This window comes from Neoarius graeffei, chromosome 28, assembly GCF_027579695.1.
Source record: "Neoarius graeffei isolate fNeoGra1 chromosome 28, fNeoGra1.pri, whole genome shotgun sequence".
In the NCBI taxonomy this organism is placed as follows: Eukaryota; Metazoa; Chordata; class Actinopteri; order Siluriformes; family Ariidae; genus Neoarius; species Neoarius graeffei.
This window is the reverse complement of record NC_083596.1, coordinates 9,947,095-10,084,210: the sequence shown is the minus strand read 5'-3', so window position 1 is coordinate 10,084,210 and position 137,116 is coordinate 9,947,095. Positions and strand designations below refer to the sequence as shown.

The 137,116-nt window shown below is 42.2% G+C and overlaps 3 protein-coding genes across 6 annotated transcripts; all 3 read right to left on the bottom strand.

The window, feature by feature from the left end:
- Positions 1 to 23,348: 23,348 nt before the first annotated feature.
- LOC132875792 (guanine nucleotide-binding protein subunit alpha-14-like) lies at positions 23,349 to 51,704 on the bottom strand. Its single transcript, XM_060912857.1, has 7 exons — positions 51,363 to 51,704; positions 39,108 to 39,292; positions 37,151 to 37,305; positions 36,893 to 37,021; positions 36,677 to 36,806; positions 36,431 to 36,584; positions 23,349 to 25,104 (listed from the first exon to the last, which is right to left on the bottom strand). The coding sequence occupies exons 1-7, from the start codon at positions 51,484 to 51,486 to the stop codon at positions 24,914 to 24,916; spliced, it is 1,068 nt and encodes a 355-aa protein (XP_060768840.1). The 5' UTR covers positions 51,487 to 51,704; the 3' UTR covers positions 23,349 to 24,913.
- A 2,158-nt stretch (positions 51,705 to 53,862) lies between these two features.
- LOC132875714 (guanine nucleotide-binding protein G(q) subunit alpha) lies at positions 53,863 to 87,223 on the bottom strand. The gene is made up of 7 exons (XM_060912694.1): positions 86,144 to 87,223; positions 73,461 to 73,645; positions 72,338 to 72,492; positions 68,964 to 69,092; positions 68,722 to 68,851; positions 60,143 to 60,296; positions 53,863 to 55,523 (listed from the first exon to the last, which is right to left on the bottom strand). The coding sequence occupies exons 1-7, from the start codon at positions 86,277 to 86,279 to the stop codon at positions 55,333 to 55,335; spliced, it is 1,080 nt and encodes a 359-aa protein (XP_060768677.1). The 5' UTR covers positions 86,280 to 87,223; the 3' UTR covers positions 53,863 to 55,332.
- A 4,963-nt stretch (positions 87,224 to 92,186) lies between these two features.
- hnrpkl (heterogeneous nuclear ribonucleoprotein K, like) lies at positions 92,187 to 128,374 on the bottom strand. Of its 4 annotated transcripts, none has more exons than XM_060912774.1 (16): positions 128,290 to 128,374; positions 125,248 to 125,361; positions 120,920 to 121,017; positions 119,981 to 120,037; positions 118,967 to 119,010; positions 117,775 to 117,847; positions 117,493 to 117,606; positions 112,352 to 112,480; positions 111,947 to 112,257; positions 111,678 to 111,725; positions 107,120 to 107,159; positions 106,617 to 106,632; positions 106,322 to 106,354; positions 106,171 to 106,238; positions 105,923 to 106,092; positions 92,187 to 93,665 (listed from the first exon to the last, which is right to left on the bottom strand). In XM_060912774.1, exons 2-16 carry the CDS (start codon positions 125,306 to 125,308, stop codon positions 93,635 to 93,637), a joined length of 1,293 nt encoding a protein of 430 aa, XP_060768757.1. In that variant the 5' UTR covers positions 125,309 to 125,361; positions 128,290 to 128,374; the 3' UTR covers positions 92,187 to 93,634. The 4 variants fall into 4 exon arrangements, with proteins under 4 accessions (XP_060768757.1, XP_060768756.1, XP_060768755.1 ...); XM_060912773.1 differs by having other exon boundaries at positions 128,282 to 128,372; XM_060912772.1 differs by lacking the exon at positions 128,290 to 128,374 and adding an exon at positions 127,897 to 128,128.
- Between the last annotated feature and the right edge of the window lie 8,742 nt (positions 128,375 to 137,116).

The following is a 137,116-nucleotide window of genomic DNA, read 5'->3' as shown; positions in this document are numbered from 1 at the left end:
TTTGTCGCATTTGTCAGCAATACTGGGATAGATTTGAGACAATCGAGCTTTGGAAAAATGGACTCTAAACAGTACTTTAAACTGTATAAGTGTGAGACGAGCACAGGATGAGCTTGTGTGAATTTTCTTAAGAGCAGTGTCCCACCAGTCATCCTCCAAGTTTAGATCCAGTTCATCTTCCCAGGCAGTCTTAACTTTAGTAACTGGTGAGCAATCAAAAGAAAGAAGTTCGTTATAAACTTTAGAAATAAATGATTTTTGAAGTGGATCGCGGTTTAAAAACACCTCCCAATGTAGAGTAGGCGGTAAGGAAGGAAAAACTGGAAACAAAGCTTTAGCGCAGTGTCTAATTTGAAAGTATCGAAAGAGATGAGAAGGTGGGAGATGAAATTCTTTTGAGAGATCTATAAAGCTGCGAAAAATACCATCCTTGTAAAGGTCTTTAAAACATTTCAGGCCTTTATTATGCCATGCAAGAAAGGTTGAATCTGTAAACGGAGGTTGAAATAAATTATTCTTCAGTAAAGGAGCTAATGTAGACGCTGACTTAAATTTGAAGTGCTTCCTAAATTGATACCAAATTTTAAGTGTGGAGAGAACCACTTGATTATTTGTAAAGCCAGAGGGGTTAGATGGAATAGAAGAGGTAAGTAAAGCAGGTAAGGAGGATGAAACACATGACTGTGCCTCCAAGTTGCACCATGGCAGATTGGTAGATTTGAACCAAAATGAAATTTTATGAATATGTGCCGCCCAATAATACAGTTGGAAATTCGGAAGTGTCAATCCACCATTGAATTTACATCTCTGAAGTATGGATTTACGGATCCTGGGAGCCTTTCCACACCATAAGAAATCAGAAATAGTTTGATCAATTGTTTTAAAAAACTGCTTTGGCAGGAAAAGTGGGAGACAATGGAACAAAAATAGAAATTTGGGCAAGATGTTCATTTTAACTGCGTGAATTCTTCCAATTAACGAGAGAGGCAAGCTTCTCCATCTTTGGAAGTCAGATTTAATTTTAGACATTAAAGGTAAAAAATTAGCAGAAAAAAGTGACTTTAACGTTCTAGTAACGCTGATCCCAAGATACCTAAAGCCAGACAGATTCATCTTAAAAGGGATATCTGACTGTGTAAGCTGTGATGCTGAAGCATTAATAGGATAGCATTCACTTTTAGAGATATTCACTTTATAGCCTGAGAATGATCCAAATCTCTGGAAAGCAGATAAAATTGTGGGAATGGAAAGGACAGGATCTGAGACATATAACAATAAATCATCAGCATAAAGTGACAACTTAAATTCTGTGCCCAATCGTGAGATCCCTCTAAAAGCTGAGGAGGACCTCAGAAAGATTGACAAGGGCTCTATAGCTAGTGCGAACAATAGAGGAGATAGGGGACACCCCTGTCTGGTACCACGGGTTAGAGTAAAAAAACTGGATTGGATGCCATTAGTGGAGATGCTTGCTTGTGGAGATGTATAAAGGAGACGTATCCATGAAATGAACCCATTTCCCAGTCCAAATTTCTTTAGTACAGTAAATAAATAGTCCCATTCAACCCTGTCGAAAGCTTTTTCTGCATCAACCGAGATTACTGCTTCGGGTGTTGTTGTGGTAGTTTTAGAATAAATAATATTTAGGAGTGTGCGGACATTAAAAAATAACTGCCGCCCCTTAACAAATCCAGTTTGCTCATGTGAGACAATAGTTGGTACAATGTTTTCCAGGCGACAGGCCAAAGCTTTAGCAAGGATCTTAGCATCTACATTTATTAATGAGAGAGGTCTGTATGAGCTGCAGAGATTTGGATCCTTATCTTTTTTTAAGAGGAGACTTATGGAGGCTTGCCTTAAAGTGGGAGGGAGAGTGCCATGTTCCAGTGATTCTTTATAAACAGCATGCAGTAAAGGGAGCAGTTTTTCCTGAAATCTCTTAAAAAATTCAACTGGGAATCCATCAGGGCCAGGAGCTTTGTTATTTTGCATGCTACTCACAGCGAGAGTGATTTCTTCTACCGTTAATGGGGAGTCAAGTTTTTTAGCAGCATCTAAGCTTAACACAGGAAAATTGAGGCTATCCAGGAATGAATTCACTTCAGTGGTGTCAGGTGAAGATTCAGATGTATATAAAGAGGAGTAAAATGAGTGAAAAACAGAATTAATGGTAATGGGATCCTTATGCAATGAGCCAGATGAATCTTTTATCTGAGGGATCATACGTGAGGCTGCCTGGCGACGTAGTTGATGAGCCAGGAGCCGACTTGCCTTGTCGCCATGTTCATAATATGTGGAGCGTGATCGTAAGAGAAGTCGCTCTGCATCACTAGTGGTAATGAGATCAAATTCAGTCTGTAAATCAACACGTTGTTTAAGTAAACTGGGAGAGGGGCAAGTAGCGAGTTGTTGGTCCAATTTGGCGATATTAATAGAGAGTTCTTGCAATTTGGTTTTACGGGACTTATTCAAGTGGGCAGAGTAGGAAATAATTTGTCCCCGCAAGTATGCTTTTAATGATTCCCACAGCAGTGAACAAGAAACAGGTTCCATATCATTCTGATTTATAGAGATATAATCATCAATTTTAGTTGCAATAAATTCTGTGAACTTATCATCTGAGAGAAGTAATGTATTGAACCTCCAAGGTGTTGAGTAACGGGGTTGTGAAGAAAACTGAATATCTAAAGAAAGAGGAGCATGGTCAGAAATAACAATCGGGTGGTAATTGACAGACAGTACTTTGGGAATTAGTTTGGCATCAATAAAATAATAATCAATCCGAGAGAAAGACTGATGCATCTGAGAGAAAAATGAATATTCCTTGGTACAAGGGTTATAAAATCTCCAAGGATCAATGCAACTGTTCTTAGACATAAAATCTGAAAGTGACCTTGACATTAAAGAAGGGATCAGAGTTTGTGGGTTAGAGCGGTCTAGGTTGGGATCAATTACACAGTTCATGTCCCCTCCAATTATAAGAAGGCTGTTGTTCAATGAGGGAAGACATTCAAAAAGTTTATTCATAAAGTGTGGATCATCAAAATTGGGGGCATATATGTTAACTAATAAAACGGGAGTATGGAATAGCGTGCCTGTAACAATTAAGTATCTGCCGTTTTTGTCTGATATCACCTTAGAAGCTGAAAACTGGATTGACTTACCAATTAAAATAGCAACCCCCCTGGCTTTAGAGTTGAAATTAGAGTGAAACACCTCAGAAACCCAGGAACATTTAAGTCTGACCTGATCTTTGACGCGCATGTGGGTTTCCTGCAGAAACACTAGGTCAGCTTTAAGACGTTTCAAATGAGCAAATATCCTTGATCTCTTAATTGGACTCCCCATGCCTTTAATATTCCAGCTCAAAAATCTCACAGAGGACCCAATATGTGGAATATCAGGAGTACGAGCGTTGGTGGACATATGTTAAGTTCCTAGAGATAGAAATAGACTGAAAACGGACCCCCAGGGAAGGAAGGAAAAGAGGGGAAAAACGCAAAAAATAAAAAAAACCCACAAAAAAGAATAAAAAAAAAAAAAAAAAAAAACACAAAAAAAACACCACACTTACAAATTGAACCCCCCACCCCGCCCCATTGCACTTACAACGACCCCATCCCCAAACGATGGAGAACCCAGTGCTAACTCCACAAGGAGTCAGATCCCCAAAACGAAAACTTGCGGCTTTGAGCATGACTATCGAGCTTCGGATTGAGCTCCTGCAGTCCTAGCAACATTTGACAGATCGGTACAACCAATCAAGTCCAAGTGAAAACTGAAAACCACACATTGTGCGTATATGAAAATAATAAAGAGGAAACAAATGAAATAAAGTAATAACTGTCAATATTAACTGACTCTGCTTCCTCAAGGTTGTGTATCATTTCTCGGTTCTCTCACTACTGAGCGATCTGATGAATGCACTGGCCTCTTCTGGTGATTTAAACTCCTTCTCTGCACCGTTATGAGTGACCCGGAGGCGCGCCGGGTACAGCAAACCAAAGCGAATCCCCGGTATTTCGCGGAGCTGGCGTCGGACCTCATTAAAGGAGGCTCGGGCACGGGCCGTCCTCGGAGTGTGGTCGGGGAAGACAGAAAAACTCATGTCTCCAATCTTGATCCGTTGCTGAGCCCTGGCTCGGCGCAGTATGTCCACACAGTCTGTATGGTAGTGCAGACGAGCGATTATGGGGCGCGGGCGCTCTCCGGGCTTCGGTTTCGGCTGGAGAGTACGATGAGCGCGGTCCACGAGAGGCTCCTTCGCGAGGTTAAAGGCCTCCTTGAGCAGAGAGGAAACAGCTGTAGCAGTAAAGGAGGTGGAAAAGTCTTCGGGAATGCCCACTAGCCGTATGTTGTTGCGCCGCGATCTCGCCTCCAAATCCTCGCATTTATTGTCCAATCTCGTCAGTTCAGTTGTCAGATGCTCCACTTTAGCCTGTAAGGTAGTAATGTCGTCGGCGCAGGAGGACAGCGATGTCTCCATTTCACCTACGGTAGTCTTCAGAGTGCACACATCGGACTGGATGTTTGTAATGCTACTGGATAATTCAGTCTTCACTGCCTGTAGCTCAGCCTTGATATTTGACAAGTTTTCGGTCAAGGCAGCCTGAAGCTCAGTTTTAAAAATAGCCGACATCTCAACACGGAGTGACGAGAGCAGCTCGGCCTTAAAGTCGTGGAAAGCAGCGCCGCCTGCGGCTTCAGCCAGACCAGAAGAAGAATCACTACGAGGCGGGGATGTAACGTGCGAAGCAGGCCGCGGTGGCTGCACAGGTACTTTAGGCTTTGGAGGCATTTAGATCGGCAAAAAAAAACCAGCGTTAAATTCAAATTATGGTGGTGGAGAACACACACACCGAAAAAAGATACAAAAGGTGTACCTAAAATAGGGTTTTTTAAAGGTTGCTGCAGGAGCTCGGAGAAACGCGTCCTACTCCATTAGTCGCTACACCGGAAGTCCCCTCAGGGGAACCTTTAACGGTTGTATGTAGAACCAGACAACAGAGAGGGTTCCCCATAGAACCCTTTTGTAAACTTAGAGCCTTATGTATTCGAAGAACACTTGAACAACCCTTAAAATCTTCTCTTTTCTATACAAATGCAATTTGCAAATACAGTATTAGTACAGGTAATCGTATGGGGCCGAATAAAATTAAGGATTAATTTCACGAGTGAGTTCGAATTTCAAAACTTTGAAATCACGAGTGAAATTGATCCTTAATTTTACGAGGAACTATCTCATCTCATCTCATTATCTCTAGCCACTTTATCCTTCTACAGGGTCGCAGGCAAGCTGGAGCCTATCCCAGCTGACTACGGGCGAAAGGCGGGGTACACCCTGGACAAGTCGCCAGGTCATCACAGGGCTGACACATAGACACAGACAACCATTCACACTCACATTCACACCTACGCTCAATTTAGAGTCACCAGTTAACCTAACCTGCATGTCTTTGGACTGTGGGGGAAACCGGAGCACCCGGAGGAAACCCACGCGGACACGGGGAGAACATGCAAACTCCACACAGAAAGGCCCTCGCCGGCCCCGGGGCTCGAACCCAGGACCTTCTTGCTGTGAGGCGACAGCGCTAACCACTACACCACCGTGCCGCCCACGAGGAACTATATGATTACTTATTTATAACATATAGGGCCAAATTCATACTTTGGAAGCCATTCAAGTTCACAACATTTGTCATTCACGTTTTCTGAACCAATCAGGGCGCGAGACTATCTTGCACGTTTGAATCAGTTTCTAAAGCAGTTCTTGTTTTCGCAAATCTCTCGCTGTTCCCTCGAGGACTTTTCGTGATTCTTGAAAAGTAACATCTTTCAGGATCAATCCCAGATATTTCTCTCGTTTCAGAGATGCTGATCCAATGCTGCCTGCATTACTTTAAGAGAGTCTGGTTCGTAGTTTTCCCCATTTTCTTTCCTCACTTCTGCATAAAACTGCGATAGCACCTTGTCTAACTTACAGCATTCATACGCCACTAAAGAGTCGTTTATTTGTCTTTCTGTGGCCTATTTCTTAAACACAGAAAGCCAAAAATTAGTACTTTTTTTGGTATTTTCATTTTTGCTTGCAGCTTTCAATTGGTTTATCATTTCTTCATCAAATATAGCGAAACGTGGCATTGCTGAGTCAGCAGAGTCAGCCATTTTGTTGACAAAATTTGCTAATTTTTGTAACCGTAACCAAGCAACGAACTAGCCAATAGCATTTCAGAAATACGGCCCGGTGTTAAGGAAAAAAGCCCTCCTTGATTGACCAATCAAAATTGAGTAATTTGGCCCTATGTATTATAATTCCATATAAAGCTATAGTTTGGCGGAGCTTCTCTGTCATTAGCAAATAATTATTTTTTAAAAAAAAACATTTTGTCCTGCCTTCATATTTCTTGGTTCATAGTTTCAGTCTAATGCATTCCATTAATAAATTGTTCCAAAAAGCAGCTTCACAAACTCACACACTCGATCCACTTTTTTGACAACAGAGCAACACCGAAACACTTTACATTGGCCTTACAATAAAACACAACCCCACACACAACCCTTTCACACTCTATCTGTTGTCTTATGAACCTTTAAAGAAGGTCATTGGCTCATTTGCACAGTGTCACTTACAAACTGTAAGATGATATCTTAACTGAACAGGAAACATCACAGCGTTATTCACTGCACAGCCGTACGGAACAAACGAGCCTGAAAGAAAGAAAGCAAGCTTTAAAAAAAAAAGTTCAGTGGTGTGTCAAGTTTAGTTCTCACCTTTTGAAATCCAGAATCTTGTTGGACAATCAGGAAGTAAATGTTCCTGGCTGACCTCTCCCTTATAATCCAAAGGTTGTCACCATGACAACGAGTTACATCGAAAAGAACAGCTAACCAGAAGCATAATAAACACACGGCAAGTGTGGCGAGAGCAAAGATGGCAAACTGGAACAAAAACATGCATCAAAACTGAACGAAGAAGAAGAAGAAATTTTAATATTTTAAATGGATGTAATAAACTACAAACAGGGTATACACTGTAAATGTCATCAACTCTCTTCTCCATACTATAGCAGCATAAATAAATGTAAATTATCCCATTTTTCAGAGCTCAAGGTCGAGTTTCTGTTCATTCTGTGGCATTTCTTGCAGGTCTGTTAACAGAGTTGATGTAACAACGTGGTGATAAAAATACTATTTAGGTTAAAGCCATGGTCTAATGGTTAAAGAAGCAGATTTGGGACCAAAAGGTCATCGGTTCAATTCTCTGGACCAGCAAGAATGGCTAAAGTGCCCTTGAGCAAGGCACCTAACCCCAGGCTGCTCTGGGAACGTTGTACATCACTCTGGATAAGCGTGTCTGCTAAATGCCTGTAATATAAACTTGCCTTCTGTAAAATACAGCTGAAATTCTACACCTACCTAGAATTTTTTTTTTTTGCATTAATACATTTACCATGTAGTCTGATCTTGCTACAAGACAATATGCAACACATTCAGTTGAAACTAACAGCATTTACTGCACATGAAGATTAATAATTAACAGTACTGAGTGAGAAATGGATGTGAACCATTACATTCCACAGAAACAAAACGTTTCCTACAGCAGCTGATCAGGCGCAAAATGAATTTTAGACAATTCCTTCCAGCAAAACTGTTTCAGTTTGTACTGTAATATTTCTGGACTTTCTTGCAGGACACAGCATCTCATTATTTATTACTAATGTATTGTTCAGTCATGAAACTTCTTGATGCTTTAGATCACAACCCTATCCTGAAAGGTTCCTGTCAAACGTCTTGAGACTTGATCAATTTAAATGCATTCTATCCTCAAAAATTGCACCCGTAAACCATGACGCTACCTCCACCATGCTTCGCAGATAAGAGATTTTGGTGATGCTGTGCAGTGCCTGTCTTCTGTTCAACTCCTGGCTCGTCATCCCTGAAGCATTGTTATTTGTTGTTGTAGGACTCAAGACCACTTTTTGAAGGTGTCGGTCTCATCTCAGAATTGACCACATTTTTACTCGGTCTTGTCTCGGTCTCAGACACATGGCCCTTTTCCACTACCCTTTTTCAGCTCGCTTCAGCCCGACATGGCTCGCGTTTCGACTACCAAAAAACAGCACGACTCCGCTCGCTTCAGCCCTGCTTAGCCCCTAAAATTCGCACCGTTTTGGAGTGGGGCTGAAGCGAGCCAAACCGAGCCGAGTGAGGCTGGGGGCGTGAGCAGACACTCCCCTGTGCACTGATTGGTGAGGAGGAGTGTCCTCACATGCCCACACACGCCCCGCGAGCACGCTGGGATCTGTAAACACCGTAAACCCGGAAGAAGGAGAATTACGAATTACGAGAATTATGAAGCCTTATGCGCCTCGCCTCATCTATACGCTCTTGCCAGTATCTGTTGGCGTTGTCGGTGACAACAAGCCACAGCACCAAGACCAGCAACACTAACGACTCCATGTCCTCCATGTTTATTGTTTACTATCCGGGTCGTGAGACTACCGCTTAAAAGCTCACTGATGTCACTGTTTGCGCTGCTTAACGACATCACGTGACGTCCACCCACTTTTGCTAACTCCACCCAATGTGTCCACCCACTTCCAGCCAGCACGGTTCAGCGCGGTTGTAGTCGAAATGCAACTCCAACAGCCCCACTCAGCTCGACTCAGCACGGCACGGCTCAGCCTGACTCAGCCGCGTTTGTAGTGGAAAAGCAGCATTAGAGGACTGGGGATTTTATTTCAAGACCAGTCAAGAGCATAGCTGTAGGGATTTCACTAAATTGCCTGTGTCTTGTCTGATTCATTTGTGAACATCGTTACTGTGATTGGCTGTAAAACTTCCTGCTTCAAATGCAACCAATAACATGACTCATTGCTAATTTGAATTTTTTTTTTCCTGTTAACGACCGTCACCCCTCCTCCACCCCTTTCACACACACACTGGTCTGGTCCTGGTCTTGACTTGGTCTCGCCCTGCCTTGGTCTTGATCTTGACTTGATCTCAAACCCACGAATTCAACGCCAATCAGGACCTGGACTGATCTCTACTTACCCATGAATTCACAAAGCTCCGGCTCACTCAGGCGTCATAGCCTAGACGCACACAAGCATGTCTTTTGGGGGCGTGGCTTTGCAGGGCACCCTGAAGGAAGGGACTGTATTTGTTTGTGTTTTGAGTTTCAAAACAACATTTCAGCTTCCGCCTACCAAAATCACTGACTGTCCCTTTAAAATGGACATTGGCTGTGTTTATCTTAGCACACCTTCCAGTCTCAGGCCCTGATCTTGGATGATCAGGTTGCACTTAATCTCTCTGACTGCAGCTTTCTGCTCCAACTGTCAGCACTATGGCAGTGCGGTAATGACGAGTGAACAGGGGATCAGAAAGAGGGCTTAGAAATGAAGGAATACAAGGAAAAGAGCAGAGAACGATTTTAAAGACATTGTTGCTTGTTTGTAATTGTAACAAGAAACAGACAAAAAAACCTAATCATGTCAGTGATTGTCATTTTTCAACATAATCACAAGATATACTAGAAATATTCGTCATATTTCATTTAAATAAATTTAATCACAATATAACATTTCAAACTGTAAACGGAAACAAGACCAAACATTCCATAACAGCACTAGATTCAATAAAATAACATGATACTGACTCTACTTATGGACTAAGGAAACAAACTCTTACATCCTGCTATTTCCTCAACAAATTATTTACTAAATGTACACCGAAACGTTTTGATCTTGACACTTACTTTAAGACCTCGCATGACATTTGAATTAGAAGGTTTTATCACTCTAATTTTAATCATCTTCTCCTTCTTTTGGCTGCTTGCGATTAAGGGTCGCCACAGCGGATCATTTGTCTCCATTGCTCCCTGTCTTCCGCATCCTTCTCTATCACTCCTGCCACTTTCATGTCCTCTCTCGCCACATCCATGTATCTCCTCTTTGGCCTTCCTCGTTTTCGTGTGCCTGGCAGCTCCATCCTCAACATTCTCCTTCCCACATGCTCTGCATCTCTTCTCAGGATGTGCCCATACCATCTCAGTCTCATCTCTCTTAGCTTAATTCCCAAGCTCTTCACATGTGCTGTCCCTCTGATGTGCTCGTTCCTTATCCTGTCCAACCTCGTCACTCCCATCACAAACCTTAACATCCTCAACTCCGCCACCTCCAACTTTGCCTCCTGTCTCTTCGTTAAGGGTACGGTCTCCAATCCATACATCACAGCTGGTCTCACTACTCTCTTATACATCTTACCTTTCACTTTTGCTGGGACTTTCCGATCACAAATGACTCCCGAAATCCTTCTCCACCCTGCCTGCACTCTCTTTCTCACCTCACTATCGCAGCCCCCATTTTCCTGCACAGTTGACCCCAGGTACTTGAATTCACCAACTTTCTTTACGTACAGTGGGGCAAAAAAGTATTTAGTCAGTCACCAATTGTGCAAGTTCTCCCACTTAAAAAGATGAGAGAGGCCTGTAATTTTCATCATAGGTATACCTCAACTATGAGAGACAAAATGAGAAAAAAAATCCAGAAAATCACATTGGCTGATTTTTAAAGAATTTATTTGCAAATTACGGTGGAAAATAAGTATTTGGTCAATAACAAAAGTTCATCTCAATACTTTGTTATATACCCTTTGTTGGCAATGACAGAGGTCAAACGTTTTCTGTAAGTCTTCACAAGGTTTTCACACACTGTTGCTGGTATTTTGGCCCATTCCTCCATGCAGATCTCCTCTAGAGCAGTGATGTTTTGGGGCTGTCACTGGGCAACACTGACTTTCAACTCCCTCCAAAGATTTTCTATGGGGTTGAGATCTGGAGACTGGCTAGGCTACTCCAGGACCTTGAAATGCTTCTTACGAAGCCACTCCTTCGTTGCCCGGGCGGTGTGTTTGGGATCACTGTCATGCTGAAAGACCCAGCCACGTTTCATCTTCAATGCCCTTGCTGATGGAAGGAGGTTTTCACTCAAAATCTCACGATACATGGCCCCATTCATTCTTTCCTTTACACGGATCAGTCGTCCTGGTCCCTTTGCAGAAAAACAGCCCCAAAGCATGATGTTTCCACCCCCATGCTTCACAGTAGGTATGGTGTTCTTTGGATGCAACTCAGCATTCTTTCTCCTCCAAACACGACAAGTTGAGTTTTTACCAAAAAGTTCTATTTTGGTTTCATCTGACCATATGACATTCTCCCAATCCTCTTCTGGATCATCCAAATGCTCTCTAACAAACTTCAGACGGGCCTGGACATGTACTGGCTTAAGCAGGGGGACACGTCTGGCACTGCAGGATTTGAGTCCCTGGCGGCGTAGTGTGTTACTGATGGTAGCCTTTGTTACTTTGGTCCTAGCTCTCTGCAGGTCATTCACTAGGTCCCCCAGTGTGGTTCTGGGATTTTTGCTCACCGTTCTTGTGATTATTTTGACCCCATGGGGTGAGATCTTGCGTGGAGCCCCAGATCGAGGGAGATTATCAGTGGTCTTGTATGTCTTCCATTTTCTAATAATTGCTCCCACAGTTGATTTCTTCACACCAAGCTGCTTACCTATTGCAGATTCAGTCTTCCCAGCCTGGTGCAGATCTACAATTTTGTTTCTGGTGTCCTTTGACAGCTCTTTGGTCTTGGCCATAGTGGAGTTTGGAGTGTGACTGTTTGAGGTTGTGGACAGGTGTCTTTTATGCTGATAACGAGTTCAAACAGGTGCCATTAATACAGGTAACGAGTGAAGGACAGAGGGGCATCTTAAAGAAGAATTTACAGGTCTGTGAGAGCCAGAAATCTTGCTTGTTTGTAGGTGACCAAATACTTATTTTACCGAGGAACTTACAAATTAATTCATTAAAAATCCTACAATGTGATTTCCTGGATTCTTTCCCCCCATTCTGTCTCTCATAGTTGAAGTGTACCTATGATGAAAATTACAGGCCTCTCTCATCTTTTTAAGTGGGAGAACTTGCACAATTGGTGGCTGACTAAATACTTTTTTGCCCCACTGTATACTCCTTGCATCTTCACTACACTCTCATCCCTATTCTCATTGATGCACATGTATTCTGTTTTCCTACTGCTCACCTTCATTCCTCTTCATTCCAATGCATACCTCCATCTCTCCAAACCCAGCTCAACCTCCTTTCTACTTTCACCACATATCACAATATCATCCGCAAACATCATGTTCCATGGTGACTCTTGCTTCACTTAATCCGTCAAGCTATCCATCACTATGGCAAACAAAAAAGGACTCAAAGCAGATCCTTGATGGAGTCCCACCTTCACCTTGAACCATTCAGTTGTTCGAACTACAAAAAGCCAAAAAATTCCTACTTACCCAGGAATAAATGAAGTGAATAGAAAAAATCCTTCTTTGTTAACATGTAAGGATCTAAGCCCATTGAGTGGTTTCTATATCCACTTCTTGGTTTTAATAACTTGTTTGTTTTCTGAACACAAACATGGAAATAAGTTCTTGTGTTAATGGACCAGACTCCACTTTTGGATCATTAATCCCTTTTGACTGAGAATGCCCTGCATGCATGGTTTGGCTTCTGGCACATCCGTACAGTTTTAAATACAAAACCGACAATTAAAAACACTTTGTTGTTATTGCATTGATTTAATTCCTGGGCTCCTATCTGTAACAGGGAACAATGTTGGATCCCATTAATCCACTTTACAGTAGATTATTAGATTCTAATAGAACAGATGAGCCAAAATAATTGGGGATCTTTTTTAATGGGCTCCGACTCGTTACAAGGTGGGCATTAAAGTAGAAAAGGTTGCGAACCCCTGGCATAGGTGGTAGAACTATAACATTTTTTTTAATGGTAAGTGCATTGTTGGGTTAGTTGCCCATAGCTAGCTACCTTACTAGCAAACAAGTCTAGAACAGTGAGAAAATGTAGCTAGTTGGCCAAATTTCTGTTGATACACAAAACTCGGGCGGCACAGTGGTGTAGTGGTTAGCGCTGTCGCCTCACAGCAAGAAGGTCCGGGTTCGAGCCCCGTGGCCGGCGAGGGCCTTTCTGTGTGGAGTTTGTATGTTCTCCCCGTGTCCACGTGGGTTTCCTCCGGGTGCTCCGGTTTCCCCCACAGTCCAAAGACATGCAGGTTAGGTTAACTGGTGACTCTAAATTGACCGTAGGTGTGAATGTGAGTGTGAATGGTTGCCTGTGTCTATGTGTCAGCCCTGTGATGACCTGGCGACTTGTCCAGGGTGTACCCCGCCTTTCGCCCGTAGTCAGCTGGGATAGGCTCCAGCTTGCCTGCGACCCTGTAGAACAGGATAAAGCGGCTACAGATAATGAGATGAGATATACAAAACTCAATATGTAAAGCCTACTAAATAATTTCCCTAAATCTGTTTAATGGTGTTTAAGTGTTACATTCTGACTCAAACAAATAACCCCAAACCCAAAATAAGGCACTCAAAAACAGAAAATCATGCTCTTTACTGGAATTCATACAATTTTAACAAATACAAATTACCAAACCCATGACCAACGTGAAGCCTAACGCTCACGGCCCCTCACACACAAACAAAGTCCTATTAATAGGCCCAGGTGAAGGCTTCGCAGCTGGCGACATTCAGCACAATCAACTTCCAGCTCCGCGCTGTCAACAGAGGCACCGCCCCCGAAACGCTCGCAGGCGTCACACGCCCCCCCCCTTTTTTTTTTTTTTTGGAAAACGCAGAGCCTAAAATCGCAGTCCTCCACAGATTCCTATAGAGAGAGCAAAAGAGAGACAGGGGAACAAGAAATACAAAAACGGCAAATGATCAGACACGGGATAACGCATTGGCCACAATATTTTCTGACCCTTTTATGTGCCTAATATCCAAACAGTATGACTGCAAATATAAAGATCAACGCACTAAGCGCTGGTTTGGACACTTCAGCGAATTTAAAAAAACTAAAGGGTTGTGGTCAGAAAAAACAGTCAAGGACACGGCAGAACTGATGTAGACCGAAAAGTACTGCAAAGCCCATATTAAGGCCAATGTCTCTTTCTCCACCACAATAGTGGCGTTGGTACGAACAAAATTTTTTTGAAAAGAAACACACAGGATGGTAAATATTGTGCGTATCAGCCTGCATCAGAACAGCACCCGCTCCGACGTTGCTGGCATCAACCTGTAATACAAAGGGCTTATCAAAGCATGGAGCAGACAGAACAGGCGCAGAACAAAGTAATAACTTAACATTTTCGAACGCCGTTTGGCAGTCAGCACCCCACACATATTTCTCCCCATCCCTCAAAAGATTTGTCAATGGGGCTACCACGGTGGCAAAATTCCTACAAAAACATCTGTAGAAACCCACTAAGCCCAAAAATCGCCGCAGATCTTTTTTTGTAGCGGGAGGTGGATATTGCTGGACAACCGAAATTTTCGCATCAATCGAACGCACTTCTCCATTAGGCAGCTGGGCCATAGAAGGTTCACGCTGCACGCTGCACGTTCACGTGAAGAACCGGACCCTGGGCCATTAAACTTCATGCTTGGATGTTCACGTGTTGCGTCTGTTCTACTTTGACCGAGTAACCAACAATATGGACTCTTCGGATGACGACGATTGCCTCATTCTGCTTTTACTGAGACAGAGGAAGAGAAAAAGGAACAGAATTTGGAGCCGAGAACACTTCCTTCTGAGAGAAACCCGTGGTGAATTTCACCGAACATTCTATAATCTGCTTGACAATCCCGATGAAGAACTATTTTTCAATTATACCATTCAATTATATTTTTTCTGAAGTTTTCCCCTGAAAGCATAGAGTTATCTCCCTAGACCCGTTCTGATTGGCTGGCGCGGCGGTGACCGCATGCATTGACTGGAATTTCCATCTTCACGCCTAGAAAAAAGTGTGCATGTTCATTTCACGCTTCACGCGTGAAGTGTGCAGCGTGCAACGTGAACGGCGTTCTATGGCCCAGAGCAAGTCATGCTACGTTTGTCCACTTTTCTTTACACGCGTGTAGCGTGTAGTGTGCAGCATGCAGCGTGAACCTTCTATGGCCCAGCTGCCTTACCGACAACTCTACCAAGATAAGTCACCGTACCCCTAGCAAATTCGCATTTTGCGAGGTTCACAGTCAGCTGCGCCTCAGTCAAACGTTCAAACACCGATTTGAGCCTCTGCAGATGCGATTCCCAAGTGTCGCTGACCAGAATCAAATCATCCAAATAAACGGCACAGCCCTCTAAACCCGCAATTACCCGATTCATAAGCCGCTGAAAAGTTGCCGGCGCATTTCTCAAGCCGAAACTCATGACGGTATAAGAGTACAGACCGAATGGGGTAATAAAGGAGGAGACTTCCATAGCCCTTGAAGTTAACGGCACCTGCCAATATTCCTTTAAGAGATCAAGTTTCGTTACATATTTGGCAGACCCCACAGAGTCGACACAATCCTCGATTCGAGGTAACGGGAAACTGTCCCCTTTAGTGACACTGTTCACCTTTCGAAAATCTGTGCAAAACCTAACCGTTTTGTCTGGCTTCTCTACCAAAATGCACGGGGACGCCCATTCTGAAAACGACGGGACTGCCAGATTATTATCCAGCAAATATCGCACCTCCGACTACAGCACTCGACGTTTTTCTGGTGACACGCGATAAAAGCGTTGCCGCACCGGGGCCGAATCACTAACATCAATATCGTGCTCGATCCAAGTGGTTCGAGATGGAGTATCCCCAAACAAAGCAGGAAATGCACGTACGAGGCGAATTAAATCCTCTCGTTTAGGCTCTGTCAAATACACCAGTATCCCATCCAATTTTGACAAACACTCTGAATTTTTCAAACGCCCCCGAAGAACGCCATCATTTGGGTCGAGAATTTCATGCCCACTTTCCCCAGTCAAATCCGGAGCAGAGGCTAAGACTGGGTGGGGGCACGAAGATTCATAATAGGGCTTCATTGAATTGGCGTGATACAGTGTAGATTTTTTTCGACGGGATGGAGTTGCCACTAAATAATTTTCATCGGAGATCCGGCGAATAACGGAATAGGGACCCTCAAATTTGGACTCTAATGGTGACCCACCTGACGGACAAAGCACAAGCACTTGGTCACCGACTTCAAAGGATCTACGCTCTATGGATCGATCATACAGGCGTTTCATTTTCTTTTGAGAACCCTCCAAATTTGTTCTTGCTACATCCCGCGCCCTCGCCAGCCTGTCTTTGAAACCGAGTACATAACCTTCAACATTGGAGGGCGGAACAACTGATCTACCCACGTCCCCCAAAACTGACAAAAAAGCCCCCGCACTTTGTGTCCAAAAACCAAGTCATTTGGGCTAAACCCAGTGCTCTCTTGCACCACTTCGCGTGCAGCCAGCATGAGCCACGGTAAAGACTCTTCCCAGTCCGCATCCAGCTGCACGCAATAGGCACGCAAGAGAGACTTCATAGATTGGTGAAATCTTTCGATTGAACCCTGCGATTGAGCATGGTACGGCGTGGACATAAGATGTTGTATGCGCAGTTGCTTTAAAACGCCCTCAAAAACGCGGGAAGTAAAATTAGACCCACGGTCACTTTGCACAAATCTTGGGATACCGAAAACGGACATAAACTGAACCAAAGCCCGCAGAACCGCCTTCGCAGAGATGGTGCGCAGCGGAAAAGCAAAGGGGTAGCGAGTGTTCAGGCACATTAACGTAAAAATATAATTACTGCCATTCTTTGACCTTGGCAGTGGGCCTACGCAATCGATAACAATATGCTCAAAAGGTTCGCCCACGGCTACAATCGGACGCAAGGGAACAGGTTTGAGAGTTTGATTAGGCTTACCCGTGACCTGACAGGTATGACATGACTTTATATATGCAGACATCCCTTTTAATGTGCGGCCAAAAGAAGGTTCGGAGGACACGGTCATAGGTCTTCCTCACACCCCCATGCCCACACCGGTCATGTGCAACCTGTAATACAGAATCTCGAAATTTAGCAGGGATCACCACCTGCACATAAGCGTCCCCCACAAAATCTTCCCCTTGTGGCATCCATTTACGGAAGAGCACCCCATTTTCCATGAAGTATCCCCTCGCTGCTCCCAGTGCGTCTGTGGGGGACAAAACGTTTTTAAACAAACCAGCCAACCCTGGGTCAGCAGCCTGCTCCCTGCTTAACTCCTCCCCTGACAAAGGAAAAGGTAGATCAGACAAGTCAGGAACCCCAAGCACAGAGCTAAAACTCTCCCCCCGCTCATCAAATGGCCCCACTGGTTCAGCGGCACTCATTGACCTAGTAACTGCACAGGAGAAGCTCAACTCCTCATTACTTGGGGCCCAATCTGCTGCAATTGGTAAATCACATACAACAGGTGCAGGCACATCACCCCAAACACGACACCCCGCAATTGCATTTCCCAGTATAACATGAACCCCATCTACTGGAAGAGCAGGACGGACCCCAATGATAATTTCCCCCTGCACAAAATCAGATTGGATATAAAGCCTGTGAAGGGGAACAGAGATAGTATTCAAACCAATGCCACGGATCAGAACACTTTCACCAGTATAAGACTGCTTATTAAATGGCAGCACAGACTGCAAGATGAACGAATCCATCGCGCCCGTGTCTCGTAGGATTTTTACAGGTACAGTGGGTTGACCTTGGAAAGAAACACAACCGTCAGTAATGAAAGGCAAATATGAAAGCAAACAATTCTTGGCATTAGCGACACCTCGGCCCTCCCCCAAACTATGCTTAGTTGACTCGATGGAATGGAAAGGCCCCGCTAATACATTCGGTTTAGCATATTTTGCCATGTACACACGTAGCCGGGTATTTTTAAAACCGAACATTTCCCCCCCTCCGTTTATAAAAATGTTTTATCCACACCACCTCGTCTTCGAAAAAAATCCCTTCCACACATAACCGAACATCTGCGTTTTCAATCACATTCATAAGCATTCCAAACCTGTAGATGGCATTATTTCCCCAAATCCTACCCCCTAATCACATCGCCTGCGCTCTTGGAGCAGTAGTTGGGCTTCTAAAATTAAACATGTAAATAGCACCTGCACAATAATTAACGCTTTCAAGGCACTACTCCGATCCATTACTCTTTAGCTAGCCGCACACTACGCCGATTTTCAGCGTACCGAGCCAACTGAAGTCGCGAGTCAGGCGTAAAGACTAGTTTTCGATGGTACCGACTCATCTCACAGCCGATTCGAAAAACTAATCGGGAGCCAGACTGATCGGCGAGAGTCGCTAGCAATAGCCAATCATATCTTTCGCATATAACACGTGACATCATTAAACACAATTTCTAGCGCGAGAAATACGTGTTGGTAGCACCTAATGCAGGTATATACTGTAATTCCATAGACTGAAGCTTTATCCATAGACACAGTGGGCTGGAAAGCCACTCTGCTCAAGTTGTGTGGCTGAATTCCAAATCGCTTTAACTCCCCTATATAAGTGCACTATTTAAGGTTGGGAATAATAGCTCATGCAGCCTAGATAGTGCGCTACATATTCCGTGTTGTGTCATTTGTAATTCAGCCTGTAGCATCTTCAAGTGTTGGATTTAACAGTAACTATATCCAATAGCCAATCACAAAGCTATTAAGTTGTCACGTGTCGCTTCAATCGTGACTGCACTCGTCAACAGTCGGGGGATATGTGCGTGTCCTGTCGGGAGTCGGCTCTGAAATGGGTCGGTTCGGTACCGCGTGGATCGCCGTGGTGTGCGGCTAGCTTAAGTCCATGCTTAATCTGGCTTCTGCAGTAAACAAAGGTCGCACGTTTGACGTCAGGGCAGATTTGTTGTCATTTTTTTGGCGCAGATTGTGACGTTCTAAAACGCAAAACTCCGGTTATCTCTGTCTACACGAAAAGGCATACACGGAGTTTTCAAAAATCTTCACTTTGCCCGGAGTTTTTTTTAAATATTCGTTTTTGATGTGTTTTCATGTAGATGACAGGCCAAAACGTAGAAAAATATCTTCGATTTAGCAGATACCCGGCTACGTGTGGACGGGGTCTCAATCACTCGAGCGCGTTGGTCTTTTCTTTAGGGCGGGGCAATCTACCTTCCAATGCCCAATTTCGTGACAATAATTGCATACGTCCGATGCCGAATTTTGCAACGACGTAGAAGACACCGGAAATAGTCGATTCCACCCCTGCGCTATATTAACCCCAGATTTACCAACAGATTGCAAACTGCTCTTATGTATTAATGTAAACTCATCTGCCAATTCCGCTGCTTTTTCAGATGTTTTAGCCTTAAGCTCAGAGATGTAAATAGCTACACGTTCAGAAATAGCAGATTTAAACTGCTCAAGTAACATCAACTCAAACAAGTCATCAAAGGTGTGGACTCGCTAGCAGAACACCATCGTGTGAAATGTTTGCTCAATTCCCTTGCCAACTCCAGATGAGTCTGCCCTACTTCTTTTTTTGCCTGCCGGAATCTCAAGCAATACGCCTCTGGTACGAGCTCGTATGCTCGCAAAACGGCAGCTTTTACTTTAGAGTAGACTTTTGAATCATCCGAGGGCAACGATGAGTATGCCTCTTGCGCTTTCCCCTGCAAAACACACTGCAGCAATAAACACCTGTGCTCATCCGCCCAGTTTCTGGTGTCTGCTACACGTTCAAATAGGGTAAAAAACACATCTGGATCATGGTCATTGTATTTTAACAAATACAAATTACCAAACCCATGGCCAACGTGAAGCCTAACGCTCACGGCCCCTCACACACAAACAAAGTCCTATTAATAGGCCCAGGTGAAGGCTTCGCAGCTGGCGACATTCAGCACAATCAACTTCCAGCTCCGCGCTGTCAACAGAGGCACCGCCCCCGAAACGCTCGCAGGCGTCATACATTTTTAGCAAATTTGCACCTGACTCTCATCTGTCATTTATAAGCCATTTCTAACAGCCCAGTGCATCAATAAAGGATGTAGTTTATATGTTACTGAGGGTGTGAAGGAGTCGGCTCTTCGAATCGACTCTTTCACAAGAATGTTGCGAGTTGAGGAGTGATCAGATGGACCACGTGGCAACTTGAAATGGAAAATCCAGCTCATTTGGACGAGTCTGATTATTTGGCTTGGGCTCACCAGAAAGAGTCGTTTTATTCATGTTATTTTATTAAATGTATTTCTTACAGGGACCATGTACAAAATGCATTAATCACACAAAGAGAAAAAATGCTTTGTACCACACACACAGGACAAAAACAGAATAGCATAAATATTAAAATGTTATGTACGTGTGCAGAATTGTATAAAAGACAAAATGCAAGTTATCATAATAAAGTTAATGCTGACAGGACCGAGTGCTCAAATCAATTTTTTTTCGTAAGAGCGAAAATATGAAAATATGTACAAGTTTGCAAATTGTTTGGGAGCATATTCGGGTTTTTCACCCACGTGACCAAGTCATGTGATGCATCGTTAGGCTGCCATTTTGGACGTCACGGCTCGAATCAGTTTGAATGCGAGGAAGGCGACAAACGAAAAACATAAAAGAAAAAGGAGCGAGATGCAGAAAACACCTTCACTATCCAGCGACGTAGGGCATTTACAGGGCGAGCAGAGGGAGAGGTATTTGCAAAAATTGAGGTTAGCAGGCTTAGAGAACGACGTTTACCTGCTTCCACCAGGATTGTTCACTGACGTACGGAAGTACACGAAGCCCTCGTCTTTACCTGACTTCGGCCCACATGATCTGTATACCTATGTCGTTAAAAACCCATAGCCATACACAGGTATTGATCTGAAAGCGTATAAGAGTTTGGATGCCTACAAATATTTTGTGTCAGGCTGGGTAACATGCCCACATCAGCGGGTCGTCCCTGGAGCCGGTGGTCGCCATCTTATTACAGCTAAGGTTTGTTCACATTTTCATTTACTTTCGGTCCTCAGGATAAACAAAATGTTATTAAATGTCATTGAAATAACTTCTTAGTCTGTTGAGACATGGCCCGTTATAAATTTGCTGTTACCAGGCAATGACCAAGAACTGTATTATTAGGGTCGGTGTCTGTGTTGTAGCAGTGTACTAGCAGCTAGCTGTTAGCACTAGCTAATGTCAACAACATAGTAGCTAGTATGTTACTGTAGCAATGTTTACGTTCAGTCATTTGGATGACTGTTAAAACCTTTCAGTCTCAAGTTTTTCCTTTACTGTATTTACTAGTTTACTGTAATTATGATCCGGCAGCTATTTACACCGGATCCAGTGTAAATAGCTGCCAGAGCGCGCTCCGGTTTGCTCCCCCTCAAATTAAGCAGCGCGCTCCGGCTTGCTCCCGGAGCACTCTGGGAGCAAGCCGGAGCGCGCTGCTTAATTTGAGGGGGAGCAAGCCGGAGCGCGCTCCGGAACCTCGGCCGGAGCACTCCGGGAGCAAGCCAGAGCGCGCTGCTTAATTTGAGGGGGAGCAAGCCGGAGTGCGCTCCGGCAGCTATTTACACTGGATCCGGTGTAAATAACTGCCGGATCATAATTACAGTAAACTAGTAAATACAGTAAAGGAAAAACTTGAGACTGAAAGGTTTTAACAGTCATCCAAATGACTGAACGTAAACATTGCTACAGTAACATACTAGCTACTATGTTGTTGACATTAGCTAGCTTGACCTTCAAAATGGCGGACACCGGGGCGTCACGTGACCCTGTGACGTCAGGTGAAATACCTCAATTCCATGCTTTCATTGCTTTAAAGCTAGACGGCCTTTCAGTTTCATAACATCAATGAAATTTAGTTCCCTCTGAAATGTGGTCATTGTGATATATGTTTATTTCTGTAATATCTGACAAAATATCAGGCCATTCTGTGGCTGGGAAGTTATTTAATTTGAGGGGATTAAAGCAAATAATGTGCATGAAATCGCTCGCTTCGTGCAGTCAAGCAGACAGAGGAAGTCCGTCTGCGCATGTGCAGGTTTACCTTCTTCTTCTTCTTCTTTTGGGTTTTACGGCAGCTGGCATCCACAGTGTTGCATTACTGCCATCTACAGGTTTACCTTTGACCCTGCACTGACAGTTCCATCATTCTGTCGCTAAATGAACAGCTGATCACACCGAGGTGCTCGCTGAGCGCCGATATTTTTTTAGTTTGGTCCTGAGTTTCCTTTCCTTTGTATATAACATAACATCTTTTCTTCTCTCTTTCCGTTACTGTAGTCGGTCTTTCACGTTTCATTCGCACACTCACATCTGCCATTTTTCTCTCCTGTTTCAAATTTGTATCCCACAATGCCTTGCGCGAACGGAGAAAGCTCACCACATGACGCATGGCGTAGTATCTTGAATTAGATCATGGTGAAGCAGGAAAAAATAGCGGAGAATTTAGGTCCATGTGGCCCTTAATTCATTAATTCTTCTATTTTTTAAAAACTTTTAAAATTGGAAGTCTGTGATTCGAATTCTGTAGCTTTTGGCCCCCTAAATAAAAATAATTGGGTGCCAAGGAAAATTCTTTTTATGACCTACACTTGAAAAATCTGAAAGGCAGTGTAGCTTTAAAGGAGAAGGCTGATTGTGCAAAAGCAGTGCCTCTCTTAAGCAGGCTACAGTCTCCCCTTGTAGTGGACTGAGTCTCTGTGCTCATTCACTCAGAGCAGAATAAACCTCCTTAAAGGTGGAGGAGCAGCATGATGGATAATCTTATTTATTTATCCACATTCACTGGATATGAGCAATCGCGTGCTCTGATTGGCTACTCTACTACTAGGATATCAGCTCATATACTGTGAGTAGAGAAAAACAAAATGGCAGCTTTGTTATCAAATATTTTTTTAAAAATAGCCAAAAGAATATATATATTTTCTCTCGACCCAATATCTCCTGTTCCACACTCCAGCCCAGTCAGTGGTGGTAATGCACCTTTAAGCTGGTTTGCCAACTGCCAAAAAAGACCCTAAAGAAGAACAAAATGGTGGAACGCGTTACTGAACCACCTGAGGATGCAATGAAAACTCTACTTGAAAACAAAACCCAAAAAAATACAAAAAAATCAACAAAATATGGAATAAAAGTATTTGATGATAAGAACGTATCTCTTTTTAATTTTTCAAGAATCTCATCTCATCTCATTATCTCTAGCCGCTTTATCCTGTTCTACAGGGTCGCAGGCAAGCTGGAGCCTATCCCAGCTGACTACGGGCGAAAGGCGGGGTACACCCTGGACAAGTCGCCAGGTCATCACAGGGCTGACACATAGACACAGACAACCATTCACACTCACATTCACACCTACGCTCAATTTAGAGTCACCAGTTAACCTAACCTGCATGTCTTTGGACTGTGGGGGAAACCGGAGCACCCGGAGGAAACCCACGCGGACACGGGGAGAACATGCAAACTCCGCACAGAAAGGCCCTCGCCGGCCACGGGGCTCGAACCCGGACCTTCTTGCTGTGAGGCGACAGCGCTAACCACTACACCACCGTGACGCCCTTTTTCAAGAATTATTAGAGCGTTTTTCACAAATTGTTCCTGCCATTTCGCCGGTTTGTTTACATTCTAAGCAGAAATTTTGTCGGATGTTTTGTATAAAGTTATTATTTATCAAATTTGCGAAAAATAAAAATACTCTGTTTCTCAAAATCCAGTGAATGTGGAGAGAATAAAACAGTTATTCCACTCAACCTCGTAGTACAGGGCTTTTTGCTGCTATCAGCTCATGTACAACTCGATTTTGTGGAATAATTGTTAATTATATTGTTAAAAAAAACCACAAACAAACAAACAAAAAAAACTGAGTCGTTTGGCAAAATAGTCAAGTCTTACTGCTGAGTCGAGTCAAATGATCTGACTCACTGAATCGAGTCAGGGTGACCGGATCACTCGTAGACCGACCCAAATACAGTGCTTCCACCTAGTGGACATACTCTGAACTACAACATGGAACATGTTTATGGTATTTGTTAAATTACAAAATGTTAATATGCCATTTCATTGCATTATTGGATTTAATTATTGGGTTTTTTAAAATGTCTGAATTTAAATATCCCTCATTTGGATCAACATCAAATAGAGATATCCTGTCAAGGGTAGGTTATTGGGGCGAGCTCCACACCTGGACTCTGAGAGAAAATAAAAGAAAGAAAGCACAACTTTATTCATCACACACTTGTGAAATTTCCTCTCTGCCTTTAACCCATCTGAAGCAGTGAACACACACATGAGCAATGAGCACACACACATACCCAGAGCAGTGGACAGCCATGCTAACAGTGCCCGGGGAGCAGTTGGGAGTTCAGTGCCTCGCTCAACGGCACCTCAGCCCAAGGCCGTCCCATATTAACCTAACCTGCATGTCTTTGGACTGTGGGGGAAACCGGAGCACCCGGAGGAAACCCATGCAGACACAGGGAGAACATGCAAACTCCACACAGAAAGGCCCTCGCCGGCCACTGGGTTCGAACCCAGAACCTTCTTGCTATGATGCGACAGCGCTAACCACTACACCACACCACCGTGCCACCCAAAACAGGTCCTTAAGGGTTTGAATGGTGAAAAGTTCCAGCTTCTTGGTGTTGAATGTGGTTTTTGTACAAAACTGAAGCAAGCTTTAAAATGCAGTATTGGCAGTATTATACTGTAGGCTTACAGAAACACTTTTAACACACAAATCATATCTGTCCTAAAAATATAATAAAATAAAATAAAAAAAAAGTCACAACCCTGACAAGAAATCCCCATCCATTTCATGTGAGATGTTATGTTGATGTGAAAATGTTACCACCATGCTGTGCCTTGAAACTGCTACCGTGAACGCAAGAAAGCATACGTGATATCATGGAAAATGGAAAATTCACATGTGACTCTTCTGTAAGGGAACGTCAGATCTAAATAACAGTAGTAAATAAATAATTGCAATATTAAAATAAAAGCCATAGCCTCAGATGTTCTAAGTCAGGCCGAATTCCTTGATGTAGATCCTCATGATAGTGTCTTTCACAGCTGAGAAGATTAAACGGATATTTTCTGTGTCTGTAGCACAAGTGAAATGTGAGTACAGGCGCTTGCGTGACTCGGAGTTCAGAGCTTCATACATTTTGAGGATGAACTTCATCGCTGCATTTGCATCATTTTTGGGACCTGGGAGAAAGAAGAAAAAGAGAGAGATTACACTGTTGCTTTTTTTTTTATTACTGAAGATCTTGTATTGTTTGGGTTGTTTATTTGAGGTCTGAATCAGTATTGAAGATAATACAACAATAAAATGGTCAGTTATTAAAATGCACAGGCTTTACAAAGGCTTGGTGACTTATTTGGGACACACTTTGCCTTAAAGCAGCCATATGTAAACTTTATAAACTTACTCAAGACACATTTGCAACTAAATGATGTATTAAAGGTCATCTCATCTCATTATCTCTAGCCGCTTTATCCTTCTACAGGGTCGCAGGCAAGCTGGAGCCTATCCCAGCTGACTACGGGTGAAAGGCGGGGTACACCCTGGACAAGTCGCCAGGTCATCACAGGGCTGACACATAGACACAGACAACCATTCACACTCACATTCACACCTACGGTCAATTTAGAGTCACCAGTTAACCTAACCTGCATGTCTTTGGACTGTGGGGGAAACCGGAGCACCCGGAGGAAACCCACGCGGACACGGGGAGAACATGCGAACTCCGCACAGAAAGGCCCTCGCCGGCCACGGGGCTCGAATCCAGGACCTTCTTGCTGTGAGGCGACAGCGCTAACCACTACACCACCGTGCCGCCCGTATTAAAGGTCATTTCTGGAAAAAAAAAAACAGTAATTTTTTTTTTTTTTAAGATGAAACTAATGGCGCTTTTCCACTACCAACGCGGCTGAGTTGGGCTGAGTCGTGTCGGGCTGAGTCGAGCTGAGTGGGGCTGTTGGAGTTGCATTTCGACTACAACCGCGCTGAACCGTGCTGGCTGGAAGTGGGTGGACACATTGGGTGGAGTTAGCGAAAGTGGGTGGACGTCACGTGATGTCGTTAGGCGGCGCAAACAGTGACATCAGTGATCTTTTAAGCGGTAGTCTCACGACCCGGATAGTAAACAATAAACATGGAGTCGTTAGTGTTGCTGGTCTTGGTGCTGTGGCTTGTCGTCACCGACAACGCCAACAGATACTGGCAAGAGCGTATAGATGAGGCGAGGCACATAAGGCTTCAGAAATTCTCGTAATTCGTAATTATTATTCTTCCGGGTTTACGGTGTTTACAGATCCCAGCGTGCTCGCGGGGCGTGTGTGGGCATGTGAGGACACTCCTCCTCACCAATCAGTGCACAGGGGAGTGTCTCCTCACGCCCCTAGCCCCACTCGGTTTGGTTTGGCTCACTTCAGCCCCACTCCAAAACCGTGCGAGTTTTGGGTGCTAAGCAGGGCTGAAGCGAGCTGAGTCGTGCTGCTCTAAGGTAGTCGAAACGCGAGCCGTGTCGGGCTGAAATGGGCTGAAGCGAGCTGAAAAAGGGTAGTGGAAAAGGGCCATAACTACACTCACTGGCCACTTTATAAGGAACACCCATCCACCTGCTGTTTTATGCCGTTCTCTAATCAGCCAATCACTTGACAGCAGCACGATGCAGAAAATCATGCAGATACAAATCAAGAGTTCAGTTAATTAATTAATGTTCACTTCAAACATCCAAATGGGAAAAGTTGTGATCTCAAAGTGTGACTTTTTTCCACTGTGGCATGGGTGCTGGTTTGAGACAGATGGACTGGTTTGAGTATTTCAGAAACTGACTTTTATATCCGCTGTAGCTTTTTCTGACTACACGCTTTAATAAAGGCATCACAAGACCCACCCACTCCTGCAGTCATAACCTAGATTTGGTTGTTGTTTGTTTTTTTATTAAAATGCCTGCAGTATTTTCTGTATTTCAGATCACTCCATGTCATATGACCAGCCTTTAGCCACTGATATGTTTCATACCTCATTACAAGGGTAGCACTAATCCCTACCAGTAATGAAAGCTTAGCTAACAACTTTCCTGGCCTATTATTATTACTGCTATTGAATACCATGATTGAGCACGATGCAACTTTCTCAGCTGTACTAAATATCATTAAACCCATCAGGAAGAAAAATAATTCGAGGAATAAAGCTTATATCATGGCCACAGTAACCACAGCCACACCCTCAAGCCGGAAAATGGAGCGTAGATGGATGAAATAAAATCTAATTTTCATGGAAAGTTAAACGATATGATAAATTATAAATGGGTCATTAGCTTGAAATTGCAACTTATTAAAAAAACAACAACACTACAATCATAGCTATATGTTTAACACCATACACTCTCAGAAAATAAAGTACATTATTGTACCTTTAGGAGTACAGTGGCTTGTCACTGGGGCAAGACCCTCTTAGGCCAAGTTTACATTAGACCGTATCTGTCTCGTTTTCTTCGCGGATGCACTGTCCGTTTACATTAAAACGCCAGGAAACGCCAGGAAACGGGAATCCGCCAGGGTCCACGTATTCAATCCAGATCGTGTCAGGTCCGGTGCTGTGTAAACATTGAGAATACGCGGATACGCTGTGCTGAGCTCTAGCTGGCGTCTCATTGGACAACGTCACTGTGACATCCACCTTCCTGATTCGCTGGCGTTGGTCATGTGACGCGACTGCTGAAAAACGGCACAGACTTCCGCCTTGTGTCACCTTTCATTAAAGAGTATAAAAGTATGAAAATACTGCAAATACTGATGCAAATACTGCCCATTGTGTAGTTATGATTGTCTTTAGGCTTGCCATCCTTCCACTTGCAAGTGGTAAGTGATATGCGCTGGGATCACACACACAGCGGCTCAGTCCCGAATCACTGCTCGTGCGCTATACTCACGCGCTCTGTGAGCTGCGCAGGGCCGGAGTGCGCACCCTCCAGAGGGCACTCGCTGTTCAGGGCGGAGTGATTTGGAGCACAGGATGCCTGCAGAGCCGAGCATATCCGTGTATTGGTGTTGCTGTGTGCACGTGAATCGTGTATTGGTGTTGCTGTGTGCACGCTAACCGTTTTAAAAACGTTAATCTGATGATCCGCTGATACGGTCTAATGTAAACCCCACCTAAGGTACTGATTTGTACCCTTTATATACTGCTTGGGAACATATATGTACCTTTTTGACCCTACAAAGGTACACACAGTTACCTTGAGGTCCATTAATGAGCCATAGGAGGGACATTAGCGTAGATTGTACCTTGGGGGACAGACATGGACTCCTACTCACGGGCGATTGCTCTAAGACAACGAGGGAGGCTCAGCCTCCTCTAAAAATTCTGGATCTGAAATAGCAATGTTATAAGCTATATAACATTGCTATTTCAGATCCAGAATCATAGAAATATATGTGCTCAACCCAACTACAGTGCAAAATCATTCCGTTATAACTTTCCCTAGTTCGCCTAATGTGTGCATGAGTTTTTCCCCCTCGTGACAGCGCGATGCAGCCCAGCCTCAGTAGACTTCAATGGCATTTGGGAGCTATGCACTTTTCAATCTCAAAATGCAAGACGATTATTGGACAAATACTGCAAAAACACCCGCCCACGGACTCCCAGCCTCAGTGGACTTCAATGGCATTTGGGAGCGATGCGCTTTTCAATATCAAAATGCAAGACGATTATTGGACAAATATTGCGAAAATGCCCGCCTATGGACTCCGAGCCTCACAGTGGGAGGGACATGGCAGTTTCCGCGAGGAGACTGGTGATTGGTGAAAGCGGACGGATATTTTCTTTAATTGACAGCTCGTTTCAAATATAGACAGGCAGCGCTGAATTTCAGTTCAGTCCCATGCGGATTCGCAAGTGCTGTGGTGTATTGTAAGAGATCAGCTTACATTTCGATTTCATTCATTACATATGGTTTCTACCAGCTTTTTTAGTTTGTATATATTTTCATTGTAAATAAAGTGTAAATATAGTGTTGTCAAGTTTGCTATCTTAGTTCCAGAAATGTCGTTTATTTGAGTGACTGAACTTGAACTTGAGGGGGCTAGTCAGCTAGCAAGAAAGCTGCGCACGGAGGCCAAGCATTGCTGATTTAATTTTGGTGAAGCCATTTGCCAGTCTTCCTTTCGAGGAAAAAATTAAAATTAAAGAGCAGGGTAGACCAACGCCTCAAATTGACTTGGTGAAAAAGGTAGGGAATAATACTTATTCCTTTCAGCTCTCCTGGTATGAGAAAGTGAATTGGCTAACAGCAAGTGACCCACATCAACAACAGTAAATAGGCTACTTTAGTAATACGTCATGGATGGACCAAAAATATAGAATCTATTTAAAATGTTTATGCTGAGTATATTATATTGGAATATATATTTTTCTGGATATGAATTAAACACAGCTACAATTTGGAAAACATTTTTAAACAAAAACACAGCCGAGAACATTTCACACTACAGACCTGGATTAAAAGTGAAGGGTTATTAAAATTGTCAATAAAACATTTCTCAGTCAAAATAAGTAAAATATAGGGAAAGTGTCATTGAATGAAATGTGTGGCACCCAGCTCTATGTTTGGCTCCCCAAGGTCAGTGCTTGTGCCTATTCCAGAACACTCTGCTGTTACTGCTGAGGTTCCTGATAAAGAGCTGCTTTCAATAATGATCAATTTTTAAACAACATGCCACAATTTTAAAATATAAAATGTTAAAATATACCCCCCCCCCCAACACCACCATCATGTATATTGGACAGTAGGCTAATGGGCCAAAAGAACCTGTTATTTCACAGTTTGTGACCCTGCCAACAATCAGCCAGATCAGAGGCAAGAGTATGGGCAAAATTGACGTGTTTTTTCTTTTTTCTTTTAAAATCTGGAAATATTGTAACCGACCAGCCTCCCCTGTTTGAAAGACTACCAGCCGCCACTGCTCCTACTGTACCTCTGTTTCTGACAGTGTACCTAAACTGATCCATTTCCCAACATAACGCAGTATTAAAGGAAGACCACCTTTCAGATTTTTCAAGTGTAGGTCATGAAAATAATTTTCCCCGACGCCCAATTATTTTTGTTTAGTGGACCGAAAGAGACTGAATTCGAATCACAGACCTCCAATTTTGTTCATTTTTTTAAAAATAGAACAATAAATCAATTTAGAGCCATGTGGCCCTAAATTCTCCGCTATTTTTTCCTGCTTCACCATGACGCAATACAAGATACTACGTCATGCATCACGTGGTGGGCTTTCCCCATTCATGCAAGGCATTGTGGGATCGAATAGAATAGAATATACTTTATTATTGTCCCCATGGGGAAATTTATCTTGGGCAAAGTACTACACAGTTGCAAGCAAAAAATATTTAAACAGCAAGGAAAAAACATTTAAACAACAAGCATGGACATTTAGACAACAAAATATGGACAGATACACTAACTCAAAAATAATCAACAGTACAAGAGGTAGAGAGTACAGTATCAGGTGTTAGTTGTAAAATGCAACATGTTTAAAGTGCTAATGTGTTGTGGAATGGACGCTGTAGCTGGAATTCAACAGTTTGATTGATGCTGGAACAAAGCACAGTTTATATCTGTTAGTTCTACACTGTGACACCCTCAGTCTCCTTCCTGATGGCAGAAATTCATATTCAGTAAACAGCGGGTGTCCATGGTCGCTGGATATAATTTTTGCTGCTCTTATCACTGCCTTTTCATATACAGTTGTGTTCACAATTATTCAACCCCCACTGAAATTAAGTGTTTTGGCCAGTTTGACATTGATTTTGATCATTTCAGTCATCTTATTTACAATTAAATCAAAGAGGCACTTGTAAATTAGACAAATATAACATTTATAATAAAATGACTACAAATGTATTTTCTGTGCTCACATCATTATCAGTTTTATTCAACCCCCAAGTGACATTCATTCTTAGTACTTAGTACAACATCCTTTTCCAGTTATAACATCTTTCAACCGTGAAGCATAGCTTGACACAAGTGTCTTGCAGTGACCAACGGGTATCTTAGCCCATTCTTCATGGGCAAAAGCCTCCAGTTCAGTCACATTCTTAGGCTTGCGCGCTGCAACAGCCTTCTTTAGGTCCCACCAGAGGTTCTCAATCAGATTTAAGTCTGTTGACTGCGATGGCTACTCCAGAATGTTCCAGCCCTTCATCTTCAACCATGCTCTAGTGGACTTGGATGTGTGCTTAGGATCATTGTCCTGTTGAAAGGTCCAACGTCTCCCAAGCCGCAGGTTTGTGACAGACTCCATCACATTTTCTTCCAAGATTTCCTGGTACTGAAGAGAATTCATGGTACCCTGCACACGATGAAGCTTCTCTGTACCATGAGAAGCAAAACAGCCCCAAAGCATAATTGACCCCCCGCCATGCTTCACAGTAGGCAAGGTGTTCTTTTCTTCATAGGCCTGGTTCTTCCTCCTCCAAACATAGTGCTGGTCCATGGGCCCAAACAGTTCTAATTTAGTTTCATCAGTCCACAGAACACTTTCCCAAAACTTTTCTGGCTTGTCCACATGACTTTTGGCATACTGCAGTCGACTTTTCTTATTCTTTGGAGTCAGCAAGGGGGTGCGCCTGGGAGTTCTGGCATAGAGGCCGTCATTACACAGTGTGCGCCTTATTGTCTGTGCTGAAACCTCAATGCCCACATCTGACAGATCTTTTTTCAGTTCCTCACCAGTCACACGGGGATTTTTATCCACCTGGCACTTCAGGTAGCGCACAGCAGTCGCCGTCAGGATCTTCTTTCTGCCACGACCAGGTAGCGTTTCCACTGTGCCCTTTGCCTTGAATTTACAGATGATGCTTCTGATAGTATCTCTTGGAATGTTTAACATTTTGGAAATCTTCTTATATCCATTGCCATTCTTGTGAAGAGAAATAACCTCTTCTCTTGTCTTCTGGGACCATTCTCTTGCCTTCACCATGTTTGTCAACACACCAGTAAATGTCTAGAAGGAGCCAAGTATCACAGTCCTTTTAAATCTGCCTAATTGGTGCTTATTATGCTTGATTGATGCTCGTTGACATCCACAGGTGTTTTCAATACCTGATTGAAAACACTTGAATGAACCTCTGTTCTTAAGAGTGGTAGTCTTAAAGGGGTTGAATAATTGTGTCAATGAAGAAATCACAAAAAGGCCATTTAATACTTTATTACAAAAGCAATTGATGTCATTTTAGTTGCATTTGGTTCTTTAACAAGTCCTTGTAAGATGTCATTATGAACACAATTACAAAAGTACACTGAATTCCCTAAAACCCTTTACAGCACTGGGGGCTGAATAATTTTGAACACAACTGTATGGTCTGTATGGATTCATAATCTTTCAGGCCAATTATTTTCATAGCTGTTTTATGAATATGGGCAAGCTTGTTCCTAAGTTGGACAGTTAAGTTACCAAACCAGGCCGTTATCCCATACCGCATCACACTTTCCAGCGTGGCTCGGTAGAAAACAAGCAGTATGTTAGTGTCCACCCCATACAGTCTCAGTCTTCTTATAAAGTACAGTCTCTGCTGCAGTCGTGAGCACAGAAAGTCAATGTGAGGTTTCCGACACAGAGCACCGTCCATCTGGATCCCTAGGTATTTGTAGGATGACACTTGTCGAATTGCAGTGTCTTTGATGGCAACAGGCTCACGGTCAGAAACATTCCTTGGGTCAAAAACCATTTCTTGTGTCTTTTTGACATTTAACAGGAGACAGTTGTTATCACACCACTTAATAAAGGAGACTATTTCACTGTAATATGATGAAAGGTCCATGTCTTTTTGTAGAAGGTTCAGAATGGCGGTATCATCTGCATATTTCACAATGGAGTTATTTGAATGTATGCTTCTACAATCACTAGTACACACTACCGTTCAAAAGTTTGGGGTCACTTTGAAATGTCCTTATTTTTGAAAGAAAAGCACTGTTCTTTTCAATGAAGATCACTTTAAACTAATCAGAAATGCACTCTATACATTGCTAATGTGGCAAACGACTATTCTAGCTGAAAACGTCAGGTGCAATATCTCCATAGGTGTATAGAGGCCCATTTCCAGCAACTCTCACTCCAGTGTTCTAATGGTATAATGTGTTTGCTCATTGCCTCAGAAGGCTAATGGATGATTAGAAAACTCTTGTACAATCATGTTAGCACAGCTGAAAACAGTTGAGCTCTTTAGAGAAGCTATAAAACTGACCTTCCTTTGAGCAGATTGAGTTTCTGGAGCATCACATTTGTGGGGTCGATTAAATGCTCAAAATGGCCAGAAAAATGTCTTGACGATATTTTCTATTCATTTTACAACTTATGGTGGTAAATAAAAGTGTGACTTTTCATGGAAAACACAAAATTGTCTGGGTGACCCCAAACTTTTGAACGGTAGTGTACAAGGCAGAGAGCACCGGAGATGACGCACTACCTTGTGGAACTCCAGTGTTTTTGTAACCTACCTCTGACAGAAACCCATTCACCTTAACACGTGTTCTGTTATATAAGAAAGAGTAAAACCATTTAATTAGGAAGACACTAACACCCATGTTACACAACTTCTTTAGGAGCAGATGTGTCTGCACAGTGTCAAAAGCTGAACTAAAGTCAACAAATAGAACACGAGCATAGGCCTTAGTGTTTTCAAGATGTTTAGACACTAAGTGAACAATACTAAGAATGGCATCTTCAGTGCTTCTGTTTTTCTTGTAAGAAAACTGGTAAGTGTCTAATAATGACTCAACTTCTTTCTCTAAAAGTGACACAACAAGTTTCTCAAAGCATTTCATGACGTTTGAGGTCAAAGCCACAGGACGCAGATTTTCATTTGTCATAGCACCATACAGGGTGGCACGGTGGTGTAGTGGTTAGTGCTGTCGCCTCACAGCAAGAAGGTCCGGGTTCGAGCCCCGTGGCCGGCGAGGGCCTTTCTGTGCGGAGTTTGCATGTTCTCCCCGTGTCCGCGTGGGTTTCCTCCGGGTGCTCCGGTTTCCCCCACAGTCCAAAGACATGCAGGTTAGGTTAACTGGTGACTCTAAATTGACCGTAGGTGTGAATGTGAGTGTGAATGGTTGTCTGTGTCTATGTGTCAGCCCTGTGATGACCTGGCGACTTGTCCAGGGTGTACCCCGCCTTTCGCCCGTAGTCAGCTGGGATAGGCTCCAGCTTGCCTGCGACCCTGTAGAAGGATAAAGCGGCTAGAGATAATGAGATGAGATGAGATAGCACCATACAAATTTGAAACAGGAGAGAAAAATGAAGGACGTGAGTGTGCAAATGAAACGTGAAAGACCGACTACAGTAACGGAAAGCGAGAAGAAAAGACGTCATGTTATATACGAAGGAAAGGAAACGCAGGACCAAACTAATAAATACCGGCGGTCAGCGAGCACCTCGGTGTGATCAGCTGTTCATTTAGCGACAGAATGATAGAACTGTCAGTGCACGGTCAAAGGGAAACCTGTAGATGTGACTGGCAACACTGTGGATGCCAGCTGCTGTAAAACCCAAAAGAAGAAGAAGGTAAACCTGCACACGCACACACACACGGACTTCCTCTGTCTGCTTGACTGCACGAAGCAAGCGATTTCATGCACACTATTTGCTTTAATCCCCTCAAATTAAATAACTTCCCAGCCACAGAATGGCCTGATATCTTGTCAGATATTACAGAAATAAACATATATAACAATGACAGAGAATTAAATTTCACCCGATTTTATGAAATCGAAAGGCCGTCTAGCTTTAAAGGTCCCATGGCATGGTGGTTTGTTGATGCTGTAAACGGGCTTGTGGAGGTTTCCGGATGTTATATCCGCAGCCTTTCTCGAAATGAACCCTCGGCACGTAAATATAGCCTCCTGGGAGAAAGCCCCATTTCAGCGCTTTTCCCAGTGCGTCGTTTTGCTAATGAGAAGCATGGAGGCGGGGAAGGGTAGAGGGTGGGGGCGGGCCATGGAGGGAGGGGCTTGACCAAGCTGCACACACACATACTCGCTGCTATCAGCGCCTGTAGCCACGCTGCTAAGACAAAACCCCGTTCTCCCTCGGACTCCTTTCGTAAACTCAACGTGACACAGAGAACAGAGAGTGAGAGTGTTCGGAGTGGTAGTTTACGAACATATAATACCCTAGGCTTGAACACGCACTCCATAACCAAAGAGGATAGAAGCAGCAACTACAGCAACATATGGCTTATCCAACAGAAGACATGCATTGTGGAGCAATAGTCAAACATAAGCTCATAAGTTACAGTCAATTTCCAGACTAAACTCAGTTTAACAGAGCATGCTGCATGCTCTTTAGTTTTGTAGCGCAGATTACCTGGCTAACTGCAGGAAGCGGTTAGCTGCACAGCTAACGTAGCCATTGCTAGGCTAACGCACCGATTTTAAAACACGGCAAAACGACCAGTTATACACTTACTTGTTCGGTGTTTGTGGCTGATGCGGCAGGGATGCTTGATACGGACCCAGGCTTCAGTGACAGTTGATGTGCAAAACCTGCCCTGTACTGTCCCAAGTTGTGGAAACATTCATCAGGAAAATGCTTCCGACAAACATACACCATCTTAGGTAGACTCGACGGCGTATTATTGAAGTAAATAAAATTAAGCCACTGCGTCTTCAGGGGCTCTCCCATCGGCAGTAAAAACAGACTCTTTTCTGTGTTGTCACATCCATGTACAGCGCAATTTCCATGTTTCGCTCGCTTAGGTGATGCCATGTTGTTGTGTCCTCTATGGTCTCCTCACTACAACTGGGCGGGCAATCCATACAGTGGGTGGGAATCCAGAGGGGGGGCGTGGGGATCATCTCCCTTGCTGACGTAGTAAAGGGAAGAGTTTATCAACGCGCCATTTTGACGCGCCATTCTCAAATGTTGGGCATAGTTTGGTTTACACATTATGAAATTTCTAGCCACTGGGGTGACTTAAGAAGGTCAGAGGAACTCATTTTAAAGTTAAGAAACCTCAGAAAGTGAAAATTTCATGCCATGGGACCTTTAAGGTTTCTGCTACCATTGTGAATTATTTAGCCAACTTTTTTTTTCAATACTGCTAATCTCTCATAGCTGCCAATAGAGTTAAGCTATTAGCTTGATCATAAAAATGATCCAAAACTAACTAACTAACGAGCTGGTTAGGTAGTTTTAGCGCTAGATATATTCTTATTTTTGTTTTACTTGGATTGTGATCCATCCTTTTAACTAACTGCTTATTCTTAATTGACTAGTAAGAGATCCACTGCCTCTTTTAATGAAAACAAGTCATTTATTGTCATCTTCTCTGTTAATAAATGAGAAATATTAGTCTTTGGTCCCATACGAGCTAATAAAGGGTAAAATTAAAGCACACATATGTACGTTTTAACAGCCGTCTGTATCGCTTACTGTATTTGTTTCTCATAATAATAAAATAATAATAAATCACTAACAGCTTCACTAATCTTGGGACACAATGTAGAATCTGTAAGCCTCTCACCTCTGTATTCAGGATAGTAGTCTGCGAGGTGGGACTTGTGGATTTTCTCTTGAAGGAGATCTGTTTTGTTGAAAAAGATAATGATGGAGGTGCTTTGGAAAAATTGGTAGCTGATGATGGTCTTAAAGAGTGCTTTACTCTCTTCCATACGATTCTATGAATAGACAAAGTGCATGGCTTCTTACTTTTCGCTCAGTGTCGTTGTAAAAGTGAGTAATCATGAGTCAGCCTGGAAGAGCATCCCACCTCATTCTCGTTCTCAAACAGGACCTGGTCATACTCGTTCAGTGCCACCAGAAAAATGATAGAAGTCACATTTTCAAAACAGTGGATCCATTTCCTCCTCTCTGAACGCTGACCCCCTACATCAACCATCCTGGTAACACAATACAGGTGTTTAGATACATCTAATACACCTCGACATATCAAACAAGTCCTTTATAGTGTTCTTCACCATCTCACCTGAATATAACGGAGTTAAGTTTAAAGTGGTACTCGATGACTCCAGTGGTGCGAACTCGGACTCGGAGAATATCCTTCTCGGAGGGTACGTACAGGGGAGCTGATATTCGCTCGATATCATCCAGGTAACTAAAAATTAAAATCACATTTGCAAATATTTACAATGATAGATCCACACGTACAACATACACACTATCTATTTGAAAAATGATTGGATTAAAGTAAGGTATACAAACAGCCTCGATGAGCGCAACTCACTATTTGGCCGAATCAGAAAGCTGGTACTCTCTCCTGCGCTCGTAGCACTGTTGCATGCTGGGATCTTGCCACATGCTGCGTATAGCCTCGACATAATGCTGATCCATAGTGCTCATATTATCTGGAGTCACACTAAGCAGCATCACGGCGTAACTCTGAAATGCATAAACAACCTCAAAATCGATCCCTTGTTTACTCTTTAGGTATCGTCAAGTTCAAAATGATTGGTTTGCTAATTTCTATCACTATATTTAAAAAAAACACAATACAATAGGCCTTATGTATCAAGCTGGACACAAACTAATTTATTCGAGGCGTCTCCCTTGTGAGATCTTCTATGGAAAAGCTTCAAATTGTATAAATCGCAAATTAATGCAGTTATATCCATTTTTCAATTGCACATGTGACGTTTCATTTTTTTTTAACAAACACTTCATATCAATGACTTAAATTAAAGCAATTCAAAACAAATGCATAAATTATGACAAATAAGACCAGACGAAGAGTTAGTGTGTCTCTAGTAGCTGATGCACTGCAGTGGCTGAGCTGCGTTATTGGAACATTTTTCGCACACCATTTTTTAGTCGTCATTTTCAGCTCTCTGTGAGCACTAAATATAAATCAAATATGCCATGTACTGTACATCTTTGCTAATTTACATCTGATTAGCATTTATTAACATGCACACATCAGGATAAAAACATTGAAATGTTTGTCACTCTGACAGGAATTCTAGTTCAGTTTGGCTGATGGAAATATTTACACACAATTATACTAAAAGACTGATAAATAACCACAATTATTCAGACATCATCTACCTAAGTTGAGAAAACCCTTGAAGAAATAATGTTTCCAGGGTTTTCCATGGAGGGTTCAAGAGTACAAGTGTGTCCAATGTTGTTTAGGCATCACAGCAGGTAATTTTACTAAAAATTAGCACAACTCCACACATCTTGTTTTCTCTTATTGCTTTTTCATTAAAGGTACCAATAAATGTGAGGTTGATTGTATTTTGTAATAATATTGTTTCTGCTTCCTCCGGGTGCTCCGGTTTCCCCCACAGTCCAAAGACATGCAGGTTAGGTTAACTGGTGACTCTAAATTGACCGTAGGTGTGAATGTGAGTGTGAATGGTTGTCTGTGTCTATGTGTCAGCCCTGTGATGACCTGGCGACTTGTCCAGGGTGTACCCCGCCTTTCGCCCGTAGTCAGCTGGGATAGGCTCCAGCTTGCTTGCGACCCTGTAGAACAGGATAAAGCGGCTACAGATAATGAGATGAGAGATGAGATTGTTTCTGCAGAGCCCTTTGTGATGCATTTTCAATTAACTAAATGTGATATATGAATATTTAACAGTTATTCCATGAAATCGAGTCGTACACGAGCTGATAGCCAACGAGAAACGTAGCACTGAGTCGGCTATAATCCATGTACGACGAGATTGAGTGGAATAACTGTTTTATTCTATCCACATTCACTGGATTTTAAGAAACAGCATTTTTATTTTTTGCAAATTCAATAAATAAAAACTTTATACAAAACGTCTGACAAAATAATTTCCGCTTAGAATGTAAACAAACTGGAGAAATGACAGGAGCAATTTGTGAAAAATGCTATAATAATAATAATAATAATACCTGAAAAAAAAAAAAAAGATACGTTCTTACCATCAAATACTTTCATTCCATATTTGTTGCCTTTTTTTGGGGGGGGGGGTTTGTTTTCAAGTAGAGTTTTTATTTCATCCCCGGTTGGTTCAGCAACACACTCCACCATTTTGTTTTTCTCTACTCACGCTATATGAGCTGATATCCTCGTAGTAGAGTAGCCAATCAGAGTGCACGATTGCTCCAGTGAATGTGGATAGAATAAATGAAGTTATTTTTATTCTTTATATTAATATATTAACTTTGCAATAGTCTGATAATTGTGCGTGTGTACAGCTATAAGTGCTCACTCTATTTCTGTCGTCTGTAAACTGGATCTGGAGATTTTTCATGGCTTTGATCATATCTTGCACTGCCACAAATATATTCTGGAAGATGAACTTGGTGAAGGCCCTCCTATCGTCCTCCGAGTAGCCTTTTCCATGGATGATCCTCATCTGCTTGATGAAGGTGCTTTTTCCACTCTCACCTGTACCTACAGACATTTCAGGTTATTTTTCATCAGTTAGTACTCGTTCTCCGAGACGTCTGACTGTAACCCAGTGTAACGGGGCAGCTTTGTGGTAATAAGTACAATATTTTTTTTTGCTTTGTTTTTGCTCAAATGATAGAGATGAACTTTTAGTAAGGTAAGGACATTACATTCAGTTTAAAAAGTGAATAAATTTATTTGGATTACTTTGAGTGAGGTTAGATTTCTCTCATACTTGCAATATGAGACTAAACTAATTAACCACATTAAAAAAATAAATAACCTTTTTAAAGGGTGCCAGTAATTCTAGAGATGAGTGTGTTGCTTTTCAATTAAGCTGTGAAATAAATGTGTTTGACCATCTCGCAGCATCTTCTTGGTTAAATTATGACCCACACGGCAAAAAATGATATATTAGCAAGTGAAAATAGTTGAAACAATCTCACATTTCCTATTAGAAGAATACAAGGTGCCAATTCTGAGATTATTAAACTTAGTTCTAGACTGCAACCAACCAGAATACATGTGCATCATTGAGAATGGGGATGAGAGTGTAGTTAAGATGCAAGGAGTCGATGTAAAGAAAGTTGGTGAATTCAAGTACCTGGGGTCAACTGTGCAGGAAAATGGGGGCTGCGATAGTGAGGTGAGAAAGAGAGTGCAGGCAGGGTGGAGAAGGATTTCGGGAGTCATTTGTGATCGGAAAGTCCCAGCAAAAGTGAAAGGTAAGATGTATAAGACAGTAGTGAGACCAGCTGTGATGTATGGATTGGAGACCGTACGCTTAACGAAGAGACAGGAGGCAAAGTTGGAGGTGGCGGAGTTGAGGATGTTAAGGTTTGCGATGGGAGGTTGGACAGGATAAGGAACGAGCACATCAGAGGGACAGCACATGTAGAGAGCTTGGGAATTAAGCTAAGAGAGATGAGACTGAGATGGTATGGGCAGGCCCGCCAACAGGGGGGGACAAACGGGTATGTTGTCCCGGGCCCAGAAATGGGGAGGGCCCAGAACTGGGCTCTCATGAAGTTGCGATTAAATTATTTTATTTCATTTCAAAATGTGTTGATTTGGGGGAGAAATGTGCTATATTTGCATTCAATAAATGATTTCTAGATCTTTTGCCTTTATTGTCTTTGAAAAAGGCGTCAAGAACCCCCTACCACCCCAATGCAAAAATGGTTTGGTCTGACTCTTTGATTAAGGGGAAAAAAACGACATCGATCATAGCGCTTCGACAATCAGCGTGCGTGCAATTTGCCAACATGCACAAGTCAGGAGCACAGAAAAGAAAAGAGAAAACGAGAGGAAGAAACCAAGAGACTCAGGGGCTCACTGCATAAATATTTTAAAAAAGATTCGGATGATGCAGCAGGTACTAGCAAAGGCAGTGGGGCGGCTGAGCCAGGTAAGACACAGCCAACTTTTTCCAGCCCCGTAAAGTAACCCCAACCGCGGCACGCAATTCATGTTACAAACGAGGGGAGAGCAAGTCACACTGAACACCATATCAAACGCACAGGGCATTGAATCATTTCATAACCACAACGGCTTAATAACATTGTGTTTCATATATCTGATTGAAGCTAAGAATATTCACATTAGCCCGCAATCATATCCCGCCGTTTCTCGAGCGGTGTGTTCTTCTCTGCTTTTCACACTGGACAGTACGCACGCACAGTACACTATGTTCGCCCCCAGCCCTGCCCGAAATCCCCCGTCCATCGCTGCTCCTTCAAGAGCACCCCAATCGCGTGATTATAGTAGACTATCCACGAGTTTAGGAATACCTTTTTGAATACCTGTCATTTAAGGGTTGGAGTGAGTAGACTGGGATAAGAGAGGTGGATGTGTGTGTGGGTTGGCCCGGGGGGGTTGTTGGGGGGGGGGGGGGGGGGGGGGGGGGGGGGCCCCATTCAGAGCATTTTGTCCCGGGCCCAGCCAAAGCTGTCAGCGGCCCTGGGTATGGGCCCATCCTGAGAAGAGATGCAGAGCATGTGGGAAGGAGAATGTTGAGGATGGAGCTGCCAGGCACACGAAAACAAGGAAGGCCAAAGAGGAGATACATGGATGTGGTGAGAGAGGACATGAAAGTGGCAGGTGTGGTAGAGAAGGATGCGGAAGACCGGGAGCAATGGAGACGAAAGATCCGCTGTGGCGACCCCTAATTGGGAGCAGCCAAAAGAAGAAGTTGTTCTAGATTGCAACCAACTTATTCTAAGATGTCTTATCAGGTAAAAAAAAAAAAAAAATCTGTCCATGCAGCAAGATAATTTCCCTAGTATGAAGTAATTTTCTCCTCAAATTCAGTTTTCAAATTTTTGCAGTGTATGAAGTACCTTTCATAACTTTATTCATCAACTACATTGACACAAATGGGTGTATTTAAAAGAAAAACAGGATTGAATAGATTAATGATCATGTACAAGTTCTACACTTGCTAGATTTAGATTTAATTTAATCTTATTATTTCAAATAAGGCTTATTAAAGGACCCATGGCATGGTGGTTTGTTGATGCTTTAAACGGGATCGTGGAGGCTTCCGGATGTTATATCCGCAGCCTTTCTCGAAATGAACCCTCGGAACGTAGATATAGCCTCCTGGAAGAAAGCCCCATTTCAGCCCTTTTCCCAGTGCATCGTTTTGCTAATGAGAAGCATGGAGGCGGGGAAGGGTAGAGGGTGGGGGCGTGTCATGGGGGAGGGGCTGCCGTCTGCCTCCCAAGCCAGCCAAGAGTGCTCCTCGTCGGGCACGGCCAGGCGGGCAAATGCCCTGGTCCGTCCGCCCTGTCTAAAAAAATGGTACAACTCGAGCCCATGGTAAAACTGGGACTTTGTCGGGTTTTTTTCAGCCTGAGGCCCATGGTAAAACTGAGCAGTTTTACCATGGAGGAGTGGGGACTTTGCCGTTTCCTCCCCCCAACTCGCCCCTGGGAGAACCGCTGCCTCCACGGGCGGCCGGTGCCGCTGGAGGGCCGCCCGCGCGACCTCGGCTCCCGACAAAAGATTGGATCTAGGGCTGACTTTCAATGGATCGCAGCGATGGAGCTGCTATGCCACTCACGACACCCCGGCCCAGAATCAGGGAAAAATACCGCGCGCTGACGTCATTAAGGTGCGACGCGAGGAAATCAAATAAATTCAACAAATGTTTGGGTTTTTACTGAACAAACAAACAAATAAAATGAACGAGTGACTTAAAAAAAAGAATGTGGGTGTCTTTGTAAAAACTGTTTTGATTGGCTATTATAACAGAGGTAGCGCAGAGTACCTGGCTAACTGCAGGAAGCGGTTAGCTGCACAGCTAATGTAGCCATTGCAAACGCACCAATTTTAAAACACGGCAAAACGACTTAACAGTTATACACTTACTTGTTCGGTGTTTGTGGCTGATGCGGCAGGGATGCTTGGTACGGACCCAGGCTTCAGTGACAGTTGATGTGCAAAACCTGCCCTGTACTGTCCCAAGTTGTGGAAACCTTCCTCAGGAAAATGCTTCCGACAAACATACACCGTCTTAGGTAGACTCGACGGCGTATTATTGAAGTAAATAAAATTAAGCCACTGCGTCTTCAGGGGCTCTCCCGTCAGCAGTAAAAACAGACTCTTTTCTGTGTTGTCACATCCATGTACAGCGCAATTTCCATGTTTCGCTCGCTTAGGTGATGCCATGTTGTTGTGTCCTCTATGGTCTCCTCACTACAACTGGGCGGGCAATCCATACGGTGGGTGGGAATCCAGAGGGGGGGCGTGGGGATCATCTCCCTTGCTGACGTAGTAAAGGGAAGAGCTTATCAACGCGCCGTTTTGACGCGCCATTCTCAAATGTTGGGCATAGTTTGGTTTACACATTATGAAATTTCTAGCCACTGGGGTGACTTAAGAAGGTCAGAGGAACTCATTTTAACGTTAAAAAACCTCAGAAAGTGAAAATTTCATGCCATGGGACCTTTAAGATAGCTATTTCACAAACTGGAGTAATGACTGGCTAGTTTTACAATATGCTTTACTTAAGATAGAGTCTTAGATTTACTAAAATTATGAAGTAAAGGAGAAAGGTGTGTGTGTCTCATCTCATCACCTCTAGCCGCTTTATCCTTCTACAGGGTTGCAGGCAAGCTGGAGCCTATCCCAGCTGACTACAGGCGAAAGGCGGGGCACACCCTGGACAAGTCGCCAGGTCATCACAGGGCTGACACATAGACAAAGACAACCATTCACACTCTCATTAACACCTACGGTCAATTTAGAGTCACCAGTTAACCTAACCTGCATGTCTTTGGACTGTGGGGGAAACCGGAGCACCCGGAGGAAACCCACGCGGACACAGGGAGAACATGCAAACTCCGCACAGAAAGGCCCTCGCCGGCCACGGGGCTCGAACCCGGACCTTCTTGCTGTGAGGCGACAGTGCTAACCGCTACACCACCGTGCCACCCAGGTGTGTGTGTGTCTGTGTCAAATCACACACTACTGTGTATATGTGTTCACCAAGGCACCACAAATGTGGGAAAACATTAGCCAAGGCTAAATATCAACAGCTTTATTCTTAGTCTGTGGATGGTAAAAGAGCAACTGGACTTGCTTGAAGATTCTTGAAGACGTTTCACCTCTAATCCGAAAGGCTTCTTCAGTTCTGTCTGACTAATAGGGCGTATCGGGTAGTTATCCTCTCATGGATGAAAAGCAATCCTAAGGTGTCGTTGAGTCATCCTGTTGGCGTGGGTCACTGGGGTCTGCGTGTAAACGACCTAGAGAGTCGCTGGGGTGATCAATGGGTTGTTGGTTCTCTCTGTCCTCCTGTGAGTCACTGAAAACAGCTGGGTTTTGGTGTGCATTCAGTTGTCTGGGAAGTGCGCCAAGTACTGCATTGTAGGTGGCTGATAAATGATGTCTTAGACCCCCACCTCTGTTCAGTGATGGCCATTCCAGGTTGACAAAAATGGCTTCTTTAACTCCTCACTCATACCAACGATCCTCTCTGGCTAAAATGCGTACATTGCAATCCTGAAATGAGTGTCCTTTGTTGTTAAGATGAAGATAGACAGCAGAGTCCTGGCCTGAGGAACTGGCTCTCCTGTGTTGAGCCATGCACCTGTGAAGCGGTTGTTTTGTTTCCCCAATATATGAGTCCGTGCAATCCTCACTGCACTGAATTGCATACACTACGTTGTCCTGTTTGAGTCTGGCTATTCTGTCCTTAGGGTGGACCAGTTTCTGCTTCAGGGTGTTACTGGGTCTGAAATGTACCGGAATGTTGTGTTTGTAGAAGATCCTCCGGAGTTTCTCAGATAGACCAGAAATGTAGGGAATGACAATGTTCTTGTGTTTGTTCCTGTTATCCTCCTTGTCCATTACTGTATGTTCCTTTTTCTGCTCTTGAAGCAGAAAACTGAATACATACCAAAACCCAGCTGTTTTCCGTGACTCACAGGAGGACAGAGAGAACCAAAAATCCATTGATCACCCCAGCGACTCTCTAGGCCGTTCACACCCAGGCCCCAGTGACCCACACCAACAGGATGACCAAAGACGGTCATAAAAATGGTATCTACTGCCGTCTGGCAAGGCACGCTGCAATACAGATGTGAGTGGGGAGTCAAGCTTTCATGGTTACCAAAGGACCCGCCGCTCACTGTTACCCTACCTGTGTAAAAGGCGAGACGCCGAGGGCTATAGAAGCGGAGATTGGCGGCGCCCAATGCGCCTTAAGGGCCTGGTTAGTACTGGGACAAGAGACTGTCTGGGAAGACCAGGTCCTGGCATGGGATGGACTTTGATTTTGGCTTTGACACTAGCATAGGAAACCAGCAATAAAAATGGACAAATTTCCCTGTTCATCTTCCACTGCTAATCAAATTAGTGAAGTTTCTCAAATTGCATATTTATGACCAATTCTAGAACATCACTGAGTACCAAGCCAACCCTGTTTTCCTTTTAGAGTTTGTGTTTGAGTTCAAAGAACTTCTCATGTAGCTTTCACACCTACTGTACCGAAAGGTCTGTTTTGCAAACCAGGATCCTAGCGTTTCCATCTACTTTTGAATGCATGGTTAGAGATTTAAATTTGAGACACAGTTCATGACAACAATCACAAAGACAGTGTAAATTTTCCGAAAGAAGCAGAGCTTGTCTGTTTACATGAAATCACTAAATATTTTACAGTTCATTTCATCTTGGAAGCCAGATGGACAGAGATGTTTTGGATCCGGCATGCCATCTAGAGAATGTCATGTTTAATCCTCCAGATGATCAGCGGACGAGTATGTGAACAATGCCACTCGTGGTGTTGCTGCTTCTACATGCACATGCAAAATCACGGTTCGAATATAAACCAGACTCCTCCACTTCACGTCGGCCACAGCACACCACCCGGGCATGGATGTGACAGCAGAAAGAGAGAGATGTGCCATTTCAAAACACACCTCCTAATTTTATGAAAAGAAAAATACATTCATTCTTTCCATTACACTAGTAAGACAGTATATACACTATATACAAGCTATATACACCTTAGACCACGAGTTGGCCTAGTGGTTAGCGTGTCCGCCTCCCAATCGGGAGTTCTACTCACAGTCGGGTCATACCAAAGACCATCATAAAAATGGTACCTACTGCCGTCTGGCAAGGCACACTGCAATACAGATGGGAGTGGGGAGTCAAACTCTTGCAGTTACCAGAGGACCAGCCCCCCCCACTGTAACCCTAGCTATGTGATAGGCGAGAGGCCGAGGGCTACGGAAACAGATCGGCGCTGCCCTATGCGCCACATGGTGTGGGAAGGACTTTTTTGATATCCACCCTAGGAATACCGACCTATTTGCCAGAAAGAATCCAAAATGGCGAGGAATTGACCGAGAAGAAGCAATTTTTGTTGAACTGCTCATTAAGGCTTAATTAGTCCATAACTTCATTAATAATTGTAATGAAGCAAATATGGGTAGAAATTATATGCATCCTACACTACCGTTCAAAAGTTTGGGGTCACCCAGACAATTTTGTGTTTTCCATGAAAAGTCACACCTTGGGCGGCACGGTGGTGTAGTGGTTAGCGCCGTCGCCTCACAGCAAGAAGGTCCGGGTTCGAGCCCCATAGCCGGCGAGGGCCTTTCTGTGTGGAGTTTGCATGTTCTCCCCGTGTCCGCATGGGTTTCCTCCGGGTGCTCCGGTTTCCCCCACAGTCCAAAGACATGCAGGTTAGGTTAACTGGTGACTCTAAATTGAGCGTAGGTGTGAATGTGAGTGTGAATGGTTGTCTGTGTCTATGTGTCAGCCCTGTGATGACCTGGCGACTTGTCCAGGGTGTACCCCGCCTTTCGCCCGTAGTCAGCTGGGATAGGCTCCAGCTTGCCTGCGACCCTGTAGAAGGATAAAGCGGCTAGAGATAATGAGAGATGAGATGAGAAGTCACACCTTTATTTACCACCATAAGTTGTAAAATGAATAGAAAATATAGTCAAGACATTTTTCTGGCCATTTTGAGCATTTAATCGACCCCACAAATGTGATGCTCCAGAAACTCAATCTGCTCAAAGGAAGGTCAGTTTTATAGCTTCTCTAAAGAGCTCAACTGTTTTCAGCTGTGCTAACATGATTGTACAAGGGTTTTCTAATCATCCATTAGCCTTCTGAGGCAATGAGCAAACACATTGTACCATTAGAACACTGGAGTGATGGTTGCTGGAAATGGGCCTCTATACACCTATGGAGATATTGCACCAAAAACCAGACATTTGCCGCTAGAATAGTCATTTACCACATTAGCAATGTATAGAGTGGATTTCTGATTAGTTTAAAGTGATCTTCATTGACAAGAACAGTGCTTTTCTTTCAAAAATAAGGACATTTCAAAGTGACCCCAAACTTTTGAACGGTAGTGTAGGTCCCCCTACCTTCATGCCAGAAAGAATCAAAATCGGTGAACAACTGAGGCAGAAGTAGTAGTGATGTGTGGAAACTGCTTGTTAGGGATTGATTAATTACTCCATATCTTCATTATTAATTGCAATTATGCAAATTTGGGTAGAAGCTACATATATGCACCCCAGGCAGACTGACCTTCCTGCCAAAAAAAATTAAAATCAGTGTAAAACAGAGAGAAGAAGAAGTGATTTTCATGAAATGTGGACGATGCCGGACAACACATGACGGCATAAACTCATCACCTGTCGGCTGGATGAGCTAATAACTCATTTTAGTGATGTTTTAAAAACCAGTAACAAGCAAAGCTGTTACTGAAACCAATTATGAACTGGAAATATAGCTGCAAGCAGCAATGCGGGGCCAAGCAACCACATGCTAAGAGATTGATGTTATGTTGGAGAGATGGTCATAACTTGTGCTGACCTTGAAATTTTTAAATGACCTTCAATGGGGCATCCAACAGTGTGATCAGGCATTGGAATTTTGTTTCTAATCAAAACACAACATGAGATATGAGCCAAAACACATTTTTACAAATTATAGCGCCCCCTATTGGTCAATTTGCACCAAATTTGGTACAGACCCTTCTGGAGGGGTGTGGCTTTATGTCGTTAAGTTTGTTTGAGATATGTCAAAGGGCTGCCGAGATATGAGCTCACTTTCTGTTTGGCGTCTTCGCCACTAAATTTGATTGGCTGCTGTGCAGTGACAGTTTAACCAATCGCTCCAAAAAATAGACCCTATATGCAGCATAGTCTGAAGATGGGCCATGTTAATTTTCACGAAAAACGGTCAAAAAAAATGTAGAAGTAGCATTTTATTCAATTTTAACAAAATCCAAAATGGCGGAAAATCTACCCAGGCGGAAAATGACGTCATAGGGTGCATTGGAATCGGCTTGGCCCAAGGATTCCAGGGATACCGAGTTTTTGAGAATCGGATGTACGGTTCAAAAGTTATGAGCAAAAATGTATGTCAAACTTTGATCAGTTGGTGGCGCTAGCGAGTTTGAGGTGGCAACATGAAATTTACTGAGAAGAATCATGAAACTGTCCAGAATCAGTGTGCTAAATTTCATAACTTTTTACCATATGGTTCTATAGGCTGCCGTAGACATCCTATACGGAAGAAAGATGCTTGAAATAATAATAATAATAATAATAATAATAAGACACCATAGAAACACTAGAGGTGCCTGCAGCTCCGCTGTTTGGCCCCTAATGATGTAGCTGAGGTTGAGGAAATGCCAGTTTTCAGTGACAGAATGGTAAAGTTCATATTCAATCCATATACAAATTATGAACCTTCTGGTTCAGGCCCCACCCACTTCGGATTTAAATCTGATACAGATATTTGGGACATGAAAACACAGATACAGGTGAATTAGGTGAATAAAGCACAAGTGTACTGAAAGAAAAAACAGGCCTAAACACACTGACTTTTTTTTTTTTTACTTTACTGGCTCTGCCTCTGCAGGAATGTTATCAAGCTGAGCATGAGGGTTCGGTCATCTTTTCCATCTCCCACACGAGCATTCTTGGTTAGAAACAAACTCATTTTGACAAATATATGAAAAAAAAACATGATGGGGATCATGATCACAGAAATATTGTGAGCTTTTTGACAGGTTATTAAGTTATTAAGAACAAAGCATGATCTATTGGTTAGATTAGCCATAAGATTAAAACCACCTGCCTAATATCACATAGATCTGCTTTGTGCCAAGAAAACAGCTCAGACCCGTCAAGGCCTGGACTCCACAAAACCTCTGAAGGGGTGCTGTGGGATCTGGCACCAAGACGTTAACAGCAGATCCTTTAGGTCCTGCAAGCTGTGAGGTGGAGCCTCCATGGATTGGACTTGTTTGATCAGCACGTCCCACAGATGTTTGATTGGACTGAGCGTTGGGGAATTTGGAGGCCCGAGTCAACACCTTGATCTCTTTATCATGTTCCTGAAGAATTTTTGCAGTGTGTCAGGGCTCATTATCCTGCTGCTGTTAGGGAATATCATCGCCATGAAGAGGTGTATTTGGTCTGCAATGATGTTTAGGAAGGTGGGACGTGTGAAAGTAACATCCACATAATACCAGGACACAAGGTTTCCAAGCAGAACATCACTCAGAGCATCACACTACCGGTACCTCCACCAGCTTGCCTTCTTCCCATAGTGCATCCTGGTGCCACGTCTTCCCCAGGGAGTGATGTACACACACCCGGTCATCCACATGATTCATCAGACCAGGCCACCTTCTCTTCCATTGCTCCATGGTCCAGTTCTGTGCCCATTGTAGGCGCTTTCAGTGGTGGGCAGGGGTCAGAAAGGGCACTGACTGGTCTGCAGTTATGCACCAAGCTGTGACACACTGTGTCCTGACGCCTTTCTATCATAGCCAGTGTTAACCTTTTCAGCAATTTGTGCTAGAGTGAAGTCTATACCCTCTTCAGCGGTTGACTGGTTATCCTTCCTTAGACCACTTTTCGAAGGTACTAACGACTACATAATGGGAATTATCCAACAAGACCTCCTCATCTCATCTCATCTCAAACAGCTGCTAGTTTGTTTATACTGCTTATTTCATATCTGTGAAGATACTCAGTCATCCAGGTACATAGTAATCTGTGGTTGGTAGAAGAGAGCAACTGGACTTGCTTGAAAAGTCTTGAAGACGTTTCGCCTCTCGTCCGAAAGGCATCCTCAGTTCTGTCCGTCTCTGTTCAGTGATGGTCGTTCCGAGTTGACAAAAATGAACGATCCTCTCTGGCTAAGATGTCCGCCAGTTTTCTGGAAGTCCTCTTATACTCCCGCACCAGTCGAAGGGAACTCATCCCAAAGTGTGTAGAAACATATCTGTGAAGATACTCAGTCATCCAGGTACATAGTAATCTGTGGTTGGTAGAAGAGAGCAACTGGACTTGCTTGAAAAGTCTTGAAGACGTTTCGTCTCTCGTCCGAAAGGCATCCTCAGTTCTGTCTGTCTCTGTTCAGTGATGGTCGTTCCAGGTTGACAAAAATGAACGATCCTCTCTGGCTAAGATGTCCGCCAGTTTTCTGGATGTCCTCTCATACTCCCGCACCAGTCGAAGGGAACTCATCCCAAAGTGTGTAGAAACATATGTGTGAAGATACTCAGTCATCCAGGTACATAGTAATCTGTGGTTGGTAGAAGAGAGCAACTGGACTTGCTTGAAAAGTCTTGAAGACGTTTCACCTCTCGTCCGAAAGGCAGTTGCTCTCTTCTGCCAACCACAGATTACTGCTTATTTCATGTTTACCTGCTATACCTCAAGTGCCCTGGACTGTTTGGTTATTTGAACCAATGTGTGTGTGTGTGTGTGTGTGTGTATATGAGTGTTTAGTCTACGTCTAGTTCATATCTAGAGTGTTTATACTGTTTATATTGTCTGTTTGAGTGTTTAGTCTGTGTGTAGTTCTTATCTAGTGTTTACACTGTCTATATTGTCTGAGTGTTTAGTCTCTGTCTTGTTTTATCTAGTGTTTATACTGTTTATATTGATTGTCTGAGTGTTTAGTCTATGTCTAGTTCCTATCTAGAGTGTTTATACTGTTTATATTGTTGTTTTTTTAGTTATTCTATTTTTATTTATTGCATTGCCTGTTTGCACCGTGAGTCAGAGAGGACTGAAATTTCATCTGTGCTGTATGTCGAGCATGCATAGCATATTTGACAATAAAGTTGACTTGACTTGATTTGAGATGCTCAGACCCAGTCATCTAGCCGTCACAATTTGGCCCTTGTCAACAAGACAAGTCACTCAGATCCTTGCGCTTGCCCATTTTTCCTGCTTCCAACACATCAACTTTGAGAACTGACTATTCTCTTGCCGCCTAATATAGTATATCCCACCCCTTGACAACTGCCATTATCACGAGATTATCAATATTCTTCACTTCACCTATCAGCGGATTTAACGTTACGGCTGATCGGTGTACGACCTAAACACAGTAAGCTTTCAGGACCACAGACAGAAGATAGATGTGGATTTGCATTTGTTTGCATGAGGACACAGATCAACCGAGTAACACTCCTAGAAATTCACATTTCATATGTACAAAACACACAGCAAAAGGAGAAACGTACAGTATGTTCGATCAAGGTGTAAGCTCCGATACAAAAACGTCAACATACCTAAAAGTAACAGCTTCACCTGGTGCTTAGCTTCATCATCGGCTATTCTGAGCCATCTCTCAATGTCATCATGGATTCTGCGAGCTTCTCGTTCTTCACCTGATAGACAACAATTCCCCATCATGCCAACCAACCAACCAACCAACCAACGAAAGAAAGAAAAAGCAAGCTCCAGAAAAAGTAGTTAATAAATAACGTCAGGAAGGTTTTAGTAAATTAGGTTAAAAAAAAAGCACAATCTGTTGGAGTACGAGCTCTCATAAGCGATTATACATGATGAATCTGCCACACAGGTTACACCACAAACTGGACGAGACGCATCCCTCCTCATCGAACGAGGCGTGTTTGAAGACAACACCTACTTGACATGAATAAATGTAATTCTTCCTCATTCCTTTCTCATGCCTCTTTTTATCTCTCTCTCTGTTCAAATCAGTTAATGGCTAATAATAATAATGAGCTTGTGGCTTGTAAAGTGGAATAATTTATTCCATAACAGTTGATTAAAAAGAACTTTCTGGAACCATTTCTAGTGACAATATTTTACAGAAGACCATAAGCTTAGGTTCATATTTGTGAAGGAAACGCAGATACAACTAAACCGTTTCCTCAAACCAAAATATCCAAAAATATTTAGATTAGAAAATTTCAGAAAGATCCAGAAGAAGAACGGCTGTTTGTCCAGACATCCAGGAGATCGACTTCCACTTGTTTTCGACTGAACCATTGAACCTGACGCTGGCGAGGGGAAAAAAAACTGGCAAATACAGGTCTTTGTTTTCAAAAGTGCTTCCCAGAAGGAATGTGTTGTATGATAAAGGGTTTGACTCGCTATTCAAGTCCAGCTACTTTTGATTTCATGATACACAGAAGCTCCAGAAGTTCGTTGGTTTCGGATTTCTTCGGTTCGCGATCTGCTCTGTGGAGCAGAGATTATTCCTGACATGGGGTGGATGCAGCAAATATTTGTGAACACTGCTGAGAAATGATTTATTCATTTATGCGTAGTTCTTCGGTAACGGGATTACATTCACTGCAAAAAATGTGGTAACTTTTTTAGCTGCAGTACTCAAGAGAAGTCAGTTCAGTTGGTCGGGTTCAATGCCTGAACTGATGATCACATCATCAGTTTTTCTTTTGGCGAATCAGACACAAGGTACGCCACCACTCTTGCCAGAGCGTTTGGGGGTTAGGTGCCTTGCTCAAGGGTACTTAAGTCAATCCTGCTAGTCTGGGGAATCGAACCAGCAACCTTTTGGTCCCAAAGCTGTTTCTCTAACCATTAGGCCATGACTTCCCCAAGATTAATAGTATTAAATAAAATTTTCACACTGTACAGGGGATATTTTGGGATGTTTAACTCTGAACTCAAAATCTTTTACGAGGAAACAAGAGTCAGTAACGGAATCATGTCAGAAAAAACAAAACAAAACCCTGAACTTTCATTTCGTAAAATTCAAACCAAGATTTCTCTGAAGCGACATTACTATAATCAGGGTGATGATTTTTAAATCTGGTTTTCAGTCCATTTTGCTTTGGATTCCATACTTTAGCTGACAAGTTAATGTGATCTTAAAGCTAGACGGCCTTTCAATTTCATAAAATCAGTGAAATTTAGTTCCCTCTGAAATTTGGTCATTGTGATGCATGTTTATTTCTGTAATATCTCAGAGAAATATATATCAAGTCATTCTGTGTCTGGAGAGTTATTTAATTTGAGGGGATTAAACCAAATAACGTGCATGAAAATCACTTGCTTCACGCAGTCAAGCAGACAGAGGAAGTCCGTGTGTGTGCGTGCATGCGCAGGTTTACCTTTGAGCGTGCACTGACAGTTCCATCATTCTGTCGCTAAACGAACAGCTGATCACACCGAGGTGCTCGCTGACCGCCGATATTTATTAGTTTGGTCCTGCGTTTCCTTTCCTTCGTATATAACATAACGTCTTATCTTCTTGCTTTCCGTTACCGTAGTCAGTCTTTCACGTTTCATTCTCAAACTAACATCCTCCAGTTTTCTTTCCCGTTTCAAATTTGTATCCCACAATGCCTTGCATGAACGGGAAAAGCCCACCACGTGATGCATGACGTAGGATCTTGTATTGGTTCATGGTGAAGCAGGAAAAAATAGCAGAGAATTTAGGACCATGTGACTCTAAATTCATTAACTTTTTTTTTATAATAAAATTGGAAGTCTGTGATTCGAATTCAGTAGCTTTCGGTCCACTAAAGAAAAAAATTGGACCTACGCTTGGAAAAATCTGAAAGGCAGGACAGCTTTAATAATTTCATCCTCTCTGCTGAAGAATTGCCTTCATTTGCTGTGAATTAAAAACACAATAATAATAATAATTGAAGAACCAGTGGATAATAAAAACATACTACTATTGTTCCCATTGTGTGCATGGTAAGACTGGAAATTTTGAAATTCTTCATCTCGCTTTACTTTACAGTCTCACTGAATTAGAAATCATATCTCTAATATGACAACAATGAAGCCTTTGCAAGGATAACAAGCAAGTGAAGTTTAATTCGAGTCATTTTAGGAATGATTTAAAACACCAGCAAATTAACACCAACAGCCCGTGAGGGGGGAAAAATAATAATAATAAAAAAATAAAACAACAACAAGGACTTCATTGTGGTTCATTATCCAGAACATTCCGACAGCAAACATCACAAATCACGAAATACCACCATTTATTTTTCGGTCAACAGCAGCCCTTAAATCAACAACGAAAATGTGTCTGAAACCATTTAAGATGAATGGAAAATTTCATGGAAAATGATAACAGCGTTGAGATCACGTCATCCCAAGCTGGACTCGTCTTGGCTGGAAGGACGACAAGCGAAATTGTTTTTGGAGGAACGTGATGTGGAAGTCAACCATCGTTCATTACACTTGCCTTGCTTTTAAACACTGATGATCCTGATTTCATGATTAAAAAGGAAATACCGAGCGCGTGTGTAAGAAAGTGGTGCCAAAAGAACCCAAAGTTCTTGAAGTGATCCATTCCGTTTTTCACCTTTTGTGGGCACAAATGACGCAGACGGACACTAAATTGGCTGCAATACTGATGAAATACTGATGGCTTGTAGTTACGGAGTGAACACTAAACCTGTGGACAACTTTGCCAGAATGAATGAGAAATCTGGAAAACAGTACAAACAGATGGTGTGCTCTTTAATTAAAAAAAAAAAAAAAAAAAGGAGAGAGAGATGTTCAGAAACATACAGGAGTACAGCGGGATGGCGAATGTTAGTTTAGTGGAGCGTATATTCCTTTGGTAATATATAAGACGAGCATATTTAAAAGCAAAATGTGCCACTTGTAGCATAGTACTACCACTCGCTCACTGTTCATCATCATAAAGACAACAAATGGCATCTTTCAGAGTAAACCCCGCCCCTCGCTCAACCTAACCCGCCTCCTCAGACTTTAAACTGAAAATAGTCACCAGATGACGTCCTTAAATACAATGGAAAAAAAATAATATTTTAGTGACTTTCTACGGTAGCAACCTCTCGATCCTTGGATGAATACCTGATCAATCAGTAATTAACCAAGTGTGCACATTCCTCAACTCTCACACACTTTCTGAATGAAAGAAAGCGCAAAAACTCCTCCGAACGTGTGGCACGATGATCGTAAAATGTTCGTTCGCATCGTTTCTCTTTAAAATGGAATAATTCAAGATGGACCCTGTAAACAAGCTCCAAGGTGCAAATAAATTATGCAGTAGTGAGCAGTTTGTATTCTTTTCTATTATCGTCCAAAGACAAAATGGGAAAAAAAAACCCTCAGGTCTCCAAATTGCCTGTGAGGGGAAAAAGGAAAGGAAGAAAAAAAAAAAAAAGGGAGGGGGAGAAAAAAATAAAAAAATAAAAATCAGCGTCACCCTGGACTGCTTCTGCGTGTCATTTTATTTTAAAAGTTAAGCTCAAGCTGCAGAGGCGCCGCGTGGTCTGTTTACACCAGGTTGTACTCCTTCAGGTTGAGCTGCAGGATGGTGTCCTTGACGGCGGCGAAGACGAAGCGGATGTTTTCCGTGTCTGTCGCGCAAGTAAAGTGAGAATAGATGATTTTGTCACTGTCGGGATTCAGGTCGACAAACATCTTCAAGATGAACTCCCTCCCCGCCTGAGCGTCTCTCTGGGGGCCTGACGACGAAGAGAGTGAGAATGAGAAATGAGAGCAATCAGAGGAAATTATAACAACATGAAGGAAATATGTTACTATGTTTATATAAACCCATTACATTACGAAACCACAAAGGTACTCGGCGAGCGCGGACCACTGCCAAGAACAACAGTCTAGGATATGAATCTGCAACTGCAACCACTTTATATATATCTGGATTTATTCTGTCCACATTCACTGGATATGAGCAATCGTGCACTCTGATTGGCTACTCTACTACTAGGATATCAGCCCATATGGAGCACTTGCATGTGACGTCACATCCGATCCAGATTGTAAACAGACGCCACCTTGTCGGTCAAACGCCATATTTCCGCCTTCTACTTCTACCTTTTCTTCTGGAAAACCCTACTATATACAATTCTGCTACAACGTCAACTCCACTGAAAATCAATAAAACATAAGACGAGTGGAATCCTGTGTCCGAGTCCTTCCCTTTCAAGTGTGGGAAACCTATGATGCTCACATACACTTGACAGTAGGCTGCCACGGGACCCTGACAAGCGTGCAAAATGGATTGCTGCTATCAGGTATACCATATATACAGTAATAGTGATAGACTACAAGCTCTCCTTACCTGTGCACATTTTTTATGTTTTTTGTGTGTATTTTTGCGTGTTGTTCGTCTGTACCGGACTTCAATATCCACTACAACCGTATGGACTTACTGGACATTGGTTTCCAGCAGAAAATGACAGTTTGTAGCGATTTCCATCGCATGCACAACATTCCGGACGAGATAGCGAGACCAGCGGGGTCTCAATACTTAAGTGAATTACCCGTCCAATGAGGATTGTTATTTTCTTGTTTACAAGATGCCACATGGGCGGCACGGTGGTGTAGTGGTTAGCGCTGTCGCCTCACAGCAAGAAGGTCCTGGGTTCGAGCCCCGGGGCCGGCGAGGGCCTTTCTGTGCGGAGTTTGCATGTTCTCCCCGTGGGTTTCCTCCGGGTGCTCCGGTTTCCCCCACAGTCCAAAGACATGCAGGTTAGGTTAACTGGTGACTCTAAATTGACCGTAGGTGTGAATGTGAGTGTGAATGGTTGTCTGTGTCCATGTGTCAGCCCTGTGATGACCTGGCGACTTGTCCAGGGTGTACCCCGCCTTTCGCCCGTAGTCAGCTGGGATAGGCTCCAGCTTGCCTGCGACCCTGTAGAAGGATAAAGCGGCTAGAGATAATGAGATGAGATGAGAAGATGCCACATCTGAGGGCGGCTGACACATCCTGAATTTCTGTAAAGATAACTGTCCAGAGATTTATAAGCACGCAGTGCTTCACCACTGAACAGCGAGGGAAAGTTAATGAGGTAATTATACACGTCTGGGTATTCCGCCTCTGGCAGTTCAATATCCACTGACACGGTCGTGAAAACTCCGTCCGGTAAGCCATAAGGGTCACTAATCTGTAGATCGTTTATTTTAGACATATATCTAGTTATCTGTTCATTAGAAAAATGAGCCGTGTAGTCCGTCGGTTGAAATTGATCCATTTTGTACACGAGTGCAGCAGTATTCAGCTGTGTTTTTTACCGACAAGATGGCGGCTGTTTACATTCCAGTCACGTGACTGCAAAAGGTCTATACCATGAGGAGAGAAAAACAAAATGGCGGAGCGCATCAAGTCAGATATATCAATTTATCAAGTATTTAAAAGAAACGGAAATAGCTAAAAGAATATAGTTCCCCCACCCCCCCACCCCCAATATCTCCTGCGCCACTCTCCAGTCCAGTTGGTGGTGGTGATGCACCTTTAAGTTGGTTTGCCAACCGCCAAAAAAACCGTAAAGAACAACAACAAAATGGCAGCGTGTTACTGAACCAACCGAGGACGAAATAAAAATTCTACTTGAAAACAAAACGACCCAAAAATACAAAAAAAAACAAAACAAACAAACAAACAAAAAAAAAAAGTATTTGATGGTAGGAACGGTATCTTTAATTATTTTTCAAGAATTATTATTAAAGCATTTTTCACAAATTGCTCCCGTCATTTCGCCAATTTGTTTACATTCTAAACAGAAATGATTTTGTCGGACATTTTGTACAAAATTTTGATTTATCGAATTTGCAAAAACTAAAAATGCTCCGTTTCTCAAAATCCAGTGAATGTGGAAAGAATAAAACCGTTATTCCGCTCGAGCTCGTCAGCTCATGTACGACTCAATTTCATGGAATAACCGTTAAATATTTTCAAAACTATTAGAAATACGTGTCTACATGTGTATCCCAGAGCATTTGGTGGTACCCGTGAATGCGGATCATGAAACGGTCGTCATATTTCTACACTGATTATGTTTCGTGATTGTTGTACTTTACTGCCATCTACTGGCTTTTAAGATACATGGCATTGTTGAGTGCAGACCTCCGTCGAGGCCAAATGCTTGATCTTGCAACATTATTGAACGCGACACTAAATTCTCATGAATCAAATATGCTCCAATATTTAATGGGTTCTTCCTTGACTCATGTTACACCCTCCCACAGAGTTTCATGGAAACCGGGTTGGTACTTTTTGCACCGATCCTGCTCACAGACACAAACGAACCGCATTGAAAACATAACTTCCTTGGTGGAGGTAACGGCGTGCATTACAGTTAAAACACGGTTGCATTTTAAGCGCATACAAAAACATACAGTACTGTGCAAAAAAGTCTTAGGCCCCCTATTATTTTCATACAATCTTTGTTATAGATTTCTATTGTATGACGTCTACATTATCAAGTCAGTACAAAAATATTTTAGAGTTCCAAACGTTCGTTCATTTTCCAGCACGAAATTACATATTACAGAAAAAAAAATATTTGTATCTGAGCAGCATGTTACACAAGATTAAAAAATTAAAGATTAAAAAAGAAAAAAACATAATGAAGGCTGCTGGGTTTTGGTGCAAAATGAAGAAGCGAGTGTGACAGTCAAAGTGTCCAGAAGAACTGGGGCTGGTTCTGGAAGATGCTCAGTAAAACCTACAGATCACTTCCTTATCAAACTGCACTCACTGGACCCGAGACTACCATTTTTTTTTTTTTTTAAGCAAAGGGTCGTCTCACACCAAATACTGACTTTGTTATATTGATTTATTATTGCTTGCTGCTGTTTATAGTATTTTTTTTTATGTTGAAACATTTCATTATTTTTTTAAAAGCCATTTTTGGTCTACAGCATTTCTTTACATGTGCCTAAGACTTTTGCACAGAACCGTATACACACACACACACACACACACACACCTGCTCATTCATGAAATCATCTGATTAGAGCCAACCATGCGTCAGTGTGTAACATCATGCAGGTACAGATCAAGAACTTCAAGTTCAAGTTTCAGATTTATTATCCTTTAAGAAAGGAAATTTGGTGTGCAGCAGGTATTCAGAGAACATGAGTAAAGACGACATGGACCGCACAGACACATTCATAAATATATTTACACACAATCACATTACTCAAATGGATATACCCACCAGCCCACCCCCCGACCCAGACCCATGACTGTCACTGTTAGGTGGGGTTTACATTAGACCGTATCAGCGGATCATCAGATTAACGTTTTTAAAACGATTCGCGTGCACACAGCAACGCCAATACACGGATACGCTCGGCTCCGCAGGCATCCTGCGCTCCAAATCACTCCGCCCTGAACAGCGAGTGCCCTCTGGAGGGTGCGCACTCCGGCCCTGCGCGGCTCACAGAGCGCGCGCGAGCAGTGATTCGGGACAAATAGCAGGAAGTGAAGTCCACGCCGTTTTTCAGCAGTCGCGTCACATGACCAACGTGGCATGACCAACGCCAGCGAATCAGGAAGGTGGATGTCACAGTGACGTTGTCCAATGACGACGTCAGCTAGAGCTCAGCACAGCGTATCCTCGTTCCTCAATGTTTACACAGCACCGGATCAGATACGTACTGGATTGAATACGTGGGCCCTGGCGGATTCAAGCTGTTCCGCCTGTGGAGTCGTTTCCCGGCGTTTTAAAGTGAACGGACAGTGCATCTGCGATGAAAACGAGACGGATACGGTCTAATGTAAACACCACCTTAGTTATTGCCACTAAACAATAACAGTAACTACAGAAAAATAGGAAAGAAAAAAAACCACTAGGTGTCCCTTAATGTATTCAGTTAACATTCACATCAAATATAAGAATCAAGGGGGGAGAGGGTTCTCCGAGTGTCCGTGGCAGACGGGCTGGGATTAAGTATTTCAGAACCTGCTCATTTCCAGAAACTTTCACGCACTACGGTCTCTAGAGTTTACGCAGAACGAATGGTGCGATAAACAAAAAACATCCTGTAAGCATCAGTTCTGCTGATGAGAGAGATCAGAGCAGAATGGTCAGACTGGTTCAAGCCGACAAGAACTCAAAATAACCACTCTGTACACACGTGGCGAGCAGAAAAGCATCTCCGACCACACAGCATCCAGAAACCTAAAGCGGATGAACTAACAGCACAAGACCATACAGGGTTCCACTGCTGTCAGACATAAAACAGTGATCTGATTCATATTTTGTCTTTGCCAGCAAACGAGCCACACAATGTGAAACTCGGTATCTTCATAATCAAGATTTAAATTCCAACTCACCATCATACTCAGGAAAGTAATCTACAAGATGTGAAAACATGATTTTCTCCTCCAGCAGGTCCTTCTTGTTCAAGAACAAAATGACGGACGAATTCTGGAACCAGGGATACGTGATGATCGTTCTAAACAGTGCTTTGCTTTCCTCCATTCGATTCTGTGGAAGAGGAGAAGAAGGGGGGGGAGACGCCACGATTCAGGAGCTGCTCACGCATTTACCAAGGAATCATTACTCCACAGAACATGTACTGACAAGCCAAGTAACGGATAAAATATTTATACATAACTGTTGATCTTTAAAAAAAAAATGTTTAAAATAAAAAATAAAAAACCCAAGACTCATCAGGAGATACCATATCCCTCCAGCCCCCACATGAAACCCCACTCCAAATTTTCCTAAGTTGAACTGGTGGCCATGGAAATATGGAAAAACAACAACAAGAGTGCTCTGAGAGCACAATATCCCCCCCGCTACAATATACTGCAAACGAAATTGCAACATGCGTATTATTGTCCTACAACAAAGCCTTTTGCCAAGATTCATGAAATTCCTCCAAAAATTGAGAGAGGAGTTGATTTCAGAAGGCGAGAACCCTTTCTGGGACGGACACATGGACGGACTTCGCCACGGCATAATCTTCGTTTGGGCCTTTCAGCTAGCAGGGGATTAAATAAATAAATAAATAAATAAATAAATAAAAGTCAGGGCGGCACGGTGGTGTAGTGGTTAGCGCCGTCGTCTCACAGCAAGAAGGTCCGGGTTCGAGCCCCGGGGCCGGCGAGGGCCTTTCTGTGCGGAGTTTGCATGTTCTCCCCGTGTCCGCGTGGGTTTCCTCCGGGTGCTCCGGTTTCCCCCACAGTCCAAAGACATGCAGGTTAGGTTAACTGGTGACTCTAAATTGACCGTAGGTGTGAATGTGAGTGTGAATGGTTGTCTATGTGTCAGCCCTGTGATGACCTGGCGACTTGTCCAGGGTGTACCCCGCCTTTCACCCGTAGTCAGCTGGGATAGGCTCCAGCTTGCCTGCGACCCTGTAGAACAGGATAAAGCAGCTACAGATAATGAGATGAGAAATAAAAATCACAGAAATCTCAAAACGTCAAAAGGCACAACTCCTCTAGTCACTTAACATAACTGTCAGTTTTCATGAAAAAAATTCCTAATATCTTTTGAGTTATGCTCCAGAAACTAAAATGCCTACAGACGGACAGACAGCTATATCCCCTCACATTATACGCTGGGAGGGATGAAAAAAAAAAAAAAAAAAAAGTAGGGCTGTCAATCAATTAAAATATTTAAATCAAGATTAATTGCATTACTGTCCATAGTTAACTCACGATTAATCACAAATTAGTCATGAAGTGGACAAATCCGCTTGCTTTATGCAAATGTATGCATGTATCCAGGTCAGGAAGGATAAGGCTGGACACAGCAAAAATTATTTTTGCGGGCATTTTATCCTCCCACTGCATTTAAAAAAATAAACCAGCGTTAAGTTTATAATTTTGAGGGTTTAGAACAATTCAGTGTGAAGAAAACAACGCCGTATTTTCCTCTAGTTCGGTCCTTAACTTCCAGCCTCAAAGTACACAATAAACTAAACTAAACTAAACACACTCCGTGATGTGGACTCTGGACAACGGTAGTGGCCAACTTTAAATAAAGAAAAGAAAATACAAAACCCAAATAAATCCATTTGTTAAGCCACACAGCTCATAAAGATGTTTTCCAGTAAAATGCAAGAACTCGCTGGTAAATATACAGAACAGTCAGGAGCAAAGACTGCATTTATAAACACTTACAGAGCTCACACATTTCTCAGAATAAAACTCTCTCCCTCTCCAGTGTGCGGCCTGCATGCTTACACACACACACACACACACACACACACCTTGGACCTGAACACATTATTTCTCCCCTCTGAACATATAAAAAAAAGCATATAAAAAATACACACATTTTATGTAAACAGTCAGAATGTAACAACATAAGTTGATTCTACACATAAGTGCACTTTATCACGACTTACGCCGACCAGCTACTCGCTACATCACTTCAGCCTCGGTCACAACCGGCCATACGTGCTCCTACGGCCGGTCTACGTGCAAAAAACGCAAGAAACGCACGGAGGGCGCGCGTGTGACGTGCTGATTTTCGAGCCGTAGACTGGCCGCAGACCGGCCGCAGAGGTTCTTCGTCATGTCCAAGGGTGATAGTGGAAAAAATTCCTGAGCCTGAACTTTTTTCCCTGCCCGGGAGGTGAGCAGCGTGAGGGTGCTATGTACTGTATGCGACACACTTAACACATAACTTGTTGGCCCCTAGGCCCAGATATACTGGGGTTCAGGGGTCTGTTCCCCTGGGAGAATTCATCTCATCTCATTATCTCTAGCCGCTTTATCCTTCTACAGGGTCGCAGGCGAGCTGGAGCCTATCCCAGCTGACTACGGGCGAAAGGCAGGGTACACCCTGGACAAGTCGCCAGGTCATCACAGGGCTGACACATAGACACAGACAACCATTCACACTCACACCTACGGTCAATTTAGAGTCACCAGTTAACCTAACCTGCATGTCTTTGGACTGTGGGGGAAACCGGAGCACCCGGAGGAAACCCACGCGGACACGGGGAGAACATGCAAACTCCACACAGAAAGGCCCTCGCCGGCCCCGGGGCTCGAACCCAGGACCTTCTTGCTGTGAGGCGACAGCGCTAACCACTACACCACCGTGCCGCCCCTGGGAGAATTATTTTTTTTTTAATTAGTCCCTTAAATGATAGATTGTGGTGAATTTTGTCGAAATAAATGGACAACATTCAGACATGAGATGAACAAACCCATTATAAGCCTATATTACAGTAGCATCTTCGTGCAGAGCACCAGAGCTCTCGGGACTGGCAGGCCTGTTCAGTAATCTGCTTTAACTCGTCACATACCTGCCGACTTACTGCCTGTACAGCATATGAGACTACAGAGACTACAGCCACACCGAGAAAGGTCGGCAGGTGGCAATTACAATACTCCAACGCAAACTAGGAACTGATCAGTAGCCTAACCACTGACTAAATTATGTGAACAAGGACACATTCATTTCTTTAAAAAATATAATAGCAAAATATGCACCATTTATTTTAAATACTTTTTGAAACCGTTACAGTGCAACAAAACCATATATAATACTACAACCCTAAATTTGTTTATTCAGAACAATTTGCTATTAAGATAAAACTATTTAACGGAAAACTAAAAAATATAGCTTACTTCAGAAAAATTGGGGGCGTCGTGGCTCAGGTGGATAAGGCGCCATACCATAAAGCCGGGCGACCCGGGTTCGATTCTGGCCCGAGGTCATTTCCCGATCCCTCCCCGTCTCTCTCTCTCTCTCCTGCTCATTTCCTGTCTCTACACTGTCCTATCCAATAAAGGTGCAAAAAGCCCAAAAAAATATCTTTAAAAAAAAAAAAGAAAAATTACCATTCAGTTCCATTAACAATGGCAATAATTTAAAGTGCTTCAAGAAGCCCAGATTTCTTTCCCCTCATTACTGCACAGCTGTCCGGTAGAATACTGGTGACGTGTAGCCCCCGCTCCAGCCCATATGACTGCAGGACATCTTTCAGTTTCTGCATCAATGCTGGGGCATTTGCTATGTTTACTCGTTTGCTGGCAAGGTGCTGCGTTTTTACACTGCCTGCATCCTCGTCATAAAATCGGACCAGAACATTAAGAATTTTATCCATCCTTTTGTCCGTGGCCTCATCGATATTGAGTGAAAACATGGCGTTCTTTAGCTTGTTGGACAGATTTTTCTTAAACTCTGGCGAGATGCCGTGTGTAATAAGATAGCTTGCATGCTGCCTTGAGACGGACGGATGCGTGAGGGCGGGTTTATCCTCCGCTAATTTCTGACACAAAGTGATGAGTGGATGAGCGATAGTAAACGACAGGTCAAACTCAGCAATGAAGGAGCACAAGCAAATTTTTAAATCAGCCACGCGATCCGTCATTGAGGGTCGGATATCTGCAGGGCTGTTGCCCCCGGCAAACGTGAGGTGTGTTGGGTTGCTCGGATAGCTGCTGATGACGAGGGTCTAATTCGTGCCGTGACGGCACTTTTTTCCCCCACTAGTTCCATATCATGCGAATTCCCTTTACTGTCTATCTGCGCATCTCAGAATGACACAGGACAATGGGCGAACTAGATTTTTTTTTTTTTTTCCCCAGCCACGGTACGCCGGAAATCGCCGAAATGCTATCACCCCTGCATCATGTCAAACAAACTCTACGGGCGCTTACGGTTTTTTCAGGTTGCAAGACAAACTTACGGCCAACGTGCGTCTTTCTCCACGAACAAAACATACGCAGCGATTTGGGAAACGCCAAAAAATCGTACGTCCGGTTGTGACCTAGGCTTTTCTGATTTCACAAACTACAGGGGAGGGGCACAGAACGTACATGCGTTCAAAAAAAACGTCAAAGTCCTTCCCACGCCTTACAGTACCTGGTATTCCTAGGCAGTCTCCCACTGAAGTACTAACCAGGCCCAACCTGTATGTGGCGCATCGGGCGGCGCCGATCTCCGTTTCCATAGCCCTCGGCCTCTCGCCTATTACATAGCTAGGGTTACAGTGGGGGGCTAGTCCTCTGGTAACCACGAGAGTTTAACTCCCCATGCACATCTGTATTGCAGCGTGCCTTGCCAGATGGCAGTAGGTACCATTTTTATGATGGTCTTTGGTATGACCCGACCGTGAATAGAACTCACGATCTCCCGATCGAGAGGCGGACACGCTACCACTAGGCCACTAGTCAGTTACGTACATGCGTTAATCACACATTAAAAAAAAATAGTGGTGTTAAAAGCAATTTAACACGTTAACTTTGACAGCCACTAAAAAAAAGTGTTAATTGTGACAGCTAATTTGCATTTCGTATTAGTGCTCTGACAAAAACAATTAGTTTTAGCCTGCCTCTTTCTCTCATTTATATACACACACACATTCTATCAACATTCACTGGATATGAGCAATCTCACGCTCTACTACTAGGCTATCAGCTCATATACCATGAGGAGAGAAAAACAAAATGGCAGCGCGTGATGCTGAATCAACCGAGGACGAAATAAAAACTCTACTCGAAAACATCCCCTCCCCTCCCCCCCCCAAAAAAAGGAATGAAAGTATTTGATGGGAAGAACATCTTTTTTTATTTTTCAAGAATTATAATTTTTTCACAAATTGCTCCTGTCATTTTTAGCCTGGCAAGCCAGACTAAATGTGAATATTTAGTCTGGCCTCGATCCGTAGACATTTCTGAAGGGTGTGGGAGGAACAACCCGCTGTCTTTCAAACTGTCTCTGTGCGTATAGGCCAACGCTCTGACCAATCAGCGCAACAGTGACTGTGACGTAGTCAGAGCGACAGAAAGCAGTGGGGGAGGCCTTGAAATAAATAATTTTTCAAAATGCGTATTAATTAATAAACAGGTTCTAGATATTAAGAAGTTCGGAGATAATGACCACAAGTGGGGGCGTCGTGGCTCAGGTGGTTAAGGCGCCATACCATGAATGCGGGCGACCCGGGTTCGATTCCGGCCCGAGGTCATTTCCCGATCCCTTCCCGTCTCTCTCTCTCCCGCTCATTTCCTGTCTCTACACTGTCCTATCCAATAAAGGTGCAAAAAAGCCCAAAAAAAAATCTTTAAAAAAAAAAAAAAGATAATGACCACAAGTTTGGAGTCTGTACCACATACTTAACATACACTCATTTTTTCCAAGTGTTTTTCAAGGGTTTGCTTAAACTGTTTTTGAGAGTTTTTATTTAGTGGTGTTTGGTGAAATAATTTCCCTTAAATTTAAAATAACGGGAAAATAAGAAACAATCAAAAAGTAATGTTTCAAAGCTGTTTATTAATTCTTCGTACTGCACAAACTAGCCCCATCCTTTTGGCTACGAGCGGAGCCAGCTGGTAGATCAGACTTTTGCCATAGCCGGTCGGCAAAACAGCGAAAACGTCCTTCTTGAAAAGGAATGAGCGGAGAGCCTCTTCCTGCTCATGTTTCAACGAAAACTCCAAGTCTAATTCTTCTAAAACTGATTCCAAAGCGGAGTCAAACACGCGCTGTTCACTAGCCGTAGCCATCTTTCCTGTTGCGCTTTCTCCAGCGTCGCGCAGCTTTGTCGTCACTCCTGCAAAAGCCCGCCCAAAGAATCCAAACAAAAACCTTGCGTTGTGATTGGCGGGCACGATTTGATGCCCGGGGTGTTTTTGTTTATATGGTGCGAGGCTAGACCCACTCGCTAGGCAAAAATATTTTTGGCCGCTAGGCGGGTGGGTCTAGTTTACTAGGCTAGTCATTTTGCCAGTTTGTTTACATTCTAAGCGGAAATTATTTTGTCGAACGTTTTGCATCAAGTTTTTATTTAACGAATTTGCAAAAAAATAATGCTCGGTTCCTCAAACTCCAATGACTGTGGATACAATAAAACAGTTATTCCATTCATTCTCGTCGTACATGGCTTATACCTGACTCAGTGCTACGCGCCTCGTCGGCTATCAGCTCATGTACGACTCGATTTTGTGGAATAACTGAATTTATTTTTTCCCCTCCGCTGACCATTTTGCATTTTATATTTTTCCATCAGCAAAATTTACACTGGCTAGCAAATATGTTTTAAAACCAATTTGTGGAAAAAAGTCAGTCATTTCTTTCTTTCATTCTTTAATCTTCGGTAAGCGATACATCCTGGTCAGGATTGCTGTGGATCCGGAGCTCATCCCGAGGATACTGGGGAAAAGGCAGGAACACCCCAGGCACACCTACCGTACACATTCACACAATCCTTTCACACCTAGGGGTAATTTATAGGCCTGTGCCGATAGACGATGCCATCGTCCATCGACGATGGTGGTCATCCATCACGATGGAGAGCCACCATCGTGATACCACGCCCCCTCCTGTCATAAACATGCATATACGGTATCATCTGGGCCTATTTAACCTAAAAAGTTAGTTTTTTGTTAGTTTAGTTAGTTAGTTTTGTTTAATATATAAATATATTATATAACAATTATATATAAATACATAATTATATAAACCATTATAAAGTAATATCCTATTACCGCTTGTTCACGTAGGCTATGGTGCAGGGACGTGCTAGTGAACAGAACATGTGGTTACACAAATACAGTATGCTACTAATAATACATTTTGACTTCATTTTTTAGCCTACACTATACTTTTAATGTAAAATTTGTCATGTTGTTCAAACAAATAGCCACTATTAACGACTTCAGTCGGGAAATATTGCACCCCAAACCGGCAGTGAAGCGCAGACTTCGGCAGAAGTCAAATAACTTTAATCTGGTAAATAGGCCTACTTTCAGACACAAAATGGTCCACTCTAAGCCATAATGTCAAACCAAATGGAAGAATGAAGGTGATTCTGATAAATGTAAAGACAGTAAAAAAAAAAAAAAATATTAAATCATGATTTTAAAAGCTGGTGCAATAATTCAAACACTAATAAATTGGAAAAATTAGCGCGTTCAAGTGCGCACTAAAGGCCGAAACGCATCTTCAATTGATATGGTGTAAATAAACAATGAGTAATAGCTTAAGTGTAGTTTCTTCTCATAGTTTGAATACTAGTCTTTCATTGTTAGAGCTGATTAATATCTTGCCGTGATCAGTGAGTGCTCGGGGAGGTTCATTTCCACCTGCGCTTTGCGCAGCTCATTTCTCCGAAGCCAGCTGTGCGCAAACGCAGTGTTGGCTGCTCGGCAAACTCCAAACGCTCGGTCTGTACTGGCCCTCTGTTGCGCAAGCGAGTTGGTTATGGCCAGGTTCAAATTGTGCCCGAAACAACTTAACCACGGCCATTTCAATTGCCTGATGGCTGTGACAATACTCGCCCCGTTGTCCGTTGTTATACAGGCGATCTTTTTCTCCTCTATTTTCCATTCGGCAAGTGTCTCGCGCAATGCGTCTTCTAAATTGTCCGCTGAATGTGTCTCTGGCATGAAACTCGTCTGCAGGCATTTGGACTGCATTGCCCAGTCTCGGTCCACATAATGTACGGTAGCTGACATATAAGGCATCATGTTGCAGCTGGACCACATATCCGTTATCAAGGCCAAATATTCCGCATCACCTAGCACTTTTTTTTCTTTACGTGCCAAAGCCTCAGATGAGTATCTAATACTTTTAATAATAATAATAATAATAATATATTTAATAACGTGGTATTAAAATCCCCCCCCCCGCCCACGATATGATCGTCCATCACGATGTTTGCACTTTAAACATTGTCGATGCCAATTAAGGGGACATCGCACAGCCCTAGTAATTTAGAGTCACTGATCCACCAGTATGACGTTAAGAGATGGGAGGAAACCCAGACAGGAACTAACCTGATCTCAGGGAACCAATACTACCTGCTGCACCACTGTGCCAGACTCGTTAGGCATTTTCTATTACCGAAACGAATGCTGGATGTTTAGATTCTTTACTAGTTTATTTTTAACTCTATACTCCGGCTCTCTGCTGCTCAAGAAGGAATATCACGCGGGACACAAACCTCATTATCAGATTCAACCAGGACTTGGTCGTATTCGCTCAGGGCCACCAGAAACATGATGGAGGTGACGTTTTCAAAGCAGTGGATCCACTTGCGTCTCTCCGACCGCTGGCCGCCCACGTCCACCATTCTGTTCCAGACAAGAGTCATCAGTTACTCAGCACTACACACACATAACTCGAGGGGAACAAACCTTTTAAAATAAAATAAAATAAAACAACAGACCCGATATTCACGTGTACCTGAATATGACGCTCTGCAGGTCGAAAGGGTACTCGATGATGCCCGTGGTGGGCACTCTGACCCTCAGCACATCCTGCTGCGTGGGCACGTATGACAAGTCAGCAATCCGATCCAACGAGTTCAGGTAGCTGAAAGGTACAGAGAGACGTCTCGCCTAACCAACGGCTGCAGTAGTTTTAAAAGTGAAACTCGGCAGTGAAGGCCTCCGCACTCGAAAGAACGGGAAAGCTAAAAATCCCCTGACCTGACCTACATTTACTGTTTTTCCCAGCCAGTTGTTGGTCACTTTCTCTTTCTAACCTCAGTTAACTCTGGCTCGAAATGGAAACACTGCGTCTGTATCCAGCCAAAACAGGAAGCTTTAGCAAAAGAACGCTTCACTATTACAGATTTACAGAAGTGAGAAATCAAGTGAGATGTAGCATGCGAGAGCTAACGGATTTTTAAACCAAACCTTCAGACAGAAGCAAGGGTGCTTCTCATTTTTTATCAGGCAGAAAAAGAAAAAAAAAAAAATCTGAAAATCATGAGAAGGACGAAAGCCCGTCCTTAAAATTTGGGCAGTGGGTTTGGGGGCCGCCTAGAGTAATCAAGACGGCATAATGCGTGCTGCTAAATGTGTACACAAACATTATCTTGGCTCAGTATTTGCGAGTATTCTATGTACAGGTTACGCTATTTTACAAGACTGGGGTGGGTTCTCAAAAGCCTCTTTACACTAAGAGCATCTTAACTAGGAGAGAGAGAGAAAGTTCATTGTGATGCTCGCTCTACCATTTAACAATGCTCTTTGTGCTATGATGCTTTTCGGAAACCCACCCTAGCTCAGTTAGGTCATTATACAACTTTACATAAAACAGTGTCATAATTAAAAAATAATAATAATAAATTTAAATACAAAAATATTTAAATGATTCCATGCCTGGCCCTTTCCCAGTAGATCTAGTTAGCCTATGTGCTGACTAAACATGTATATTATTAATGTCCTAGCAACTGCGAAAATGGCTAGGATACGAGGTCTGTAATAATGCCCCCCCCAAACAAAAAAGCCAAGGCCCTCAGCCCCGCCCTACCAGTACCAGCGTGGTCAGTGCACACGCATAGACAAATGGCTTAATTTATATTCGGGGTGACCTGGAGTTTTTCCTTGGAAAGATTTTGATTTTTTTTTTTTAATTCACATGCTATGTATTCTTTTTTTTTTCCACTTTAAAGTGCATATCACAGGTAAATTCAGGAGCAAGATCAATGTAATTCTCATCTCATCTCATTATCTGTAGCCGCTTTATCCTGTTCTACAGGGTCGCAGGCAAGCTGGAGCCTATCCCAGCTGACTACGGGCGAAAGGCGGGGTACACCCTGGACAAGTCGCCAGGTCATCACAGGGCTGACACATAGACACAGACAACCATTCACACTCACATTCACACCTACGGTCAATTTAGAGTCACCAGTTAACCTAACCTGCATGTCTTTGGACTGTGGGGGAAACCGGAGCACCCGGAGGAAACCCACGCGGACACGGGGAGAACATGCAAACTCCACACAGAAAGGCCCTCGCCGGCCACGGGGCTCGAACCCAGGGCCTTCTTGCTGTGAGGCGACAGCGCTAACCACTACACCACCGTGCCGCCCTCAATGTAATTCTATTTTATATTAAACTCTGGTCAAATATCTGTCACATTTTGTGCAATTTTTTTTTTTTACCTTGCGCAATACCAGAAACATTCAGTTGAAATCGAGCCATTTGAGGCGAATTGGTCCGCCTCTGAAAAAATTTGGCATTTGGATTTCCCGGCAAACATTGATTTTCGTGACGTCATGCGCGGAACGCCCCTTTCTGAATCCTACGCCAGCGCTGGTTTGTTTGAGAAAACGACCTGGTGGTTTTCTGCAAATTTCTTCAACATTATCGTGTAATAATTAAAATGGTTAACAGATGTACCGTAGGAGGGTGTAGCAACACCAGTCTTGATGGGGTTAGTACTCATCGTTTTCCAAAAGACCGGACAATGAGAGAGAAATGGGAGCGCTTGGTCTACACAGGCTGTGCACTGAAACCGTGCAAAGCTCGCGCAGCCTGCTGGCGCTTCCGCAGGTGACGTCACGAATCTGGCTCCAGACTCCCTTGGGATTTTTCCAGAAGCGTTTTGTTATTTTATTTTTTTCTGCTGTAGACAGACGGCCTTGTGCAAAATTACCCTTCTGGATGAGTGTGTAAAGGGACATTCTTTCATATAAAAGAAACACGAAATTGGTCCAGAATACGCACTTTAACATGGAGTAGTATTTTAAATATTTTTATAAAAATTGTATTTATTTGTGGTCAAAATTATTTATTTTACCTTTTTTTTTTTTACACAGATTTATTTTTTAAAAAATCCCCCCCACACTATTTTAATGCTCGCTCCCTTACGACCGAGGTAGTACATCTGCACATAGAAAATAATTTATTATTCCAATATTTATATGTTTTGCCTACCTCGTGCTCCATAGTTGATGGTATCAGAGCAAAGGTCACAAATAGCTTTGCCTGGCTGATTTATCTTCTTGATAAACTCTCCGAGCTTGATGCGTACAATTTTCTCGCTCTGGTCATGCGTTAAGTTTATCACTATTTCTTCTTCTAACCACGACCGCCTAAATTTATTTTTACGGAAGGATGCGATTCTTTAATCGCAGCGATATCGTGAGCATCGATGACCGTCTGCATTTTGGTGCATGCTGCGCAGTTGAACTCCGATTCGTCAAAAATATCCCAACCGACCAATCGGCAATGTCAACACTTGAAACGCTCTCTGTGGGCCGGGAACCGCTAAAAATCGCAACCAGTCTCAAAGCATACATCGCAAGGACTGAACACTAATGCCGACAACCTAATCACGGACCCGAACCAACCAACCAGCCAACCCACTCACTCACCAACCCTCCGTGACTTTTTTTTTTTTTAAGCATCAAATTTACACTGATCCCATGAATGACCCATACAGATATCTAAAAATCGGAATTCCGCCAAAGATCGGAAAAATCCCATGCCTGTTTTTTCTTTGATTGAGACTCGTCCTCCTTTCCTTTCTTTCCTCACGGAGAAAGGATGCAAGAAAGGGAAACCAGAAGAGCAGGAATTGAGAGAGAGAGAAGGAAAAACAGAGATGTTCTTGCTCACTGAATCATCACTTTAAAGTGAATTCCTCATAGGAAAAACACTTTTGTGTCCTCGCTCTAAAGGCCTCCCATCTCTTCGATTCCTCAGACTTCATTTTAAAAACTGGTACGTCTTTAAAGATGGCGGACTTGATGACGACGCAGGCTGAATGAGGCGGGATCGAAGGAATCAAAGCAGCATCAATGAGCGTTTTAAATCCGTACTCACTATTTGGTCGAATCTGAGAGCTGGTATTCTCTCCTCCGATCGTAGCACTCCTGGATTCCCGGATCGTTCCATAAACTCTTAATGGCATCTACATATGGATTTGTAAACACTGTAACCTTCTCTACGTCCACTTCCCGAATAACATTTGCACTGCCCTATAAAAACAGACAGAAAGACAGAGAGATGGAGAATATTATACAAATACTGTACTTAATTAGGTTGTGATTTAACCCTCCCCAAAGTTAACATGACCTATTATTGTGCTGCTGCAGATGAGTTTGAAATGTTCCGTAACATGTTATTGGGAAAAAAAAAAATAAAATAGGCTTTCCTTTAGGACTAGCTTGAAATAGAAAAAAAAAGAGCAGCAGGACATTTCTGTAGGGCTTTGAATTCGTATAATTAATTTTACGGCCTGGAGGGATAATCTCATTAGGGCTGTACTGTGTGATTAACCAAAGTCGCTGTCTCTCATCTTATTTGTCTCATGACTTGCCCTAATTCACAACAAAGATACGTCTCTGGAGAAATTCGACCACTGATGAGATCAAATTAGCAAACTTATGAACAATTAGATCAGGGGCGTAAGACTCGTTTTAGGTTACTTAATCGAGGGGCAAGTGGGACGGACCAAAGAAATCGGTTTCGGAGATCAATAGCATGTCAGTTCCTCTTAAATCTCTTCAATTATCTTGAATTAATTAAAAAAAAAAAAGGCAACAGAATAAGTATTCACTCATAAATTAGTTCTTTTGGAAAGTAAAGTGACCTGGTTCCATTGGTGACGTCAAATTTCTAGCTTGCTAATTCGGAATTATCTCCCGTTTGCACTTTTTATCAGTAGCTTTTTCTAATCGGTCAATTCCATCGTGATTTTTATTCAGAACATGGATTCTAGATTTATTTAGTAGTCCGAACTAGAACCGACTGTGCGTTTGACACCCAGAATGATTTCGACTCGATGCGTAATGTGCACTGTGTAATGAGATCATGATCATGCTGGGAAAAACAACATGAAAGCCCCGGCTTCCCAAAGACCTCAGAGTCAATTGCATTACGTTTCCAGCGCCCACATCCACACCCACGTCTTAACTCAAGGCCAGGAGAAGACACACGACTTTACCTTGCTGTGTTCATATTTGTAGGGAATCTGGAGCGTGTCCATGGCTCGGATCATGGCCTGAACAGACGTGAAGATGTTCTGGTAGACCAACTTGGTGAATCCTTTCTTGTCCTCCTCTGAGTAGCCTGAACCATGAATGATTCTCATCTGCTTGATGAAGGTGCTCTTGCCGCTCTCGCCCGTGCCTAGCAGAGATTGAAGGGATTTAACAAAATGCAAGAAGTGTTGCACAATTTAAAAAAAAAAAAAAAACGACAGGGAAGACAGTATTAAGAGTGAAATATATCAAGTCCTACACCTGACACCTTCTCATGCCAACTGGTCCACCTGCTGAACATGTGCAAGCTTTAGTAGGCCACAAGGATGATCCCGTGTGCGTGCGTTTTCTAAATGGACAGTGGGCTAATAGGCGGGTTCCTAATAAACCTACACACGTCCTTGGGTGCAACACTTTAATGAGTGATGAACGAACCAGTGACCTGGTTCCATTGGCGACGTCAAATTTCTAGCTTGCTAATTCGGAATTATCTCCCGTTTGTACTTTTTATCAGTAGCTTTTTCTAATCTGTCAATTCCATTATGATTTTTTTTTTTTTAAAGATTTTTTTTGGGCTTTTTCACCTTTATTGGATAGGACAGTGTAGAGACAGGACAGGAAATGAGTGGGAGAGAGAGACGGGGAGGGATCGGGAAATGACCTCAGGTCGGAATCGAACCCAGGTCCCCGGATTTATGGTATGGCGCCTTAGCCACCTGAGCCATGACGCCCCCTCCATTATGATTTTTATTCGGGACATGGATTCTAGATTTATTTAGTAGTCCGAACTAGAACCGACCATGCGTTTGACACCCAGAATGATTTCGACTCGATGCGTACTCATGCACGATTTTATTCTAAATCCTCCTAGGAAAAAAAAAAAAAATTTTTTTTTTATCTTGACCTCATATGGAAACTGGTTTCTGCCAATCAAAAAAAAAAAAATAGCTATATAGTATGTCATACTAAAGAGAACACATCTCATAATTAGACTACGTTCAGACTGCACCCTGAAACGACCCATATGCGACCTGTATCCGATTTGTTACTGACAATCTGAACGACACAGATCCGATTTTTTTCCACACACGACCCAGGCCGCTTGGATATGTGGTCCTAATTCCGATGCATATCCGTTATTTTCACATGCGACTGCAGTCTGACCGGACAGGTCACATTCATGCGACCTACACGTCATCAAGAGACAAACGTCACTATTCTGCGTTGGCTAATCCCGCCTCTTTGGTGGAAAACAACAACATTTGTACAGTTTTCAGAATTTAAATAGACTTTTATAGAATTGATCAAGCTAATGGTGGATTTGGTAGGGACCTGGATGTTAAATCATCCTGTATTACAAGATTATAAGATTGCTCTGGAAATTTCCAGTAATTTGACACCTTCGGTCTCATTAGTCTGCTGCCCACATTAATCAGGTTATTGTGTGAGTTCCGCCACCGCCACAAAAACCACATCGCCGGGTCTCACCTCATCTCCATGCTTTACTTGCAAACTTGAAGAGTGCGCTTTTTTTTTTGTTTACGTATTACACAGATGTGCTTATTACGTGTCAATTTGCGCATGCGGGACACTTTTGGGTTGTTTTCCGTTCATATTGGAGATCGCATACAAGTCTCATATAATTGGTAATGTGAACGGCCTAACAAAAAAATCGGATTTCACAACAAATCGGATATGGGTCGTTTCAGGTTGCAGTCTGAACGTAGTGTTAGTTTTATCATCATCATCATCATCATCACACTGGGGAACACAATTTTTGTTGAGTTAGGTCTGACAGCTGTTTTTAACTAATTTTTGGGTGTGCAAGAAGAAGAAACCTTTATTCATCACATGCACACTTCAAGCACCCATCTGAAGCAGTGAACACACGCACACACACCCAGAGCAGTGGCAGCCACACCAGAGCACCTGGGGAGCAGTCAGGGGTTCGGTACCTTGCTCAAGGGCACCTCAGCCCAAGGCTGCTCCACATCAACCTAACTGCATGTCTTTGGACTGTGGGGGAAACCGGAGCACACCCACGCAGACACGGGGAGAACATGCAAACTCCACACAGAAAGGCCCTCGCTGGCCTTGAACCTGGAACCTTCTTGCTGTGAGGCGACCGTGCTAACCACTACACCACGGTGCCGCCTGTGCAAGTAGTTAAAGGAACAGTCCACCGTATTTCCATAATGAAATACGCTCTTATCTGAATTGAGACGAGCTGCTCCGTACCTCTCCGAGCTTTGCGCGACCTCCCAGTCAGTCAGACGCAGTCAGACGCGCTGTCACTCCTGTTAGCAATGTAGCTAGGCTCAGCATGGCCAACGGTATTTTTTGGGGCTGTAGTTAGATGCGACCAAACTCTTCCGCGTTTTTCCTGTTTACATAGGTTTATATGACCAGTGATATGAAACAAGTTCAGTTACACAAATTGAAACGTAGCGATTTTCTATGCTATGGAAAGTGCGCACTATAATGACAGGCGTACTAACACCTTCTGCGCGCTTCGGCAGCGCATTGATATGGAGCTCAGATATCAATGCGCTGCCAAAGCGCGCAGAAGGTGTTAGTACGCCTGTCATTATAGTGCGCACTTTCCATAGCATAGAAAATCGCTACGTTTCAATTTGTGTAACTGAACTTGTTTCATATCACTGGTCATATAAACCTATGTAAACAGGAAAAACGCGGAAGAGTTTGGTCGCATCTAACTACAGCCCCAAAAAATACCATTGGCCATGCTGAGCCTAGCTACATTGCTAACAGGAGTGACAGCGCGTCTGACTGCGTCTGACTGACTGGGAGGTCGCGCAAAGCTCGGAGAGGTACGGAGCAGCTCGTCTCAATTCAGACAAGAGCGTATTTCATTATGGAAGTACGGTGGACTGTTCCTTTAAGGTAAAAATTTACGTTTATAGCTCTTTCTGGAGTGTTCAACTTGAGGACTATCACGTTTGATGCTCCAACAATAGTCAGCCATCATATGTACATCCCATCTACCCTGATAACGTTCTTCCATAACCTTCAAATAGTCTTACTACAGTGGAATTTTGCTTATCTGGAGGGTAAGCTGTGGAGAAAAAACTTGACGTGATAGAAAAAAAACTGACTGCAATTTTGGAATCAGCATGCCAATTTTAGTTTTAATCAGCATAAAAATCTAACTCGACAGAAATTTTTTTTTTCAAATTGTTCCCCAGTGTTATCATCTCATGATGATGATGACTTGTCCTAATACTCACCATTTCATGATAAGAACAATGTCTCAAAATTACGACTAAATATCTAAGGAAGTCATTGAGAACTTGAGTCATAACTATGAGATCAAATCAATCAAAGTCCCTTCCCACGCCATGTGGCGCATAGGGCGGCGCCGATCTCCATTTCATAGCCCTCGGCCTCTCACCCATTACATAGCTAGGGTTACAGTGGGGGGGGCTAGACCTCTGGGAACCGCAAGAGTATGACTCCCCACTTGCATCTGTATTGCAGCGTGCCTTGCCAGACGGCAGTAGGTACCGTTTTTATGATGGTCTTTGGTATGACCCGACCGTGAATATAACTCGCAATCTCCTGATCAAGAGGCGGACACGCTAACCACTAGGCCAACTCACGGTATGAGATACTAAGTCAATATTATGAGAAACTCCTATTTATGAGTCGTTACGACAAGATAGGATTCCAGTATTACGAGATAGCAAGTCATAATTATGAGATATTCGTTAATATATCCCTCCTCAAAAAATTTCCGTGCAGAGATTGGCCAAGGATGGCTCACGTGACATAAAATACTTCCACCATTTATTAAGCAATGTATCTCATACTGTCAAAAAAAAAAAATAAAGGTTATAGTGTGAGTCAGTCATGGTATATCCTGGATATACCATGAACTGACGTCACAGTTTCAAGCTGTACAGCCGACTCGAGTCACAGCTGTGGCTCCGTGAGCATTTCTGTGTGTGTAGATCTACGCATCATGATCATGCCTAGTGATTTTTTTTTCCAGATTTATTTCTAATTCTTTGTAGTGAACACTTTCAGTTTGGAATTTTTTGACGAGGGATATAAACAGGGCTTTGAACCAGAATTTTTTTCCTATTGGTTCGTTCCGAACAGAAACGGAATTTTAACGTTTCCAGTTTTGGGTTCCACCATTAAATAGACGTTCCCGAACCAGTTAGAACAAAAATATTTCGTTCCCGGAACGGTTAATTACGTTCCCTGTCAGCTGTTTAACAAATGGCTATAAAATTATGTCTCTGTCTCATCCAGCTTAAGCCAAATGTAGGCTAATTCTATTACAACCTTCATTAAATAAGACAAGAAATAATTCAAAACAATTATTATTTCAAATGTTGGCGATTTGGATTCTCAGTATGTCTTCCCATCTACACAAACAGAAAAAGTGCCAAAAATGAAAGAGAATTCGTTTAGTGTGTTACCAAAGGCTAGTCAGGCCCTATAGAGGGCTACCGCATGACGTCACCGCGCCGCGAGATTTTGTTAGGCACCATATTGGAAGACCAAGTACACATCTATGCAAGTACATACATACATAAAACAAACTACACCTGAAATGTAGCCAGGGCCGGTTCTGCCCTAATCTGGACCCGGGTGCAACATCGCGCAACCCCCCGCAAAAAAAAACACCAGTCTAAATCAGGACAACCATCACATAACTATAACTATAAACATTTTATATCAACTATTTTAACTAAATGGGCTATAATAAATAAGCCTGCAGGCAGCCACGGCGGGCTGCCTCAGAAACGTAACCATTTGTCCTACCTTAAAACTCGTTTTGCATTTTCTGCCTCCTTTTTTTTATTTCAACCCTCCGTTTATTTTCTTTCCTTTTCTGAAAACCCGATTTGTGTCCAGACATTTTGTTCTGCTACCAACGAACTAACTCGTCAGGTCTCGTCTCTCGAGCCCGCGATGATTCCCGTGGGAAGGGCAACAACTGATACATTTTTACAAACAGCCAATAGGGAGGTTGCAACGTTCAGGCTCTTCTTTGCTCAGACACTCAGTAATGCACTTATTATCACATGGAGAAGTGATAGCAGTCCACCTTCCCGCTCTCTCCATTCAGTCAGCGAACGTCACACAGGAAGTGAACCCCAGCAGGTCATAGAAACTTGCACAGGAGGAGAATGGCTTTTTTATTTGTAGGCTACGGAAACTTTGAGGAACGAAATAAAAACCGGTATTAACCGGTTACCATTATTTTTAATAAGCGTTTCTGTTCCGGAACATAAAAAATAATAAAGTTTCTGGTTTCGTTTCTGTTCCATGTGAAATAGAAAAAGTTCCCGGTTTTCGTTCCTTGAACCGGTTCAAAGCCCTGGATATAAATCAAATATACCATGCACGGAGAGGCTCCGGTTGAATTTATGGATTCTCTTCGGTGACTGGCATCGTACTATTTTCTCCGAGGCCGCGCCACTCACAAAATAGTCCGTTACCAGTCACCTCAGAGAATCCATAATTTCAACCGGAGCCTCTCAGTGCATGGTACATTTGATTATTATGAGATAGGATTTTATTATTATAAAAGAGAGCAAGTCATAATTGAGATATTAAGTCATTATTAAGAGACAGCATCTCACTGTGAGATTGAAAGTCAAAATTATGAGATAGTATCTCAATTATGACTTGCTATCTCATTATAATGAATCTCAATTATGACTTAGTATCTCAATTATGACTTGCTATTTCATAATGCTAAAATCTGAATGAATGTTATATTATGATGACTTAGTATCTCATAATACTGAAATCCTCTCTCATAATGACTCAGTATGTCAATTATGACTTGCTGTCTCATAATACTAACATCCTATCTCATAATAATGAATCTCTCATTATGATGACTTAGTGTCTCAATTATGACCTAGTATCTCATCATACTGAAACCCTCTCATTATAATGACAATTATGACTTGCTATCAATAATGACTCTCGTAATGATGACTTAGTATCTCATAATTATGCTTTGCTATCTCATAATTAGGACTTAGTATCTCATATTACTGAAATTCTCTCATTATAATGACAATTATGATTTGCTATTGTAATGACTTAGTATCTCATAATTGATTTAGTATCTCATAATTATGCCTTGCTCTCTCATAATACTGAAATCCCCTCATTATAATAATTACGACTTGCTATCATAATAATGGCTCTCGCAATGATGACTTAGTATCTCATAATACTGACACTCATTAATGACTTGCTCTCTCCTAATACTAACATCTCATAATAATGAATCTCTCATTAGGATCTCTTACTATCTCATAATACTGAAATCCTCTCATTATAATGACAATTATGACTTGCTATCATAATAATGACTCTCGTAATGATGACTTAGTATCTCATAATTATGCTTTGCTATCTCATAATTAGGACTTAGTATCTCATATTACTGAAATCCTCTCATTATAACGACAATTATGATTTGCTATCGTAATGATGACTTAGTATCTCATAATTGATTTAGTATCTCATAATACTGAAATCCTCTCATTATAATGACAATTACGACTTGCTATCATAATAATGGCTCTCGCAATGATGACTTAGTATCTCATAATTACTGACACTCATTAATGACTTGCTCTCTCCTAATACTAACATCTCATAATAATGAATCTCTCATTAGGATCTCTTACTATCTCATAATACTGAAATCCTCTCATAATAGTGACAATTATGACTTGCGATCTCATAACGAATCTTTCATAATTATGACTTTGTATCTCAGAATGCTGAAATCCTCGCTCATACCAAGTCATAATTATGAGATTATTCTCTCATAATATTGAAATCCTCGCAATGACATAAATGAGAAAGTTTCTCATAATTACGACTTAGTATCTCAATTATAACTTGCCAAGTCATTATTACGAGAACTTAAGTCAGAATTGTACGATACCAAATCATTACTGAGAGAGAGACAGCATCTCGCTGCGAGATTGAAAGTCAAAATTATGAGACAGCACAGCACCAGACACTTCTCGCAATAATGAACAATACTGTCCAGATCACTTCTACAGCCACAGAAACCCCTCTGAACATGTACTGTGTGCACTGACTATCAGCATCAGTACTTTACAGCGAACTGCTAGCTACACATGGTTAAAATGGCTCTTGTGCAATATACCGACTTACTTGTGCAATACTACCTGGGTAAGGCTGGCAATAATAATACCTGTGCAATACTTACACGTGCAATTCCACCTTTGTAATACACTTATGCTAACTGTATATCTGCAAACCTGTTAAAGGGGTAGCAAATATAATATATACAGTTGCTGACGTGACAAAGTAACGTATTCTTAAGTATTCTATCAAATTTATATACTAGAAAACAACTAAATATCTTGGTAATTGTAAATATAATACTTTATACGCTAAACCGCACAAGAGTCGCCATTTTTAAAAGACCGTGACGTCAGCGCTACCCACTGCACTAGCGGAACTCTCCGAAATAGAGGAGATAAGCGTGTACCGTATTTTCTGGACTATAAGCCACTACTTTTTTCCTAGGTTTTGAACCATGCGGATTATACAAAGGTGCGGCTATTCTGTGGATTTTTCTTCCACCGCTAGGGGCGCTCTAACCGGAAGTAGAATCAAAAATAAGATAGACGAAAAATCAATGCAAAGAAGAATTAGCAGATCTTTAGCAGATAGAACACGCACGACAAATTACTAACTGGTAATTATTTTCAAATCCAGCGAAGATGATTAAAGTGACTTGTGGTTTCAAACACAGGAGAAATGAAGGTAAATAAATACCGGTTATTTTCTCTTGGTTGTGTTCCGTTTTAATCAGCAAAGTTGCTGCCGTGTTAAAAGGCACTGTTCGGAAAGAATCTGTTCAGGTACATACATGTACATTTACAGTACAAAATCGTTCTGTACATGCAGTAAATATCTAATTTTTCAACATAGATATCTGCGGCTTATAGCCCGGTGCGGCTTGTATATCTTTTTTTTTATTTTTTTTTAAAAATAGAGCGGATGCGGCTTATATACAGGTGCGCTCTATAGTCCAGAAAATACGGTAATCATGGCGTCGGGCGCATCAAGTGAAAGCGACAGCTCTGTCGAATCGTACGAAGAGATCCCGCAAGACACACTGCAAGCAGGCTATGGCTTAGAAGGGTACCAGTTTGAACCTAGGAGAGGTACTATGTAGTGGAAGTTCATTATGTCTAACTATTAAAGCTATTTTAAGTTTGTTTCTTAAGACAAGGATTTTTTAAGATGTTACCTTGTTGACAGTTTCGGCGAGAATCCTCCGCCTTCTTCAAAACAGTCACCAGATGTCGAGTGGTGACGTGCCTTATCAGCTGATGTTACGCTACGGAGGCGTGAACATCCCGCCCAATTTGACAGGTAGCTCACGCCTCCTGCTGTCAGGTCGCTCCCCCAGGACACATCTGGTGACTGTTTTGAAGAAGGCGGAAGATTCTCGCCGAAACTGTCAACAAGGTAACATCTTAAAAAATCCTTGTCTTAAGAAACAAACTTAAAATAGCTAGGAGAGGTACTCTCGACTCCGGTGATGAAATAAGAGAAGAAAGCTCGGATGACGGCGAGGATGAGACTGATGCTGACCATGGGCGTGGCGAGCGTGGGGCAGAGCGTCTGCGTGCAGGTGACACGGCGTGGCGCTCGTGCGGAAAATGTAACGTGGAGTTGCTCACGAGTCCAGCAGAATTTATTTGCTGCAATGAGATAGGCGCCACCCGTGGACTTGCGAAATCGTCGCAAGAGGCAGAAGCAGGTATTTCACACGTGCTATTCCCAACCTCAATGAGCCAACACAACTGGGCACATACATACGTCATGAGTGTTACGCAGAGAAAATGAACGTGCATTCTGATTGGATAAAATTAATATCATGGCGGGCTGTTCAAACTGCGGAAATAGTTTGCTCGAGCTACTTTCAAAACACTAACTTTCCAACCTTAGAACAAAAAAACTTTTGTAAGTCTTGAATAAGGTTCGTTAATGTGTGTTTTATTGTTATATTTACTCTATATATTGCCCTCTGTTCCCCTTTAATTTATGCAAAATTTGTATAATTTTTTATCTCTAAATTTGTAGTTTATTTCTTTTATGCATATCCTTTTTTGTATACTTGGTACTTTTGCACTACTCCTTCACTGCCTTATCTTTTTCTCTTTATATATTTTGCTGCATGTAAATTTCCCCTTGTGGGATAATAAAAGGCTCTCTTATCTTAATTATGTCTTGCTATCTCATACTGAATCTCAATCACGACTTAGTATCTCATAATATTCAATAGGATTTTAGTATTATATCAATGAATCTCTCATTATGACTTAGTATCTCAGAATACTAAAATCCTCTCTCATAATGACTCGATTAGGACTTAGTATCTCAATTACGACTTGCTATCTCATAATAATGACTTAGTATCTTATAATTATGCTTTGCTATCTCATAACACTGAAATCCTCTCATTATAATGACAATTATGACTTGCTATCATAATAATGACTCTCGTGATGACTTAGTATCTCATAATACCAACACTCATTTATGACTTGCTATCATAATGAGTCTCAATTATGACTTGCTCTCTCGTTATAATGAATCTCAATGAGTTAGTATCTCATAATAACGACTTGCTATCCCCTAACAACAAATCACTCATTATGATGACTTCTCATAATGATGAATCTCTCATAAGACTGAAATCCTCCCATATGAGATAATAATAATCTCATAATGACATATTATGAGAACTTAAATCAGAGTTATACGATACCAAGTCATTACTGTGAGTGAGATAGCATCTCACTGCGAGATTGAAAATCATAATTATGAGATAGTCTCAATTATGACTTGTTCTGATATAATGAATCTCAATTATAAGTTAGTATCTCATAATAACAACTTGCTCTCATAATAACGAATCTCTCATAAGACAGAAATCCTCCTATACCAAGTCATAATTATGAGATTATTATTATTATTCTCAATTACTTATGAGAAAGTCTCAATTATAACTCACTCAGTCATTATTATGAGAACTTAAATCAGTTATATGATACCAAGCCATTATTGTGAGTGAGACAGCATCTCGCTGCAAGATTGAAAATCATAATTATGAGATAGGAAGTCATAATTGAGACACTATCTCATCATGAATCTCAATTATGACTTAGTATCTCATAATAACGAATCTCTCATAAGACTGAAAACCTCCCATATTAAGTCATAATTCTGCGATCATCATCATCTCATAACGACTTATGAGAAAGTATCTCAAATATAACTTCAGAGTTATATGATACCAAGTTATTATTGTGAGTGAGATAGAAAATCATAATTATGAGATAAAAATTCATAATTGAGACACTATCTCATCATGAATCTCAATTATGACTTAGTATCTCATAATACCGACTTGCTATCTCATAACGAATTTCTCATAAGACTGAAAACCTCCCATATTAAGTCATAATTCTGCGATCATCATCATCTCATAACGACTTATGAGAAAGTATCTCAAATATAACTTCAGAGTTATATGATACCAAGTTATTATTGTGAGTGAGATAGAAAATCAATTATGAGATAAAAATTCATAATTGAGACACTATCTCATCATGAATCTCAATTATGACTTAGTATCTCATAATACCGACTTGCTATCTCATAACGAATTTCTCATAAGACTGAAAACCTCCCATATTAAGTCATAATTCTGAGATTATTATTAATTATTATTATTATTCTCATAATGACTTGTGAGAAAATCTCAATTATAACTTGCTCAGTCATTATTATGAGAACTTAAATCAGAGTTATATGATACCAAGTCATTCTTGAGTGAGACAGCATCTCGCTGCGAGATAGAAAATCATAATTATGAGATAGCAAGTCATAATTGAGACACTATCTCATCATGAATCTCAATTATGACTTCGTATCTCATAATAACGACGTGCTCTCATAATAACGAATCTCTCATAAGACTGAAAACCTCCCATATTAAGTAATAATTCTGAGATTATCATCTCATAATGACTTATGAGAAAGTATCTCAAATATAACTTCAGAGTTATATGATACCAAGTTATTATTGTGAGTGAGATAGAAAATCAATTATAAGATAGCAAGTCATAATCGAGACACTATCTCATCATGAATCTCAATTATGACTTAGTATCTCATAATAACGAATCTCTCATAAGACTGAAATCCTCCCATATTAAGTCATAATTCTGAGATTATTATTATTATTATTATTATGATGATGACTTATGAGAAAGTATCTCAATTATAATTTCTGAGTTATATGATACCAAGTCATTATCGGGAGTGAGATAGAAAATCATAATTATAAGATAGTGTCTCGATTATGACTTGCTATCTTATAATTATGATTTTCTATCTCACTCCCGATAATGACTTGGTATCATATAACTCAGAAATTATAATTGAGATACTTTCTCATAAGTCATCATCATAATAATAATAATAATAATCTCAGAATTATGACTTAATATGGGAGGATTTCAGTCTTATGAGAGATTCGTTATTATGAGATACTAAGTCATAATTGAGATTCATGATGAGAGTGTCTCGATTATGACTTGCTATCTTATAATTATGATTTTCTCTCACAATGACGACTTGGTATCATTATAACTCTGAAGTTATAATTGAGATACTTTCTCACAAGTCATTATGAGATAATAATAATCTCAGAATTATGACTTAATATGGGAGGATTTCAGTCTTAAGTCATAATTCTGAGATTATTATTATCTCATAATGACTTGTGAGAAAGTATCTCAATTATAACTTCAATCAGAGTTATATGATACCAAGTCATTATTGTGAGATAGACAATCATAATTATGAGATAGCAAGTCATAATCGAGACACTATCTCATCATGAATCTCAATTATGACTTAGTATCTCATAATAACGAATCTCTCATAAGACTGAAATCCTCCCATATCAAGTCATAATTCTGAGATTATTATCTCATAATGACTTGTGAGAAAGTATCTCAATTATAATTTCTGAGTTATATGATACCAAGCCATTATTGTGAGTGAGATAGAAAATCATAATTATGAGATAGCAAGTCATAATCGAGACACTATCTCATCATGAATCTCAATTATGACATAGTATCTCATAATAACGAATCTCTCATAAGACTGAAATCCTCCCATATTAAGTCATAATTCTGAGATTATTATTATCTCATAATGACTTGTGAGAAAGTATCTCAATTATAACTTCAATCAGAGTTATAATGATACCAAGTCATTATCGTGAGTGAGATAGAAAATCATAATTATGAGATTAGATGAGATGAGATGAGATGAGGCAGGATCTCACCACTATTATGAGAAAGAGAAAGGAAAAAAAAAGTTCTGAGACAAAATCTGATAATTCGGAGAAACCTCAGTGTAAACACACCCCAGTCCGAACAATTAAAGCGTTTTGCATTCGCCCGCTTTTTAAAGCCACACTGCACACGAGTTTTGCATAAAAACCTACAACCCATTAAAGCCACTCAGACATGATTTCTTCATTTCTTTTCTCTCTCTCCCTCTCTCTCTCTCTCACCGAGCAGCAGCAGCTTGAGCTCGCGGCGGGAGTCCTTCTTATCCCGGCGGAGCTGCCTCTCGATCTCGTCGTTGATCCGCCTCGCCTCCTTCGCCTCTTCACTCAGGCAGCACGCCATTATGGAGTCCAGAGTCATTCTCTCTTTCTTTTTTTTCCACGAAATGAAAAATGACCGGGTTTTCCTCCTTAAATGGTTTGTTTAGAAGTTTCTCAGCAATTCCATTGAAGACACTGAAAATCTGGGTGGTGACAATTAAGCGCACGTGAAGCACACGAAGAAGAAGAAGAGGAGGAGGAGGAGGAAAACGAAGAAGAAGAAGAAAAACTAAAGGCGAGTTCTCCTGTAGTTTGTCAGTCCAAAGTGGAGAACAGCAGCGGAGGAGGAGAAAGAGAAGAAGTGGGAAGATTCATGAAACGTCGACGCAATTTCATAAACAAAAATATAGAATTCTTTATACTGACGGGGTTTTATTTTAAATAAACAAACACGACCCCAACCTGAGGCGATAAGATAACAGGCGCGCAGGAATATATATATATATATATATATATATATATATATATAGCTATGGATATAAAGAAAAACAAATGAACACCTCAGAAATTACAAGCAACAGATCACAGCCCTCTCTCTTTTTAAACCTTTATCATTTTAAACGCTTTGGATCCTTGTGTATAACCATTCCAAGTGCTGTAATCCTCCACAAGCTTGAATACACTTCAAGAAATCGTTTGTAGAATCCAAAAAAGCCTTGAAATCATGGACTGTGTGTGTCTCTCCGGGCGTGGTGGTAAAAAGCTGAATATGGCGGAGTTTCACTATTCACAATTCCCTTCCGACCACCACACTGGAACTGTTCTGTTACAGGAAAAACATCTCTAGGCGTGTACGTGGGTCATGTTGGTGGAAAAAACATCAACGACGACTTAAATCCGTCCACGCTGAATTACTTAATGAAAAGATTTCCGTGCATCCGCAATCTGGTACATTCCACTCCGAGTGCATTTGCTTTCAGCTCTTCCATATGTAATTGCATTACAGGCTGCATCATCCACTCCACTCCACTCCACTCCACTCCACTCCACTCCTCCCTGCCTGCCTGCCACCATGTGACGTCCCTGTCAGAGAGGAAGCAGTAGTTCCATACAAAAAAAAAAAAAAACCACAGCAAAAGACCTGCTCACTACACCAACCTTGACTTCATTATTTCAAACTTCTCTCAAACACTTAGTCTCAGTAATCTCTATGGTTATTAAAGTGCCATTCCACCATTGGATGTATTCTTTGGCATAAAATACAATATATTTTGACAACATATATAAATGGTATCACGAGATAGAGAAATCTTTTAGCTTCAAAATATCTCATCTCATTATCTGTAGCCGCTTTATCCTGTTCTACAGGGTCGCAGGCGAGCTGGAGTCTATCCCAGCTGACTACGGGCGAAAGGCGGGGTACACCCTGGACAAGTCGCCAGGTCATCACAGGGCTGACACATATGGCCCTTTTCCACTACCCTTTTTCAGCTCACTTCAGCCCGACACGGCTCGCGTTTCGACTACCAAAAACCAGCACGACTCAGCTCGCTTCAGCCCTGCTTAGCCCCTAAAACTCGCACGGTTTTGGAGTGGGGCTGAAGCGAGCCAAACCGTGCCGAGTGAGGCTGGGGGCGTGAGCAGACACTCCCCTGTGCACTGATTGGTGAGGAAGAGTGTCCTCACATGCCCACACACGCCCCGCGAGCACGCTGGGATCTGTAAACACCGCAAACCCGGAAGGAGAAGACTTACGAGAATTTCTGAATTTCCTTATGCGCCTCGCCTCATCTATACGATCTTGCCAGTATTTGTCCGCATTGTCGGTGACAACAAGCCACAGCACCAAGACCAGCAACACTAACGACTCCATGTCCTCCATGTTTATTGTTTACTATTCGGGTCGTGAGACTACCGCTTAAAAGATCACTGATGTCGTTAAGCAGCGCAAACAGTGACATCACCTGACCACCCACTTTCGCTAACTCCACCCAATGTGTCCACCCACTTCCAGCCAGCACGGTTCAGCGCGGTTGTAGTTGAAATGCAACTCCAACAGCCCCGCTCAGCCCGACTCAGCACGGCACGGCTCAGCCCGACTCAGCCGCGTTTGTAGTGGAAAAGCGGCAATAGACACAGACAACCATTCATACTCACATTCACACCTACCGTCAATTTAGAGTCACCAGTTAACCTAACCTGCATGTCTTTGGACTGTGGGGGAAACCGGAGCACCCGGAGGAAACCCACGCGGACACGGGGAGAACATGCAAACTCCGCACAGAAAGGCCCTCACCGGCCACGGGGCTCGAACCCGGACCTTCTTGCTGTGAGGCGACAGCGCTAACCACTACACCACCGTGCCGCCCCGCTTCAAAATATATCAAACATAATTTTTTGACAACGACAAGTATATTAATTTTGCGACCAAAGTCAACTACCCTTTTAATTTCCGCACGTGATGTCATCGGCAGGTTCCCCTTCTTGTGTACCACGTGACGTGGCACATATTATCAGCAATGGCGGATAGAACGCGATAAAAATAATACCAATAAATCTAGCTAACTGAAAGATTAACTCAATTTTTCGCAATTTTTTTGGCCCCCATATACGAGGAGAAATGACACTCTCACTTTGGGGGTTTCCTGGTCTAAAAATAGACCGACATGTGGTACACAAGAAGGGGAACCTGCCAATGACATCACGCGCGGAAATTAAAAGGGTAGGTGACTTTGGTCGCAAAATTAATATACTTGTCGTTGTCAAAAAATTATGTTTGCTATATCATTTTGAAGCTAAAAGAATTCTCTGTCTAGTCATGTTGTCATAAAATATATTGTATTTTATGCCAAAGAATACATCCAATGGTGGAATGGCACTTTAATGGTTGGTGTGTTTCCAGCCACCTAAGTGATAAAAACAGTCCACTACAACAACTCATCTTCTCACACACAGATGACCAAGCTAGCCTGGGTTTTCCTCGTTCACAAATCAACTTTAATCCAAAATACATTACATATGATATAACTTGTCTTGTTACTTGTCTAACTATAATTTGTTCATACATTATTCTGACTTTTATTATCACTCACTCTCTGACAGTGAACACTGCTGCCATCTTAAGTCTAAAGCTGAACATGCAGATATAGGGCTTTTGACCAAACTGTTGCTACAAAGTTGGAAGGACACCATTGTCTCATCTCATTATCTGTAGCCGCTTTATCCTGTTCTACAGGGTCGCAGGCAAGCTGGAGCCTATCCCAGCTGACTACGGGCGAAAGGCAGGGTACACCCTGGACAAGTCGCCAGGTCATCACAGGGCTGACACATAGACACAGACAACCATTCACATTCACACCTACGCTCAATTTAGAGTCACCAGTTAACCTAACCTGCATGTCTTTGGACTGTGGGGGAAACCGGAGCACCCGGAGGAAACCCACGCGGACACGGGGAGAACATGCAAACTCCACACAGAAAGGCCCTCGCTGGCCACGGGGCTCGAACCCGGACCTTCTTGCTGTGAGGCGACAGCGCTAACCACTACACCACCGTGCCGCCCTAGGACACCATTGTATAGAATGTTTTTATATGCCGTAACATTACCATTTCACTTCCTTCGAACTCAGACCCCTTTTCCACCAAGGTACTTTGAAGGTCGGTGGGTGCCTAATCTTGAACCATTTTTCACGTTTTGACAGCCAAGAAACCTGGTTCCAGAACAGCACCAACACCTTGCTGGTCTAGAACCAAGAACTGCTTGGTTCTAGACCAGCAAATGTTTTAATATGCCGTAACATTACCATTTCACTTTCTTCAAACTAAGACCCCTTTTCCACCAAGGTACTTTGAAGGTCAGTTGGGAGCCAATGCCTCATCTTGAACCATTTTTCACATTGTGACAGCAGAGCAGCTCCAACGCTTTGCTGGTCTAGAACCAAGAACTGCTTGGTTCTAGACCAGCAAATGTGTTTTATATGCCGTAACATTACCATTTCACTTCCTTCAAACTAAGACCCCTTTTCCACCAAGTCACTTCAAAGGTCGGTTGTGAGCCAATGCCTAATCTTGAACCATTTTTCACATTGTTACAGCAAAGAAATTTGGTTCCAGAACAGCGCCAACACCTTGCTGGTCTAGAACCAAGAACTGCTTGATTCTAGACCAGCAAATGTTTTTATATGCCGCAACATTACCATTTCACTTCCTTCAAACGAAGACCCCTTTTCCACCAAGGTACTTTGAAGGTCGGTTGGGAGCCAGTGCCTAATCTTGAACCATTTTTCACATTGTGACAGCAAAGAAATGGTTCCAGAACAGCACCAACACCTTGCTGGTCTAGAACCAAGAATTGCTTGATTCTAGACCAGCAAATGTTTTTATATGCCGTAACTACCATTTCACTTCCTTCGAACTAAGACCCCTTTTCCGACAAGGCACTTCAAAGGTTGGTTGGGAGCCAGTGCCTAATCTTGAACCATTTTTCACATTGTGACAGCTAAGAAACCTGGTTCCAGAGCAGCAACAACACTTTGCTGGTCTAGAATCTAGAACCACTTGCATCAGGGGTTGAGGTAGGATTGTCAGGACCAACAAGACCAACTAAAACTTTGTGATCGCCCTTTTAAAAAAAAAAAAAGCTAGTGTAGCATCTTGTCTGTCTAACCCAGTAGTCTGCCATTGTTGTTTTTGTGCTTGATGCTAGCATTGCTGGGAAAAGTGGTCCTGCAAACACAACAGTCAGCTATAACATTTTTAGGTTAAACAGATTTGCCTTACCTTACTATGAAGCCAAGAACCTTTTAACTCTCAAAAGAACTATTGAAGAACCATTTTCCTTCGACATGAGGGCAGCAAGCTTTAATCATGAGCATATGAAGCAATTCTGATTAATCTGTAGTCTACACATGAAGGAACCGCCTCCAAACTGTTGAGATGTAAAGAACCTCAGGGACAAACTCCTGTTTAATGTTTAGCAGGTTGGAGATCCTCCACAAGGGGGTGCTCTTAGTAGCTTGTGTGTGTGATTTATTGGTAAAAGGCAGGAAATTGGCATGAATCCAGAGTAGCAGGACCTGAAAATTGCAAATCCGGTAGCACAAGGGGTGCCAGTGAAACACTTTGGGAGCCCCTGACAGGTGAACAGGAAAGTCTAAGAAATTTGATGGCATAGCTCCAACTTTTGCTCTAAGTAGTTTAATGTTAAATATGTTTTACTTCGTAATTCCTAAAAGCTTGATGATTAAGGATTTCGAGTTAAGAAGCAAAGCACGCGCACAATGAGCCTGGAAAGGGCATTTCTTTATATGGATGGTAACTCCTCCTGGAGAATGATGCTTTCAGGGTCTTTATATCTTCTCCAAATAAAGTCACACTCCTGTAGGTGACTGAACAGTGATTGCATTTCAGTGTGACACTTCTGCACTGTACTAATGAAAGTGGCATGCAATGTAATTGAATTAATTTATGAAAAAACTCAGGGTTTCATTATTTAAAATCTTAGATATAGAGTAACATACCAACAATGTAATGGTTTTGCTTTTCAGTGTAGCACGTTCTTCTCATATCAAGAATTACAGGCAATACCTTCATATCGCATTTCAAGCATTAATATAAAATCATTTATGGCTTCATTTCAGTGCAGATATCAGAAACCTTCTCAACCTATTTGAGCTATGTGGAGTATGATGGGCCCACATCACAAAAAAAAAAAAAAAAAAAAATACACCTTGTCATTCAAGTTAGAACAGGACTTTTAATAGCCGTCCTTCACTCATTCCTTCCTTCCTTTATTTTGTCTCACATTCACACAAGAATGATACTAAAAGCAAAAACCACTTCCACATTTGAACTAGGAAAGATTTCAGGTCACTTGAAGCAATACTCCGCCTAGATCTGCATACTGCAGCAGCTAGAGTGTAATTGAGCATGATCATTGGGGGGAACGACACACGTACCAGTGCGACTGTTAAAACTGAATCAACACCAGAGAAAAGATAGGAATGCATTTTTAATAAAAAGTGGCACAGACTTTATTACTCAGACTCACAGCACATTCTACACAGACACCAGAGAACAGGGACTGGGGATGAGAACACTGGGAGACCTTTACAGAAGTTCTTTTTTTGTTTTCAAACCCCTCTCTAGAGCTGATCAGTGTTTTGAAGAGACCCAATCTAAAATGTTAAAAAAGCGTAGAAACTGACGTACAAAACAAGCTTTGATGATTAAATGGATCCTGAAAATCAGTGAGATTACAGCCAGTCCATAGCCAATCAAAACAGGAAAAAAAAAATTTTTTATTCTCTACATTTCAACTTCATATTCACCCCCAAACATTCGTTGCAGCTCATTAAATAAAGATGCCAAGACTTTAAAACTCAGCTGGACACTTACATTGACATTTCAACTTTTCTTTCAAGAAATTATAAAAATGGCAAAAGGGGAAAATAAAATAGTAAAAACACAAAGAATTACCAAAAGGTTACATTCTGAATTGTTAGACAAATCAGGCATGCTCAGGCTAAATGTGGATATTACACAGCTCTGCTAAAATCACAGAACTGTGGCAGCGGGGGCGTGGCCAAGCAGCAGTCTGTGAATGGAGGGCGGGGTCGGGGAAGGTAAGAGGCTAAGTCATTCCACCTGCTGTCAATTAACGTGTGTGTTTGTTACAGGGAGAGAGCAGGGAAAAGGCTCTCTCTCCTCAACTACAACGCTTGTGTGTGAGTGAGTAGCAAGCTGAAAAGCTAAATAAAAAAAAGTGGTTTTGTGTAAACATCAACTCTCACCTGCCGTGCTTCTGTGTGCTCCACCCACATCAGGAACTGTTACAGTGGTGCTGAAACCCGGGAGCACAGAAGGGAACCACTCCATGGAGTCCTCGCTCATCCTTGCCCTCGCTACCGCCCAGCAGAACCAGCATCAAGCACTTATCACCCTCCGAAAGGAACAGAAGCGCAGCAGGCGAGAGTTGATGTTTACACAAAACCACTTTATTTAGCTTTTCAGCTTGCTACTCACTCAAGCATTGTGGTCAGGGAGAGAGAGCCTTTTCTCTGCTCTCTCTCCTTTTATGCTCCCTCCCTGTAAAACACACACACACACACATTAATTAACAGCAGGTGGAATGACTTGGTCACTTACCTTCCCGACCCCGCCCTCCATTCACAGACTGCTGCCTGGCCACACCCCCACTGCCACAAGAACATTACAAGAATCCAACAAAAATGGAGAAAAATCAATGCATCCAAAGCACAGGAGACGAGAAGGAAAAGAATCGAGATGCACTCATTCTGCTAATTCCGAGATCGTTCGTCCACCCCTACAAACCTTTTCTTTAAAGTGTTAGGAGAGCAGCAGGGGGGCACATCTACTGAAGAGGCAGAGGAATGTAGACTCTGAAAAGAAGCTGAAGGAAAACGGGCAGGGGAGTACGTCTTTGCTTGCTGTCCTCTAGAAGAACCGACCGGAGTACTGCTTCACGCTGGAAGAGAACCACACGCAGTTCAGACACACAGCAATAACCAACGGATTCTTATTCAACTCCATTAAATCACGCATTGAACAATGTGGATCCTAAGCTGACATGTTGGTACGTAGTTAGAATCAGTGGCAAACCGTTACTATTAGAGCTGGGACTTGAACTCCGCTAAAACGTAGCCAGACACACCAAAAAAGCAACAGGGCAAAGGATTTTGCAAGGGATTAGCGGCAGGCTGCCAGGTCACTCCACTGTGTGTAGTTGTTGATGTTGATTTTAAAAGTAACAGTAAATTACAGATATCCCTTTTCCACCAAATCAGTTCCAGGGCTGGTTCGGAGCTGGTGCTGGTTCACAACTCGTTCAACTTGCGAGCCAGCTGAGAACCAGTTTGCTTTTCCATCGCTCGCGGTGCTAAGTGGAGCCACGTCATTACGTCGCTGTATACGTCAGTTACGGCGCTACGTTTACATAAACCTTGGCGCGAATATCAAAGCAAAAACAACACGGAAGAAGCAGCAGCGGCAACAATAATAATAATGGATGACTTCGCGTTTGTACAGCTGCTGCTTCTCGTCGCTTAAAAATGGCGATCTTTCGCGGTCTTGTTATTGTTGTTGGTCTTAACAACTCCGCCCCCCCCGCTGACGTAAGCGGTTCTTTCCTCTGGCCCAGCAGAGAGTTGGTGCTAGCCTGGAACCGGTTTTTCTAGCCCCAGAGCCAGTTCTTTGTCAGTGGAAACAGAAAACCCGGTTCCAAACTAAGCACTGGCCCCGAACCAGCCCTGGAACTGCTTTGGTGGAAAAGGGGCAAGAGGGAAATGAATACTTGAGTATGAATGAAAAATCCTGTAGCGAGTGTGCAGCATGGAAGAAGAGTCTGGAGACAGAAATCTTAGGTTTCTCGGTCGTTAGCCTGTGCTACTTGCTCTCGATAGCACTGACTTGACCGCTTTATTAGCATTTGCTAAAACTACTGATGAACGCTACACTGGCTAGAAGGTGACTTCACTGCTGTGCTGGCCCTCGAGAAGGCCAAGGGCGATAAATCTTTGGTCCCTCCCACTATAACTCAAAATCTGATTGGTTAATTCATCTGTCACTACATAAACATGCACTGCCATGGCCTTCTGTCACGGCAATGAAGTTCTAGCCAATGAGTGAGCAGCTCTAAACTCTTCTCAGCCTGGAGACGACAAACAAAATCGCTCTCATTGGATAACTCGATTTTAATGTTTTCAGGACAATAACCCTTTCATTTCTGAAGCAAATTTGATAGAAATGAGGCTGAATTAGAAGAGAATAATTATAATGAAATTATACAAATGAAATAAATTAAATATAACATTTGAAATACTGATATATTTGGGCTTCTCTGAACACCCAGAAGGCCCTCTGGTTAGAATTATGGCCATCTGAAGCTATGTCCAAGTGGACGTAGTCTATAAAATACTAGAATTAGTTGTTTTTCCTTCCACAGATTATCCACCTGGTTAATATTAATTTTTCACCAGTTCAATATATATCGTCAACATGAACAAATAAAAGGCCCTTCACACTCCTTTCTATTGGGCATACAGACAACATTAACCAGACCACTTACATTTTGTGCTACAAATCAGAATAGAATGGCGTTAAAATATTTTACACCACAGCACTGTTTAACTGTCAGGTGCTCAAAAGGTGCCGTTTATTTTTATTTTTTAAAGAATAGCATCTCTGACCACCATACAGCTGCAAGGGTTATAATTAACAACATGCTCATTCAAAAACAGTTTCCATAGTAACAGCAAATTCAGAAGGACCTGGATTGATATTTTTTTTGCAAAGAGATTTATTCGGCATTTTTGGAAGGAGTCTCCAGTGTGGGCACTTTGAGACATGGATATTTTCTGACATGGAAAATTCTTTAGGACAAATGGCTTTGCAGTTTCATGGCAACTTAAGTTTTGGGGGTTTTTTTTGGTCTCATTTCAGAGCTTTCCTGGACATTCTATAACGACAGACATTTATTAATCCCAAAGGGAAATTCAAAAGAACAGCATGGATTAAATGACACATTAGTATCAAACGTAACTACAGGCAGGTAAAAGAAGTCCATCATTCCATATTTATTAAAAAAAAAGTATTAGTGTTGACAAATTGTTGCAGTATAAGGCCAAACAAAATAATATACGTGTTTCCGGTCACCCGACCGACCCTGTAAAAACACTGCGACCCTTCAACTGTTTAGGACCACGATAAACTATTTCTCGTGCCCGACCCTACCTGCTTGGTAGCCACCTGGCAAGTCAAACGAGAACCGCTACGGCGTGTCATATAAACCACTCGGTATTTGCCGAAAGACACGAGGCCCGTCAGGAGTAAATTGACAACCAACACGCACCTCCCTCTACCCCAGCCCTTTCAAACCAGCACGGGCACGGCCTGGTAGGACGCTGCCTCGGCCAGTCATTCACCACCGTGCAAGCGCTGCTCAGCGACTTAAGTTTTGATTTGATCCATGGCTCCAGCCCACCTTTAAACGTTTATAACTCGGACACCGAAGGTCGCAGCAAAGCCAAATTTTGTAAGCATTTCTAGACAGGGGTCACCGTTAGATGCAATCGAATACATAGCTGAACAATGCTGCGTATTCTTGCTAGTGTTACAATGATGATTATCTTAGATTTTTAAGTAGAAAAACTGGCCACCCTTGTGTTCATGCCTCGAAGGGTCAGATGTAAATGACTGCTTGCACATGCGCAGTATATTTCATCGATTCCTCCGGGTGCCTATAAAATGGAGGTTCGCCTCGGAACAAAAAGCGACACAGTGGACAGAAATGTTTGCTTGTCAAATCAGCCGATTTCAATGCAAAAGATATTCACAACAATTAAAAAAAATTTCCAAATGAAGAACTATAGAGTAACTACAACATTAGGCCCTTTTCCACTACCCTTTTTCAGCTCACTTCAGCCCGACACGGCTCGCGTTTCGACTACCTCAGAGCAGCACGACTCAGCTCGCTTCAGCCCTACTCAGCACCCAAAACTCGCACGGTTTTGGAGTGGGGCTGAAGCGAGCCAAACCGAGCCAAGTGGGGCTAGGGGCGTGAGGAGACACTCCCCTGTGCACTGACTGGTGAGGAGGAGTGTCCTCACATGCCCACACACGCCCCGCAAGCACGCTGGGATCTGTAAACACCGTAAACCCGGAAGAAGAATTACTTATTACGAGAATTTCTGAAGCCTTATAAGCCTCGCCTCATCTATACGCTCTTGCCAGTATCTGTTGGCGTTGTCGGTGACAACAAGCCACAGCACCAAGACCAGCAACACTAACGACTCCATGTCCTCCATGTTTATTGTTTACTATCCAGGTCGTGAGACTACCGCTTAAAAGATCACTGATGTCACTGTTTGCGCCGCCTAACGACATCACGTGACGCCCACCCACTTTCGCTAACTCCACCCAATGTGTCCACCCACTTCCAGCCAGCACGGTTCAGCGCGGTTGTAGTCGAAATGCAACTCCAACAGCCCCACTCAGCCCAACTCAGCCGCGTTGGTAGTGGAAAAGCGGCAATTGTTTCCTACAACAAAATCACACAGTTCTGACATTCTGGGATCAGCTGCAAACATTTAATGAGTATTTTGCAAAAAAAGTTTTCAGAGGAAACTTCACTTTTTCCTACCTACCCTAGAAAATTTGTCGTAAACTTTTGGGATAAACTATTTTTTTTCCCCTACCTACCTACCCTGTTTTGAAAACCCAGGAAACACATTATTTTGTTTGGCCTAAGAGGAAAATACGTATTCTGTTATTGGAAAATAACCATCCTCAGTGTGCCAACAGTAACTCCATACTTGCACTCTTCACTGATTTTTCATACACCAGCATGCCATGCCGTACATTATTAATTATTCTATCCACATTCACTGGATATGAGCAATCGTATGCTCGGATTGGCTACTCTACTACTAGGCTATCAGCTCATATACCGTGAGTAGAGAAAAACAAAATGGCTGCGCGTTACTGAACCAACTGAGGACGAAATAAAAACTACTCGAAAACAAAACCCCAAAAATACAAAAACAAGCAACAAAATATGGAATGAAATTATTTGATGGTAAGAACGTATCTTTTGATTTTTCAAGAATTATCGCATTTTTCACTTCACTGGTTTGTTTACATTCTAAGTGGAAATTATTTTGTCAGGCGTTTTGTAGAAAGGTTTTTTATTTATCGAATTTGCAAAAAATAAAAATGCTCCGTTTCTCAAAATCCAGGGAATGTGGATAGAATAAAACAGTTATTCCACTCACCCTCATCGTACATGGCTGATAGTTAACTCAGGTGGTATGCGCCTCGTCGGCTATCAGCTCATGTACGACTCGATTTTGTGGAATAACTTTATTATGAATCATATCACAGCTACTTGTTAAGGAGTTACACAATCATACTGTGATGGGGTAGTAAAATGTCAACTGGGGCATGTAAAAAAACACACACACACACAAAGTTGTTTAGAATGAAATGTGAAAAAGTTAGGGCAGGGTTAGTGAAACAGGAGGGCAGATGAGCCTGGGCCTGTGCTGTAGGGCAGACCATGATTTGTTGTCACTTCATCTATCTAACAACAACAAAATCACAAGTCTTCCACACAGAAGCAGGCCAGCTTTCTCGCACTCTCCTGGGCTCCGAGCACCACACCTCTCGGTCACTTTTAGTTTGGATTTGTTTCAAATCATCCGGACACCATTTTTCCCCCCGAGGAAAGAGAAAGACAAAGCAAAAGAGAAAGAAAAAGGTAGTATATGCAGTCAGGTATCAAACTACAAGCGAGTGAGATCACAATTCTTGTATAACACATTAGTAGCTCACATGTTTAAGCACAGAGTTTGAGATTAGAAATAAGCTGCACACTCACCAACTAATAAACACTAACAAGAGTTTATTTATTTATAATAATATTCTTATCACCAAGTAATACTTCATAAAATGTATTTTTCATCAGAATAGGTTAATATAGACAAGTCCAAGTGTTTTGACAAGTTTAAATGGAAAAATACTGTTACTCGATATGCAATCGAGTCGTAACATGCGTTACAAAATTCACAAATCAATATCTCTCTTGAAATAATACAGATACAAAGCATATTTTCTGTTAAAATGTGTGCCTCTGTTGTAATGTTTGTCTCACAGGGCTATTGAGCACAAGACATGGCAACAATCCATTCAACACGTCAAGTGTGCCAATACTTTGTTTGCAACAGACATCCCTTCCAGTAGCAGGGGTTTTTCTAGAAAAACCCGTTCCCCCCCCCCTCCGCCGTGCGAAGCCTTTGAAAAATTGAGGCTACAATTAGGGCTGGGAATCGATCCAGATTTCCTGGATCGATTCGATTCCGATTCATAAGGTCAGGATCCGATTCGATATCGATTTACTTAGATATTGCTGGATTGTCACTTTAAAGTAAAAACTGTCCCTATAGAGATCTTGCAGTCACGTGACCGGAAAGTACACAACCGCCATCTTGTCGGTCAAAAACACCGCTGAATACTGCTGCACTCGTGTACAGAATGGATCAATTTCAAGCGACGGACTACACGGCTCATTTTTCTAATGAACAGATAACTAGATACATGTCTAAAATAAACGATCTACAGATTAGTGACCCTTACGGCTTACCGGACGTAGTTTTCACGACCGGATTTTGAACTGCCAGCGGAATACCCGGACATGTATAATTACCTCATTAACTTTCCCTCGCTGTTCAGTGGTGAAGCACTGCGTGCTTATAAATCTCTGGACAGTTATCTTCACAGAAATTCAGGATTTGTCAGCGACTCAGATGTGGCATCTTGTAAACAAGAATCCTCATTGGATGGGTAAGTCACTTAAGTATTGAGTATAGCACTGACCAGCCGATTATAGAATAGAATAAGGTAATTCCAGCTAATTCCAAATCGTCCGTCTTGTTTACATGGATCTGGCGTTGGAGAGGTAGAGGCTTAGCAGTGGAGATCTGAGTGGCTGTTTTCGGAGCTTAGTCAACAGGCCGGCTCTGCCTGCAGCCTTGCTTTTGCTTCTGCTCCCGGCGCCGCCTCCTTCGCTTTGCTTCCGATAACAATCCACGGAGACCCCGCTGGTCTTGCTATCTCGTCCGGAATGTTGTGCATGCGATGGAAATCGCTACAAACCGTCATTTTCTGCTGGAAACCAATGTCCAGTAAGTCCATACGGTTGTAGTGGATATTGAAGTCCGGTACAGACGAACAACACGCAAAAATACACACAAAAAACATAAACGTGCACAGGTAGGGAGAGCTTGTAGCCGCAGCCGTTGTAGTAGAATTGTATATAGTAGGGTTTTCCAGAAGAAAAGGTAGAAGTAAAAGCAGAAGTAGAACCAGAAGTAGAAGTAGAAGGCGGAATATGGCGTTTGACCGACAAGATGGCGTCTGTCACAATCTGGATCGGCTGTGACGTCACATGCAAGTGCTCCATTGACAGGAACAGCCCCATGTGTGTTTGTGCATGTAATTTAACACCAAATGCCTTCTCCAGTGCAGTTTGAGTCGCCGCAGGTTTAGCTGAAACTGTGTCGGCGTGGTGCCTGGATAAGTGGTTGCGGAGATTGGTTATATTGCCACTATATTTTACCTCTATGTGGCACAGTTTGCACACTGCTTTTATTCTGTCGACTTCGTCTCTGTCCTCGTAACGTTTGAATCCAAAGTAATGCCATACATCAGCTTTCAGGCCAGGCGGCAATTTTAGCCATGCAGCTTCAGCCATCTCGCGTTCTTAAGTTTCGGTTTCGTTTGCCGGCACCCGTTTTTTATAGCGGTCCTTGCGCGGTCGAGAAAATAGTGCCTATAGCCTCCTGGAAGAGAGAGAATGATCCACACATTTTTGAATCGATCTCGTATTTTTTGAACGTGAATCGATATCGGATCGTGAATCAATCTTTTGAACCCAGCCCTAGCTACAATGGGACATTCTGAGGCTATCCGACAGGGAAATTGTAACAAATTGTCAACATTGAAAAAGAAAGGTAATCTTCTTCTGCCCCGGACAGTCTTTGGTTTTCTTCCGTTTCGTGCCGCGGGATGACATCTTTAAATGCCCAAGTGTCAACAAAAACAACTCGCGAACTACTTCTGTCAAAAGCTCCCGCGCTGGTGGGTGAAAGGTCATTCAGTCTCGAGAAATCTCACTCTACAAGTCAGCTGACCTTGTATGTAACCCATGTCAAATCTCGCGAGAGCAGCCGCGACAAGTAAACAACATGGCGCCTCAGTCTGGAAAACGCCAATTCGGATTGTTTTTGCACCGTCTGGCGGTGTATCTACTATGATTGGAATAGTTTTGGAGTAATTATAACGTATTTGATGATCAGACACATTGTCACGTGGTGTTGCTGGGATGTTTTCACGGAGAAAAGATCGTTTTGAGAAAGATTGCATGTTGTGCAGTAGCATATAAGTGCATGGCCCAAGTGTGACTTGGGGTTCAATCGGCATTTTGATAAGGGGGCGCACGCCGAGAGTAAGAGGCAGGGCTTTGAACCAGAATTTTTTTTCCTATTGGTTCGTTCCGAACAGAAACGAATTTTAACGTTTCCGGTTTTGGGTTCCACCATTAAATAGACGTTCCCGAACCGGTTAGAACAAAAAAAAAAAATTTCGTTCCTGGAACAGTTAATTACGTTCCCTGTCAGCTGTTTAACAAATGGCTATAAAATTATGTCTCTGTCTCATCCAGCTTAAGCCAAATGTAGGCTAATTCTATTACAACCTTCATTAAATAAGACAAGAAATAATTCAAAACAATTATTTCAAATGTTGACTGTTTGGATTCTCAGTATGTCTTCCCATCTACACAAACAGAAAAAGTGCCAAAAATGAAAGATAATTCGTTTAGTGTGTTACCAAAGGCTAGTCAGGCCCTATGCATTGATAGGCTAACAGAGGTTAACATCATTTAATGTTCGCGAGCCTCTCATTAACGTGGACAAATATATTGATATCGTGTTTGAAATTGACGTTTTTGAATAACGATAGACTGCAATGTTTACCTCTTATTTAAGATGTGGAGACGTGATAGTAGTCCACCCTCCCGCTCTCTCCATTCAGTCAGCAAATGTCACACAGGAAGTGAACCCCAGCGGGTCATAGAAACTTGCGCAGGAGAAGAATGACTTTATTTGTAGGCTACGGAAACTTTGAGGAACGAAATAAAAACCGGTATTAACCGGTTACCATTATTTTTAATAAGCGTCTCTGTTCCGGAGCATAAAAAATAAAGTTTCTGGTTTCGTTTCTGTTCCATGTGAAATAGAAAAAGTTCCCGGTTTTCGTTTTCGTTCCTTGAACTGGTTCAAAGCCCTGGTAAGAGGGTGCAGCGCCCCTGTTCCCCGGTTTAGACGAAAGCCTGCAGTAGTGATCTGCCTCATTATGTATTCAGATTTCCAGCTGAAGGTCAGGCATCGTATGCGTTTACAGTCATTGCTTTGCAGTAGTTTCTTGCGTTTTGCCTCTGAATATGCCAGATTGTTGCTCTGTATTTGGATGTTCAAACTGATCAAATCGAGAAAAAGACCAAAAGGTATTACAGGATACCAAAAGTCGTCGTGCACAAGCGTGAAAACGAAAAATCTTAAAAAGACGCTGTGAAAAACGGCTCGTGAACCGTTCACTGTGTTCGAAAGGAATCGAGAGTCCACATGCTTGCGTTTGCAGTGATCGCGTTGTTAAAGCGATCACTGCCATATTTATACTGATAATCCTGTTTATATCGTGCTATATTGCCCTATTATCCTGTCAGACTGCTGTTCCCGTTTACATTGTTCATTCTGTTTATATTGTCATTCGTCACATTTAAATTTATACCGTTAATTCTGTTCACACTGCCACATTTATACTTTCTGGATTGCCACAAGTTTATATCTTTTACCTATATTTTATATTTCATGTTTATTACTGTTTGCACCGCGGATAAGAGGGAAACGCAATTTCAATTCTCTGTATGTCCTGCACATATGGCATTATTGATGATAAAGTTGAATTACTTACCGTATTTTCTGGACTATAAGCCGCTACTTTTTTCCTAGGTTTTGAACCATGCGGCTTATACAAAGGTGCGGCTATTCTGTGGATTTTTCTTCCACCGCTAGGGGCGCTCTAACCGGAAGTAGAATCAAAAATAAGATAGACGAAAAATCAATGCAAAGAAGAATTAGCAGATCTTTAGCAGATAGAACACGCACGACAAATTACTAACTGGTAATTATTTTCAAATCCAGCGAAGATGATTAAAGTGACTTGTGGTTTCAAACACAGGAGAAATGAAGGTAAATAAATACCGGTTATTTTCTCTTGGTTCTGTTCCGTTTTAATCAGCAAAGTTGCTGCCGTGTTAAAAGGCACTGTTCGGAAAGAATCTGTTCAGGTACATACATGTACATTTACAGTACAAAATCGTTCTGTACATGCAGTAAATATCTAATTTTTCAACATAGATATCTGCGGCTTATAGCCCGGTGCGGCTTGTATATCTTTTTTTAAAATTTTTTTAAAAAATAGAGCGGATGCGGCTTATATACAGGTGCGCTCTATAGTCCAGAAAATACGGTACTTAAAAGGTACGTTCATCAGCTTTATGGATCTAAAATCAAGATTGATAAATATTGAGTTCTCTTACTTTTTGGATGTCATAAAACAAACCGTTGATGAAACTAGTTTGGAGGTCGGCCTCGACTGAAACTCAATTGTTTACATATTTTTTCAGGTTGTCCAAATGATGCCAATTCATAAGTCTAAGCTACATCTGAAATGTCATGAAAAGAAAAGGGAAAAAAAAATGCCTACAGCAGCTCTGACTCTAATCACATCCTACACTTCAGCTTACATCATTTAACCTCTCAAAAATAAGACCCATATTGTCCTTTACAAGTCTTATTCCAGTGTCATGAACCCAGCCACAAACGAAAAAGTTATCGGCTTCAAGACTTTTGAAAGCTTTCATTTGATTCTTCATGTAAAACGATGTTTGGACAACCTGATAACTGGAAATGTCCAAAAAAAGTACGCTTAGAAAGTTGTTGAAATCGGGGGCGTCGTGGCTCAGGTGGATAAGGCGCCATACCATAAATCCGGGGACCCGGGTTCGATTCCGGCCCGAGGTCATTTCCCGATCCCTCCCTGTCTCTCTCTCCTGTCTCTACACTGTCCTATCCAATAATAAAGGTGAAAAAAGCCCAAAAAAATATCTTTAAAAAAAAAAAGTTGTTGAAATTGCTTGAAAAGTCCGTCTTTAAGCTGTAGGGGTCCAATCCATCGCATTAATATATATATTTTTCCTGATATCTCAATTTTGCTTTTGGTTCTAGTCCGTTAACAGTCAGATGTAGAATGTTTTCCACAAGATGATGACGGATGTGTACTCGGCTTGGGCACCATCTTTGATTGCTGCCCGTCATTTGGAAACCGAAAGTGAACCAGGAGGCAAAAAAAGTCATGTGACTGCAAACAAAGAATACTTTCAGGCATTCAGTCTAACTTGATGTTATATTTATATGGATATCATTTCTTTAAGTTTATTACAAAATTATTTATAAACAAACATGTCATTTGCTCAGCTGTCCCAGTGAGTAAAAGCGCTCAGGAGTTATTACATTAATGGAATTTAGCAGACACTTATCCAGAGCAGCCTGGGGAGCAGCCGGTGCCTTGCTCAAGGGCACGTCAGCCATTCCTGCCGGTCCAGGGAATTGAACCGGTGACCTTTTGGTCCCCAAGCTGCTTCTCTAACCATTAGGCCATGGCTTCCCCAGTTATGATCATTTCATTTGTGAAGCAAAATAATTTCACGTGTGTAATGGACTATATTTTATGTACAGGGAACTCATTTCATGTTTGAGTACTCGACTAAATTACGCAGTCACCTAACGCTTTGAAGCATTGCTCACATATTTAAGGACCAGGTTAATTAAAATAAGCCTGCAGAGAAATTGGGTAGAATTGGAAGTATGACGTTAACAGCATCGCACTTACACTACCGTTCAAAAGTTTGGGGTCACCCAGACAATTTTGTGTTTTCCATGAAAAGTCACACTTTTATTTACCACCATAAGTTGTAAAATGAATAGAAAATATAGTCAAGACATTTTTCTGGCCATTTTGAGCATTTAATCGACCCCACAAATGTGATGCTCCAGAAACTCAATCTGCTCAAAGGAAGGTCAGTTTTATAGCTTCTCTAAAGAGAGAAACTGTTTTCAGCTGTGCTAACATGATTGTACAAGGGTTTTCTAATCATCCATTAGCCTTCTGAGGCAATGAGCAAACACATTGTACCATTAGAACACTGGAGTGAGAGTTGCTGGAAATGGGCCTCTATACACCTATGGAGATATTGCACCAAAAACCAGACATTTGCAGCTAGAATAGTCATTTACCACATTAGCAATGTATAGAGTGGATTTCTGATTAGTTTAAAGTCATCTTCGTTGAAAAGAACAGTGCTTTTCTTTCAAAAATAAGGACATTTCAAAGTGACCCCAAACTTTTGAACGGTAGTGTAACTCCGATATCCACAAACACGACACAGGGCAGTGCAATAACTTAAGACCGATTCTAACCAAATCTAAATCAGCGACAGTTTACTTTCATGTACAGAGGACCCTTTGTATGGAATAGTCTAAAAAAAAAAAAAAAAACAATTACAAACAGGACATTTCTGCCCCTTTTCAAGAAGCAACTGATAAAGGAAATCTTGAATAATCCAACTACTAAATTACACCGATCCATCTTTCCAAATCCTTATCAATAAATTGTTCATAACTGATGTTTTCATGTTTAATATTAGATTTGTTTAGTAAGTCGATCTTTAGCTTAGCCCTATCATTTTTTTCAGCAAATTGATGTCATTATTGTTATTTTACAATGTATTCATATTTTTTTTACTTTATGCTTTATATAAGTTGACCCTAATATTGTCATTTTTATTTTAACAAAGGGAGACCCTCAAAAAAACATCAGGTTTCAGAACTCCCCTACATGTATTTGTTAAGCCCATTTTGTTCTTGTATGTGCAATAAACAATTTAAAAAAAAAAAAAAAACACATTACTCTGCCTTTGATAAAAAAAAAAAAAAGAACTAAGAGTCAAAAAGTTTCATATAAATAAAGAGACAAAAAGCAGATATTGTGTGTGTGAGAAAAGTCCGCTGCTGTCAGGCCCGGAGCCTAGCTGTATGATGGTAAACTTGCCTGTTCTGCAATAGGTACTGGGCATTCTGAATCTGGTCCTGCGTTCCTGTGATGGTGATGATGCGATCCTCCGAACCTTCCAGAGGCTCATCGATTTTGATGGAGGCACCGGACTCGTGACGGATCTGCTTAATACGCTGTCCGCCTTTCCCGATGATGGAGCCGGCCAGCTAACACAGGACAAAGATGTTTAGGCCACATGCATGCAAGCGTGTGTGTGTGGGGTGTCATGGTTAAAGCGTACTCACGTCTTTGGGTATAGTCACTTGTGTTGTGATGACAGGACCACCGATGTCGCCGTAGGAACCTCGTCCGCCTGCAGAAACGGATTAGGTTGTTAATTCATGCCTACATTTTATTCATGCAGAGTCTGCACATACAGGTATGATGGACACTTACCAGACTGGAAGGGTTCCCAAGAAGAGTTATTGTCTTCAGAGATCAGATAAGGGAAAGAAAAATGGGGGGGGGAGAAAAAAAAAAAAAATCATCAAGATATTAAAGGTATAAGCGAAAAGATGTGAGTAACAGAAAGCGAGGAAACACTACAGCTACTGAGAGCAGTGCTCTGACATGTTTGATTAGGGGTAACCTTGAGTGTGTGGGAGAGTGTGCTAGAGCGAGTGAGAAAGGAGGAGAGAGACAGAGCAAGCGAGCGACTGTACTTATGGCAGTAAAACTGAACAAGACTCACCATAGCCACCTCCACTCTATTCAAAGAGAAACAGAGAGAGAGAGAGAGAGACCGTTAGTCCAACTTGCATCAAAAATGCACGTGCATGCACATATTTAAAAAAAAAAAAAAAAAAGGGGGGGGGGGGGGGGGGGGGAAGAAAAACTAAAGCACTTGACAAATCTCTGCGCTTGCAGCTTTGCCCCGAGTTCACTGGCGAGTGTGATGGCTTTCACCTACATATCTATCTGCTCCTTGGTTACCAAGGCAACAAGTGATTCAAAAAGTCCATTGCCTAGCAACAGCAGGCCAAAGCAGTTCACAGCATATGCATCCATTACCCTGTCATTTCACAGAGACGGAACGAGCAGTTCCACTCGGGTTTTCCAAACCCGTTTCCAGAACTGGTCCTTCCTCTCCAGACTCTCTCCCCCTCCCCACACAAACTGCACAGCACATCTTCCACTGACATACAACATGCAAAAGCGTGGTCATACAACAGGGTTTCACAGGCGGGAGCTTACCATGCTTTCGTAGCGATCGCCAGGTCTTCCTCTTCTGTCACTTAGAGCAAACGGTAAATAATTAGAATTCAGTTACAGAAGCAGATGTGGTATGTAACAGATTGAGATCAGTTACTTATATACATTTTCTATGGCCTTTATTAGCTATACCTCAAAAATATAAAATACACAAAAGAGTAATGAGCATCTTTAAACATAAGAAAAACAGGGGGCGGGGGGCCTATTTGTAAACCATGACGATCATTGGAAGTTTACAATCCACATCGCAAAATAGTTAAAGGATATTATTATTATTATACATAACAGGACACTTTGTCAATGGAATAAAAACGTGTTCTATTCCCTTCTAGCGGGTTTCATTCATTTGGTTTGATAGCATGCAATATTGTTAGCATATTACTTATCCTATGTGTATTACATCACTCTACCCAATGGAGAATGAGTGTTGAGTATGGTTTAGATATTGCATGGCTGTCAAGACATGACGGTCACACGTCGGAGCTGATGCAAAGGTCCAGTGAGAATGTTTTCTGCTGCGCCAAGCCTCAACGCCAGGCATTGCCCGAATGCCTGATTTGCCCGACCAGAAATATTTTAGCGAGTTAAGCCTGTTCGGGCGCACCTACAGTCAGCTTCTTTAAGTGCAAAAATTATTTTCGAGAGAGAGTACATTACAAAAAAAAAACAAGACATATTAACCAGCATCCTCACCTCCCCTTGTGATCGCCATTTTGGTTTTTTTCTTCCCAATTTGCAACGGTGATTCTGATTGTCTCGCTTCAGGCACAGGTGCACATTTGTGCTTTTCATCACTACGAGTGGTCGCTGGTGCCCTCTACGTTTTCCCAGGTTGACTTCATTATGTCCACATACATACGTTAAAAAAAGCTAGTGATAAATACAGGGTGGGCCAAAAGTAGGTACACACTTTACACATATCAGTACATAAAACAGCATATACCTACTTTTGGCCCACCCTGTACATTCAATGAATGGAAAGACGTGCTTTTGTGTCTCAAACAAAGCACACCCATCTCATCTCATTATCACTAGCCGCTTTATCCTGTTCTACAGGGTCGCAGGCAAGCTGGAGCCTATCCCAGCTGACTACGGGTGAAAGGCGGGGTACACCCTGGACAAGTGGCCAGGTCATCACAGGGCTGACACATAGACACAGACAACCATTCACACTCACATTCACACCTACGCTCAATTTAGAGTCACCAGTTAACCTAACCTGCATGTCTTTGGACTGTGGGGGAAACCGGAGCCAAACCACACCCTCCACAGTAAATATCTCTCATTTACATAGTGAATTATCCCATAGATAAATCTCACTCACCCCATTTATCATGTTTTTAGTTTTATAATTCATCTTTGCAATATTACTAGTCATTGTTATTGGCAAAACAATGTGGTGTGTCCTAAACTCTATACAAAAAGACGTATTAGTACCGTATGCAAGTCTTACATATATATTGCTTTATGTTTCATGTTTTCAGGGCTTGTTTTGTTGCAGAAATAAAAAATTATATATATATATATATATATATATATATATATATATATATATATAAATCAGTATTGCCTTGAACCGTGTACTTGAATACTTGTCAAAATACCACAAAATTTTAAGCCAAGCCATGGCGTGTCATGGCTCAGTTGGATAAGGTGCCATACCATAAATCTGGGGACCCGGGTTCAATTCCGACCTGAGGTAATTTCCCAATCCCTCCCCGTCTCTCTCTTGCTCATTTCCTGTCTCTACACTGTCCTATCCAATAAAGGTGAAAAAAGCCCCCAAAAAATATCTTTAAAAAAAATTAAGGCAAAAGGAAATTCAAGGGGGGCAAAAATTGAGGCCATTTAAGGTGTCAAAAGTTAATGTTGAGGCCTGTGTGCAAGCGCATCGACAACTCGTACCCATACCATGCAGTTTCAGCAAAGCCCTTTTATATTTTGAACTGCAATGTAATAATTAACTACTACCAAAATTAACTCTCAACCTGTATACAGACTGTATACAAGATGGGTTGTTATTCAGGCTTTTTGAAGTTGGACCATTTTATTGACAGAACTTTTGACTTTTTACATGTACACTGGATTGACAGAACACTGAAGTACACTATATTGCCAAAAGTATTTGCTCACCTGTCTTGACTCACATATGAGCTTAAGTGACATCCCATTCCTAATCCATAGGGTTCAATATGACGTCAGTCCACCCTTTGCAGCTAGAACAGCTTCAACTCTTCCGGGAAGGCTGTCCACAAGGTTTAGGAGTGTGTTTATGGGAATTTTTGACCATTCTTCCAGAAGCGCATTTGTGAGGTCACACCCTGATGCTGGATGAGAAGGCCTGGCTCTCAGTCTCCGCTCTAATTCATCCCAAAGGTGTTCTATCGGGTTGAGGTCAGGACTCTGTGCAGGCCAGTCAAGTTCATCCACACCAGACTCTGTCATCCATGTCTTTATGGACCTTGCTTTGTGCACTGGTGCACAGTCATGTTGGAAGAGGAAGGGGCCAGCTCCAAACTGTAAAAACAGTCTGCATGCCTAGGTGCTTGATTTTATACACCTGTGGCCATGGAAGTGATTGGAACACCTGATTCCGATAATTTGGATGGGTGAGCAAATACTTTTGGCAATATAGTGTACATTGGATCAGAAACAGCACTGGCTATTGGGAAGTAACCCCCTGTTCTTAACTTTTTGTAAAATCTATAACTCGTGATTGACTCGTTCAAGATCATCCTAGCTGAATGAAATATCTCGGATATACCACGAAAAAAAATCAGCCAATATTATTAAAAATTTTTTTTCGAGGCCCGGTTTCCATCAAATCGTGCGCTCTGATTGGCTTGCGAGTGGCCCGGAATCCTACGATCCGGACCCCAGTTATGGACCTTTGGTGACTCACTCGTTCACAACAACAAACATAGTAGCAATATTCTGTCAACATTTATTTTCACATTTCTCAGTATAACAGCATTAATTTTTACAGCATAGACGGCGATAACGACAGCGTTCGCAGCGAAAGCAAGTAGCAGGTTTGTTCTAAATATGGCTTCCCTTTCAGGAGCTCTTATTTTCTGTTAGAATTTGGTAAAGAAAAAAATTAAATACATTATTTACCAGCTTAAGGTCGGTCCATATCGTGAAATACCGTGACCTCAGCCTTGAGGCCACGGTATTTCACGATACGGACCGACCTTAAGCTGGTAAATAATATATTTTTTTTAATTTAGAGTTTCTAGAAGAACAATTTAAATAGCCTTCATAATTAACCGACTGTGCACCAGTAAACGTAGCGCTGCAGTTGGTGAATATCTAAGATAAACCAAAACAACCTACTGCATGATGTGCAAAATATGATGCACATCCAGGATTCACCAGATATTGCCAGCTGATCTGCTACACTAACCAAGCAGCCATTTCAGAATTGTTGGGATAGTTTGGGATTCATTCTTAGTGATCTGGGAGTCCTTTGGACTAAATCACGACAGGTTGCTTTTAATCAGGGCTTTGAACTGGTTCAAGGAACGAAAACGAAAACCGGGAACTTTTTCTATTTCACATGGAACAGAAACGAAACCAGAAACTTTATTATTTTTTATGCTCCGGAACAGAAACGCTTATTAAAAATAATGGTAACCGGTTAATACCGGTTTTTATTTCGTTCCTCAAAGTTTCCGTAGCCTACAAATAAAAAAAGTCATTCTTCTCCTGTGCAAGTTTCTATGACCCGCTGGGGTTCACTTCCTGTGTGATGTTCGCTGACTGAATGGAGAGAGCGGGAGGGTGGACTACTATCACGTCTCCACATCTTAAATAAGAGGTAAATATTGCAGTCTATCGTTATTCAAAAACGTCAATTTCAAACACGATATCAATATATTTGTCCACGTTAATGAGAGGCTCGCGAACATTAAATGACGTTAACCTCTGTTAGCCTATCAATGCATAGGGCCTGATTAGCCTTTGGTAACACACTAAACGAATTATCTTTCATTTTTGGCACTTTTTCTGTTTGTGTAGATGGGAAGACATACTGAGAATCCAAATCGCCAACATTTGAAATAACTGTTTTGAATTATTTCTTGTCTTATTTAATGAAGGTTGTAATAGAATTAGCCTACATTTGGCTTAAGCTGGATGAGACAGAGACATAATTTTATAGCCATTTGTTAAACAGCTGACAGGGAACGTAATTAACCGTTCCGGGAACGAAATTTTTTTCTGTTCTAACCGGTTCGGGAACGTCTATTTAATGGTGGAACCCAAAACCGGAAACGTTAAAATTCCGTTTCTGTTCGGAACGAACCAATAGGAAAAAAAATTCTGGTTCAAAGCCCTGCTTTTAGTACTAAAATACTAACCAAGAAGTCTTCGACACGAAGCTTTTTATTAACGTTTCTTAAATTGTACATTTTAGGAGTTACTTTTAGCTTTGTGACTTTTTTTTTTTGTGTGACTATACTTATGACCAGTTATGAACTAGTCTAGAAGGAATAAAACAGCCACCAATTCACGCTTTGTCATCCACAAAATAACTTACCTCGGTCTATCATCTATACTGCCGTGATGGTGGGAAAACCGGTCGCCTCTGCAAAACGATAAAACCATCAAAGCAGGGAAAAAATAAAACAGAAAAGGAAGTGGTTCGACTCAAAATAGTGGCAAATCTAAACTGAGGAGGGATAAATGTACCCTTAGACCCGGGACAAAATACAGAACGTTCAGGTTGGAGAGGAACCAAATTCTCAAAAGTTAATTAGAACAACAATCTCTGACTTATAGTTTAAAGAATAAGGTTCGTTTATTTACCCTCCTCTGGGAGGAGGTGGAGGAGGAAGAGGCAGATTTCGAGCGCGGCTCCCGCCTCGGCCCCCTCTCCCTAACGGAGGCGGGGGCGGGCCGCGGCGGGGACTCATATCATCATAGTCGCGCCTAGAGGGGGGCATGGGGCGTCCGCCACGGCTGGGGGGCATACGATCAAAACTGCTGCGCCCACGCATGGGGAATCCTCCCATGGGTCGTCGCCCTCTCTCCTCAAACATCATGGTGAAGCCGCCGTAGTCGTAGGTCTCATCGTAGAAATTCGGGTCGTAGGGCTGAGCACGGCCTTTAATAGGAGCCTAAGCAGGATGGAAACGAGAGAGAAGGTCTGATTTCCAACTTGCCTCTTGCATCAAATTACAAAATCAAATCAGTGGGAACATGTAACTCTACCTCTGACGTCAGTTCTAGGATGACCTTAATGCACTCCACCACTCTCTGAGGTTTTCCTCCCACTAAAACCACACGGTCCGTCGAATGCGGGCAGCACTCTTGGAAGAGTTTAATGGTCGTCTGGGTATTCTGAGACGCAAGATAGCGGAGAGTAAAGAAACAGAGTTAATATCAAATCCAATCAGAGCTACCGGTATTGATTTTCATTGACTGTTGTATTGTATGACAGTGTACTGTGATGCGGAAATCCAAATTAATGCCATACAGTTACATTTCGCTCTACTGTTACAGTTCTCAAATGTTTCTTTTCCCCCCAGGTGATTTCTCACCCATTATCTACACGTCTCACTTTCACGCTACAGCTACCGGTCTCGAATAGTACATCACAGACCTCAATACACCTAAAGATATTAAGCTCGAGTAAATCTCAAGTCCTCTTATCAAGCATTATCGAACACTCGGTGGTGTTATTCTGGCAAGAAGGATTTTTTCCTCGTGCAAAGTGTTACACTGAGAGGTTACTTCTGTACATATTTTATTACAGTTATCAATACATTACTGTCTACCTCAGGGTCTCGCTGCCCCACCTCACATGGTTGTGCACATTATCAAACAATATCTGTACTTGTTCTCCTCTATAATATTCAATTAACTCCATCTGTACATAACTCACATGGCCTTATTCTACAATTTGCACTTTTTGGTTAAATGCAAAACTGCATTTCATTGTACTTGTACTATGGACAATGGCAAGGTTTGTTTCATTTTGAAATATTGGCTGTTCAGGGCTCGACAGTAACTTTTTAACCCACTTGTCCAGTCAGACAAGCAGCAAGATTTTTCACTCATCCTGACCATAACTTTATTACTTATGAGTAGCACGCTGTGTGAGCACAATCGCTATCAGGCGTGTTAAAATGTAAATAACTTTTCTAGAATTTCACCAAAACTCATTGAATTTTCAGCATCGTAAGAGAACTCCCTAAAGTATTATTCAGCAAAACCCCAGAATGATAGCACAAATCTCGAATTTTTAACAGAATTTTAGTTCTTAAAATTTAACGTAATTATGAACATCACGCGTAACATTTACACCCGTGAAAAATCACTTTGAATTCTGTTTTGAAAGTTTTGATCAAATATTCTCTATAATAAAAAAAACCGCTTAAATATTATAAAACACAGTCTTTTAAAGGTCCCATGGCATGAAATTTTCACTTTCTGAGGTTTAACATTAAAATGAGTTCCTCTGACCTTCTTAAGTCACCCCAGTGGCTAGAAATTTCATAATGTGTAAACCAAACTATGCCCAACATTTGAGAATGGCGCGTCAAAACGGCGCGTTGATAAACTCTTCCCTTTACTACGTCAGCAAGGGAGATGATCCCCACGCCCCCCCCTCTGGATTCCCACCCACCGTATGGATTGCCCGCCCAGTTGTAGTGAGGAAACCATAGAAGGAGGACACAACATGGCGTCACCTAAGCGAGCGAAACATGGAAATTGCGCTGTACATGGATGTGACAACACAGAAAAGAGTCTGTTTTTACTGCCGACGGGAGAGCCCCTGAAGACGCAGTGGCTTAATTTTATTTACTCCAATAATACACCGTAGAGTCTACCTAAGACGGTGCATGTTTGTCGGAAGCATTTTCCTGATGAATGTTTCCACAACTTGGGACAGTACAGGGAAGGTTTTGCACATCAACTGTTACTGAAGCCTGGGTCCGTACCAAGCATCCCTGCCGCATCAGCCACAAACACCGAACAAGTAAGTGTATAACTGTTAAGTCGTTTTGCCATGTTTTAAAATCGGTGCCACGTTAGCCTTGCAATGGCTACATTAGCTGTGCAGCTAACCACTTCCTGCAGTTAGCCAGGTACTCTGCGCTACAAAACCAAAAAGCATGCAGCATGCTCTGTTATAATAGCCAATCAAAACAGTTTTTACAAAGACACCCACATTCTTTTTTTTAAGTCACTCGTTCATTTTATTTGTTTGTTCAGTAAAAACCCAAACATTTGTTGAATTTATTTTATTTCCTCGCGTCGCATCTTAATGACGTCAGCACGCGGTATTTTTCCCTTCGCGGTTTGTTCCTTCTCTCTCGCCATAGTAAGACACCCACATCCGCTTGTTCTGACCCACTGGAGGTAGCGTCACAGTGCTGTTAGCCAATCAGAGGTAACACGTTTACATGTCATGAATATTAATGATAAATGATAAACCCGCCCCCATCCTCTACCCTTCCCCGCCTCCATGCTTCTCATTAGCAAAACGACGCACTGGGAAAAGCGCTGAAATGGGGCTTTCTCCCAGGAGGCTATATCTACGTGCCGAGGGTTCATTTCGAGAAAGGCTGCGGATATAACATCCGGAAACCTCCACGAGCCCGTTTAAAGCATCAACAAACCACCATGCCATGGGACCTTTAAATGTATCAAAAAATAATTTTGATAAAGCAAGGAAATTCGGAAGAAAAATTTTTTTTCTTTTGCTTGTTGTGCGCATCACGCTACCAAAATCTAACTAACCCCTTCAGGAACAATTCCAACTTTCATGGACTTGTAGCACGAATAAACCTTTCAAAAAATATATAATACTTCTCACCCAGTAAATTAGAATCCTGGTGATTTATATCCTCGTAGCTTCAGTAGATCTAGAGATTTAGTTGATTTAGTAAATCCCAAACGCTGTGAAACACGCCAGCCATCTATGGTGAGAAGTGCTGCTGTAGTTGAGAAACTCTCATTTCACCCGCTTCCAACTAACTCCGTGACCCATACCAAAATAATGTCACGCTCATCACTTAAGGATGATTTATGCCGAGTTTCACGGAAAAATACAGCGAAATAAACTTGTTAGAAGCATTTTTCAAAATCCCAAACATTATGAAACATTTCTTGTAGGGTTTCAGGTTACAAATTTCAATAATAGAGAAATTGCGGCGCAAAAGTTTGCCACTAAACTCGCGAAAATACTCCATCCTAGCGACTTTCACAACCGAACTAGGCTACGTGACAGTCCGTGACCACCCAGGAATGTTCTAGAAGGTACGCTTCTAGGCACGTGCGATCGAGAAAGATGGCACGTGAAGGTAGTAAAAGGTAGTATTTCCACTGTCTGACGTTTTTGCTTGTTTTAGCGCGATAAACAATGCATTATGGGTAATCATTAAAATGCTGATTTCAAGGTTAAAATGGGTAAAAACAACTTATGTAGATATTGTAAAAATTGTGCCTAATAGTTATTTCAGTACATAAAATCAAAACCTGAATTTTTAATTTTTTTCCCCTATGTTACACCATTGTGCATCTATAGCATGCTACTCATCTACTACTATGTATTTACTCATTCAATGAAAGGAAAGTGGTTCACAAAGTTTACCAAAAAGCATGTATAGTTATGATAATCAATATGCTTTAATGATGTACAATTTCTCAATAAAAACTAACCAGTGCCTCACTATAGTGCATGTTGTTATAACCCATAACCTGTTTTAAGAGTTAAACTCGGCCAAATTCAAAGCTTCGGGAGGAAATAAAGTTAAATCTTGATTAATCCAGCAAAATTAAGTATAAATTAATTTAAAGAAATGAAATCGAAAGAAAACACGTTGGACATAAGGGGGAATGAATCACGTTGTGAATGAAAAACTGTGAGTGAGTTTGGCACGGTCATAAAACTCGCATGAAATATTTTACGACATTCGTGATGGTTAACGTCAACCATACAAAAGAAAAATACAATGACTGTCCGAATGAAATGAAGATTCACCACATTTATTTTACTGAGCTATTCGATTGACATTTCTCCAATTTCGATGAGTCTAATAATCTATAATTAGATATTATGATGTGGTTATTTTTACACGTGCACCTGCTGTAATTGGCTTCCTCGGAAGTTCGTAAACAATAACACAGCCAGATCACCGAGGGGATTGAACTAGGTTTGTTAAAACTTTACTGATTTGACTCTGGAATAATTACTATTTAAATTAATTAAAAAAATGATTTTCAACAAATATTCAGCTCGTCCTGTCGAACAGGCAGATGCGAATTTGACTTGTCCAGACTAAAAGTTTAATTGTCCCGGAAAGTCAGACGACTATTAATATCAAGCCCTGCTGTTAGTCCTTTAAACACTTTCAGAAATGCATTTGGCTCAAACCAGATCATTAATTGGTAATTAATAATTTAAAGAACATGCTTACTTCCTCCATTTGATATAAAACAAAGTAGTACACTACGTTCAGACTGCAACCTGAAACGACCCATATCCGATTTGTTGTGAAATCCGATTTTTTTGTTAGGCCGTTCACATTACCAATTATATGAGACTTGTACGCGATCTCCAATATGAACGGAAAACGACCCAAAAGTGTCCCACATGCGCAAATTGACACGTAATAAGCACATCTACGTAATACGTAAACAAAAAAAAAGCGCACTCTTCAAGTTTGCAAGTAAAGCATGGAGATGAGGCGAGACCTGGCGATGTGGTTTTTGTGGCGGCAGCGGAACTCACACAATAACCTGGTATTGTTGTTGTTTTCCACCAAAGAGTCGGGATTAGCCAATGCAGAATAGTGACGTTTGTCTCTTGTTGATGACGTGTAGGTCGCATGAATGCGACCTGTCCGGTCAGACTGCAGTCGCATGTGAAAATAACGGATATGCATCGGAATTAGGACCACATATCCAAGCGGCCTGGGTCGCATGTGAAAAAAAAAATCGGATCTGTGTCGTTCAGATTGTCAATAACAAATCGGATACAGGTCGCATATGGGCAAAAAAAAATCGGATATGGGTCGTTTCAGGGTGCAGTCTGAACATAGTCGTATTCTAGCAGACAGAGTTGGAATAAAAATAAAAAAAGACGCTGAGGAAGAGTGTAGTGTGTGTGGAAAAAAAAAAAAGAACCTTTTAAGTTGACATCATCAAATTTGACTTTTTGAGCCTTATTTTTGGCTACAAATTAATAATTAATGGTCCAGCATTAAAAGGTAACCATTGTCCCCATTCAGTCACGCTAGCTGTTTATCTGGACCTTTATAAAGCAAATAAACCTTCAGAAACGCAAGTTGAATAACCGTGATCTGGGACATGCACAATTCACTGAATAAAAGCGCTTTGCTTACCTCTCTCAGTTCCTTAATCTTGGCCCCTTTGACACCAATAATGCCTCCTGCCAAACTCTGATGAATCAGCAGGCGCAGCTCGCAATCAAAGTCTATACCATTGTAGTGCTGGTACTGCCAAACAGAACGAGAATGAGTCCAAGTCTTGCAAAAAACACCACTGAAAATTATCCAGCATGCATGTGCACACGCCTAGCTCGTTAACCTGACTTTACTTTTTACCTAATGTCTGTATGAATTTCTACTGTCTCATCTAGATCATCTTCCAAGCTCAGACCTTACCTCCTCAAGAGTAGGGATGATCTTCAGAAGAATCTCTCCGATTGTCTCGATATCTGCACTCACGCTCAGGATGCTGCACCGGCCAAACAAAAGCATAGAAAAACAAGAGCAAAAACAAGCAGGCACTGAAATTTACATTCAGAGTCACTGCAATATAATTAAAAAAAATAGCTCTGAACTTTGAGAGTAAACATTTAAAAAAACAAAAACATGAACTTAAAAAAAAAAAAAAAGTAAATAAATTAAAAAAAAAAACCCTGAACACATGTTTAGGTCTCCCACAATGGACTGAAATACGAGTCACTGACATGCATTTGACCCTTGCACATTCAACAAACAACGACATCAAGCCTGAGGAGGCGAGCAACAGGCCATGACAGAAAGCTACTTGTTTTATTTTATACACCCCACCATTGAGAGGATACTGAGAGAAGCAGGGGGTAAAAAAAAAAGAAACTTAACAGGCTTTTTGGTTATGATTATGCCAGGAAAGACGAGCGAGAGATTATATATAAAACATTTGAGAGAAAATGATTTAAAAAGGGGGGAAAAAAGTCAGCCCAAAATGAAATGCAAAAGCAAAAAGGGAAACCGCAAGTGGAGACCACAAGGTGATGTGTAGAGCTGGAGCAGGGCGACAGAGGAGAAGCCTGTTGTCTGGCTTGGAGGAGAAAAAAAAAAAAAAAAGAAAACCCAGGAACGAGATGCAGTACAGGACAAATCAAAGACAAGACAGAGAGGGAAAGTGAGACAGCAGCAGTCAGACAGTGATGCTGAGAACAGTGAAATGGTGGGCAACAAAGACAGACAGAAATGAGATGTGGCTTTTTTTTTTTTTAAACAATTAATAGTTGATACCAGAGCAAGGAACAGCAACAACAACACCAAAGATAAATAACACTTCAAGCAGTGTTCTTTCCATTCAAACTGAGTAGGGAAAGTTCTCCCTGTGTTTTCTTTGTGTCGTAACACCAACTTCATAAAACATCTCAAAGAAAAAAGGTCCCAAATAAATACTGAATGAGGTGTTGGGGGAAGGGGAGAAGACAGAAAAAACCAAATGGTACAATACATGTTGCTTAAAAAGGGGCGATACTATGTGTATAAAAATGTTAATATGAAACAGAAGGTTATCAAAGACATGTGTTCTCTGTTCTAATCAGGCAGTGAGGCAATAACTGGTGGGACATACCGCTCTGGGCCACTGCTGTCTGGGACTGATACACTGGCATTGTACTGCATTGGTCGTGGAGGTTGGCATTGGGCAAGGGCATTCAATCACATGTTGTCAAGTAAGGTGCCCGTTTAGGGAGGGGCACGATTATGGGGCCAACCGGGGTGTCAGGTGGGCGGGCGTTCAGGGGCGGAGGTTGGGCCAACGTCAAGGTGGGCAACGCAGGAGGGACATGTCGATCCAGAACATGGGCAACAGAGGAAAGTGGCCAAAAACAAAAAACAACAAAAAAAAAGTAAAGGAGAGGGAAAAGGGGGAGAAGGAATACATTTTAATTGAATACAAGGCTATATTCACTATACTGTTCAAAAAAAATTTTTTGTTTGAAGAGTCTTGGCAACGAGTGCACAAGAAACAGCTCTGGACAGATCTGAAGACAGTTTAGATACAGAACCAATACAGAAGTTAATTAAGAAATTAAAGACTATGGGTCAGCTCAAGAGTCTAGACATCTGTTTTAGGGCTTTGGCACAGAATGGATAGCCCGCCATGACATCCCTATCGGGGAGAGCAAGACAGAATGCTCTGAAGGACTTAAGATTGAGTACTTTATTACTGCAATGTCAAAACCCCACAATCAGGCTCCATTCATCAGAGCGCATGAGAGAGTCTGTCCAAATGAGCTAACCTATAGGTAGTGTGCATCACTGTGCCATCTACGGACAGCAAGATTTCCCGTTTAGGGTCAAGTAGCATGCAAAGTGATTAGCACCCTTACACATCCAGCTACGTTATTAGGATTCAGTCATGAGATTTAAGTAGAATCAATTGGTGCTTTCGTTTGAGATCAAATCCAGATGATTAGTGTTTTAAAAAATAAATAAATAAATAAAAATTTAAAAAAATAAAATAAAAAATGTTGGGCAACAAAAAACTGGAAATCATGATCGTTGATGATCTGAAGGCAACTCCCACCCGGCTTTTACAGAAAATTTATCAAGTGGCTTTTCTGAAAGCAAAAAACACACTCACGTCTGTCCGGAGCGCTTTAATGTTCTTGCCACCTTTTCCGATCACTGCACCTGCATTCTTTAAAATAAATAAATAAATAAATAAATAGAACCCACACACAAAAAAGGGTCTATAAATTGCATTTTTCATTCAACACCATTAATATTTAAATAATGCTGATTTACTCATTTTCTTAATTTGTGCCTCTAGTCACAGTGATTTTTAACAAGATTTCTCCTATTATTATCATTAATCCAGTTTTTTAGGCATTTATTGACCCTCAAAAAAAAGTCACACCCAGATAACGTTTACATGACAGTAATGCCGCTTTTCCACTACCAACGCGGCTGAGTCGAGCTGAGTGGGGCTGTTGGAGTTGCATTTCGACTACAACCGCGCTGAACCGTGCTGGCTAGAAGTGGGTGGACACATTGGATGGAGTTAGCGAAAGTGGGTGGACGTCACGTGATGTCGTTAGGCGGCGCAAACAGTGACATCAGTGAGCTTTTAAGCGGTAGTCTCACGACCCGGATAGTAAACAATAAACATGGAGGACATGGAGTCGTTAGTGTTGCTGGTCTTGGTGCTGTGGCTTGTTGTCACCGACAACGCCAACAGATACTGGCAAGAGCGTATAGATGAGGCGAGGCGCATAAGGCTCCAGAAATTCTCGTAATTCTTTTTCCAGGTTTATGGTGTTTACAGATCCCAGCGTGCTCGCGGGGCGTGTGAGGACACTCCTCCTCACCAATCAGTGCACAGGGGAGTGTCTCCTCACGCCCCTAGCCCCACTCGGCTCGGTTTGGCTCGCTTCAGCCCCACTCCAAAGCCGTGCGAGTTTTGGGTGCTGAGTAGGGCTGAAGCGAGCTGAGTCGTGCTGCTCGGAGGTAGTCGAAACGCGAGCCATGTCGGGCTGAAGTGAGCTGAAAAGGGGTAGTGGAAAAGGGCCATTAGACTCACTTTGCTCTGTAGCAGCACTCTCAGCTCCACCATCTCGTCTGTGTTACGGGAACGTTTGAAGGCTTGTTCCTCATCCATGTCCTCAGCAGGGCGTTTACCTGTTAACAGTGAAACATCAACTGGATGACGCAAAAACTAGCTATTATTTCCAAACACTGTTCATGTTTACGAAATACTTACTTTGGTTATATTAAACAGAAAATCGGTTCATTCCTAAATCCCTGGTGTGCCAAGTCAGTGCAGGTTTATAGGACAGGTTTTCCCTGCTGTTGGAAGTTTAAGGTCAAATGCCAAAGTGGCTTTTGTTTTGCCTAAATGGAAAGCATTAGATTATTTATAAGCCGATAAAGAAAACCGGTAGAGTAGTTGACAAAAGTAATGCAAAATACTCTTATCTGATCCCACATCAGTGTTGTTAACTCGGGCTAGTTAAATTCCATACCATTCAAGTTTCCTTCCACAATCCAAATCAGTGTTGGAAATGAACACCCACGACCCACCAAACGCGGGTGAACTTGTTCAACCTACCAGTCACACAGTGGTGGGTAAATAATAGTAGTACATACACACAGAAATAAAGCAGTTGTAACAGAACTACTTCAGACATTCCACAACACAAACTGAATCACGAGTCTGCTGGTTCCACTCGGACGCTTTAATGAGGAGACGGTCTCTGAGCGAAACAAGAAGACTGATTCAACATGGCAACTTGAGCATAAAACCCTAACCAGCGACTGACGGTTAAAGAGAACGGCCTCAGGTCAAGCAGTCTGGGCTAGCGTTGCAGCAAACAAAACATTACATCGTAGGGGTTTAGAGGTCTGCAGAGAAAACCTCCCAGGAGACATAGGCCAAAGACATGAACGTCGAAAAACTTTTTTTTTTTTTTTTTTAACGAGAAGTAGTGGAGAAAAGATAATCATGAATGGTTGGTGGTTTTCTTTAAATCTGCCCAACTTGTCAAACAAAATTTCCATCAGTTCACAGTTGTATGCGTGTGCATGCGCATGACAGATTTCCCTCAAGTTTAAATATTTCACTTATGAAATAAAATAGCCTATTCACCTAAATAATCATGCTTGAGTATTGTAGCTCTTACTGTATTATACTACTTTCACATGCAGCTACACACTTTCAGTTAAAACAAGAAAGTGGCTGGTAGCGTAGATTAGGTCAACTGGCTACTCAAGTGCCCACAGGTATGAACGAGTGCATGAATGGCTGTCTGTCTGTGCCAGCCCTGTGAGAGACTGGTGACCGTGTCAGCTGGGATCGGTTCCAGCTCACCCAGTGACCCAGAATGGATAAGCGGTATAGAAAGTGAATGAATGAACGACGATACAAAATCTATTTACACCGGAAGATAACGAAGGACCCTTAAAGGGCTCCTGACAGCAAAAAATATGTTCAATTGTTAATTTCAGCCATATTGAGTTGAATAAAATGACATTTACTTCACACATCGCGCGACAGAATAGTAACACACATCGTTTTGAATGGTCCGCCACGCAGATAAATCGATATCGTAGCGAGCCAACCCACGGCCGAGGAAGAAGGCGGATATGACGTCACATGCAGAACCACTGACAGACATTTTCTCAACTTCCCGTTGTTCGCCAGTGCTTTGCAAGTGAATATTTTTGCGTCTGAGTCGTTTATTTTGGTGAACATGCCTGCTTGTTGTGTGGCTGGATTTTGCTCAAACACCACGGAAGCCGGGTATAGTCTGTATACCTTTCCCAAGGATCCCATCAGACGTGAAGAGTGGGCAAAACAAAGTGCGCCGGACACGGGACATGTGGACTCCCAATGACAGGTGGGCCTCTGACAGACATGTGACACTTGTTTGATAAGTTGTTGATTGATGATTTTTCAGTGTAGCTCTCCATCTTGTAATGAGATATTTACTAATAAATAAGAGCAATAGGTGAATTTGTTCATGATTCAAAGTTCTGCCACAGTTCCGCTGCAATACCGTGTTGGCTGGACCTTATAGGCCTAACATGCAATTGAATTTCATCAGTTCATAGAAGTTTTTATTCTTATCAAATAAAAATGTGAGAAAACGGCCCAAATCTAAAAGACCATGAACTTTCAAGAGAGCATGTTTTTTTAAAAGGAAATCAGTGCGGTAATATTGTCCGCATGCCCCCCCCCAGAGGACTAGATCTATTATTATTATTATTATTATTATATTACTATTCAGTGTTTTGGAGCCTCCCGATGTCAGCTGGGATCACGACGTCCTCTGCGTTGGGCCCGTCGTCGTCTGCGTCAGAGTCGGAAATCTCGCCTTCTGCAGGCAAATCGTCCAGATACGGCTCAAAATGATAAGGCAAAACGCCACCCACTGCTTCGTCTTCATGTAATCCGACATGTCCAGTGTCAACCTCAAAAAGGGCCCCAGTTTCTGAAGACTGGTCAGAAAATCGCTCTGTTTCGTCGGCCATAGCTGCCTTGAAGGCCGAGCAGTCATTCTGCATGCAACGTCATGGCAAATATGGCAGCCACTGACAACGGCTTAGCGCTTGGCCAGATTGACGCAACTTCGCACAAAGACAAATCTACTGATTTCGTTCTGTTGGTGGTTAGTTCTATCATGAAAGTGATCAGTGGTGTTTGTAGTTTTATTACAGAAACCTATTTTAGAGCATAATTCTGCTGTCAGGAGCCCTTTAAAGGAACAGTCCACCGTATTTCCATAATGAAATATGCTCTTATCTGAATTGAGACGAGCTGCTCCGTACCTCTCCGAGCTTTGCGCGACCTCCCAGTCAGTCAGACGCGCTGTCACTCCTGTTAGCAATGTAGCTAGGCTCAGTATGGCCAACGGTATTTTTTGGGGCTGTAGTTAGATGCGACCAAACTCTTCCGCGTTTTTCCTGTTTACATAGGTTTATATGACCAGTGACATGAAACAAGTTCAGTTACACAAATTGAAACGTAGCGATTTTCTATGCTATGGAAAGTCCGCACTATAATGACAGGCGTACTAACACCTTCTGCGCGCTTCGACAGCGCATTGATATCTGAGCTCCGTATCAATGCGCTGCCGAAGCGCGCAGAAGGTGTTAGTACGCCTGTCATTATAGTGCGGACTTTCCATAGCATAGAAAATCGCTACGTTTCAATTTGTGTAACTGAACTTGTTTCATGTCACTGGTCATATAAACCTATGTAAACAAGAAAAACGCGGAAGAGTTTGGTCGCATCTAACTACAGCCCCAAAAAATACCGTTGGCCATACTGAGCCTAGCTACATTGCTAACAGGAGTGACAGCGCGTCTGACTGACTGGGAGGTCGCGCAAAGCTCGGAGAGGTACGGAGCAGCTCGTCTCAATTCAGATAAGAGCATATTTCATTATGGAAATACGGTGGACTGTTCCTTTAAGGCCAATACAGAGAGAACGAGGAGGAGCTTCTTCCCTCAGGCCATTCGGGTTCTTACCCAGGACAATAATTAGGTCTCGTCACCACTTCACCCTCATTTCTCCCCCCACCAATCTCTTTCACCTCTTCGTTCAATTGCAAGTGCATATTTTTAGTGCAATACATATTTATATATTCTGCATTTTATAGCCCTCATCAAAAAATTCCCATGCAGGGATTGGCCAAGGATGGCTCACATGACATAAAATAGCTCCACAATTGATTAAGCAATGTATCTCATGAGATAAAAAAAAAAAAATGGTCTGAGTCAGTCAGTCATGGTATGAACTGACATCACAATTTCAAGCTATCCGGCCGACTCGAGTCACAGCTGTGGCTCCGCGAACACTTCTGCGTGTGTAGATTTACGCATACTTAGCGAGGCAGGCGAAAGCATGGTACACTGCACATGCGCAGGTCGAAGGTCGTGCCGACAAACAACAAACATGGCTGCCTCCAGTGAGTTTATACCGAGATTCAGTCTCAGATGATGAGGATTTTGTTTGGAATTTTTGATGAGGGATATAAATCTAATATACCAAGCACTGAGAGGTTCCGGTTGAAATTATGGATTCTCTTCAGTGACTGGGACTGTTTTCTTCAGAGCTGCATCTTTTAGATATTAGTCCTATACCAGTCACCTCAGAGAAGCCATAATTTCAACCAGAGCCTCTCGGTGCATTTTTTCTTTTTTAGTCTATTTGACTTTTTTTTTTTAAACTCTCTTTGCTACTTATGGAGCATTGCACGAAGCATTTCACTGCATATCGTACTATTCATGATTGTGTACGTGACAAATAAAATGTGATTTGAAAATCTAGTCATCCTGTCCACCTTGGACAAAAACTCCACCCTCTCTGAAGTGCAAATCGACAGCAACCTGAAAACCAAACCTTACCGTTAGTGTCAGTGTTGCTGAATGTGGTCTCTTCGTCCTGCTGCTCAATTTCTGTCTCCATTGTCTTCTATCAAGGAGAAAATAGGAAAGGGCGCTCCTCTCCGTGGGAAAACGCTACGAGACAGAAAGGACAGTTCAGCTGAGGATCTGACACACAGCATCAGCACAGAGATGGATCAGGATCAGACCGAGTTGTGACCCAGTGATGTATTACATGTAGTGTGTGTGTTGACAGAAGATTATGAGCCATTCCACCGAATCGGTGCCATTTCCGTCCCTAGAAAATTATATGTATAAATGCACATAAAAATGTACTTTAAAAAAAATACATTTCCTTATTACGCAGAATGTCCTGCACATTGATCTGATTTCAAATTTAAGATATATAATTGTAAGGATTAATAAAAACTACCTAAAACACTGAAAAATAGCATGTGTTACCTGTCCCCGCACTAACTTTATACTTAACTATGAAATATTATGATTAAAATCCTTCAGAAACAGTATTTCTTTTGCACTGTTGTGTGACTCCATATCCTATCCATGGTTTAAATATATTTTTTTCATAAGAAATCCACAATAATCTTAGTTAAAATACACATTTTAGTCGTGTCCCTGGGTTTTCACTCAGTCCTGTTACCCAAACATGACAAATTTGGAACATTCCATAAATCACATGCTCAACAGGAAGTTACATCAGTTGTGTCTTCTGAAGGCCATGGGAAGACCAAAAGTTAGTTCTCTCATTTACTTTTCTGTATATTTGATGATTTTTTTTAAACTTTGACTGATAAGGTCAATGTCAACATACTGTCCTGTTACTTAAATTATTTCTTAGATGATATGTTTATTTTAAAAATATAGATTTTTGGTAAACCACTAGAATGTGCCAAGTGTGGTCATGCTATTAGCAATGACACCATGTGGCTTAATTCCATGTATTAGCTAATCCTAGGCTAAAAACTCAGTCCTGTTAAGACCAATTTATGCTGACAACCCAGTCCTCGCAGATGGCATCTGTGTAGCCCCCCACCTTCGCAGACACTCTGCGCGCACCTCCCAAAAATTGTGACCACCACAGAAGCCTCGCAGACAACAGGGCTCTGATTGGTCCACTCTACATCCGCTGTACACGCACTTCCGCTTCCCTACTTTCCCGGTTTGGTTTGTTTTCACAACCACCATTTTTAAAAACACGAGCGAAGATGGAGCAGCATGAAGAGCGGTTGATCGAGGAAGTGAGGAAGTACGTACATCTATACGACTCCAGTTCTAGTCATTATAAGTAACCGGAGGATAAACACTCCACTAACCACACCCACCAACTACTCCTAGCGATTTCGCACCCCCTTGCGTTGTGGCGGTGAATAACACCGCGCACGCCTATTACTCCCCGCTCAACGATAAATTACAACTGTCTGCGAAAAGCTATCTGCGAAAGCCTTGTCGCAAGAGCATGCAGAGGCCCTAACTTTCAGTCCTGTTACTCATATATAAAAAGAGTATGCAGCCATCTTTGACTTCCAAACCTTGTAAAATAAATAAATAAAAACAAACAAACAAACATAGCCTAAGGGGGCAGCACGGTGGTGTAGTGGTTAGCGCTGTCGCCTCACAGCAAGAAGGTCCTGGGTTCGAGCCCCGTGGCCGGCGAGGGCCCTTCTGTGTGGAGTTTGCATGTTCTCCCCGCGTCCGCGTGGGTTTCCTCCGGGTGCTCCGGTTTCCCCCACAGTCCAAAGACATGCAGATTAGGTTAACTGGTGGCTCTAAATTGACCGTAGGTGTGAATGTGAGTGGTTGTCTGTGTCTATGTGTCAGCCCTGTGATGACCTGGCGACTTGTCCAGGGTGTACCCCGCCTTTCGCCCGTAGTCAGCTGGGATAGGCTCCAGCTTGCCTGCGACCCTGTAGAAGGATAAAGCGGCTAGAGATAATGAGATGAGACATAGCCTAAGGTTGACCAATACACATTTTGAATAGTTAAATATGGTGTTTTATTATAATCAGTGTTGAAATATATAACAAATTAAGTTTAATTTAGGAGCGGTACAACAAGCAAATGGCACCCATTCGGTGGAATGTCCCAAATACAATGAACGGACCACAACTGACATAGCAACAGGTGTTTGGTATCTGAGTGGATGTCAGTGTAGGATCTGAGCTGATGAACTTTAGGATTACAGGACACTTATTTATACACTGCAAAACAGTTATGTACACCTGAACTGATTCCGATCTCATTCTGGTTCTGATTCTGAAATCTTAATCAAAATATGTTCAGAGGAAAAAAAAAAAAAAAAACTTTGTTAGTTACATTCAGAGACAAATCCTCACACTGCATCACTCATGAACAAAAAGATATATTAAAACAACAAGTGGTTATAAAACACGAGCAACAAGGCCGACTGTTCTTCAAAATGGTGCGTGTGTGTATTAGCGTTAGCATTAGCATTAAGGTCACCTGCTGAGAGCATTAGCCCTACCAAGCTAATTCGAATAAAAATTAGCTTATCAAATTAACGAGTTCATTTCATTCCTTCTGTCTGTATGCGGATTTATTTCTAAGGAAAAAAATATGTTCTCAAAGTCAGTGTCGCTCGCTGCGGAAACAGAAAATCACAAAATGGCTTGCGGAAAAGCCTTCACTCACATTAGCATGTTAGCTACACGTACAAAACCAGCGTTATAATAATATGTGGAAAGTATTTATCCTATTAAACGCATAAATGAAAAGCAGGTGTCCGGTTGCCCTGACAACAAGACGTGCAGTCGTTAATTAACTCGTTCTTGCTAACGAGCGAAGAAAAAACAAACAAATAAACAAAAAAGCCCACACAACCACTCCAGTTTATAGCGAGCTTAGCATGCTAAGACACGAGCTAACCGGAAAAGCTACACATTTTCTTACGCGAGCTAATTAATGTCGATGGACACCGCCTTCCCTTTACACTCGGCCCGCGTTCTTCTGATTTATTATCAACTGTTAAATATATATTCTCAACCACACACTCCTGCCTGTAAAAACAGTTACAAACCTACTCACGGCGCCACTCGTCACTCCGATATTTTTTACCAAAAAACCGAGCTATGCGTTCTATCCTGATTTCAGTGCATATTTACACAACCGTTTGTCGTAAGCTGTGATTGGTCAAGACAGACGCTCGTGTCAAGCTATCTTAAAATATGATTGGACAGCTCAACTGTCAAATAAACATACAACGTCAAGCCATTCGTTGAAATGGTTGTCCGTCACCAGAAATCGCCCCGCCTCCTTGATCTGCACTATCCGTGTTGGTTGCAGCCTCATCGTCATAGCAACCATTTAAAACCATTCCGTGTTACAGTCTCTCTCTTTCTCTCTCTCTCTCTCTCACACACACACACACACACACTTATTATAGAAATACGAATGTTTTATTGGGAAATACATCCCGCACATTGCTCTCGAGGAAATTGATTAATTGTTTTGATAAATTTGGGTACTTTTTGTTTGTTAATGAAGAAGAAGAAGAAACCTTTATTTGTCACACACACACACACACTTCAATTCATCCTCTGCATTTAACCCATCTGAAGCAGTGAACACACACACAGAGCAGTGGGCAGCCACACTACAGCGCCCAGGGAGCAGTCAGGGGTTCGGTACCTCGCTCAAGGGCACTTCAGCCCAAGGCCGCCCCACGTTAACCTAACGTAGAATGCAACCTTGAGGGACACCTGTTGGAGTAATACAGTGTACTTGTACAGGGGTGCCACCAGAAATTTTGGGCCCCATGAAAGATTAGAATTTTGGGCCCCCCAACTTTCAACAAAAGCAGCAATCCTAAAGCATTTATGGGTTGTATTGCTGCTTACCTCCTTCTCCAAAGGGTTGTTCAGTGGTTTGGTAGGGCGGAGGTCCCCCTGAGGCTGAATCTGTGCATATTTAGGGCACCCCATTAATTATTAAACTGGTTATTAGCACTAGTTATTAGCACCAGCATAACGTAATATTTCATCTTGTTTATCACACAAGTCAGTTCAGTTATTAAAATGGAAAAAAATGTCACTGTACAAACTGTAAAAGTGTTCTCTTGATAGGCTAATCCAACCACGTTCATACTGTTCATTTACCATTCGCTAATATTTTGAACACACATGTGAGCGATAGCTACCTTTCTTTGGGAAAAACTGAGTGACCAGTTGCCTGCCTCTCCGGTCCTTCTCAGCTTTCAGCTGCCTTTCTTTATGTTTTTGACAGCCACTCTTCATATTTAGCGATCATAGACTGTACGCACTCCACTGCTGGCTGGCTGGCTGCTGCACCGCAACACAGCAGCAAGTAGCGTTGCACTGATCAGCACACAGATTTAACGCATCGCGCTTCTACCAGAACTGGACCGTACCATTTCGCAAAAGGGGGAGGGTTAAATGACAATATGTTGAAGAACTCAAGAAATAGACAACCTTGTTCAATTAGCTCATTTTACCAGATGGAATATTGCATTGTTGTTATTTCAAAAGTCTTATTAAAATCATTAAAAGCATATTATCAGCCCCTTAAAGGGCCCCATGGCAGTGCTGGGCCCCTAGAATTGTTCTGACCTTCCCCCCCCCCCTTGGCGGTGCCCATGTACTTGTATAATAATGTGTTATTTCTTGTCAAACATCATAGGAAGTTGTTCTGGTTGTTGTGTTTAACTAACACCCAGAGGAAACCCACGCAGACACGGGGAGAACATACAAACTCCACACAGAAAGGCCCTTGCCGGCCGCTGGGTTCAAACCCGGAACCTTCTTGCTGTGAGCCGACCGTGCTGCCCAGAAGAAAGAAAGCACAACTTTTATTCATCACACACTTGTGAAATTTCCTCTCTGCATTTAACCCATCTGAAGCAGTGAACACACACATGAGCAATGAGCACACACACATACCCAGAGCAGTGGGCAGCCATGCTAACAGCGCCCGGGGAGCAGTTGGGAGTTAGGTGCCTCGCTCAAGGGCACCTCAGCCCAAGGCCGTCCCATATTAACCTAACCGCATGTCTTTGGAGTGTCTACATAATAAGAAGAAAATCACACATTGGCTTGTAGATATGAAGTTTATCTTCTCGTCTTGAAAAACTCGTATTTTTCATACGAAATACATCACGGATCTGAATGATATATTTAAATAATATTGGCTTGTGTTGAGTGGTATATCAGATATATTCCATTCAGCTGGCATGATATTGAACGAGTCAAATATGAGTAGCTGAATGAAATATATACCATGAAAACAAGCCAGCCAATATTATTATTATTATTATCATCCATACACGTTCCTTTCGGGTGTTCAGCACATCTTTCTTTTTCAAAATTCTCTCAAAATCTTCCATATTTAACGAAGCAAACCTGGCAGCCATGTTTGTTTACAAATTGTCCCAGTTGCTCGCTAGCGCGGAAGTTTAACATCTCCGATGTGTGACGTCATGTTGTCTTGGCAACCATGCAATATTGTAAACCATATTCAACGCTCATTCTCCATTGGGTAGAGTGACGTAATACACGTAGGATAAGCGATATGCTAGCAATATTGCATGCTATCGAGCCAAATGAATGAAACCCGCTAGAAGGGAATAGAACACATGTTTTTATTCCATCGAAAAAGTGTCCTGTATGTATAATAATATCCATCCATTATCTGTAACCGCTTATCCTGTTCTACAGGGTCGCAGACAAGCTGGAGCCTATCCCAGCTGACTATGGGCGAAAGGCGGGGTACACCCTGGACAAGTCGCCAGGTTATTGCAGGGCTGACACAGAGACAAACAACCATTCACACTCGCACCTACGGTCAATTTAGAGCCACCTGCATGTCTTTGGACTGTGGGAGAAACCGGAGCACCCGGAGGAAACCCACACAGACACGGGGAGAACATGCAAACTCCGCACAGAAAGGCCCTCGCCGGCCACTGGGCTCAAACCCAGGACCTTCTTGCTGTGAGGCCACAGTGCAAACCACTACACCACCGTGCCGCCTGGATAATAATATATATTTTTATATTTGGTTCGATAACATGCAATATTGTTAGCATATCGCTTATCCTACACGTATTATGTCACTCTACCTAATGGACAATGAGTGTTGAATATGGTTTATGATATTGCATGGTTGTCAAGACAATATGACGTAAAACTTCCATGCTAGCGAGCGACTGGGACAATTTGTAAACAAACATGGCCGCCAGGTTTGCTTTGTTAAATACGGAAAATTTTGAGAGGACTTTGAAAGAGAAATATGTGTTGAACACCCGAAAGGAATATATATGTGTAATAATAATAATAATAATATTGGCTGGGGGGCGGCACAGTGGTGTAGTGGTTAGCACTGTCGCCTCACAGCAAGAAGGTCCGGGTTCGAGCCCCGTGGCCGGCGAGGGCCTTTCTGTGAGGAGTTTGCATGTTCTCCCCGTGTCCGCGTGGGTTTCCTCCGGGTGCTCCGGTTTCCCCCACAGTCCAAAGACATGCAGGTTAGGTTAACTGGTGACTCTAAATTGAGCGTAGGTGTGAATGTGAGTGTGAATGGTTGTCTGTGTCTATGTGTCAGCCCTGTGATGACCTGGCGACTTGTCCAGGGTGTACCCCGCCTTTCGCCCGTAGTCAGCTGAGATAGGCTCCAGCTTGCCTGCGACCCTGTAGAACAGGATAAAGCGGCTAGACATAATGAGATGAGATGGGATGAGATATTGGCTGGCTTGTTTTCGTGGTATATCAGATATATTCCATTGAGCTACTCGTCTTCGGCTCGTTCAGTATCATGCTAGCTGAATGGAATATATCTGATATACCACTCAACACCAGCCAGGATTATTTAAATATGTCTAGTTTATCTTCTCATAGTAGGAGCCGACATATTTTACCTGACACCTGTATGAGCATCTTTTTCAGCATTTATCTACTCTAAACTGATTTAGTCTCGTCTAATCTAAACATAGCTATTAATTTATGGTTTACTGATAGTTCTGAGCTCTCGTCAATGAACACAGCAAGCCTTTCTAAATTATTCATAGACGACACAATATGTCATATAATAGAAGACCGAAAGCTGCCCATTATGTTCTGTATGGAGAGGGACTGCACTATTTATTAGCTGACGAGCTGCTGTACTGTGCAGATCCATCCAAGTGCCAATATAATTTCATAAATGTTGTTGTTTACCCTCCAGCACGGTAGAAGGACATCTGGTTTCTAGCAATCTGCAGTTCATCAGATACACAACGCAGGACATCAGCACTTCTCTTATATAAATAAAGACTTATTACAAGTACAGGAGAGGCGAGGGAACGGCTGTTTATACCTTAGCTGTTGTGATGGAAGCAAGAACAAAAACCGATTTGTTTTTCATGGGCATTCCACAACATTAAACATAACTATAAATGGATATGCTGTTTATTAATGCAATAAAACGTGTGATTGTTGTGTTAAGACAGGAATAAAATATACTGAAGTGTGCTGGTATAAGAAAAATAACCACATTCACGGTGGTGACAGTAACTCTGTTTTGCGTACAGTGGCATCACACCATCTTGTTGTTGATTTTTTTTTTATATAGCAGCATGTGTTACTGTTTTTTGTATTCCTTCAAGTATATAACAATATCACGTATAGTGCATCCACAATTATTGGCACCCCTTGGAAAGATTAGTAAAAAGTGGTACAAAGTATTAAATGCAGGGGTGCCAATAATAGTGGCACACGTGAGTTCATCTCATCTCATCTCATCTCATTATCTCTAGCCGCTTTATCCTGTTCTACAGGGTCGCAGGCAAGCTGGAGCCTATCCCAGCTGACTACGGGCGAGAGGCGGGGTACACCCTGGACAAGTCGCCAGGTCATCACAGGGCTGACACATAGACACAGACAACCATTCACACTCACATTCACACCTACGGTCAATTTAGAGTCACCAGTTAACCTAACCCGCATGTCTTTGGACTGTGGGGGAAACCGGAGCACCCGGAGGAAACCCACGCGGACGCGGGGAGAACATGCAAACTCCGCACAGAAAGGCCCTCGCCGGCCACGGGGCTCGAACCCAGAACCTTCTTGCTGTGAGGCGACAGCGCTAACCACTACACCACCGTGCCGCCCCTGCACACGTGAGGTTTTTTTTAAATAATTATTTCTTAATGAGAGATTTATTTTTCTCTAAATCAGTTTATTTCAATTAAAAGTTAGATTTTTCTCATTTTTTCCAGTGTGAGATGAAGCGACTTCACCAAAAGGTGGATTTTTTTTTAAACCGTTTCTACTAATCTTTACAAGGGGTGCCAATAATTGTTGAGGGCACTGTACGTAGCTGGTATTTAAAAGACTGCATGTCACCAAAAAGCGTTAGAGGTCACATGGTCAGCCAATATCAGGGTAACAATCTGTCTTGTGCTTGTTTCATCAATTCTGATCATGTTTTATCGATTAAAAGGCATAAAATGCAGTGGTGGCCCAGTGGGTTACTGGTCAGGGATTAGAGCCCCAGCACTGTTGGGCCCTTGGGTAAGGCCCTTAACCCATCAGCTCATATTGACCACATCAACCCGACATATGCCGCTTTTCCACTATTGAGTTGGGCTGAGTCGTGCGGTGCTGAGTTGGGCTGAGTCGAGCTGAGCGGGGCTGTTGGAGTTGCATTTCGACTACAACCGCGCTGAACCGTGCTGGCTGGAAGTGGGTGGACACATTGGGTGGAGTTAGCGAAAGTGGATGGACGTCCCGTGATGTCGTTAGGCGGCGCAAACAGTGACATCAGTGAGCTTTTAAGCGGTAGTCTCACGACCCGGATAGTAAACAATAAACATGGAGGACATGGAGTCGTTAGTGTTGCTGGTCTTGGTGCTGTGGCTTGTTGTCACCGACAATGCCAACAGATACTGGCAAGAGCGTATAGATGAGGCGAGGCGCATAAGGCTTCAGAAATTCTCTTAATTCGTAATTATTATTCTTCCGGGTTCACAGATCCCAGCGTGCTCGCGGGGCGTGTGTGGGCATGTGAGGACACTCCTTCTCACCAATCAGTGCACAGGGGAGTGTCTCCTCACGCCCCTAGCCCCACTTGGCTCGGTTTGGCTCGCTTCAGCCCCACTCCAAAACCGTACGAGTTTTGGGTGCTGAGTAGGGCTGAAGCGAGCTGAGTCGTGCTGCTCTGAGGTAGTCGAAACGCGAGCCGTGTCGGGCTGAAGTGAGCTGAAAAAGGGTAGTGGAAAAGGGCCAATAGAGGTAGGGAAAAGACATAAAAAGAAGAATGTGTATCCCTGTTCCTTTTTTTTAACTTCTCAGCAGTGTTTAACCCTTTGATGCAAAACATGGGTCAAAAGTGACCCGGCTGAGTTTTTATCTTCTATATCTTTGCAATAAATTAATTCCATCATTCAGTATTCAAGGTGTTCCTCAATTAACTTGTTTTTGATCATCATACATCCTTATTTTATTTTTTCCTTTCTTACTTTTTGAATAAAAACCCTTTTTGTATCACTACCCTTCTAATGCACAACATGGGTCAAAAACGACCCGCATTCATTTTCCAGGTTATTTCATGTATGGCTGAGTGTTTCTATGATATACTTTTGAAATAAATTCATTTTGTCATTTACTTTTCCAAATATGCAGTAAATATCTTGTTTTTGTTTCGCACAAATCATCATTTTTATTTTCCCTTTCTTAAGTTATGAACAAGCACAGCTTTTGTAATTCTACATCAAGTTTACACACATGGGTCAGAACCGACCCGCATGCATTTACTCCAGCGTTTGGTGGGAACTGTGAATTGTGCTCGTGTCAGACATTTCACAGCTCAGCACAGCGCCCTTTGCCCATCTAATACGTGAAAGTAATGTTTTTCAATTGTTCTAACATTACCTTAGAAAAAAATGGATTATGTTTAGGTTACCTTGAGAGTGAGTAGATTACTTGTCAGAAAGTTACAAGTAATTACTATTAGCTACCGAGCTGTCGACATATTCTACTTTAGTTAGCTAATTTTATTGTAGTTGGCTTAGCTAACAACACAGTTAATAAATAAATAACTGGCCCCATTCACTGCTAAAGTAATTACTTGAAATAAATTATTATTATTGTATTAAGACATTTAATTTTAAATCATACTTGGATGACCCATGTGTAGTAATATATATAAAAAGTATTTTTGTTCATAAAGTAGGAAAGAAAAAATTAAATTAATGATTTGTGGCAATTAAAAACAAGATATTTAAAGAATACTTGGAATATTCAATCATAAAATAAATTGATTTCAAAAGACAGAGCAAAGAAAAACTCAGTCAGCATGAAATAACCTGGAAAATGAATGCGGGTCATTTTTGACCCATGTTGTGCATTAGAAGGGGTGTGCATATGTTTTGCATCAAAGGGTTAATACATTTAGTGTTCATTTGAATAGGGGAGAGCGGGGACACTTGGGACGAGTTTTCAGCTTTTGTGGACTGTGTGAAATTCTTTGCACGTAGCGTCACATTTATATTGCATCCAAGAGTATTTACTACACCCTTTAATCTTACCACAACATTATGGCCCTTTTCCACTACCCTTTTTCAGCTCGCTTCAGCTCACTTCAGCCCGACACGGCTCGCGTTTCGACTACCAAAAACCAGCACGACTCAGCTCGTTTCAGCCCTGCTTAGCCCCTAAAACTCGCACCGTTTTGGAGTGGGGCTGAAGCGAGCCAAACCGTGCCGACTGAGGTTGGGGGCGTGAGCAGACACTCCCCTGTGCACTGATTGGTGAGGAGGCGTGTCCTCACATGCCCACACACGCCCCGCGAGCACGCTGGGATCTGTAAACACCGCAAACCCGGAAGGAGAATAATTATGAATTACGAGAATTTCTGAAGCCTTATGCGCCTCGCCTCATCTATACGCTCTTGCCAGTATCTGTCCGCGTTGTCGGTGACAACAAGCCACAGCACCAAGACCAGCAACACTAACGACTCCATGTCCTCCATGTGTATTGTTTACTATTCGGGTCGTGAGACTACTGCTTAAAAGATCACTGAATCAGTGACATACAGAGCATCGTGGACGAGTTCGCGGAGCGCAAGGCTCGTCGTATGCCCTTCAAATAATGCGCGCAGTAGGCTATTGATGTTTTATTATGAGCCATGTACAGTATGTCGCCTAATGTTTTTTTGTTTCTGAGTTACATGTTCGTTTGAAGGACTTAATGTACAAAATAACATAGTTGCACCCCGTAGTGTTGAAATTGGTAAACACAGTGCATTCAGTGAGGTTTGCACCGCCCTCCTTTTATTTCTGACTCTTCCTGTCACCGTTGCAACCTCTGAGCGCTCATTCGTATGCCCTTCAAATAATGTGCGCAGTATAGGCTATTGATGTTTTATTATGAGCCATGTACAGTATCCTAATGTTTTTTGTTTCTGAGTTACATGTTCGTTTGAAGGACTTGATGTACTAAATAACATAGTTGCACCCGGTAGTGTTGAAATTGGTAAACACCGCAGTTGCGGACATTTTGTAGCCTAAAATGATGTTATGATAAGCTTTAATAAAGGGCCCGGTCATTTGCCCCGCCCCCGGCCCGGCTCTGACTTGTTCCGCCACTGTCACTGATGTCACTGTTTGCGCTGCTTAACGACATCACGTGACGTCCACCCACTTTTGCTAACTCCACCCAATGTGTCCACCCACTTCCAGCCAGCACGGTTCAGCGCGGTTGTAGTCGAAATGCAACTCCAACAGCCCCGCTCAGCTCGACTCAGCTCGACTCGGCACGGCACGGCTCAGCCGCGTTTGTAGTGGAAAAGCGGCATTAGTTTCTCAGCTTGTCACAGACGTATACTGGCCTTCAGGCTTCACTTTTTCTGTCATTATCATTTTTTTGCA

Coding starts and splice junctions, on each gene's coding strand:
- LOC132875792 (XM_060912857.1), bottom strand. CDS start 51,486: ATGATGGGGAATTGTTGTCTATCAGGTGAAGAACGAGAAGCTCGCAGA. Junction 37,022..37,150: donor CTTTCTGATTCGGCCAAATA/GTGAGTTGCGCT, acceptor TTTAATTTTTAG/TTACCTGGATGATATCGAGC. Junction 36,807..36,892: donor CTTAACTCCGTTATATTCAG/GTGAGATGGTGA, acceptor TTGTGTTACCAG/GATGGTTGATGTAGGGGGTC.
- LOC132875714 (XM_060912694.1), bottom strand. CDS start 86,279: ATGACTCTGGACTCCATAATGGCGTGCTGCCTGAGTGAAGAGGCGAAG. Junction 73,646..86,143: donor GCTCAAGCTGCTGCTGCTCG/GTGAGAGAGAGA, acceptor AATCTCTGCTAG/GCACGGGCGAGAGCGGCAAG. Junction 69,093..72,337: donor CTCTCAGATTCGACCAAATA/GTGAGTACGGAT, acceptor TGTACCTTTCAG/CTACCTGAACTCGTTGGATC.
- hnrpkl (XM_060912774.1), bottom strand. CDS start 125,308: ATGGAGACAGAAATTGAGCAGCAGGACGAAGAGACCACATTCAGCAAC. Junction 119,011..119,980: donor TTAAAGCGCTCCGGACAGAC/GTGAGTGTGTTT, acceptor CGACCAATGCAG/TACAATGCCAGTGTATCAGT. Junction 106,093..106,170: donor AAGTGACTATACCCAAAGAC/GTGAGTACGCTT, acceptor GTCCTGTGTTAG/CTGGCCGGCTCCATCATCGG.